Source organism: Rhinoraja longicauda, chromosome 17, assembly GCF_053455715.1.
Source record: "Rhinoraja longicauda isolate Sanriku21f chromosome 17, sRhiLon1.1, whole genome shotgun sequence".
Classification (NCBI taxonomy): Eukaryota; Metazoa; Chordata; class Chondrichthyes; order Rajiformes; family Arhynchobatidae; genus Rhinoraja; species Rhinoraja longicauda.
The window spans coordinates 3,845,137-3,981,543 of NC_135969.1; the positions used below are offsets into that span (position 1 = coordinate 3,845,137).

The window sequence follows — 136,407 nt, forward strand, 5'->3', positions numbered from 1 at the left end:
CTTTGATGGAACAATTGTAGCAACCAATGAACATCAAATTTAAAGTTAAACTAGACCAAGTGGACCCGTTGGGCCCATTCCTCGTTGAGGGGGGACAGGGAAAGGGAGAGGGTGTCACTGACGTCGGCCCTGTGGCGCCAGCCCTGCAGCCAGAGCGAGCCGTGGACCCAAAGCATCTCCTGTATTGGTCTAGCACCCGCAATCCCCCTTATCCCCCCCTCCTCCCCCCATTGACCCACTCCATTCCCCCTACCCCACCCCCACTTGCCCCTCCCCTGCCTCCACACCCATTCCACCCTCCCCCCACCCCTGCCTCCACCCCCATTCCCCCCTCCCCCAAATTTGAGCTTGGCCTTTGACAGAACAATTGTAGCAACCAATGAACAGCAAATTTAAAGTTAAATGTGATCGGATGTACACGCAGTTCCCCCAATTCTTCAGAAGAGGGAGACAGAGTTAACAGAAGACAAGGGTTTATCGAACGTGTTTGCAACAATAATGCTGATGTTTGATACCTTTCATTAGTTAGAGCACATGTTTCTCTAAACTATGGTTATTTATTCCTGAATTTGCATTATCATTCTTCTTTGCCCTTTCTGGCATTTTTGTTTTTAAGCTTCAGTGCAATATCTACTGTATACTTAGTAAATAAAACACTTAGCTCTATCATACTTTGCAATGTGACACAATTGCTCTTTCTGCTTTTTGAGTAACATGATGGAAATGCAAGAATAGTAAACTATTTTAACTTTAATAATAGACCATATTAGAAATGCCACGTGTTTTTTAAAGCGGTTAAAGAGGTTCAATTAACTTGTCAGGGAATTCTTATCTTCCAAAAACATTTAGTTCCCCTTGATCACGTGGGTGTTTTTGTGTGTGAGATTATCGCAGCTGGCTGATCACATCAGTGATTGCCATGTTTATTGCATGTTTTCCAACTGCAAAGAAGCCCTTGTGGACTGGTCTCATAGGCAATCCAACTAAAGCATTGTACTGAGTTCAACTAGGGCTCAACTACTGGAGAGGCACCATTCCTTTCATCGGCGAAGAATACAGCATGATCACCGGACAACTTTGTAAGTTTTTGAGAGAGACATAAATGTTGGTGGATTAACTGTCTGTGTATTGTGTAGGAAGGAACTGCAGATGCTGGTTTAAACCGAAGATAGACACTAAAAGCTGGAGTAACTCAGCGGGATAGGCAGCATCTCTGGAGAAGGGTCTCAACCTGAAACATCACCCATTCCTTCTCTCCAGAGATGTTGCCTGTCTCGCTGAGTTACTCCAGCTTTTTGTGTCTAACTGTCTGTGTATTAACTGTCTTACTCTACGGAGTAAACATTACCTATAAATTGTTCTTATTATTTAAGTATTAGTATTGTTTTGTTCATTTGAGATGTTTTCATTTGCTGCTGTATAGGCAATGGATCACTGTTATAGTTCACCCAATTTAGTTTAGTTTATAGATACAGCACGGAAACAGGACCTTCGGCCCACCGAGTCCACACCGACCAGCGATCCCCACACTTTCCGACACTCATTAGGGACAATTTACATTTATACCAAACCAATTAACCTGTAAGTCTTTGGAGTGTGGGAGGAGACTGAAGATGTCGGAGAAAACCCACGCGGTCACGGGGAGAACGTACAGACTCTGTTCAGACAACCCCTGTGGTCGGGATCGAGCCCGGGCCCCTGGCGCTGTAAGCGCTGTAAGGCAGCAACTCTACCGCTGCGCCACCGTGCTGCCCTTTTGATGAGACTCAAGATATTTATTTGGTATTGGTATTGGTTTAATATCGTAGGGTCTACTGAGATACTTTGTTTTACATCCTACCGAGGGAAATGGTACCATATATCAGGCAGGGCAAAAGCGGTCGTAGGTGGACGTCCTAAGTCGCGACGATTGGGGTCGCCGGTTGTCGGTAGCTTGGCAAGCTGTGGCAAGATTAAGTTGAAGATGGAGAATTCAGCCCTCCCATATGGGAGGTCCATTTAATACTCTGGGGAATCGACAAGAAACTACAGATTCTGGAATCTTGAGCAGAACATAAAATGCTGGAGTAACTCGGGGGGGGGGGGGGGTCAGGCAGCATCTGTGGAGGGAATAGATAGTCAATGTTTTGAGTCAAGACCCTTCTTCACACTGATTGTAGTATGAGGAGAAAGCCGAGAAAGAGGTGGGAGGCGGAACAAAGCCTGGAAAGTGGTGGATGGATGGATTCAGGCAAGGGAGGTCTGGTTGGTAGATGAGTGGAGTAAGTGACAAAGGAATTCACTGCCTCAGAAGGCAGTGGAGGCCAATTCTCTGAATGCATTCAAGAGAGAGCTAGATAGAGCTCTTAAGGATAGCGGAGTCAGGGGGTATGGGGAGAAGGCAGGAACGGGGTACTGATTGAGAATGATCAGCCATGATCACATTGAATGGTGGTGCTGGCTCGAAGGGCCAAATGGCCTACTCCTGCACCTATTGTCTATTGTCTATTGTCTATAAAGGCTAAAGATGAAAAGAGGATGAATGGGTAGAAACATGGAGCTGCAGTTGCTGGTTTGCAAAGAACAGCACAATGTGCTGGAGTGGGTCAGGCAGCATCTCTGGAGAACGTGGATGGGTGACGTTTTGGGTCGGGTCCCTTCTTCAGACTGATTCTGTGGAGGGGAGGGCAAAGAAAGCTGGAAGAGAGGAGCGGCAGGACAACGCCTGGCAAGTAATAGGTGTAGGGAAAAAAACTGCAGATGCTGGTTAACATCGAAGGCAGACACAAAATGCTGGAGTATCTCAGCAGGTCAGGCAGCATCTCTGGAGAGAAGGAATGGATGATGTTTCGGGTCGAGACCCTTCTTCAGACTCCCGAAACGTCACCCATTCCTTCTCTCCAGAGATGCTGCCTGACCCGCTGAGTTACTCCAGCATTTTGTGTCTACCTCCAAGTATTGGGTGGATACGGGTGAAGGGTGGTTTTGACATGCAGATGGTTGGACAAAGCCCAGAGATGAGAAGACAGCAAGTCTGGGACAATTGGATTAAAGAGTTGTGAACCTAGAGGAAGGAATGTAGGTGAAGGGGAGAAATTGATGCAAAGCCAGGTGGGGCACAGGGGAGAGAGTGGGGGGAAAGAAAGGGGGAGATGGAGGAAGAAGGGGGAGGAGGAATGGGGGAAGAAGGGCGAGCCGTGTTTACTGAAGGAGGCCATCTTGGACGTCCCAGAGTTGAAAGCCTTGGCTTGGGAGCAGATGCAGGGGAGATGGAGAGATTGAGAGTAAGGGGTGGTGGCCTTGCAAGAAGGAAGTTGGGAGGAGGTATAGTCACAGAAACTGTGGGAGTCAGTGGGTTTGCAATAGATGTCAATTGACAATCTGCCCCTGTGATGGAGGCAGAGTTCAAGAAAGGGGAGCAAGGTGTCAGAGATAGCCCATGAATTTGAGGGCAGGATAGGAGTTTAGTAGCTTTTTATTTAGTAAATACTGGTAGCATAGCTGCTGAGAGCAGGTATTGAGGGGGGGTTGTTCTGGGATGTCAGAACCAACAGTTGAGTCTTCCCGAGGTGTCGTGGGCCGAACTCAACAAAACAGTGAAGGGAGGTACCCACTTGATAAACTCCGATGGTATACTTGCATCGACATAGTTTTCTTTGAATGTGATTGGTAACCAGTAGGTAGCGGTTTATTGCATATGGAGTTAGTTATTGTCCTTAGCATAAGTTTGTGTGATCAGTTTAGGTAGTACTTTGGCTTTGGGTTTGGTTTTCTTGGTTGAGCGCTTATCCTGGTGTTATAGCACAAGTACTTTGTATTTTAATAGTAACTAGACGGGCGTGGACCCTTTGGGTGCAAACTTCCCCTGCGGGCCCGGCAACCCTCCCCCAACTGATGACCCATGGATCCCGTTGCTGACCGGGGAGTCTCCGCTGGGGGGGTGGGTGGACGAGGTGGGAGTGGAAATGGGAGAGGGAGCCACTCACCCCAGCCCCGGGCGGCCATCGCGGCGGCCAGAGCGAGCCATGGACCTGTTGGGTGGAAACCTCTCCTGCAGCAGCAACTCGACAGCGACGGCCATCTTCTTTGACCCTCTGCCGCCGCGCTGCACCATGGGAGGAAGGTCAGGTGCGGGTCACGCCGGGACGGGCACCGTTCCTCATGGTGAGGGGGGGGGAGTGCATTTATCAAAGTTTATTAAGTTAATTGCTTTTAAAATGTAACAAAACTTGATCAATCGAGACCGCAGGGGAATGGTGAGTAGGGTGGGCCTAAAATTGTTGTGCTATCATGTACAGTTTTGGCTGTATTTTGGGATCAAACCGATATACAATCAAATATAGGAATATATATACAAGACGAGAGTTTTAGTAATATAATAGATAGATGTACGAAAGGAATAAAGGTGATTAAATCAATGGGTTCTGCATGAGTGCATGTGGCTGCAACAATGCAGTCATCGATGTGGCTTAGAGTTAGGGGATGGTGCCAGTGTACGTTCAGAACAAAGACGTAACCAACAGAAAGACAGGCGTCGCTGAGGCTCGTGCAAATGCTCATGGCTACACCTTGGACCAAGTACGTTCCCGGTAACACCCATCCCTACATCTCCTCCCTCACCTCCATACAAGGACCCCTGTAGTAGCCCTTCCAGAGGTAAGACAGGCATTTAGTGTTCCTGATGAGGTCTCTGTTAAATCAGCTAATTCAAGCGTAGACTGAGCGTCCGTTTTGCAACCATTTGTGCTCAGTCCGCCATGGCCTGCTGCATCTCTCAGTTGCTAACCATTTAACTCCCCTTTCCATTCTGTCACTGACAGATTGAGAGCTCACGCAACTTGGAGGAACAGCACCTCATTGAATAAACATTGAATTCTCCAATTTAAGTAACACTTTACTTCCCGTTTCCTTTTAAATATGACTCCACCCCCACCACCAAGCATTTCTTCCACTATCCCACCCCTCTCCTCCCTCCCCCCCCCCCCCCCCCCCCCCCCCGTCTTCCAGCTTTCTGCCCCTTACTACAGTCTGTCTTGAGAAGGGACCTGATCCGAAACATCGCCTATCCAATTCCTCCATAGATTCTGCATGACCCAATGAGTCTAGTTTAGCTTAGTTTGGAGATACAGCAAGGAAACAGGCCCTTCGGTCCACCAAGTCCGCACCATCCAGCGATCCCCGCACATTAACACTACCCAACACCCACTAGGGACAATCCACATTTAGACAATAGACAATAGGTGCAGGAGTAGGCCATTCGGCCCTTCGAGCCAGCACCACCATTCAATGTGATCATGGCTGATTATTCTCAATCAGTACCCCATTCCTGCCTTCTCCCCATACCCCCTGACTCCACTATCCTTAAGAGCTCTATCTAGCTCTCTCTTGAATGCATTCAGAGAATTGGCCTCCACCGCCACCTGTTTTTCCTCATCTCCGTTCTAAATGGCCTACCCCTTATTCTTAAACTGTGGCCCCTGGTTCTGGACTCCCCCAACATTGGGAACATGTTTCCTGCCTCTAACGTGTCCAGCCCCTTTATACCAAGCCAATTAACCTACAAACCTGTACGTCTTTGGAGTGTGGGAGGAAACCGGCGATCTCGGAAACAAACCCATGCAGGTCACGGGGAGAACGTTCAAACTCCGTGAACGCAAGCATCCTCAGTCAGAATCAACCCCGGGTCTCTAAGGCGGTAGCCCGACCACTACGCCCCTATTTCAGCACTTTGTGCTATGATGGGGAGGGAGGCTGGTTTGTGTGATGGACTGACTGTGTTCACAACTCTCTGCAATTTCTTGCAGTCTCGGGCAGAGCAGTTGCCATCCCAAGCTGCTTTCTACAGTAGGTGTACAACATTGGCAAGAGGCATTGGAGACATGCAATCTGATCTCCCAGTGGCCGAGCACTTCAACTACCCCTCCCATTCCCAGTCTGACCTTTCTGTCATGGGCCTCCTCCAGTGCCATAGTGAGGCCCACTGGAAATTGGAGGAACAGCACCTCATATTTCTCCTGGGCAGCTTGCAGCCCAGTGGTATGAACATCGACTTCTCCAACTTTAGATAGTCTCTCTGTCCCTCTCTTCCCCTCCCCCTTCCCAGATCTCCCTCTATCTTCCTGTCTCCACCTATATCCTTCCTTTGTCCCGCCCCCCTGACATCAGTCTGAAGAAGGGTCTCGACCTGAAACGTCACCCATTCCTTCTCTCCCGAGATGCTGCCTGACCTGCTGAGTTACTCCAGCATTTTGTGAATAAATACCTGTTTTGTTTGGTCTTCTGAGGAAATAGAGGCATTTAAACATAGGAACTTGAAGCTCTTGACTGTCTCCAGCACCATTGACGCAGACGACTAACATTGAGGGAGAGGTTGTTGTCCTGACGACATGCTTCTCGGGTCTCGATCTCCTGAAGAAAAGTCAGAAAAACATAACCTAGAAATTCAAGTATATTAAGTATATTTTGAGTGCAGAGATCAACCCTGCCCCTGACTGTAATGCCATCAATATTTGAGCTTGGACCTTAGACATAGAAACATAGAAAATAGGTGCAGGAGTAGGCCATTCGGCCCTTCGAGCCTGCACCGCCATTCAATATGATCATGGCTGATCATCCAACTCAGTATCCTGTACCTGCCTTCTCTCCATACCCCCGATCCCTTTAGCCACAAGGGCCACATCTAACTCCCTCTTAAATATAGCCAATGAACTGGCCTCAACTACCTTCTGTGGCAGAGAATTCCACAGATTCACTACTCTCTGTGTGAAAAAAAACTTTCTCATCTCGGTCCCAAAAGACTTCCCCCTTATCCTTAAACTGTGACCCCTTGTTCTGGACTTCCCCATCGTCGGGAACAATCTTCCTGCATCTAGCCTGTCCAACCCCTTAAGAATTTTGTAAGTTTCTATAAGATCCCCCCTCATTCTTCTAAATTCCAGCGAGTACAAGCCGAGTCTATCCAGTCTTTCTTCATTTGAAAGTCCTGCCTTGTATTGATAGCTTCGACATTGCTACTCATTAACCTCATATTTTGCTTGGGCAGCTTACAACCCAGCAATATGAATGTTGACTTCTCTAACTTCAAGTAACCTTTGCTTTCCTTCTCTCTCCATCTCCCCCGTCCTAGTTCTCCGACCAGTTTGACTGTTTTCTCATGATTACATTTTACTGATTGTATGCCTCGTTTTCACCTTCCTCTCAGCTAACAATGATCTATTCTACATTTTCCTTGAACTTCACCCCCTTTGATCTATCATTTTCACACCTTACCCTTCCATATCTCTGTGTCTCCCTTTCCTCTGGCTCTCAGTCTGAAGAAGGGCCTCGACCCAAAACGTCACCCATTCCTTCTCTCCAGAGATGCTGCCTGTCCCGCTGAGTTACTCCAGCATTTTCGGTCCAACGTTGGTGTAAACCAGCATCTGAAGTTCGCTCCTACACAGCAATCTTACTTAACAGATTTAGAAAAAATGTAGGCAACTAGATGGGTCACAAGAACTGATGAATTTTGCCACCTTCCAAACACAGGCTGGGGAGAAGGCAAAATGTGTGGGAAGGAACTGCAGATGCTGGTTTATACCGAAGATAGACTCAACATGACGGAGTAGCTCAGCGGGTCAGGCAGCTTTTTCCAGAGATACAGCCTGACCCAGTGAGTTACTCCAGCTTTTTGTGTCTATCTGGGGAGAAGGCAGATCATTTCCCCAGAGATGTGTGGCCTCGGAGAATGGCCCCTGATCCCACCATTGACATCAGGAAAGATCTTTCTTCATTCCCAATGACAATCGACAGCAGACTTTCATCGTTGTAAGGACCAGGAAGCAATCTGTCCAATAGACAATAGACAATAGGTGCAGGAGTAGGCCAATCGGCCCTTTGAGCCAGCACCACCATTCAATGTGATCATGGCTGATCATTCTCAATCAGTACCCCGTTCCTGCCTTCTCCCCATACCCCCTGACTCCGCTATCCTTAAGAGCTCTATCTAGCTCTCTCTTGAATGCATTCAGAGAATTGGCCTCCACTGCCTTCTGAGGCAGAGAGTTCCACAGATTTACAACTCTCTGACTGAAAAAGTTTTTCCTCATCTCTGTTCTAAATGGCCTACCCCTTATTCTTAAGCTGTGGCCCCTGGTTCTGGACTCCCCCAACATTGGGAACATGCTTCCTGCCTCTAACATGTCCAACCCCTTAATAATCTTATAAAATGTTTTGATAACGTCCAGCGAAGAAATAGTCTGAAGAAGGGTCTCGACCTGTGACGTCACCTATTCCTTTTCACCAGAGATGCTGTCTGACCCACTGAGCTATTCCAGCTTTTTGTGTCTGTCTTCAATCTGACCAGTGAAGTTTATTGTCAATGCACAAGTATGGTATGGTACAGATACAAAGAAAAGCTTGTTGGCAGCAGCATCTGAAGCACATAGACTCTCAACGCAGTGAACATACACTGATGAGCCAAAACATTATGACCACCTGCCTAATATGCTGTTGGTCCTCCATGTGCCACCAAAACAGCGCCGAGCCGCCGAGGCATGGACTCCACAAGACCCTGGTGTCCTGTGGTATCTGGCACCAAAACACTAGCAGCAGATCCTTTAGCAGCACCCCACAAGCCTTGCCGTTTCAGAGATGCTCTGACCCAGTCGTCTGGCCATAACAATTTGGCCCTTGTCAAAGTCGCTCAGGTCTTTACTCCTGCCCACTTCTCCTGCATCCAACACATCAACTTCAAGAACTGACTGTTCACTTGCTGCCTAATATATCCAACCCCTTGACAGGTTCCATTGTAACAAGATAATCAATGTTATTCACTTCACCTGTCAGTGGTCATAAAATTTTGGCTCGTCGGTGTAAGTTTACATAAATTGTACAAGACTGTGAAAAGAAAGAGGAATTAATTTGTGCAAAAACACAATAGAAACAAGGTGTGAATAGTGTAAGAGGTGACCCGCAGTGTTCTGTTGCTGAGGTAGGGTTAGGATTGTGCAGGTCGGTTCACAGTCGATGGTTTTATGAAAGTAGCTGTTCCTGACCTGGTGGTGTGGACCAGTGCTTTTGTACTTCCTCCCTGACAGTAGCAACAAGGGCAAGTAGCAAGCTAATACCTCATTAGCTTAGTGACACAGCACGGAAACAGGCCCTTCGGCCCACCGAGTCCGCACCGACCAGCGAACCCCGCTCACCAATCCTCACTATCCAACACACGCAAGGTGCAATTTAAAATTATACCATACCAATTAACCTACAGACCTGTACGTCTTTGGAGTGTGTGACGAGAGTGGGTTTGGTCTAGCGGGGGCTGTGCAGTCTGTGGGCCTGGATGGGGGTCTTGAAGGTTGCGTAGGTGGGCATGTCAACAGAGGATTGTGGGAGGGCATTCCAGAGGGAAATTGCTTCAGGGAAAAATGATTGGATGTAGAGAGTGGGTGTGTGCTGTTGAACTGCAAGTTGCCTGTCATGGCTTCTTCTGGATCTTGTTGTTTTCCCTTTGACGTGCAAGTCAGCGTCGAGGTCGATGTCCTTGTTGATGATCTTGTGAAGGGTAGTCAATCTGAGCATCTGGCGTCTGGTTTCAAGGGAGTCCCAGTTTAAGTCGGTGAGCATTTTGGTTGCAGTGGATTATCGTGTGAAGTCGCCGTACACAAACCGGGCTATTCTTCGTTGAACATTTTGAAGAACATCTTTATTTTTCTTGGTACCGGGATTCCAAGCAGCGGAGGCATACGCCAAGTACGTTTGGACTATTGTTTGGTACAAAAAAAATTTAATCACTTTTGGAACAATGCTGGAAGTTTCTCTGGACGAAGATAAGCATCTTCGTGGATTTGTTTGCAGCATAATGTGACTGCTTATTCCACTTCAGGTTGTTTTGTATAAAGACACCGAGACATTTGTCTTCAGTGACTTCCTGTAAGGTTTTGCCAAGCATACTATACTTTGCCGATCCTGGTTTACGTTTCATTCGTTGTTCTTTATCTCTCCACGTCATCGTCTATATCTCTCGTTTCCCTTATCCCTAACCAGTCTGAAGGAGGGTCTCGACCCAAAACGTCACCCATTCCTTCTCTCCAGAGATGCTGCCTGCCCCACTGAGTTACTCCAGCATTTTGTGTCATCTTCTACTTGCTCTCTTCAGGACATTGATCATTGCACTGGCAAATCTAAGACCTTGTGGTTGATGGCACAGATAATGTTATCATTTCACTCAACTGCATTGCCAGCAAGACAACTGTGGCAGATTAGACAGAAGACTAAATGGCCAAAGGATAAACCTCAGAGATGCACCTTGATGCCATTTCAGTCCTATGATTAGAACACAGAACATAAAACATTGAACAGTACAGCACAGGAACAGGTCATTAGGCCCACAATGTCTGTGCCAAACATGATGCCAATCCAACTCATATCTTCCTGTAAATGACCCACATCCCTCTATTCCCTGCATTAAAAAATATGCCTATCCAAAAGTCTCCTAAATTTAAGAGAGTTAGATAGAGCTCTAGGGGCTAGTGGAATCAGGGGATATGGGGAGAAGGCAGGCACAGTTACTGATTGTGGATGATCAGCCATGATCACAATGAATGGCGGTGCTGGCTCGAAGGGCCAAATGGCCTCCTCCTGCACCTATTTTCTATGTTTCTATGTTTCTCTGCCACTATCGTGTCTGCTCCACTACCACCCCGGCAGTGTATTCTCTGTTCTAGGCGTCACCACTCTCTGTGTAAAAGACTTCCCCCCCCCCCCACATCTCCTTTAAACTTTGCCCCTCTCGCCTTAAAACTATCCTCTCGAATATTTGATATTACCATCCTGGGGAAAAAAGCTACTGACTGCCTACCCTAACTATGCCTCTCATAATTTTATATACTTCTATCAGGTCTCCCCTCAATCTCCGGCGTTCCAGAGAAAAAAAATATTTTGAAGTGTAGACCTAACCAATTCTAAACCTAACCAATTGCAGCCCTCATGAAAGTGTTGGAATGGGAGTAGGAAGGGAATGTTAAATCATATTAGACCAAGTGGACCCGTTGGGCTCAAACACCTCCTGCATTGGTGCAATACTCCTCTCCTCCCCCATCTGCTCTTCCCCCTCACCCTGCCCCCTACCCCTGCCCCCTCCCCCTGCCCCCAGTCTGAAGAAGGGTCTCAACCCGAAACGCCACCCATTCCTCTCCTGAGATGCTGCCTGACCCACTGAGTAACTCCAGCATTTTGTGATACCTTCAGCGGTAGAGCTACTGCCTTACAGCGCCAGAGAACCGGGTTCGATCCTGACTACGGGTGCTTGTCTGTACGGAGTTTGTATGTTCTCCCCGTGACCCACGTGGGTTTTCTCCAAGATCTTTGGTTTCCTCCCACACTCCAAAAACGTACAGGTTTGTAGGTTAATTGGCTTGGTATAAATGCAAAAATTGTCCCTAGTGTTTGTAGGGTAGTGTTAATGTGCACGGATCGCTGGTTAGTGTGGACTCGATAGGCCGAAGGGCCTGTTTCCGTGTTTTATCTCTAAACTAAACTAAACTAAACTAAGCTGAAAATACTGTAAAAAAGAGTAGATCCTGACCTTTGAGCACCAAGGTTTGTGCATGAGGACTGAGCCACTGGGTGCCTAGGCCCAAATCTAACTGAAACCAATTAGCTACTTGCACCAAGAAGGTGCCTGGGTGAGGCCTGGTGGATTCAGAACTCCGATGATGAGTTGCCCCAGCAACAGCAGAACAAGTCCTGGCAGGTAAAGGGATGATCCAGATTATTTTGTAAAGCTAACTGGTGCATCCCTGCTCCTTTAACCCTGACAGAAATAATTTCAGTCCCATCTTCTTTATGTTCCTGTCCCATTATATTGCTCAGAGCAAGCTTGTTTGTGTAAAGTCATCTCACAAAAGGTGGCGCAGTGGTAGAGTTGCTGCCTTACAGCGAATGCAGCGCCGGAGACCCAGGTTCGATCCCAACTACGGGTGCTGTCTGTGCAGAGTTCGTACGTTCTCCCCGTGACCTGCGTGGAATTTCTCCGAGACCTTCGGTTTCCTCCCACACTCCAAAGACGTACAGGTTTTGTAGGTAAATTGGCTTGGTAAAGATAAAAATTGTCCCTAGTGGGTATAGGATAGTGTTAATGTGCGGGGATCGCTGGTCGGCGCGGACCCGGTGGGCCAAAAGAGCCTGTTTCCACACTGTATCTCTAAACTAAAATGGCGATACATGCAAATAGAATGTTAAGGAGCTCATCTGCCTGAGACTGCTGAATGTTTTGGGTATTGAGGTGCAAGTTCTTTAAAATGATAATGTTGTGGTTCACACATCAATCTACTGCCAATAGCACTACAACAAAGATAAATGTTTCTCATTGTTTCCACCCTCAGTATCGCCTTATATTTCTCCAGTATTTCCAGCATACCTTTAAAATCAGTTTAAAATATCGCCAACTAGTTCAGCAAGGAAGTTATAGGTTTAAATAATCAAATTATTCAAACAAGAACTTGTAGAGAAATGAAATTAGAAGTTTCATATTTTTTGTCTCAAGCGTCTAGAAGGGTGGAGCAGAGAATCCACTTTATTCCCCCAGGCTAATTGCTGGTTTTCCAACTCATGAGACATTCCATTTTGTTTTTCCCGGAGTGATACAGGTTGGTGAATAAATGTGTTTATTTATTTAACAGCACGGCTGAAAGTTCAGGCTCCACTGCTGTGTCTCTGAAAAAAAGCTCTTGTAAATGTCCTCCCATCGCCAGCTCATTGGACACTTAAACGTAGACTGGGCGATCGTTTTGCTGAACACCTTCGCTCAGTCCGCCTGGACCTACCTGATCTCCCGGTTGCCAAACACTTTACTTCCTCCTCCCATTCCCACGCTGACCTTTCTGTCCTAGGCCTCACCCGTTGTCAGAGTGAGGCCAAACGCAAATTGGAGGAACAGCATCTCATATTTCGCTTGGGCAGTGGTATGAGTTTAGATTTATTTTAGATTTAGAGATACAGTGCGGAAACAGGCCCTACGGCCCACCGAGTCCGCACCGCCCAGCGATCCCCGTACATTAACCCTATCCTACACACACTAGGGACAATTTTTACATTTACCCAGTCAATTAACCTACATACCTGTACGTCTTTGGAGTGTGGGAAGAAACCGAAGATCTCGGAGAAAACCCACGCAGGTCAAGGGGAGAACGTACAAACTCCGTACAGACGACGCCCGTAGTCAGGATCAAACCTGAGTCTCCGGCGCTGCATTCGCTGTAAGGCAGCAACTCTACTGCTGCGCCACCGTGCCGTTTATAAAGGGTCTCGACCCAAAACATCAACCGTTCCTTCTCTCCAGAGATGCTGCCTGTCCCACTGAGTTACTCCAGCTTTTTGTGTCTATCTTCGGCTTAAACCAGCATCTGCAGTTCCTTCCTGCACATCCCCTCTGCTATCCCCTCTTTCCCTCAGCATTGCACTTCCATTAGTGTAACCCCCAGCTCATCTTGGCTACAAGTGTTAAATTGAAAACATCCGCTAAATTGGCACCAAACATTGCAGGTTAACTCCAAAGAGTTTGGAGTCAGGGAAAGAGAAAGCATTTGCATCAAGTATTGTTTTTGTTTTGGAATGAGAAACTTCAGTTATGGTTTTGGTGTCTCAGAACTGAAAGAAATTCTCACAAATTCAGAAAACGCCCACTGCTCTCTCAGTGACTAATCATATTTATTAAACTAGGTTTTGTACAGAACAGGGAAGTCATGTTAAGTGATCTCTCTGATGATGGGGCGGGGCAATGGAGGACAAAATAAAGTCTTCCCTCAGTTCTGAAGGAAACTACAGAGTAATACGCCGAGACACAATGCATGTATCTCTAAAGCTTAAATCTACAGCCAAGAGGTTAAGTTGTGGTGCCCCCGTTTTCAGGCACTAATTGTGCAAAATTCAATTTCACCCACAGCATAACATGGTCGCATCATTCCCAGTCCCATACCACCAGGTTTAGGAACTTCTACGATCCTACAACCATCAAGGTCTTGAACCAACCTACACACTTTTCAGGTGGGACAAAGGTTCACCTGCACCTCCTCCAACCTCATCTATTGCATCCGCTGCTCTAGATGTCAACTTATTTACATCGGCGAAACCAAGAGCAGGCTCGGCGATCGCTTCGCTGAACACCTGCGCTCGGTCCGCATTAACAAAACTGGTCTCCCGGTGGCCGAGCACTTTAACTCCCCCTCCCATTCCCAGTCTGACCTTTCTGTCATGGGCCTCCTCCAGTGCCATAGTGAGGCCCACCGGAAGTTGGAGGAACAGCACCTCATATTTCACCTGGGCAGTTTGCAGCCCAGTGGTATGAACGTCAACTTCTCCAACTTTAGATAGTTCCTCTGTCCCTCCCTTCCCCTCCTCCTTCCCAGATCTCCCTCTATCTTCCTGTCTCCACCTATATCCTTCCTTTGTCCCGCCCCCCTGACATCAGTCTGAAGAAGGGTCTCGACCCGAAACGTCACCCAATCCTTCTCTCCCGAGATGCTGCCTGTCCTGCTGAGTTACTCCAGCATTTTGTGAATAAATCGATTTGTACCAGCATCTGCAGTTATTTTCTTATACATCCCTAATCCTACCTTGACAAGAGAATACTATGGCCCACCTCTTGCACCACTATGGTGAGAGTCATAGAGTCATAGAGTGATACAGTGTGGAAACAGGCCCTTCGGCCCAACTTGCCCACACCGGCTAACATACCCCAGCCACACTGGTCCCACCTGCCTGCGCTCAGTACATATCCCTTCAAATTTGTCATCAGTTGTGGAATTGGACCATGCATTTTTGGTCATGATCCATGTCAGTATCTGGTAACAGGCTCAGACATAGACATCATAACTCGTGTGATGCCCATTTACACCCATGTTAACGTCAATTGGAGCTCAAAGCTCTCCACTGTGAGCACCATGGAATAGTCTCACACCAACAAGGAGATCGTTCGGCCTTACTCACAAGTGGCAGCACGTTCTGATGGCGTTGGGAGACCTGAGTGGCCAACTTGGTCCAGAGAGTGCTTACTGTAAATGAACAGTGAGCAACTAACTGCTGCATTATTCATACCGCGTGTGATTATTTGGTGGCAGGAGATGTTGTTATGGACACTCCAGATGGGTTCGGTGCAATGAGGTATCCCTCAATAAACAGCTGCACTCTGTGTTTACAATGGATCTCCAGTGGAATCATAGATACATAGATGCATAGACAATATGTGCAGGAGAAGGCCATCCGGCCCTTCGAGCCAGCACAACCATTCAATGTGATCATGGCTGATCATCCACAATCAGTACCCCGTTTCTGCCTTCTCCCCATATCCCTTGATTCTGCCAGCCCTAAGAGCTCTATCTAACTCTCTTTTGAATGTATCCAGTGAATTGGCCTCCACTGCCTTCTGATGCAGAGAATTACACAAATTCACAACTCTTGGTGTGAAAAAGGGTTTTCCTCACCTCAGTTCTAAATGGCCTACCCTTTATTCTTAAACTGTGGCCTCTGGTTCTGGACTCCCCCAACAGCGGGAACATATTTCCTGCATCTAGCATGTCCAATCCCTTAATAATTTTATATGTTTCTATAAGATCCCCTCTCATCCTTCTAAATTCCAGTGAATCCTAGCTAGAGAGGGGTTTTTTTGTACACCAGAATTAATTATTTTGTAGTGAAATGCCATTGCTTGCCGTTGAAAGTAATCTGATTGTAACAGCTGACCTGAGGGTGCCCTTCACTTTCACTTTTCACATCCTTGCTGTGAGCTAAATGCTGAGTGCCTGCCATCGACCCACCCAGCCAAGATTCCCAGTGAATGATCATCACACATCCCCGACTGCAGTCCCTGTCGCAGTGCTGACACCTACTGGTGATTGTGATCAGCCTGCCCTCCTGACTGCTGACGTTCTCTGCTTCCCAAACTGAGAACAAACTTTAAACTGTAATGTTTTATTCTTAAATGTTTTAATGTTTTATGTTTTATTCTGAATTGTTTACTGTGTGTCTTGTTGTTGCAAAGCACCAAGGCAAATTCCTTGTATGTATACATACCTGGCTAATAAAATGTATTCAATTCAATTCAATTCAATTCAATACCAATAGACAATAGGTGCAGGAGTGGGCCATTCAGCCCTTCGAGCCAGCGCCGCCATTCACCGTGATCATGGCTGATCATGCACAATCAGTACCCCCGTTCCTGCCTTCTCCCCATACCCCTTGACTCCGCTATCATTAAGAGTATCTAAAGGGCCTGTCCCAGTTCGGCGATTTTTAAGGCGACTGCCAGCGACTAGGCTGTCGCTGCACGTTCGCCAGGGTGTCACGGTGTGTCGCGGGCATGGTCGTAAGTCGTCTCCAATGAATCGTAGCAGTTCTCGGGTTGTCGCGGAAGTTTTATTCTGTTCGAATTTTTTCGGCGACACCTGGCTTGACGCCAATGATCGTAGCTTGTCGTCTCCTGTCATGGGCGCTGTCGTAGCTTGTCGCCAGGTTGTCGCCCAGGTGAATTTAGTTGTCGCCGGTGCTGATCCACCTTTTATAAGAATTTTGTTTGTTTGAATAAAGTAAATTTTGGACATTTTGACCAAAGATTGATGTTTGAAGTTATTGTATTTCAGAGTAGTCTCTCGTGGCATCTCTTTCAAATATTTGAATTTCATTTATTTTGACCAATGAAACAAAATAAAACAAAATAAAACAAAATAAAACAAAATCAAATTATTTAATTTCAGATGCTGGTTAAACCGAAGACAGACACAAAAAGCTGTAGTCAGGCAGCATCTCTGGAGAAAAGGAATAGGTGACTTTTGAAGAAGGGTCTCGACCCGAAACGTCACCGATTCCTTTTCTCCAGAGATGCTGCCTGGCACGTTGAATCACTCCAGCTTTTGTGTCTCTCTCAGGTGTATAGGTTAATTGGCTTCAGTAAAATTGTAAATTGTCCCTGGTATAATTGTCCCTGATAGTGCTAGCGTATGGGATGATCGCTGGTCGGCGCGGACTCCGTGAGCCGAAGGGCCTGTTTCCACACTGTATCTCTGAAGTCTACTTGTCCCAAAATGACCACTTTGCATAAAGCGGGAAATCTCCATTCTTTCATGGGTCAGGAAAGTATCCCGAATGAGCACCTTGTGTGGATCGACGTTGCTGTCGAATACTTTTTTCTCATGCGTGTTTGTCATGCAAAGCGGCCGAGCAGAGCACGGCAGTCAATCAATAGTCAATAGTCAATAGTCAATTTATTTGTCACATACACATGAATGCGCAGTGAAATGAAAAATTACCCACAGTCCAACAATAAGACCAATAAAAATAAGCAATAAAAATAAGCCACAAACACACACAATCACAACCAAAATAAAACAAAAAAAAGAAACATCCATCCCAGTCTCCTCCAGTCACCTCCTCACTGTGATGGAAGGCCAGAATGTCTTTTCTCTTCCCCTGCCGTCTTCTCCTGCGGTCAGGCTGTTGAAGTTGCCGCGTCGGGGCGGTCACTTGTCACTTGTGTCGGTGCGTTATGGTCGATTCTAGATGATCTTGGCATATATCCGCCCTCGGGAAATGAAACAAAGACATGCTGCATCCGAGTGATAATTCTATCCGCCCACAATTGCCAAATGGATGAATATTGTGTGAAATGGGAACTGTGTTTTCTCCTACAATCATCGTGCCTTTTTTGTGAGATAGATATACTGACTGGTACTATTTTCTTATCGTGGGTCGCCGGTTGTCGTAGCTTGCCGTCGCCTAGGTGGTAGGTTGTCGTAGCTTGTCGTAGGCATTGTCGTGGTCATTGTCGTAGACATTGTCGAAGGGTTAAAAAAATCGAAGGTTTTTCGGTGATCTGCTACGACTTTGACAGTCGCCGGCAGTCGCCTTAAAAATCGCCGAAGTGGGACAGGGCCTTGAAAGCATCCAGAGAATCGGCCTCCACTGCCTTCTGAGGCAGAGAATTCCACAGATTTACAATTCTGAGTGAAAAAAGTTTTTCCTCATCTCTGTTCTAAATGGTCTACCCCTTATTCTTAAACTGTGGCCCCTGGTTCGGGACTCCCCCAACATCGGGAACATGTTTCCTGCCTCTAACGTGTCCAATCCCTTAATAATCTTATATGTTTCGTTAAGATCCCCTCTCATCCTTCCAAATTCCAGAGTATACAAGCTCAGTCGCTCCAGTCTTTCAACGTACAACAGTCCCGCCATTCCGGGAATTAACCTCGTGAACCTATGCTGCACTCCCTCAATAGCAAGAATGTCCTTCCTCAAGTTTGGAGACCAGAACTGCACACAATACTCCAGGTGGGGTCTCACTCGGGCCCTGTACAACTGCAGAATGACCTCTTTGCTCCTATACTCAACTCCTCTTGTTATGAAGGCCAACATTCCATTGGCTTTCTTCACTGCTTGCTGTACCTGCATGCTTCCTTTCAGTGACTGATGAACTAGGACGCCCAGATCTCGTTGTACGTCCCCTTTTCCCAACTTGACACCATTCAGATAATAATCTGCCTTCCTGTTCTTACCACCAAAGTGGATAACCTCACATTTATCCACATTAAACTGCATCTGCCATGCATCCGCCCACTCACACAACCTGTCCAAGTCACCCTGCAATCTCATAACTTCTTCCTCACAGTTCACACTGCCACCCAGCTTTGTGTCATGTGCAAATTTGATAATGTTACTTTTAATCCCTTCATCCAAGTTATTGATGTATATTGTAAATAGCTGCGGTCCCAGCACCGAGCCTTGCGGTACCCCACCAGCAGCTCTGTAACTGTCCCACACGCAATAGAAAATGCATAATTTCCATCGATTAACCCGTTTTTGCACTCGACTCAATTGAATTGAATTGAATTTATTTGTCATTCAAAAAAAGAAAATTTCAATGAAATGTCGTTACCATACAGTCGTATCAATAAAAAGCAAACAAAACACACAATTGCATAAATTTAACATAAACATCCATCTGATGGATGATCGATACAATTTTAATATTTCCTGTGGGGCACATTTCAAGTGAGAAAATAAAACCGAAGATAGATACAAAATGCTGGAGTAACTCAGCGAGACAGGCAGCATCACTGGAGAGAAGGAATGGGTGACGTTTCGGGTCGAGACCCTTCTTCAGGAATAAAGCCTTTGTTCTGCTATTGATCCAATCCCAACCCATGCCGTGTGCAAGCACTCTTGCATTTTGAAAAGCTGCTTAGATTGAAATTCAGACGCATGGATCCTCCATTTACCACCATCATAGAATCGAACTGTGGAAACAGGCCCTTCAGCCCACTCTGCCCATACTAGCCATCAGATCATCAGGCCTACCTATTCCAATCCCATTTTCCATTATTCTCCCATAGCTTTCTCTGCCTTGGTGTTTCAGCTCATCTAAGTACTTCTTAAATGTTACCTGCCTCCACTAAAACTATAAACATAGCACAAAAAGTAAGGAAATTTGTGTTTGGTAGATTATTTCTTTGTTGTAACAATGCTTCTTGCCAATAAATCTTATACCGTTGGAAAGCCTGTTTATTTCCCTTTTAAATGGTGCCACATTTGTAAGGAACATGCATTTGTGGGATGAGCAGCAGAGCTGAGTATATGGGTTGCGCCCATGAAAAATTTGCCAAATCTTCTCTGCCAATGCCAAACAGCTTATTCTGCTGTTGCTATTGACTCTTGTTTTGAGCTTCTGGTACCCCCAGGTGCTGACAATCAGGTGCCTGATTGGCACCTGATTGGCAGCATCTGTGAACATGGGCCCTGCTACAGTGGTCAGTAGGTGTCTGCTCCAAGAATCGGCATGCCACGTTTGACTGATCTGGATAGGGCCCATGCGATAGGGCAACTTCAAGCTGGTGTTCCGCAAAACCAAGTTGCGGCATTATTTGGAGTGAGCCCTAGTACCATCTCCAAAGTGAAGGCCAAGTTCCATATAACGGGGGATGTCAGAGACAGGCCGCGAAGTGGGCGTCCCAAGAAGACGACACCTGAAGAAGACCGTTTCCTCACCCTGTCAGCACTTAGGAACCGTAGGCTGTCTTCTACAGATTTGCAGTCGAGGTTTGCAGGACGATATGGCCGACGGCTCTCTGCCCAGACAATTCAGAACAGACTGCACGCAGCCGATCTCCGGTCTCATAGGGCTGCCAGGAGGCCTGCCATGACTGCCCTTCACCATCAGGCCCATTTGCGCTGGTGTCGGCAACACGTGCACTGGAACCTGAACATGTGGAGGAACGTTATGTTCAGCGATGAGTCCAGATTCTGCCTACGGCAGTTGGATCATAGGGTCAAAGTGTGGAGAAGACGCGGAGAACGCTATGCTGATTGCTGCACCGATAGAGTAACATCTTTTGGTGGAGGCAGTGTGATGGTGTGGGGCGGCATCTCCCTCACTGGAACAACGAGGCTTGTCATCATTGGAGGCAATCTCAATGCAGAGAGATATCGAGATGAGATTCTGCAACCAGTGGCAATCCCATATCTCCACAGTCTGGGACCGAACTCTATCCTCCAAGATGACAATGCTCGCCCCCACTGAGCAGGGTTTCTCAGAGACTACCTCCAGAATTTGGGAGTGGAGAGGATGGAATGGCCTGCCAGCAGTCCTGACCTCAACCCCATTGAACACTTGTGGGATCAGCTTGGGCGTGCTGTTCATGCCAGAGTGACCAACACAACCACGTTGGCTGACTTGCGACAAATGTTGGTTGAAGAATGGGATGCCATCCCACAACAGTGTGTGACCAGGCTGGTGACCAGCATGAGGAGGAGGTGCCAGGCTGTTGTGGCTGTGTATGGTTCTTCCACACGCTACTGACGCTCCTGTTTATTAAATGAATAAATTGTTAAATTGACAATATGTCTTGTTTCTTCAGACTTCAATCATCCAATCCACCAAACAACACCGAACAAGAGTCAATGGCAGAATAAGCTGTTTGGCATTGGCAGAGAAGATTTGGCAGATTTTTCATGGGCGCAACCCACATACTCAGCTCTACTGCTCATCCCACAAATGCATGTTCCTTACAAATGTGGCACCATTTAAAAGGGAAATAAACAGGCTTTCCAACGGTATATGATTTATTGCCAAGAAGCATTGTTACAACAAAGAAATAATCTACCAAACACAAATTTCCTTACTTTTTGTGCTATTTTTAGATAGACACAAAAAGCTGGAGTATCTCAGCGGGTCAGACAACATCTCTGGAGAGAAGGAATAGGTGACGTTTTGGGTCGAGACCCTTCTTCAGACATCGCCTATTTATTTTCTCCAGAGATGCTGTCTGACCCGCTGAGTTACTCCAGCTATTTGTATCTATTTGGGGCGGCACGGTGGCGCAGCGGTAGAGTTGCTGCCTTACAGCGAATGCAGCGCCGGAGACTCAGGTTCGATCCTGACTACGGGCGCCGTCTGTACGGAGTTTGTACGTTCTCCCCGTGACCTGCGTGGGTTTTCTCCGAGATCTTCGGTTTCCTCCCACACTCGAAAGACGTGCAGGTTTGTAGGTTAATTGGCTGGGCAAATGTAAAAATTGTCCCTGGTGTGTGTAGGATAGTGTTAATGTGCGGGGATCACTGGGCGGCGCGGACTCGGTGGGCCGAAGGGCCTGTTTCCGCGCTGTAGAATCTAAATCTAAATCTAAAATCTAATATCTATCTTAGGTTTAAACCAGCATCCACAGTTCCTTCTTACACATCCACTAAAACTATTTCAGATTTCACATTCTCTGGTGAAAATATTCTTCCTCAAATCTCATCTGATACCCTTATCCTTTGGTTTCCGTCGCCTCAGTTAAGATGAAACATTTTTCGCTATCTACCGATCCATACCTCATTATTGTTTATACCAATGTCCCTCCACATCCCTTCTTCAGCCTTCTCTTCACTAAGGAAAACTATCACAATGTCTCCTCAGAGCTGAGATACTCCATCCCCGACGAACATGGTGCATCTCCTCTGCAGTCACATCCTTCCTAAAGTGCAGCAAACACAACTGCACACGGTACTCCACTTGTGGTCTAATTTATAATTTATTTCAGTCACAAAAGCAGGCTCTTGTCCACCCTGATCACCTACACCTCCTCCAACCTCATCTATTGCATCCGCTGCTCTAGATGTCAACTTATTTACATCGGCGAAACCAAACGCAGGCTTGGCGATCGTTTCACTCAACGCCTTCGCTCAGTCCGCCTCAATCAACCTGATCTCCCAGTGGCTGAGCACTTCAACTCCCCCTCCCACTCCCAGTTTGACCTTTCTGTCATGAGCCTCCTCCAGTGCCATAGTGAGGCCCACCGGAAATTGGAGGAACAGCACCTCATATTTCGCTTGGGCAGCTTGCAGCCCAGCGGTATGAACATTGACTTCTCCAACTTTAAATAGTTCCTCTGTCCCTCTCTTCCCCTCCCCTTCCCAGTTCTTCCTCTAACTTCCTCTCCTTCCTTTGTCCCGCCCCCCTGACATCAGTCTGAAGAAGGGTCTCAACCCGAAACGTCACCCATTCCTTCTCTCCTGAGATGCTGCCTGACCTGCTGAGTTATTCCAGCATTTTGTGAAATAAAAAACTGATCTTAACAATGATCCATCTATACTAATCCCATTTACCAGCGCCACCCCACTTTCATCTTTAGTTTAGTTTTGAGATACAGCGTGGGAACAGGCCCTTCGGCCAACCGGGTCCGCGCCGACCAGCGATCTCCACACATTAACACCATAATACACCCACTAGGAACAATTTACACATACACCCACCCAATTAACCTTCAAACCTGTACATCTTTGGAGTGTGGGAGGAAACCGAAGATCTCGGAGAAAACCCACGCAGGACACGGGAAGAACGTACAAACTCCGTACAGACAGCACCCGTAGTCGGGATCAAACCCGGGTCTCCAGCGCTGCAAGTGCTGTGCGGCACCAACTCTATCGCTGCACCACCGTGCCACCCATATACGATGATCCTACTAATGAAGTCGTGTCCTGTATGACTTCTTCATTCCGTATCTGCCCCAGCTACTGCCCTCATGGATCCTTGGACATGTGCACCATGGTCTCTTTGTTCCTTAGTACTTCCTGGAGGCCCAGCCATAATGCATCGCCTCATATTTTTCAAGATTAAATTCCATCTACCTCATCTCAAACATTCTCCCAAACTGATCAATATCATTCTGTGGCCGATCCTTCTCATTATCAACACCAGTGAAGGCCAGTTCATTGAACAGACTTGTAAACTCCTTGCTGTTACAGAGCTGTTCTGTCTTTCATACACCACAGCTACAATCAGAGCCATCTAAGAGTTTGACTCACGGCTTTTTTTTGTCACAAAAGCATTGCCACACAACTACTTACAGAAATCTTCAGAGACATCAAATCTACCTCAGGACTCTCCAAGAACAATGCTCTTGTACGTTTAGGTTTTCTAAGGTTGTCATCATCGAAAAATGTTACATTCTGTAAGAAGACTTTACTCTCTATGTAGGGGCTAAAATCAGGTTGCCTCTCAACTTCCTCACCACAGGATATTTCCAAGTACCGCAGTAGATCATTTTAATGTCTAACAAGTTGCTGGTCAAGACTGCATTACTCAGGAAGCAAATCCTCAAAGATGGCACACTGGTGCGGCGGTAGAGTTGCTGCCTTACAGCAACAGGGACCCAGGTTCAATCCTGACCACAGGCACTGTCTGTGCGGAGTTTGTACGTTCTCCCCGTGACCTGCGTGGGTTTCCTCCGGGACTCCAGCTTCCTCCCACACTCCAAAGATGGACAGGATTGTAGGTTAATTGGCTTGGTATAAATGTGAAATTGCCCCGAGTGTGTAGAATAGTGTTAATGTGCGGGGATCGCTGGTCGGCGCGGACTCGGTAGGCCGAAGGGTCTGTTTCCGCGCTCTATCTCTAAACTAAACTAGGATGGTATTGGAGAAAGTGTAGAACACAGACCCGGTGCGGAAGGCAGCAGCTAGCAGTAGTGTAGTCAATAAACCACTAGGATAGCAGCCAGAGTTCTGGACCATTAATCGAGAGACATGAGTCCAATCCCATCACGGCAGATGTATAATTTAAATTCATGTTGTTAAGTAAAACTGATATTTTTGTGCATTAAATCTGGTCTTAATAATAGAATTCATGAAAGCACTGGGTTGTTGTGAAAACGCATCTTGTTACTTCATGCTGCCCCAGGGAATGGAAATCAGTCACCGTTGCTGTATTATATGCACTGTGTGCTTCACTTCAATAAAGTATCATTCATTCACAGTGTGCTCCATTGTGTAAGAAGCAGTTTTGTACACACACCTTCTAGTGGCTGTTGCTCACAGTAGGATTGCCTACAGTTCGCACACAGTCCGAACAGGTCCACGGATGATGCGGTCTCCCAGGTTCTGCACACCGCTCTCTCTCATCTGGACAGCCAGAAGGGGGGCTATGTGAGGATGCTGTTCATTGACTTTAGTTCAGGTTTCAGCACAATATTCCCCAGCAGACTGGCTGAGAAGCTGCTGTGACTGGGGCTTAGCACGCCTCTGTGTGCCTGGGTCCTGGACTTTCTCACGGCCAGGCCCCAAGTGGTCAGGATGGGGGAACACACATCTAGCCCCCTCACCCTGAACATAGGATCCCCCCAGGGCTGCGTCCTTAGCCCCCGACTGTACTCCCTGTACACACATGACTGTGGGGCCAGGTTCAGCTCAAACTCCAACATCAAGTTTGCTGATGACACTGTGGTGGTGGGCGGGATCTCCGACAACGATGAGAAGGCCTACCGGGAGGAGGTGGCTGATCTGGTACTCTGGTGTCGGGACAATAGCCTCCTCTTGAATGTCAAAAAAACTAATCAGCTGATTGTGGACATTAGAAGGGCTCAACATCCAAGGACGTACACGCCACTGGAGATAAATGGGTCTACTGTGGATAGGGTGAGCAGTTTTAAATACTTGGGAATGCACATCAAAGAGGATCTGACATGGGCAACGCACATTGCCACACTGGTGGGTAAGGCAAAGCAGCGCCTTTACCACCTTAGACAGCTGAGGAAATTCAGTGTCTCTGAGGATCCTTCATTGCTTCTACTCTGGGGCTGTAGAGAGCATCCTGTCCGGCAACATTACAGTCTGGTTTGGGAACAGCTCTGCCCAGGACAGGAAGGCCCTGCAGAGAGTAGTGCGTTCGGCAGAACGCACCATGGGAACTACACTCGCCCCCCTGCAGGACCTATACATCAGGAGGTGTAGATCGAGAGCAAGCAAGATTATGAGGGACCCCTGCCACCCCCAGCAACGGACTGTTCCAGCTGCTACGGTCAGGCAAACGCCTCCGCTGTCACGCTGTGAAAACAGAGAGAATGAGACAGAGTTTCTTCCCACAGGCCATCAGGACTGTTAGCTTTTATAACTCCAGGGACTAAATTTTGGCTTCTCTGTATTATCTTTTATTTATCTCTGTATTATCTTTTATTTATCTCTGTATTATCTTTTATTTATATGCTGTAACTGTAATTCTTTTTTGTGCACAATCCGCAGGCATTGCCACTTTCATTTCATTGCACATCGTGTATGTGTATGTGACAAATGAACTTGACTTGACTTGAGTCAAGAGTGTTTTATTGTCATATGTCCCAGATAGAACAATGAAATTCTTACTTGCTGCAGCACAACAGAATATGTACAAATCTCCAGGGCAGAGAATTCTTGAGATTCACCACCCTCTGAGAGTAGTTCCCATGCACATCAGTTGTCAAAGTCTGCCCCCTAATTATATCCCCCTCACTTCAGATTCATCCACTAGTGAAACCGCCTCTACATGCCCCATCAGGCTCTAATATGTTTTAAGTAAGATCACTCCTCATTCTTCTAAACTCCAAACATGAAGAGTTAGTTTCTATAGCTGCTCGTGATAGAACAACCCTCTCACTCCAGAGAAAAGCCTACTAATCTCTGTTGGAACACCTCCATCGCTAGTATGTCCTTTCTAAAGTAAGGAGTACTCATAATTGCCCTCAAACTATGTAAATTCTACCATAGAAATGCATTTAATTTTATTAAAATATGCTTTTCATAATATATACTGTACCTATATAAAGTGTACTTTTCATGATATTTATCATCTACTGAGTGATTAGCATTTATTTTTATTAAATTTGTTTGCAGATTGACAGAAGATTCAAAAGCACAGTGCTATTCTGCACGATACTAGAACAAAGTAAGTCCAAACAGTTCACACACATTTAATCAAATGATTCGACATTCACATGAAACGTATGATTATTAAGGGGTTGGACACGTTAGAGGCAGGAAACATGTTCCCAATGTTGGGGGAGTCCAGAACAAGGGGCCACAGTTTAAGAATAAGGGGTAGGCCATTTAGAACGGAGACGAGGAAAAACTTTTTCAGTCAGAGAGTTGTGAAGCTGTGGAATTCTCTGCCTCAGAAGGCAGTGGAGGCCAATTCTCTGAATGCATTCAAGAGAGAGCTAGATAGAGCTCTTAAGGGTAGCGGAGTCAGGGGTATGGGTAGAAGGCAGGAACGGGGTACTGATTGAGAATGATCAGCCATGATCACATTGAATGGCGGTGCTGGCTCGAAGGGCCGAATGGCCTACTCCTGCACCTATTGTCTATTGTCTATTGTCTATCTCGGAGAAAACCAACGCAGGTCATGGGGAGAATGTACAAACTCTGTTGTCTATTGTCTATGAGCAATCAGAGGTTGCTTTGTGTGTTTATCGTTTACTGATTCTCGCTGTCTTGTGGACTTATTTTCAGGATGCTGATATCTCCAGGTTTAGCCATGCTCTTTCTCTTGAGGAGTTCCACCGCCGAAGAATGCCCAGAAAAGTGCAAATGTATATCTTCCTTTGAGAGTGTGGCGATTAACTGCAGCTTCAGAGGTCTGAGGGAGATCCCATCTATCCCCGAAACCGCAACTGAGCTTTACCTGCGCGACAACTTGCTGACTACTGTTGCTCCGGGTACTTTTGACAAATTGCCCAACTTGCGGACTATCAGTCTCCACAACAATCCCTGGGGCTGCGATTGCCACATCGCCTATCTCCACCAATGGCTGCAGCACCCGTCTGCAGCGGTTCAACCTAATGTCATCTGTTTCACCCCAGCAGCGATTAGAATGAAGCCCGTGTCGGAACTCAGAGGAAATGAATATTCTGCTTGCCGGTCTCGTAATCTCTATCCATGTCGTAACATGTACGCTGGAAGTATTATTCTTTGCCCCCTCTGTTTGCTTCTCCTCGTTTTGATGGCGTGTTCCTGCACCAACATCAAATCCAAAGCTTATACATTTACACCAAACAATGATGTTTCAATCAATAAACACTTCAAAATGAGGCAAAGAAAAAGGGAGAGGAGAAACTTGCTGACAGACTTTGAGTTGATTATTGAATGGCCCGGAGATGACCTGGAGAAACCCTTTTTCTGCGAGAGCATGGAGCGGCACGGTGGCGCAGCGGTAGAGTTGCTGCTTTACAGCGAATGCAGCGCCGGAGACTCAGGTTCGATCCTGACTACGGGTGCTGCACTGTAAGGAGTTTGTACGTTCTCCCCGTGACCTGCGTGGGTTTTCTCCGAGATCTTCGGTTTTCTCCCACACTCCAAAGACGTACAGGTATGTAGGTTAATTGGCTGGGTAAATGTAAAAATTGTCCCTAGTGGGTGTAGGATAGTGTTAATGTACGGGGTGGGTGGGCCGAAAAGGCCTGTTTCCGGCTGTATATCTGTTACATATGCTACATATTCATTGTAGCAGTCCCAACCTCCTGCACTACTTTGTATCAGGCACACTCACCACACACACACACACACTGTGATTAGGTATGTAAGCACTTTTCAGTATCACTACGCCACACAGGCAAGGAGCTGAATAAAGGAGTAAATTAAGGCAACTGAAACAACCTGAATTGTGTCGTTATTATCAGGACATCAAACCCGAAGACACAACATGGTGGCAGCGGTGACTTTCGAGTAAAAACCCGCGCTATTGTGAATCGCTATTGTGAATTAGGAACAGCGGCTGCAGAGAAATTGATTTTTTTTGTGCACCCGCCTAACAACACAAGATGGCGGCCTCCACAGCAGCAATGAGCCTCCACCCTACGATGAACTGGGACGCCGATGATGTGGTGGAGGCGTTCAAGAAATTCAAACAAAAGAGCCAGCTGGCATTTAAAAGCTTCCTGAAAGGAACTGCAGATGAAGAGAAGGTCAGTTATATTTTACTATGGCTCGGGGAGAAGGGTCTAGACATTTTTAACAGTTGGAGCTTAACAGAGCCTGACTGCAATAATCCGGGAATAGTCCTTGAAAGGTTTGCGAACCATATGGAGCCCAAATCAAACCACAGAATCCATCGGTATGAGTTCCAAGGGCTAAGACAAGACCCACAAGAAACAACCGACACTTTCCTTTCGAGACTAAGGAACGTGGCCAAGAAATGCAGATTTGGTGATGAAGATGACAGAATTGTCGACCAGCTAATATGGGGGTGCGCCCACCAAGAGGTCCAAAAGTCCCTAATAGGGAAAGACACCCTCAACCTAAAAGACGCCGTAGATGCTGCCAGAGCTTTCGAAGCCACAAGGAAACAAATGTCCTCCCTCTGCCTTCAAGTTGGCTCATCTCAGAGCAGCACCAGAGTGAATATAGACGCTCTCTCAAAACGTGACCCTGGCTCCACCTTAAAGGCTCCAAAGCAGACATTTTCTAGGCATGCAAACAAACAAGCAAGCCAAAGAAGCTGCTGGAACTGCGGTACAGAGCATGCATTTGATGATCGCAGGGCGTGCCCAGCATACGGGACTACCTGCAACTCATGTGGGAGGCCTAACCACTGGAAGAAAATGTGTAGGTCAACAAAATCATACAGCACCAAGCCAAAGCAGCAATGGTCAAAGAACGATAGAAATACGAGAAGGAAACAAATACACGCACACGTCCAACAGGAAGAGGAGATAACCTCAGATACCTCTGAGGAAGAATTCCTTTCCGTTGGGACCATTGACGTCCACGAAATGGGAAACAGCAAAACACATAGCAACAGAGAGGAAGCATATACTATAATACAACTACAGAAAAAAGTGGGAAAGAAAAGAACAACGATTAATCTAAGGCTCAAAATTGATACTGGAGCCCAGAGCAATATCTTACCAGTCAATCTTTACGGAAAGATATTCCCTGAACACATGACAAAAGATGGCAGCGTCAGGAAAGGAATCCTTGGAAGTAGCGATGTAGTCCTAGCTGCATACGGAGGTTCCATAATCCCACAGCTAGGCAAAATAATCATAGCAGGAACATACAAAGGGAAAGAAGTGAAATGCCCCTTCTTCATCACTAAATCGAAAGGACCTGCTATTCTCGGCCTGAACACGTGCCAAAGACTGAAGATTGTGTCAATCAACTATGAAATCAAGACAAACTCCTGCAGAATTGACAGAAACATACCCATCAAAAACCGGCCGCCCATCAGGAACAAAGAAGAATTGATGGACATGTACCCAGAGTGTTTTGACGATACCGTTGGTTGTTTTGAGGAATACGAATACCATATCACAGTAGACCCCAGTGTGAAGCCAGTGATCCACCCACCCCGCCGTGTTCCCCTTGAACTGAAAGAGAGGCTAAGGGAACAACTAAACGAAATGGAAGAAAAGGGCATCATCACAGCAATAACTAAACCAACTGATTGGGTAAATTCAATTGTTATCAAAGAAAAGCCAAACGGAAAACTAAGGATATGCCTTGATCCCAGGGATCTGAACAATGCATTGAAGCGCGACCATTATCCAACTCCAACCCTTGAAGAGATCACACCCGCACTAGCCGGTTCCAAGGTGTTCAGCAAGCTGGATGCTAGCAATGGATATTGGAACGTCAAAATAGACCGGAAGTCATCAATGCTCACCACTTTCAACACGCCATTTGGCAGATTCAGATTCAACAGGCTCCCATTCGGGCTGAAGGTGAGTCAAGATGTCTTCCAGCGGAAAATAGATGAAACATACAAAGGCTGTAAAGGGGCAATCGGGATAGCAGATGATATCCAAGTATACGGCAGAGATGAAAACACGCATGATTACAACCTCCATGAGGCTATGGAAAAAACTCGAAGAGCCGGCATAAAGCTCAATGCAGACAAATGCATAATCAAAGAAAGGGAGTGCAAATTCTTTGGACTGATTTACTCTGCAGAAGGAGTGAAACCGGACCCTACAAAAGTGGATGCTATCAACCACATGGAGGAACCCAAAGACAAGAAACAGTTAAGAAGTTTCCTAGGGCTCATACAATACATGGGAGTCTTCATACCTAAGCTTGCTAATCATACAGCAAATCTCCGTGAATTGATGAAAGACGACGCTGAATTTGATTGGTGTGCTTCACATAGCCAAGATTTTGGGAAATTAAAACAACTCATCAGCAAAGAAACGATCCTGCAGTACTATGACAGACAGAAACCTGTAACACTCCAAGTTGATGCCTCCATGAGAGGAGTTGGAGCAGTACTGATACAAAATGGCCGACCTATTGCGTATGCATCCAAAGCACTCACTCCTACAGAATCAAGGTACGCAAACATAGAGAGAGAACTCTTAGCAGTAGTCTATGGCTGCGAGAAATTTCACACTTACCTATATGGAAGGTATTTCGACATCGAAACAGACCACCGCCCTCTAGAACAAATCGGAAAAAAAAACCTCACCAAAGCACCAGCCAGACTACAGAGACTATTACTGAGGCTACAGAGCTACGACTACAACATCAGATACAAGCCAGGAAAAGACCTGCTGCTAGCTGACGCCCTATCCAGACTATCAACACATGACAAACAAGAGATGGAAGGGCTGAGCATAAAGATCCACCACATTGTGAGTGTGACAAGCGTGAAGCTGGAACAGATTAAAGAGGAAACAGCCAGAGATGAAGAACTCCAGCTCCTCACCCAAATGGTAATACAGGGGTGGCCAGAAAAGAGACAACAAGTTCAGCCTATCCTCCGCGAATACTGGACCATCCGTGATGATATTTCGGTAGAGAATGGAGTCCTGCTGGCCGGATCACGAATCATCATACCCAAGTCCATGAAAAAAGAAATCCTCGAAAAGATCCACCAAGGACACTTAGGAATGGAAAAGTGCAGACTCCGTGCTAAATCCGCTGTGTACTGGATAGGCATGTACAAGGACATAGAAAAGCTGGTATCTACATGCCACATATGCCAAAAATACAGGAATTCACAACAGAAGGAGGAAATGACACCCAGTGATATCCCAAGCCGGCCATGGCAAACCATCGGAGCAGACCTGTTCACAGAGAACCAGCAATGGTATTTGATTATGGCCTGCTACTACTCCAAATTCCCATTTGTGAGAAACATAAAGGACTTGAAAGCTAAAACAATTGTGTCAATTGTTAGAGGGTTGTTTGCAGAGCAAGGAATACCTGAGCAGATCGTATGTGACAATGGAACCCAATTCACATCTCGGGAATTCAGAGAGCTGGCCACCGAATACGGGTTCAAAATCACAACATCTTCACCACATTACCCAAAGGGCCATGGGTTTATTGAAAGGCAAGTACAGACAGCCAAGAAAATACTAATAAAATGCCGAGAGGCAAAGGAGGATCCAAACCTGGCACTATTATCCTTACGGGCAACTCCACTAAAGGCTGACATGAAGTCTCCTGCAGAAATGCTAAATGACAGGAAATACAAAACCACCCTGCCAAGCAAAATCCAACCCCCTATCGACCAAGAAGAAACAAGGGCAAAATTGGCAGCTGCCCAGGAGGAGGGGCTGAAACAATACAACAAAAATGCACAGTACTTGCCTGAACTATTTCAAGGCCAAAACGTACATGCTCAGGATCCAATAACAAAGAAATGGACCCCAGCACAAATCACCAGTAGGGCTGGAACCCCAAAATCATATATCATAGAGACAGAACCGGGCAGGCAGTTGAGACGAAACAGAATTCACATCCGCCCGACACCTGAAATGTCAACACCTGCAACTTCAAAGACAACACCAGCAACTCCTAGGACACCACCCACAGCAACAGCAACACCTGCCATTAATGACAACACATTCTCACAAACTGCTACCAGTGAGTTATATAGTCAACCAGCACCAACCAATGGCCAGGAAACGACTCAACAAGTCACCAATACATCGAGTGCAACACTGCAGGCAACAACCAGATCTACTAGATCCAGGAGCAACATCTTACCCCCAGCGCGTTATCGCTAGCACTGGAAGGGACAAGTCACAAGTCACGCCAAGACATGACTCTTGACTGGCTACGCACTACCTGAAAGAAAACAAGCTGCCATTATATATTTTGTTGTGTAGTATAGTAGAAAGCAGAATGCCATGAATGTGGGCAGAATAATCCCACGGTATCTGCTACAGGATTGCCACCCTCGCTCTGGAAATCCTCTAGTGTCACTAACTTTTATTCTTTTCTTTTGAGAAGGGGGGATGTTACATATGCTACATATTCATTGTAGCAGTCCCAACCTCCTGCACTACTTTGTATCAGGCACACTCACCACACACACACACACACTGTGATTAGGTATGTAAGCACTTTTCAGTATCACTACGCCACACAGGCAAGGAGCTGAATAAAGGAGTAAATTAAGGCAACTGAAACAACCTGAATTGTGTCGTTATTATCAGGACATCAAACCCGAAGACACAACAATATCTATGATATTATATGTTGCCACATATATTAAATACCTTGATATACAAAATTTATCATTAAAATCAAGGGGCACTGAGCGAGCTTGTTCGGAGCACTGAGCTTGTTCGGAGCTGGCACATAAATTAACAGTTTAAAACAATGGTAAGTCTGCAGAAGGGCGATTAGAGCAAAAAACATATGTTCTATTAAATATGGTCACTGAAAAAAAGATGCTGTAACCATGATCTTAAACGTGGAGAGTGGAGATGATGATAAATGGTTACAGGTAAAAAAATTAAAAAAATGTTTAAAAAGCAGGATATCATAGATTTATCTACCATTATGAATTTTACTTGAGTAAGTAAATCCACAAGTAATAATATTTCTTTTTACCTCACTAATATTCATATACATCTACACAGCATAACTCAGTTCAGTTTTGTGCATTGTCACGCGTACCGAGGTGCAGTGAAAAGCTTTTTGTTGCGTGCTATCCAGTCAGCAGAATCATTGAGAGTTCCACAATTTCACAGATGGGAGTTTGAGGGTTTAAAAATAAAAGAGAGAAGGTTGAAAAACACAAGTGATAATCCCTAAGTTCCACAGGCTGCTGGGTTAAAGAACCAGCCTCATTGGCCTCTGGTGTGGAGGTAAGTGGAAGAATCTGTGGAGAGTTGATGGGAATGTGTTACAGGGGAAAAAATAGTGGGGTAATGGCATTACTCCGCGTGGTAGCATAGATTCGATGGGCTGAATGGCCTTGCTCTAGTCGTTATAAAGCTATGGAAATAAAAATTATAGAAAGAAAGGAAATTAAAATACAGACAAAGTGGGGAAATAATATCCCAAAGAAAAGTGAGTTAATTCAGAATTTCTTATAGAAATGACCTTGCATTCCAGTATTTTGTCAGACAGATCTACTGAAATAAGAGTGGATAGAGTTATTGTAGGAGAATTGAAATAACAACCACAAAATATATTTTAAAAGCGCGTAGGACTGGGTTCAAAGATGTGAACTATTCTAAAGAGAGGCTCCAATCAAAGATATGTTGGAAAAAAACCTGCAGATGCTGGTTTAAATTGACGGAAGATACAAAATGCTGGAGTATCTCAGAGTTACTCCAGCATTTTGTGTCTACCTCCAATCAAAGATAATCATTTCTGACTTCACTCTATCCAGCCTGGTAACAGTTGCCACAATGGACTAATAATTTGATAACAAAATAGAATGTTTCATCCCTTGGAGATAGTTTAGTGCAATGCTGAAGTCCTATTTAAGGTTTTCTTTCTACTATTTAATACATTTGAGAAATCCAAGATGGAAATCTCTGAAGATTGTGAACGGGTTCTATTGGATAGTTGAGGAGATGGTATATAGGAAAGAACTGCAGATGCTGGTTTAAATCGAAGGTAGACACAAGACACATGAGGAGAAGGTAGTTCCACATGTAGGGGGGGGGGTAGAATAGGGAGGGGTCACACTAATCTTTTAATAAATCCACTGGGAAATACAAGAGGAACTTATTTATTCACTAATAATTAAATGCAGAAAAGGTTGCTGCAATGAGGAAGTGTGCTGGCATGTGAAATCTAGATGAGTACAAAAGATAACATGCAACATAAGGATATATTGATTATGTATATTGAAATTATGTTAGGAGGTGGGAACTCCCAAATAGTGTAGTTGCTGTAATGGATCTGTCGGCCTGAATGCCTATTTCTGTGAGTAAATGCTATGTGAAGCACCACCTTGTTAATAATATTGCTCTTCGATAAAATTAGGCTGGTTACATTTTTTTTCATTGGATTGTTAATTTGATTCAGAAATATTTTTTTAATCCATTAAATGCATAAATAAGATAAAGATAACATCACCATATTTATTACAATAGATAATAGACAATAGGTGCAGGAGGAGGCCATTCGGCACTTCGAGTCAGCATCGCCATTCAATGTGATCATGGCTGATCATTCTCAATCAGTACCCCGTTCCTGCCTTCTCCCCATACCCCCTGACTCTGCTATCCTTACGAGCTCTATCCATCTCTCTCTTGAATGCATTCAGAGAATTGGCCTCCACTGCCTTCTGAGGCAGAGAATTCCACAGATTCACAACTCTGACTGAAAAAGTTTTTCCTCATTTTCGTTCTAAATGGCCTACCCCTTATTCTTAAGCTGTGGCCCCTTGTTCTGGACTCCCCCAACATTGGGAACATGTTTCCTGCCTCTAACGTGTCCAACCCCTTAATAATCTTATACGTTTTGATAAGATCTCCTCTCATCCTTCTAAATTCCAGTGTATACAAGCCTGGTCGCTCCAGTCTTTCAACATATGATTCTGTACATCCATGTTATATATGGGTCGCGGACATTTCACCGTCCGGCGCGGCCTAAGATATGCCGCGGGGGCGGGGGCTTCAATGTCGGGAGCCACGACCGCCCCGACGTGCAGCAACAGCAGCAGCGTGTTCGCCCGCCCCGGATCGGACTTATCATCAGCGGAGCCGGCCGTCTTCGGAGGCTGCGGGAGTGGCTGGGACTCGCCTTAGGCTCGGCCCGCTGCGGACCGTCCGGCACGGCCTGCAACCACAACAACCTGACCGCGGGAGAGGACAGCAGGAGAAGGGAAAGACATTGTGGCCTTCCATCACAGTGAGGAGAGGACTGGAGGAGACTCACTGTGATGGATGTTTCTTTGATGGATGTTTCTTTTTTTGTGTGTTTTTGGGGTTGTGTAATTTTAATGCCTATTTAATGCTTTTATTGTTGGACTGTGGGTGACTGAATTTCGTCCAATATTGGATGACAAATAAAGCTATCTTGAATCTTGAATCTTGAATATAAACATATCCATTCTGTATGGAATGCTATTACAAAATGTGTAGGTTGTAGGCTATGAACATGATCCCTGTGAGAGATGGCTTAAGTCCAAGTGCCACAATAATGAGAAAGGAAGTAAAGCCGATTGCATTAACATCCTCTTTTCTAAAGGGAATTAATTGATTTGTCTGTGTCATTCCTTCTTAATGATTTCTCTTGAGTGAATGTCCAGCAATCCTGGTCACAGTTTAGTTTTGGAGATACAGCGCGGAAACAGGCCCTTTCGGCCCACCGGGTCTGCGCCGACCAGCGATCCCCGCACATTAACACTGTCTTACACCCACTAGGGACAATGTTTTTACATTTACCAAGCCAATTAACCTACAATCCTGTTCGTCTTTGGAGTGTGGGAGGAAACCGAAGATCTCGGAGAAAACCCACGCAGGTCACGGGAAGAATGTACAAACTCTGCACAGACAGCACCCGTAGTCGGGATCGAACCCGGGTCTCCGGCGCTGCATTCACTGTGAGGCAGCAACTCTACCGCTGCACCACCGTACCAGTCAAGTAAAATAAAGGCATCAACACAGGCTTGTATTAAGTGAAAATGAATCTTCCTCTTTAAATGCTGAGTTCTAACATAGATATGAGGCTAATCTTCTTCTCCTCACACCTCTCCTGGTCACCTTCCACTCAAAGTGAATCCCTATTTCCAGGTTCATGTTAGTTTATTAAACAATGTTCTCCGTGGTTCTACATATACGTGGGCCTCAGTTTGTATCATGTATTGGCAGCAATGGCAGCGGCAATGCCTCTGTCTCTCACTGATCTCCATTTTGAGATCACTCAATCCTAGGCCCACAGATCTGATTGAAACATAGAAACATAGAAAATAGGTGCAGGAGTAGGCCATTCGGCCCTTTGAGCCATTCAATATGATCATGGCTGATCATCTAAAATCAGTATCCTGTTCCTGCATTTTCCCCATATCCCTTGATGGGACAAGGAGTTAAAATGATGAGCATAGAAATGATGAGATAAGAAAAGAGATCCTGCAGGCCTTGGCGAGCTGATGGCAAATGCCCGGTGAAACACTTGCCAAGTCTATGCCTGGTCTCACTAATGTAAAGGAACCCACGTCGGGAGCACCAAATGCCGTAGATGAGGTTATAGGTGGTGCCCGTGAACCTCGGTCTCTCCTGGAAGGACCGGGTAAGAGAGAGGGGGTATAGGGACAGGTGTTACATCTCTTGTGGTTGAGAGGGGAAAGCACCTGGGGAGGGGGTGGTTTGGGTGGGAAGAGATGAATGAACCAAAGAGTTGCGGAGGGAGCCATCTCTGTTAATGCAGTATTGTGTTGATACGTCAGTAGATAGTCTGTCATTGCAGTAGATGTCAGTCGATAATCTGCCCCCTACTCTCAATTTCTCCGTCTCCGCTTCATCCGCTCTCAAGATGATGCTTTCCATTCTGAGACGTCCGAATGTCCTTTTCCTTCTGCAAACGTGGTTTCCCATTTGTAGTAATCGATGGATCCCTCACCTGTATCTCTTCGGTGTCTGTGGCCAGCAAGAAAATGGGAAGGGGAGTCATAATGATTAGCAACTGAGTTATCCAGCAGACCTTGGTAGACTATGTGCGAATGTCAAATGGTTACCCAGTCTACGCTTGGTCTTGCCAATGTAAAGGAGGCCACATCTGGAACACCAGATGTGTTCCTGATGCGGCCTCCTTTCGCCCCTCTTACCTCACATTTTCTGGGTTTCTTTCATCTCTGGCCTTTGTCCAACCATCTGCCGATCAATCCCCCCCCCCCCCCCCCCCCCCCTCTCACCTGTATCCACCCATCTCCTACCAGACTCTGTCCCACCCCAATCTCTATTCCACCTTTCTCCGCCCCCCCCCCCCCCCCCCCCCCACTACAATCAGTATGAAGAAAGGTCCCGACCCAAAACATCTCCAATCCATGTTCTCCAGAGATGTTGCCTTACCATGTTGGTTACTCCATGTTGGTTGCTTTGTTACTCCAGTACTTTGTGTCTTTTTTTATTAGAAATTCCAAAGGTTCAGCTGGTGATATTTCCTGCGCTCCCTTTAAATTCACTCTGTTTCCAGTGGCCCCTTTAAACACACTGGGGTCTTGATTTCTGTACCCCCTTTGAACTCAGCAGAGCTTTATAGCAATGCTCCTTTTCAGCACACTGGATCTTCATTTTCCCTTCCGCACTCCAAAGACGTACAGGTTTGTAGGTTAATTGGCTTGATATAAATATAAATCGTCCCCTAGTGTGTGTAGGGTAGTGTTGGTGTGCGGGGATCGCTGGTCAGTGCAGACTCAGTGGGCCGAAGAACCTGTTTCTGCGCTGTATCTCTAAACTGAACTAAACTACAAAGAGTTTGTAGTTGGCCTCACCCATCCCAATGCTGCCGCCCGATCCAAATGAAGAATACGTTGAAGAGAAAACTGAAGTTGATTAGCCCCCAAAACTAAGTTAAAGATGGCTGCAATACAGGCCTGGCAGAGCATCACCAGAGAAGACACCCAGCAACTGGTGATGTCCATGAATCACAGACTTCAAGCAGTCAATGCATGCAAAGGATATGCAACAAAATACTAAACATGACTACTTTCATTTACATGACATTGCTGTGTCCCAAACATTATGGTGCCCTGAAATGGAGGGACTCTATATTTAACATTGCTGTAATTTCCACATGGTGAAACCAAAATGTATAAAAATGGCCTTTATTAAAAATCTGACAATGTGCACTTAAACCACATGTGATTTTTTTTTTCTATTACAAATCTCAAATTGTGGCGTTGAGGCAAATAAATAAATGATGGGTCTTTGTCTCAAACATTATGGAGGGCACTGTAGTTCAGGGTTTATTTGGAGGTTGTAGTGTTTAATAGCCTGTTGACAGTATGGAACAAGCTGTTCCTGAACCTGATAAAAACAAAACAAAAAGAAACACCAGATTTAAAGATAAAATCTTAAAACACTTGAAAAATGAAGAAAATATAAAAATTAAACATTAACTCTGTTTTCTGTCCACAGAAGCAGCCTGACCTGCTTAGTATCTCCAGCAGCTTTTGTTCTGATTTCCGATTCCAGACATCTGCCAGACAAGATGGTACGGTAGCGCAAGGCGGCACGGTAGCGCAGCGGTAGAGTTGCTGCTTTACAGCGAATGCAGCGCCGGAGACTCAGGTTCGATCCTGACTACGGGTGCTGCACTGTAAGGAGTTTGTACGTTCTCCCCGTGACCTGCGTGGGTTTTCTCCGAGATCTTCGGTTTCCTCCCACACTCCAAAGACGTACAGGTTTGTAGGTTAATTGGCTGGGTAAATGGTTTTTTAAAATTGTCCCTAGTGGGTGTAGGATAGTGTTAATGTACGGGGATCACTGGGCGGCACGGACTTGGTGGGCCGAAAGGGCCTGTTTCCGGCTGTATATATATGATGATGATGATGATGATGATGATGATGATGATGATGATGATGATGATGATGATGAAGACAGTCCTTCCTCGTTTGTGTACAGTGTATGGAAATTCCTGATAAGCCCAGCATTAACTCACTCATTGCCCACCCCTCATTACTCTTGCAAAGGTGAAAGTGAACAACCCTCCACAAGAGCAATCCAGTAAGTCCTTTTCACCATCTTGTTCCCTGTTATCCTAACATTTCTACTGCAACCCCATTCCAATTGCCACAATTGTCATTTTGAATCCATTGTCATTTTGACCAATGATGAACAAGTCCACTTCTATGTGCAGGAAAGATCTGCAGATGCTGGTTTAAATCGAAGATAGACACAAAATGCTGGAGAAACTCAGCAGGACAGGCAGCATCTCTGGAGAGAAGGAATGGGTGACGTTTTGGGTCGAGACCCTTCTTCAGATAGAAGTCCACTTCTATCACCCATTTGAGAAAGCATAAGTGTTTCCTAAAGTGAAAGCCTTAAAATGTACGCGCATGATTGATTTAAAACAAATACACCAGACTCAGATTTCCTTGGATAATCTGAAGAAGGGTCTCGACCCGAAATGTGACCTATTCCTTCTCTCCAGAGATGCTGCCTGTCTCGCTGAGTTATTCCAGTATTTTGTGTCTATCTTCGTTAGACAGAACTTTGGTGATCCAAGCAAACAGGAGGCGTAGAGAATGGTGCTCCAGTAACTACATGTGCCTTTCAGTCATATTGACATTCTCCTGTGGCAAGAATGAGCAAAATGTCATTTACTTCAGTCCTCTGGAAACCAAAAGGTGGTGGTAGCAGGATGCCTTCATTCACCACATCTTCTCCTGCTCCTTCTTCCTCTGTGCTGATCATACATGATGCCACAAAATAAAATTGAAAACCAGCAGAGATTGAAAGTCTGAATTTTGCAACTTTTTTAAATTATTATTCTGCTGTTCGAAAGCAGTTCCAAGGGTTAGAATAATCTAGATAGTCTGATTTCCACAACCTGCCAATGGTGCAGCTGGATTGAACTTAAATCTAAGCATCCACACAATTGTTTATTGCCAGGCAGAACATGGTCAGGGGGTTCCACCAGCAATAGACCCGACTCTCCTTTGTGAGGTTTGGAAATCCATGGGAGAGCAGAGGAACATGAATACCTCATTCCGGGATATCATGTTGATGAAGATAAATGCTAATCATCCTGTACATCGAATATCCAATCTTGCATCATGTGCAATATGGTCCGAGCAAATTGTTCACTGAAACGCTACGCTTTTCAGATTTTTATTTTCACCAAATGTAATCAAAACTATTAATTACACCTTGAGAATTTCAAATGTGGATTCTGGTGATGTATTAAGAAAGTATCGTTTAATCGCAAGATGCAGGCAAAATCGTAAACGAAATCAGATAATTTGTTTTTTAATTGAACTTTGAACTCGTTTTAAGCAAACAAACCAAATTCCATCATAAGGGGTCTATTTTAAAATAGGACAATGGACGATCTTGAAATTTAATGTTAATGTTTCAAACACTGTAATAAAGTAGTTTTATACAATAAAGAATACCGAATATAGGAAGGATGTCGACAAAATGGAGAGGGTACAGAGGAGATTTACTAGAATGTTGCCTGGGTTTCAGCACTTAGGCTACAGAGAGAGGTTGAACAGGTTGGGCCTTTATTCTTTGGAGCGTAGAAGGTTGAGGGGGGACTTGATAGAGGTTTTTAAAATTTTGAGAGGGACGGACAGAGTTGACGTGGGTAGGCTTTTCCCTTTGAGAGTGGGGAAGATTCCAACAAGGGGACATAGCTTCAGAATTGAGGGACAAAGGTTTAGGGGTAACATGAGGGGGAACTTCTTTACTCAGAGGGTTGTGGCTGTATGGAATGGGCTTCCGGTGGAAGTGGTGGAGGCTGGCTCGATTTTATTATTTAAGAGTAAATTGGATAGGTATATGGATAGGAGGGGATTGGAGGGTTATGGTCTGAGTGCAGGTAGATGAGACTAGGTCAGGGAGAATGGTCGGCGTGGACTGGTAGGGCCGGACAGGCCTGTTTCCATGCTGTAGTTGTTATATGTTATATGTTATATGAGTGCCGGGAATCTGAAATGTATTCAATGGCGGAAGCATTGATCGGTTCCAGCAGCACCGGCGAGAAACGGTGAAGGCTCCTCTGATAGTTCACCTTACAAATCTTGAAGGAAAAACAATCTCACGTATTTTTCTGTTCTTGGCTTCACAAAACATGTCTCGTTAAAGCGTGTTTTATTTTCCATTGTGTTTACGAAGAAAAAGCACAAACACGATTCTGTTGGCACAAAAAGCTGGAGTAACACAGCTTTTATTCAGTTATTGTCTGGAGAAGGGTCTCGACCCGAGACGTCACTGGAATTCTTTGCCCCAGAATGACTGTGGGGGCAAAGTCAGTGGATATTTTTAAGGCGGAGATAGATAGATTCTTGGTTAGAATGGGTGTCAGGGGTTATGGGGAGAAGGCAGGAGAATGGGGTTAGGAGGGAGAGATAGACCAGCCATGGCGAAGTAGACTTAATTGTACGAATGGCCTAATTCTACTCCTATTCCGTATTTATTCGCAAAATGCTGGAGTAACTCAGCAGGTCAGGCAGCATTTCGGGAGAGAAGGAATGGGCGACGTTTCGGGTCGAGATCCTTCTTCAGACTTACTCCGTGTCATCTATTCCTTCTCTCCAGAGATGCTGCCTGGCCCGCTGAGTTACTCCAGCTTTTTGTGTCTATCTTCGGTTTAAAGCAGCATCTGCAGTTCTATCCTGCACGATTCCGTCGGCAGTTGTGTGTCTCCCCGTCGCCGGGTCTTGAAGGCGGTGCGGGGTCAGCCGGCGGAAAGTGCCCTATCGCTTGCATGCTAACGCGTGCAGGCGCTGCGGCGGGCCGGGGTCCTGGTCCTCGCTTCCGGGTTGTCAGCTCCGGCCCGGTGGGGGGGGGGGGGGGGTTCTGTGCACGTCATGCGCGCGGCCGCTTGTGGGCGCTCGCGCTGCGGCCGTTAGTCCACAGGCCGGGGACAGGGATAGGGACAGGGCCGCGCCGCTAACCGCCCTCAGTCCACCTCCTCACGGACCGCTGCCCGCCCTCAGACCCGCTCCTCGCGGACCGCCCTCAGACCACCGTTAGTCCCGCTCCTCACGGACCGCTGCCCGCCCTGAGCTGAGCCGAGTCGCCCGTCGCTTGATCGCCGGACCGGCTTGGACTTAGACCGCTTGCAGCCCGCCAGTCGCTGGATCTCCTCACGGACCGCGCCGGGGACGCGGGCCTTGGGTCTTGGGCCCAGACCGCTCGCAGCCCGCCCGCTGTTTCTCGGGCTGTCGAGCTGCTCTGCCTCTGTTGCCCTGCCGCTCGCAGCCCGCCCGCCCGCCCGCCGCCATGTCGGGGCCGGTGGACCCGGACGAGTCGTTCGACTTTCTCTTCAAGGTGGTTCTGATCGGAGACGCCGGCGTCGGCAAAACGTGCGTGGTGCAGCGCTTCAAGTCGGGCATCTTCGTGGAAAGACAGGGCAACACCATCGGGGTGGACTTCACCATGAAGACGCTGGAGATCCAAGGCAAGCGGGTGAAGGTGAGCGACAGTCAGAGAGTCCAACACCAGGCAGGGCAACACTGACTGTGCAGCAAGGAGCTGCAGATGCGGTGCCCTCCATAATGTTTGGGACAAAGATCCATCATTTATTTATTTGTCTCTGTACTCCACAATTTGAGATTTGTAATAGGAAAAAAAATCACCCGTGGTTAAAGTGCATCTTGTCAAATTTTAATAAAGTCAATTTTTATACATGTTGGTTTCACCATGTAGAAATTACAGCTGTGTTTATACATAGTCCCCCCATTTCAGACACAGCAATGTCATGTAAATTAAAGTAGTCATGTTTAGTATTTTGTTGCATATCCTTTGTATGCAATGACTACTTGAAGTCTGCGATTCATGGACATCACCAGTTGTTGGGTGTCTTCTCTGGTGATGCTCTGCCAGGCCTGTATTGTAGCCATCTTTTGCTTATGCTTGTTTTGGGGGCTAGTCCCCTTCAGTTTTCATATCATATCATATCATATATATACAGCCGGAAACAGGCCTTTTCGGCCCTCCAAGTCCGTGCCGCCCAGTGATCCCCGTACATTAACACTATCCTACACCCACTAGGGACAATTTTTTACATTTACCCAGCCAATTAACCTACATACCTGTACGTCTTTGGAGTGTGGGAGGAAACCGAAGATCTCGGAGTAAACCCACGCAGGTCACGGGGAGAACGTACAAACTCCTTACAGTGCAGCACCCGTAGTCAGGATCGAACCTGAGTCTCCGGCGCTGCATTCGCTGTAAAGCAGCAACTCTACCGCTGCGCTTCAGCATATAAAAGGCATGCTCAATTGGGTTCAGATCGGGTGATTGACTTGGCCACTCAAGAATCGACAATTTTTTAGCTTTGAAAAACTCCTTTGTTGCTTTAGCAGTATGTTTGGGATCCAGTGAGCCAGAACCTTCAGCAGCCATACATGCCCAGGCCATATCACTCCCACCACCTTGTTTCACAGATGAGGTGGTATCATATCATATCATATATATACAGCCGGAAACAGGCCTTTTCGGCCCACCAAGTCCGTGCCGCCCAGCGATCCCCGCACATTAACACTATCCTACACCCACTAGGGACAATTTTTACCTTTACCCAGCCAATTAACCTACATACCTGTACGTCTTTGGAGTGTGGGAGGAAACCGAAGATCTCGGAGAAAACCCACGCAGGTCACGTAGTCAGGATCGAACCTGAGTCTCCGGCGCTGCATTCGCTGTAAAGCAGCAACTCTACCGCTGCGCTACCGTGCCGCCCACGGTATGCTTTGGATCTTGGGCAGTTCCTTCTCTCCTCCATACTTTGCTCTTGCCATCACTCTGATATAAGTTAATCTTCATCTCATCTGTCCACAATCTTTTTTCAGAACTGCAGTTGCTCTTTTAAGTACTTCTTGGCAAACTGTAACCTGGCCATCCTATTTTTGCGGCTAACCAGTGGTTTGCATCGCATCTGTATTTCTGTTCATGAAGTCTTCTGTGGACAGTGGTCTTTGACAAATCCACACCTGACTCCAGAAGAGTGTTTCTGATCTGTCAGAAAGGTATTTGGGGATACTTCTTTATTATAGAGAGACAAATAAATAAATGATGGGTCTTTGTCCCAAACATTATGGAGGGCACTGAAGACACAAAATTCTGGAGTAACTAAGTGGGACAGGCAGCAACTCTGGAAAGAAGGAATGGGTGACTTTCGGATCAAGACCCATCAGTAACAGAGCAGCAGCTATTCGGCTATTTCAACATCTGTGCAAAGGGATTTGATGCCTCAGTTGTGTCCAAGGGTCTCCCACCTGAAACATTGACTGGTTTGTAGTGAACGGGTGCTGCCTTACCTGCTGAGTGCAGCCTTTGTTTCATTTCAAGCGTGAACTCTCTACACAAGTTCGTTTCAGACGATCAACACAGTTGGAGGAACTTCGCTGGAGAGACACAAACGTCGTCTGTCCATTCCTTCCACAGATGCTGCCTAACCTGCCAAGTTCCTCCAGCACTTTGTGTTTTGATTAAGATTCCAGCATATGCAGTTTCTTGTGCCTTAATTGCAGACGATAACAGAAGCGTTAACAAGCAACTTCTCAACCAATTTTCTGTACCACTTTCTTCTGGCACCAGTCTTTCATATGGTCCATACCAATGGGCTAAATGGCCGGGTCCCTATGCTTTGATCTTGTAGAGAGGGGAATTATATTTTTTAAAGTTGTACTATTAAGTTGACAAGATGAAAAATCGTGTGGTTATTATGCAGAGAAGAGGAAATTGGCGGAAATTGTTTTGCATAAGGTTTTATTCGTGCCCGCAGTACCACAGTGATACGTAATTGGGCAGAAACTACAGAAGTGAAATTCAATCAGTGTCATGCTTAATATACAGGTAGTATAAGAAAATAACTGCAGATGCTAGTACAAATCGAAGGTATTTATTCACAAAATGCTGGAGTAACAGCAGGTCAGGCAGCATCTCAGGAGAGAAGGAATGGGTGACGTTTCGGGTTGAGACCCTCCTATACAGAGTTTGTTGAGTAAATAAGCAATGTAAAATTGTGTTTAGAAATTTATTTTTACATACATTTTAATAATGCTTTGCATTTGGCTTTTTAAGTATTTTTATACATTTTTTAAACTAGTTTTTGATGTACTCAACAACACTACCTTGGGAAATGTGATCTGTTTCCAGAATTCTTCTTCTTCAATATATAGTTATTTCAATTTTTCAAATATACTTTTAATATTTGTAATAATTTTTAATCTATCCATTTCTGCTTTCTTAGTTTGAGTCAGAATGCACGTCACTGGTTTCATTTTGAAGAATATAATTAATCTTCGGGGTTAATTATATGGCTTAAATCATTTTAATTAATATGACTTATTACATTGACAGCCAGGCCTCATTTTTTTTAAATATTTAAGACAGTCCTTGGTAGGCTGTAACATTTCAGTTATTGACTTCTTTAAATTCCCATCTAGGACTGGCATTTGTGTTGTGCAATATCTTACCACTGAAGATAGCTGCATGAATTCAGTTTTCTTTAATTTGAAGGTAAAATAGTTCCATAAACTGTAAATCTTAAACAGAAATTGCCAGAAATACTGAGCAGATCTGACAGCATCTGGAGAGACAGAATTACAGAATTAATATTTGGCTTGGTGATCTTTTCTGAAATATTTCCAATACAAAAAAAAATCACCCTCTCAATTTAGAGGATTATCATTTTTTTAGTTTTACCTGCTCTTTCCAATCAAGTGAAGTTCCTTTACTTCTAACAATGCAATTTTAAGTATCTATAATTTTGTATATATGTCATAATATTTTCTTGTATTATCTCAGTTTCAGATGATAGAGACCCTAGTTATTTGGAACCAGTCTTGACAGTGGAATAACCTTTAAAAAAAGCAGCTGCAACCCAATTAGTTCAGACTCAGATTCAAAATATTGTATCTATGTTTCATCATCCTTTATCAAGATGTGGAGAATCTTAAGGGGACTCAATACCTCCCTCTGTTGAGCAGTGGTGTTTCATGTTTTTCATTTATTACTCACATGTTTTCCTGTGTCTTCCAGTTGCAGATATGGGACACAGCTGGACAAGAACGATTTAGAACAATTACACAGAGTTATTATCGAAGTGCTAATGGTGCAATTATCGCTTACGACATTAGCAAAAGAGGAACGTTTGAATCTGTGCCACGGTGGATAGAAGATGTGAAGAAGTATGCAGGTTCAAATATTGTACAGTTATTAATCGGTAGGTTTTCTGCAGGTTGGAATAATGCACAATGATTAATCGGTGATTTTCTCACAGTTTAAGGAGAACGTGGACCTCCTTGTTAATACCCACTCCTTTGGCCAAGAAAGTAAAGGGCCCGTCCCACTTAGGCGATTTTAAGGCGACTGTCGGCGACTAGGCTGTCACTGACAGTTCGCCGGGGTGTCGCGGGCATGATCGTGAGGAGTCTTCCAAGAATCGTAGTGGATCTCAGCGTGTTGCTGAGAAATCATCTGGAGTGAAATTTCTCGGCGACAGCTGGCTTGTCGCCAGGTATCGTTGCTTATTGCCGGCGCTGTCGCGCGCTGTCCCCAGGTTTGCTAGGTTGTCGCAGATGCATTTAGCAGCATGTAATATTAAATTTCGTAAAGTCATTTGAAGATACCATAAAATACTTGTGTTTAACCAATTTATTTACTGTCAGGATATTTGACAGGTAGATTGGAGGCGACAGTTTGACGGTCAGGTAAGCGTGGGAATTTCGCAATGTTTATGGCCATCAGCGATTCCTTTTAAAGTAGGCTATCAACGCAGATATGCAACCCAGAAACCAGATGTGCATCTCCCGTATATTTTCATAGAATGCCCACACTCGCACAAAAATCCATTTAACCACATTTAAAATTAAATTTCTTGATACTGCTATTAGTAAACTGGAAGTCAATCCAGTTTATGCCTTGTTACCGTGAAGCTTGGTTTTCAAGTAACCCGGGCAAGATGGTATATTTCAAAACTCTAGTAATTACAGACTTGTCAGTGATTTCAGCGAAAATTAGGACGCCGAAGCATTGATAAGCGTGGGGATTTTGCAATGTTTCCGAAGATGGTGTAATCTCTTAGCCAGGTGCTTGTTTCACCAAAAAAGTAACTTGTATCAACCTGACTCGGCATTGTCGTGGTCATTGTCGTCGGGTAAAAGGAAATTTTGGCGATCTGCTACGACTTTGACAGTCGCCAGCAGTCGCCTAAAAAATCGCCTAAGTGGGACAGGTCCAATGAGCATTAGTAGCTACAGCTTTCTCTTGCATATGTTGTATTTCTCCACAACTGTCTCGCTACTCTTCATCTTAAATGATCAGTGCATTGGTAGTGTGGATTATTATTGATCTTAGTGTGTGATTTGATTAAACCCTGATGTTGCCCCTTTTGAAACGACATGTAAGGCACTTCTATCTCCCAGCGCAGTGAGAGGAGCGTATGAGAAGGATACTGATTAGATGTCATGGATGGCGATAGACCGGTTCCTCTTCCTGTTGGGTCATATAGTTTACATGGGTTTTGCTGACTTTCCTGACTGGGTGCAATTGCTGTTTTGTCCACCCAAATGTGTTGGCTTAGACAATGTATTTTCAGTGTTGTATTTGGAAACAATAAGGAGATAATTGATGAGATTGGCCAATGTTAGCCTTGACCTTCACTACGCTGGCAAGCTTACTTCCTATAATTCAATTTTTCTTTTACAAGGCCTTATAAGTCAATGGTCACAACTCCAAAGAACCTGCATTTTCCTGAAGCATTTTAAGTCGGGGATGCACCTTGTACAAGTGGAAAAGTCTGCCATTCTGTACATTAAATTTGTGACATTCTGGTGCAAACAGCAATGAACCGTTTTGTCTGTCCTTTGGCATTCCAAAAGCTACAAACTCCTTGCCTTCTCAGCATGGTGAATAATGTAAAAAATAATACGAATCCGTAGTGCTTTAGTGAAGTAAGTAAGCAGTTGACTGAATACTGTTAAATGCCCCTTTGAGTCACCAAACTAAGTTCACAGTATTCTAACAGGATGTGATAAGCAGAATGTTAGTAGCTCTCAACAAACTGTCTGATACCAGCGAATGTCTGTAAAACTGCATGAGATTCTATAAGGGGCTTCCTTTTATAATCACTTGCAACCCTATACGTGACTCTTTGCAGACCTCACATGGTTTGCAAAACAAAGAATTTCACTGTGACATGTCACATGTGACAATAAAGTATCAATCAAACCATACACTCATGATGCTCAAAGCCTCAAATCCTCAAGGACCCAACTGTTTGCAGGATCTTGTGAGGCAGATACTTCAATAAATAACCTGTAGTTTTCAACTTCAGAATTCATTGATTTGGTTAAATGACAGTCATGTATTCACTCTTGAGTATCCTTTCATTTCCATTCTCATTTTTAGTGATCAGATTTGTGACATCTCCTCATATGTAGAGTGTACGATTAAAGTGTAGAAGCCTCCCTAGTACATCTGGAGTATTTTGTGGCTGTGCGACTAACACTGAAATGCGTGCATGTCGGAGAGTGTTATGAGTGAAATAAGCTGTCTGACAAAGACAGCTAGGAATCCAGTTATGTGGGAGGTCTACCCCAGGTAGATTTTTGCTTTGTTTTTGGTTCGGGGGAGGGAGGGCAGAATAATTATTTGACCATTTTGGAGAATGGGATTTATTTCAATATATATTTAAAGTTGGGTATTTATATTAAAGAGCAGTGGATAGAAAATAACAAGAGCTATGACTACAAACCATTACACCCATTCCCAATGAGAGTCTGAATTTCTTTGTTAATATGTCATTTGGCTGGACTGAGGTATTGCTAAAACCAATCATTGGTCTGCATGGAGGATGGAGTTTCTACAACTGTTGAGGATATTCCTTCCATTATAGTTTTAATGTGCCTCAGCAGAATTTGTATCAGTAAAGTCATTTTGAAGGTAGTTTTTGAAGTGTAGTTTATTGTCGAGGTACAGTGAAAAGCTTCTCTTGCATGCCAACCTGTCAGCAGAAAGGCAATGCATAATTACAATCAAGCCATCCACAGTTTACAGATACACGATAAAGGGAATAATGTTTAGTGCAAGGTAAAGTCCGATTAAAGTTAGAACAGAAACTCTGAAAAATATTCCTGCTGATGTGGGGTGCCATAAAAAGTTTGGGAAGTTTGGCTGATGTTGTTCCTTGGATTTCGGACTTGGGTGGCAGTGATCAGGGTTCTATCTTTGGGTCATTAAGTTGCCTCTTTATAGACAGAATAAATTGAAGTGGCTTTAAGGGCCAATTGCCTTGATTTTAATTCTTTAACGGTTGAATGGTGCTCTTTGCTGCTGCCTTGACTTGTCCAAGCACACTTTGTACATTTTGGGTATTAAATTCTGATGGAATCCCTGGTGCAGGTGACTAGCAGGATTTTACATCCTTAACACTTCTTTTCCAAGAGGTAGTCTAGCAAACAAAATATTGAGATATTAATGTCTGTTTTGCATCCAGGCATGCTTCTCCCATTTTTTTTATTTTGAAATGCTGTCCATGAAATATATTTTGTTCATTGGTTTCTGGATCATTATTACAACTAATTAAGTTGTAATGCAGCACTTGAAGTCACTGAATTGCTTTATAAAATTGTGTTAACATCAAAACGTAAGTTATATAAATCTTATCTCCCCAATATGGTTACCCTTCTCCATTGAAATGAACAGAGTTGCTGTATCCTGGTGACAGGAGGTTGATGCTCATTATCTGCGGCCATTCTTCTCCATTGAAATGAACGGAGGGAGGGTTGCTGCAACATGGTGACAGGAAGTTGATGCACTTATCTGCAGGAAGTTAACTCTTTGCCATCAGAATGACAGTGGTAAGGACCAACAGGAAGTTCAGGTCTTTCATGTTTGTCTGAGGGACCTTTCCAGAGTGATTGTCAGTTTTAACCATACCTCTAGGTTTTATAGCACTGATAGGGAGTCTGAGATGGATGTACTTTTTGTTTTCATTGAATGGGATCCAATAATACCACAAATAAATCCAGAGCTGCCTATTCTGAAATTCTTGAAATTCTAGCTCGATGCATTCCTATTTTTCTGAGTTCCATATGTGTGTAATGCTGTTTTTCTGCAAATGCAATGTAGAACATACGCACGGCTGAAAGGTTTGAATTATTAGAAAATACAGTCTTGCTTGCCCATACTTTGCTGTACTTTCAGTTGAATGTGGTGTCCATAAGATGCATTCTGTCCTTTTATTAATGTTTTAGACTATTTCTATTGGACTGTTATTACAAAGGGTTAAGTTGCTCTTCTGTGAGATGGTTACAGCAGAGAATGAGGCTGTTCAGCACATTGTCTGAGCCTGCTCTCCACCAGAACAACTCACCCGTTCAATCCACCAGCCTTTTGTCTGCAGCTTTGAAAACTTTTCTCCATAAAACATTTAATTGCTGCATGGGGCCACGGTGGAACCTGCCTCCACTGCATTTGCAGGCAATGCATTTCAAGTTCCAACCACAGACTGCTTTCTTTACTTAAACAAAAGGTTTTAACCCATGTCACTTCTAATTATCTTCCCCATTATTTTACACCCAGGACCTTTAGTACTTAACCTCTTCAGCACTTGGTTTCTTCAACAAAGCTACCACCATCCACTCTGTCCAAGCCTCTCGTCCTTTTATCTACTTTAGTCAAAACTCCTTTCAGCTTGCTCTTTAAATAACAATCCTAGTCTCTCTTGCCTTGATACTTTTTTCTTCCTCATCTGTGGATTCATATTTTTATAATATTTTTTCGAATTCTTTTCTAATCCCCTTGCACTCATCTTGTAACATGGCAGCAAACGGATATCGCCAGACCATTGTTCAGCATAAAGTTCTCCGATTCTGTTGATAAAGACCAAAATTGTTCCTGCAAGCAAGTTAACTGCTTTCTCAACTTGCTCTGACCTTTCAATTATTTGTGCACACATCCACCCCCCTTCTGCATCTATTTTTTTTAGATTCATGTACTTAGAATTTGATTTTTTTTTCCTAAGTTTAATTGCAACAGGTCAGTTTTTAAACATGGTGGTTGTATCAATAACACATCTCAGCCGTGATCCAGTTACTCAGCATGTTATATTTTAATCAGTTGCTTGTTAATGTGTAATGCAAAATCATGGAACAACTTCTGAAAGAAAGGAAGAACTCCAAGGTGAAGAAATGCTGAAGAATTGTTCTTGAAGTCTCTCACCCATGCAGGATCCAGACCGATGTTGTACCAAAGGCATTTCAGATCAACTAAATGCTGGAGTAACTCAGCGTGTCAGGCAGCATCTCTGATGAAAATGGTTAGATGATATTTCAGGTCAGTCTGAAGAAGTGTCCCGACTTGAAACGTCACCTGTCCATTTTCTTCAGAGATGCTGCCTGACCTGCTGAGTTACTCCAGCGTTTTGTGTCTATCTTTGGTATAAACCAGCATCTGCAGTTCCATTTTATTACAATGAGGCCTTTCAGATGTCGTGTCTGCTGAAGCTACCTGATTAGTTCTTATCGTTGGTTCTGTTTCCTGACAACTTCTTCCATTAAGCATTTAATATCCTCATGAAAGTTACCACTCAAATTATTTTATTCTTTCAGGAAGTGCATTTTGCATCAAAAGATCTTGCCTTTTTTTTAAATCCCCTTTTGTCACTGATAATTTTGCTACTTGTAAATCCATGTTACTGCCAATGTAAATATTTTCATTTAGTTTTTTCTTATCGATGGCTTTTGTCGTTTTGAACACCAATCATATTTTCCTTTTAACTTCCTTTACCTAAATGAAAATAACCTTAGTTTCTGCAAAATGCCTTGGTAACACGTTTTTTTAAATTCTTGATACCATCCTAGCCAGCCTCCTTTTGCATCCTCGCTCAGACTTGCCATCCTTCTCATGCTGGGAGCTAACCAATGTTATTCATCATAACTGGCTTGCTTTTGTACTCTTTGTGGTTGCATTTCTGGTTTGATTGCGTCTATCTGACGCCCTCTGCTGCCTGTGTGGTTTCAGATTTTATGTCCAAATTTTATGGACTGCAGTTTGTTGCAGCAAAACATTGGGAAGATCAAAGTCTGGATCTTTGGCTCCTGCTCTGGCAGGTGTTGGGGTGAGCGAGCTGTAGGCAAGTTGAGTGTCCTGTTAAACAGTGAGGTACGCTTTAATTTCCCATCCACTGCATCAACCAATCCATCTCCATTGCATTACCAGTCTCTTCCTGTTCAGATCTGCACCTGATCCTTATTTTTGCTTACTCTACTTTCCGGTCTAGTTACTTCGCAGCTGGCTTTCCATTCTCAATATTTTGTAAACTTCAGCTACTATAAAACTCTTGCCTTCATCCTAAATCGTAATATGTCCTGCTTGTCTGTCACTTCCAATTCCATTTATCCACAATGATGCAAGGTTTCTGGCCAAAATTCCCATGTGGAATTAGCTAAGCCTAACTAGTTTGGTGATTACTCTCTTAGAGTCAGAGAGTCTTACAGCATGGAAACTGGCCCTTTGGCCCAACTTGTCCATACTGGCCAACATGTCCCATCTACACTAGTCCCACTTGACTGCTTTTGGCCCATATCCCTCCAAACCTGTCCTATCCATGTACCTGTCTAAATGTTTCTTCAACGCTGCGATAGTACCTACCTCAGCTATCTCCTTCAACAACTTGTTCCGTACACATACCACCCATTCTGTGAAAAAGTTATACCCCTCGTGTTCCTATCAAATCTTTCCCCCGCCTCACCTTAAACCTATGTCTTCTGGTTCTCGATTCCCCTACTCAGTGCGTCTCCCCGATGTATTCCTCTCATGATTCTATAACATGATGCCCAAAACTGAACACAATCTCTAAATGTGGCCTTGCCAACATATTTTGCAACTGCAACATGACCTCCCAACATCTATACTCATTGCTCTGAGTGATGAAGTCCAATGTGGCAAAAGCTTTTTTGACCCCCCCTATCTACCTGTAATGCCACTTTCATACGAACTATGTACCTGTACTCCTAGATCCCTCTGCTCAACAACACTCCCCAGAGCACCACCATTCACTGTAGGTTCTACCCATGTTAGTGGTCTCAAAATGTCATCCGTCACATTTCTCTTCCAAAGGTCTACCTGATCACTGTTCTAACTTCCAACATTCAAGGGCAACTTATCTCTTTAAAATGTCCATGGAAGCACCTGTTTTCTGCTGTAATTCTGTGGAGCTAATACTGTGGTCAGGGTGATTGTGGGGATCCATGAAGAGGTGTATTTGCCAAACCACTCTTGGGTTTGTGATACTGTGATAAGGGAACCTCCCTTTGAACTGCTGTGTAAGTATTAACTATGTTTTTTGCTTCAGCTTTTTAAGGCAATGTTTAATGAAAAATACTGACTTTTTCATTAAAACCACATTGATTATGTAAGGATTGTCAGAATATAAAAATTAGGGGGGGATCTAACACCAGTTGAATCTGGATTTTGCTGCTTGTGCAGAACATTATGGGATTTTTTAAGATTCTTGACGAGTGCAGTAAAGTGGGAGTGCTGCACAGTTGAAGACACCATCTTTCCAATGGGATATCAATCCGGGGCTCTCTTGTCATAGAGTCATAGTCCTACAGCACAGAAAGAGGCCCTTCGGCCCATCGTGTCCGCGCCGCCCGTTACCAAACACAGTCTAATTTTAATCCCATTTTCCCGCATTTGGACCGTAGCCCTGAATGTTGTAACATTTCAAGTGCCCATCCAAATGCCTCTTAAACGTTGTGAGTGTTCCCGCCTCCACCACCACCCCAGGCAGTGAGTTCCAGACTCCAACCACCCTCTGGGTGAAAAAGTTCTTTCTCACATCCCCCCGAAACCTCCCTCCCCTTACCCTGTATCTATGTCCCCTCGTTGTTGAACCTTCCACCAGTGGAAGAAGTTCCCCGCCATCTACCTTATCCATGCCCCTCATGATCTTGTACACCTCGATCATGTCCCCTCTCAGCCTTCTCTGCTCCAGGAAAAACAACCCCAGTCTGCCCAGTCTCTCCTCATAGCCGAGGCCCTTCATCCCTGGCAGCATCCTGGTGAATCTCCTCTGCACCCTCTCCAAAGCTATCACATCCTTTCTATAATGTGGTGACCAGAACTGTACACAATACTCCAGCTGTGGCCTCACCAGTGTTCTGTATAATTCCATCATTACCCCCCTACTTTTATATTCGATGCCCCGGCTAATGAAGGCCAGTAACCCATATGCCTTTTTAACCACCCTATCCACCTGTCCTGCTGCCTTCAAGGACTTGTGTACCTGTACTCCAAGGTCCCTCTGTACCCCTGTCTTCCCTAGGGTCCTACCATTCATGGTGTACTCCCTCTCCAAGTTATTTTTGCCAAAGTGCATCACCTCGCACTTTTCAGGATTAAATTACATCTGCCACTGCTCCGCCCATCTGACCATCTCATCTATATCTTCCTGCAGCTTGCAGATCCCTTCTTCGCTATTCACCACTCCCCCTACCTTTGTGTCATCTGCAAACTTGCTGATCATGCCCTGTACGTTGACATCCAGATCATTTATGTAGATTACAAACAGTAAGGGACCCAACACCGATCCCTGCGTGCGGCACCCCACTGGACACCGGCCTCCAGTCACAGAAGCACCCTTCTACCATCACCCTCTGCCTTCTGTCACTAAGCCAGTTTTTTATCCATTTTGCCAAGGTGCCCTGAATCCCATGGGCTCTTACCTTCTTGACTAGTCTCCTGTGTGGGACCTTGTCAAAAGCCTTACTGAAATCCATGTATACCACATCCACTGCACTACCCCCATCTACCTCCTTGGTCACCCCTTCAAAAAATTCAATCAAGTTAGTCAGACACGACCTTCCATTAACAAAGCCATGTTGACTATCCTTAATTAACCCTTGATCCTCCAAGTGAAGACTGATTCTGTCCCTCAGAATCTTTTCTAGTAGCTTCCCCACCACCGATGTCAGACTCACCGGCCTGTAGTTCCCAGGTTTATCCTTACTGCCCTTTTTAAATAATGGCACCACATTAGCTATCCTCCAGTCCTCCGGTACATCCCCTGTTGCAAGAGAGGCTCTGAAAATTTGTGCCAGAGCCCCCACAATCTCCTCCCTTGCCTCTCTCAGCATCCTGGGATACATCTCGTCAGGGCTCGGAGACTTATCCACTTTTAAGCCTGCCAGAGCCTCCAGCACCGCCTCCCTGTCAATAGCAATATGCTCAAGAACATCACAACCCTCGTGCTCCATTTCTAAGTCCGCATCGCCCTCCTCCCTCGTAAAAACAGATGCAAAAAAATCATTTAAAACATCTCCTACATCCTCTGGCTCCACACACAGCTTTCCACTATGGTCCCTGATGGGCCCCACTCTTTCCCTCGTTATCCTCTTACCCTTAATATACTTATAGAACACTTTGGGATTTTCTTTTATTTTGCCCGCTAGTGCTATCTCATGGCCCCTTTTTGCTCCCTGACAGATAATCATTTTGAAGTTGAGGAATGATCCTTATGGTTCAGGCTTATGTTTATCCCTGAAACAACTGATTCTGGGAGCTTGCTGAACAGAGTGGCTGCTGCTGTGTTTCTGGCGCTGCAGAAGTCACTGCACCTCAAAGTAACTTCATTGGCTGTGAAATAAATTGATGTATCCAGAGGTTGTGAGAGTTGTACAAATTGAATTAATTTCTTTCTTTGGGACAAAAAGTCATAATATAAGAAAATTGGAAAAGAGAGGTAGAAACATGTCTTAAGAGTTTTGGGGTGACTCAGTGGCGCAGCGGTTGAGTTGTTGCCTTACGGCAGCAGAGATTGGAGTTCCACCCTGACCTTGGGTGCTGTCTGATTGATGTTTTTACGTTTTCTCTGTGAAACTTATTTTGATCTTCCCTTGATTAGTATGGATGTCGGGTTATGTGGAGAAGGGAGGAGAATGGGGTTAGGAGAATATAGATCAGCTGTGATTGAATGGTGGAGTATACTTGATGGACCGAGTGGCCTAATTCTGCTCCTATCACTTATGACCATATGTGACTGCGTGGGTTTTCTCCGGGTTCAGGTTAATTGGCTTGTGTAAATTGTCCCTAGTGTGTAGGATAGAACTAGTGTAGGGGTGATTGTTGGTCGGCGCAGACTCGGTGGGCTGAAGAGCCCATTTCCACGCTGTATCTCTAAACTGAACTATACAACAGTGTCAAGTTAGGTTTAATCAGTGGATGAAGAAAAAGGGATATGGAACTTTGCTCATTATAATGTTTTCCTCATTGCTGGCTAATTGGCCTGTTTGAGTGATATTAGTTTTTGATAAACTTAGCTGATTGTACTACAATGGGGGTAAAATAAAGTAAACATTTTTCCAAATCAATGTACGGTTCTGTTTATCGTTGCAGGTAACAAGTCTGATCAGGATGATATCCGAGAGGTTAAATACCAAGATGCCCAAACTCTTGCAGATCACTATGAGATAGTGTCTGTATTAGAAACATCTGCCAAAGATTCTAGCAACGTGGAAGAGGCTTTTATCAAAATGGCCACGGAGCTTATGCTGAGGCACGGTGGGCCGATGTTCACTGAAAAAGCAACAGAGAGCATCAAGTTGAATAGCAAGGACGTGAATGAAGCATGGGGGTGTAGCTGCTGATGTCGCAGGTTAACTTTAGGTTCTGCATCTCATTTTCAGTTAGAAGGATAAACCACAAATGTGGTGTTAATCAATTGGAGCCTGTAACATTTTAGTCATGTGTTCTTGAAAATTTATGAACGTACCTATTCCTCCAATTTGAAGCTGACAATCTAGTTATCGCTGATCATGAGGTTTCGACATTCCATGTTCTTTGAAATTCCAATGAAAACCGTGGTCCTACTGCCTTAACTACTGATACTGAACAATCATTTCCTCTACCAGCCCTCTTTTGTAATTCATTTTATAGTTCTGAACAGAATATTTTGTGGAAAATACCTGAACATTTCAAATGTGAACATATAATCAAAATTTAATTAGCACTAATGTGGGACTGCTTTAGATTAAATAAAACTGCTTGTAAGCAGTGGGGCGAGAAGGAGGAGGGTAGCTGTGTTTTTTTGCATATCTATTGTTGCCTTACAATTACAAATGCATTCCAGCTATTTCATGTGCCAGTTCTGTATTGGGAAATCCAAGTAGAACTATGAATATTGTTCTTTTAAAATCAGCTCATGCTTTATTGTGTGGTGTTTACTTGTCTGACCTACTTTTATAGGTGGAAATTTAATCCAAAACTTGAATCAAATGTATCGCTATAGTAATTACGTTTTGAAAACTATTGTGCACCCTTTGCTCAGTGTTTTGTGGCCCACAACAGACTTGGCTGTTTTGTTGCTCCCAAGACATTGTAGTTCTCACTTTTGATTGGAAATTATTGGAAGTGAAGGCATCGGCTAACCTAGCATCTGAAATTACAACTCTGGGTATTGTGCTTTGTGATGTTTGGTTGTACATGTAATCTGGATCGATGCCAGCCTTATTATTGATTCTGAGTACATGGTTTGTATTGATGAGAACAAAGCATTGAACAGCAGACAGTACTGATGAGGTCTTTGACTTCCATTTGCAAAATGTCAGCAGGGAAAATCTCTCCCAGAAAATGCATTGTGCACTTTATATATTTTATACTTAAAAAAAAGAAAGTTCCATGATAACAGCAAAAATTGGTTCTGAATCTGTTGTTAAACATGCTTTATTTATGTGTGGGGGTACTACAGTGATGGTGGGGGAACTGAGTTTTTTGAATTGACTGTATTGCCCAACAATGTCCTAAAACTAATCTTGATTTTATTGAAAGTGACCACTATTTTCTGATGACACGTATTTTAGACCAACAGTAACATTTCATTATTCAAACCAAAGAATGCAATTAGTCAGAGAACCCATTGGATGCAGTTAGATACAACATTATTTTCCAGAAGGCAATTAAATAAAACTTTTTTATGCTTGAAATAAAATAATGAAATTCTGATATCTTAAAAACTGGGTGAAGTGTAGTGCCTGCAATATTTAACTATATATGGAAGACTTTTGCACAGATTGTTGTACTAACATCTAGTTTATTAATAATATTCTTTTTGTAGATATACTGATACAAAACTTTACTAGTATTACTTCTCTTTAATTTAAATATAAATATCCTCTGGCAATATAATTGTTCTGTAGTACAATCCTTTAATCTCAGAGCTCAACCCTGAACAGTAGTAGTTTATTGAGGATAAAATAGGTCTTTGGTGATGTGTGCTAAATGCACTTCGAAGTGTCCACCAGTTTTACCTTCCATTAACATCAACCATATTGAACAGGATGTGTAGAAAATCATATTGAATCCATCTCTTTCCCTCCCCCCATGTGCACACCCATTTTTGTTAATGCAATGTTGTTTTTCTTTGCCCCATCAATTCTGGTATCTATTTCTGCTACCAGCCAGCCAACTTATGTACAAAAGTAATGCTTGGGATTTTCAATTCATCTCCTTGTGAGGGATAAACTTACAGTAAACTGGTTGTCATGGGAAATGGAGACATTAATTCAAGAAGGATTGCTTTTCTAAGTTTGGGAGTAGTTCTACTGGGGTGGAATTTTTGTGTGTCTGGCATGACTTGATACAAATGCCAATAAAGATCTTATTTTAGCTCCCAGTGAGAGAAGACAATCTTCCTACCACACTTTGTGTGAACGCTGCCTGTTTCAGAATGAGAAGCAGCTGGCAACATGCAAGTCGGTGGAAGATGGCTGGTGTTAACGGTCTGGTTCATAAAGAAGAGGCTGTGCAACAAAAGGACCAATCATTCCTTATAAAGATCAGAGGTGCAACGGTTTGTTCCTCGACTCGCCACGGAAATTTAGATATGATTTGTCTTCCTTGGTTACCGCAGTAGCTTCCAGACTGGGAGCTCATGTGAGATGCCTTGGACAGAAGGCTAAATTTTTAGGCTCCCATATTTGCTGGGAAGTCAGTGGGAGGTAAACTCTTTGTCAAAATCAATAGTGTTAAACTGGGGCATTGGTAGGAATTGAGTTGCTCCGTTTTACTAACATATAATGTGCACAAGTTGCCTAATTGAGAGTGAATGGCAATCTAGATGGTACAATAAGATAGCAAATCAAACTAGTGTACTAGATGTTTAGTTATTTACAGCCAGTCATTTCTGTCATCCATACTATTGTCCTTGGTCATAACGGTGACAGGTGATCAATGTGGTTTTCTCCGAGTATTATCATTAGCACAAAATAAAGGCTGTTGGACAATTGTTTGTGACCAAGTTTATTGTATAAATGTGCCAATCTTCAATGCATAAAGCCTATCTAATTTATCCATTAATCTAATGAAATCTCTCCTGTTTGAATTCTTTTCAGCTGAGTGTTTACAGTTCATTCTTCAAACAAAAATCAGGTTTCTGCAATCTTGAGAATGCATATTCATAGTTTTAATTACGTGTCATAGAGCAGGTAAAGATAACCTTTAATAATTGTGGTTTTACAATGTTTTCTCGAATCCTATTATAATATTTCCTTTTTGTTGGTTTTTTAAAGCAAGATTTTTTAATTCACAAATTCTATGTGGAACTTGCACATTGTGATATTAAGCAAATATCTTAACAGTTTTCTAGAATGGAACTTAATAAATGCAAAATCTGGATACATTTTAGCCCTTGCTATATTCAAAATTGTCAGACCAAATATTCCAGAACTAATGCAGCACTTTATTACCAATGTTAACAAAAAGATATAGATAAGGGCTCCATAATAGACATCTAGCAGTCATTAGTCTTTTGTATTCATTTATACCTTTTATAAAGGTTCCTGTTTAGTTTGTCGGATAAATATGTCAAAATATCACAAGAAGAGGAGAGGAGGGAAAAGTGAGAAGATTTTTTAAAACTTGTTTTATGTACACATGGTACCACAAGGGAGCGAATGGTCTTTATTATGAACTTCAAAACTTTTAACGTTTTCTCATAAATTAAATGCAAAACGCACAATTAATAAAGGCCAGTTCTAAACTGGATTTTACCTTTTAAGTTTGTTGGAGTAAACTGCTACCTTGCAATAATTTGAAAACATTGGTGCTGTGAGTAGATTAATGGTAAGCCCAGTTAATTGTTAAAATAAATCTCATCACTTGTCCCTCTGTCGTTTCACAGTGGCTAACTTGCATCGAGTACGCTCATGATTCTTGAAAAGCAAAATGTCAGCAGTTGACTGGTTCTGTCCTGGTAGTAATTAAATAACGGGCTTAAAGAAACAATGTGCAAACCAGATATTTTAACAATGAGCTCATCATATGCAGTCTGTACTGCCACATAGTTAACCATAGGGATTTGCTCTGGTGGTTGAACCCATTTTGATATAATAATATGTTATGTCAGGTGGGAGCTCAATTATGTCACCTGCTGCCCCAACTTGATCACTTGAAATATTTTACACATTTGTTTCTCCCTCTTCTTAGGATCTAGTACCTGTATATCTTTTACATTTTGTGTATTGTCTATACGTAAAACATGTAGGCTGAATAATACAAAGTGATTTGGTCAACAGATTTCCTAAGAAATTACCTATTGAGGTTTATTATTGTAAATATTTCTTGGATTAAAATAAATTTTGGGCATTTAGTATTTTCTGTGTTATTCTTAATTGTGTAGTAAAGGTAATTGGCCATACCACCTGATGACTGCAAATATTTAAGCTTCTCCATCAAAAATACTTCTTCATAAAGAGGAAGAACATTACTGCTTGTCTGGTCTCAGTGAAATTGTATTTCATCCACTGGTGCTTTACACAAGTTGTATCCTCAAAAAGCTGACTGGGCAAACCCCTTTAATGTTTTCCAAGTAACCTGTCACTGTCCCTTTTACAATAAATTCTAACATTTCCTCTATTATTGTTGTTAGACTCATTTGATCTGTAATTCTGCATTTTTTCTCATTTTTTAAGTGACTTTACATTTGTCTCCCTCCAATCTGCAGCAGGTCTGGCAAGATGCTATTTTTGGGAGATGGGCATTAATATATACACTGCTTTGTGAATCTAGACTGTGTAAGTGTTTAACTGTTCTACCATTTCTTTGTTCTCAATTGTGCTCTATAATTCTATTCCTGATTTTGGGGGAATCTCCATTAGTCTTAGTTAACCGTTTTCTGTATGCATTAATCACTTCTACAGTAAGTGTTACATGTTCCCTGCAAATTTACTCTCATCATAATATTTTTGTCCTTTTAATATTTTAGTCTTTTGAATTCTAAACTGTGTCCAATTCTAAGGTCCATTGCTTTTTCTGGCAATGGTTTCTGTCTCCTCTTTGGAAAATATATTGCCCATCTAATTTCCTTCATTGTTGAGCCCTTTCTCTTGACTTATATTTATGCCAGAAACGAATGAGTAATTATAATTGATGCATGTGGTTTTCGAAGTACTATTCATTGCTTACCCAATGCCAACCTATTTAATAAAAATTAACCGATCTAACATGGCCAATTCACGTCTCATTACGCCAGAGTTTCCTTTGTACAGATTCAGCACCCTCGTTTCTGATTCTTCTACTAGTTCATTAAAAGGGCAGACTTCAATTATTCCTGAAGCCTTCTATCAGAAACACAAAATTTAGGAAACCTTTCACCCAACCAAATTGGTCTTTGGCAAGAATTTATCGGACTTAATGGAAGGCTTAATGGAAACTGTATTCTGCAGTTCAATACTTTGCTAGAAAATATGGTATTAACTGCGTTCCCAGAGATGGAAACTTGTTGAAGACTCACATAGAAAATAAAAGAAAGATGTGTGCATAGACAGTGGTGACTTGAGAGACTGCCGATGCTGGAATCTTGAGCACAAAAATGCTGGAGGAACTCGGTGGTTCAGGTAGCATCTGTGGAAGGAATTGGATAGAAGACATTTTGTGCTATGTCCTATTTTCAAACCGATGGGATGGGGGAAAGAGAAAGGTGCTAAAGAGAGGTAGGGATGGGGGAAAAGCCTAGCAAGTAATAGGTAGATGCAGGTGAGATGGACAATAGGTGCAGGAGTAGGCCGTTTGGCCCTTCGAGTCAGCACCACCATTCAATGTGATCATGGCTGACCATTCTCAATCAGTACCCAGTTCCTGCTTCCTCATACCCCCTGACTCCGCTATCCTTAAGAGCTCTATCTAGCTCTCTCTTGAAAGCATTCAGAGAACTGGCCTCCACTGCCTGCTGAGGCAGAGAATTCCACAGATTTACAACTCTCTGACTGAAAAAGTTTTTCCTCATCTCTGTTCTAAATGGCCTACCCCTTATTCTTAAACTGTGGCCCCTGGTTCTGGACTCCCCCAACATTGGGAACATGTTTCCTGCCTCTATCGTGTCCAACCCCTTAATAATCTTATATGTTTCAATAAGATCCCCTCTCATCCTAAATTCCAGTGTATACAAGCCTAGTCGCTCCAGTCTTTCAACATACAACAGTCCCGCCATTCTGGGAATTAACCTAGTAAACCTACGCTGCACGCCCTCAATAGCAAGAATATCCTTCCTCAAATTTGGAGACCAAAACTGCACACAATACTCCAGGTGCGGTCTCACTAGGGCCCTGTACAACTGTAGAAGGACCTCTTTGCTCCTATACTCAACTCCTCTTGTTATGAAGGCCAACATTCCATTGGCTTTCTTCACTGCCTGCTGTACCTGCATGCTTCCTTTCAGTGACTGATGCACTGGGACACCCAGATCTCGTTGTACGTCCCCTTTTCCTAACTTGACACCATTCAGATAATAATCTGCCTTCCTATTCTTACCACCAAAGTGGATAACCTCACACTTATCCACATTAAACTGCATCTGGCATGCATCCGCCCACTCAGACTGTCCAAGTCACCCTGCAACCTCATAGCATCTTCCTCACAGTTCACACTGCCACCCAGTTTTGTGTCATCTGCAAATTTGCTAATGTTATTTTTAATCCCTTTCATCCAAGTCATTAATGTATATTGTAAATAGCTGCGGTCCCAGCACCGAGCCTTGCGGCACATCACTAGTCACTGTCTGCCATTCTGAAAGGGACCCATTTATCCCCACTCTTTGCTTTCTGTCTGCCAACCAATTTTCTATCCATATCAGTACTCATGTCAGATGGGATGAATGGGAGATGTGTATAAATTAATATAGGCGAGAGATGAAATTAGGACAAATGGGTGTCACATAGGACCGAAGAGGAGTGCAGTGTAAAACCAGAGATATATGTGGAAGGTGACGGGGGCAATAGAGGAGATAAAAGGGAAATTGACTCAACTGAGTAGGAATGGGTGGGATATGAGCAAAAGGGGGAGGGCAAAGGATCAGAGGATCCACACCCATTTCTTCAATAATCCTGCCCCCTTCCCCACCTGAACCTTACACCCTTTCCTCTGGCCTCATAATTCACCTCTTCTCATCTTATCTCACAATCTTTTTCATCTCTGGCCTGTGTCCACATATGTGCCAAAACTCTTCCCCCACCCCAACCTGTATCTCCCTATCACGAACCTGGCTTTGTCTACCTCTCTTCCTGCTTTCCCCTACTACTACAATCAGTCTGAAGAAAGATCCTGACCCAAAACGTCACCTATCCATGTCCTCCAGAAACGCTGCCTGCCCCATTGAGTAACTCCAGCACTTTTTTTGCAGTTTTCTTCACAATGGTTTCGGTGCTTTTTTATTTGTTTGATGCGAGTACATTTAGAATGTATTAAATCAGTAATAATTATTACAACAGCATTTTACAGCTTTGTCCAAAGCAAGTAATTCCCAGGGAATGGAGTACATCCCGTTTCAGGCACCTGGTCCCTTAACAATTGCTGTAACTTCAGGTAGCACCTTTACTGTAACAGAGAAATTTTCTGCACCAGCTTTGTTTGATATTTCTAGAGGACCTTATTGGTATTGAATTAAAGATAGTTATCTGTGGGATGTGAGCAAAAGTAGGAGGGCAAAGGAACAGTGCCGGTTGGTGAGGGAATGGTATGCACAACGGGAGGGAAAGAGAAGGGTTGGGGGCATTCATGTGAAATTGGAGTATTCAAAGTTTATGCCGCTAGATTGTAGGCTGCCCAAGCCTTCAATACGAGGTGCTGTTCTTCCAGTTTGCATGTTGTCTCAATCTGGGAGAGGAGGCGGCAGAGGACACAGAAGTCAGTATAGGAAGGAGAGTTAAAATGATTTGCAACCAGGGTCTCCAGCAGGCCCCGGTAGTCGGAGTGCAAGCGTTTGGTGAAACTGTCGCCGAGTCTAGATGTGGTTTTGCCAATGTAGAGGATACTGCAGCAGGAGCGCCAAATGATGAAAGAATGGGTCGACCGGGCTTGTATTCACAGGAATTTAGAAGGATAAGGGGATCTTATAGAAACATATCAAATCCTTAAAGGATTGGACAGGCTAGATGCATGAAAAATGTTCCCGATGTTGGAGTCCAGAACCAGGGGTCACAGTTTCAGAATAACGGGTAGGCCATTTAGGACTGAGATGAAAAAAAATTCACCCAGAATTGTGAATCTGTGGAATTCTCTGCCACAGTAGGCAGTGGAGGCCAATTCACTGGATGTTTTCAAGAGAGAGTTAGATTTAGCTCTTGGGATTAAAGGAATCAAGGGATATGGGGATAAAGCAGGAATGGGGTACAGATTTTAGATGATCAGCCATGATCATATTGGCTGGCTCGAAGGGTCGAATGGCCTACTCCTGCATCTATTTTTCTATATGTTTCTATACCGTAGACGAGGTTGGAAGGGATGCAAGTGAATCTGCTCACCTGAAAGGGCTGTTGGGGTTGCTGAATGGAAGTGAGGGAGGTGTAGAACAGGCGCTGTATCTCCTGCAGATGCAGGGGAAAGGGTCTTGAGGGAGGGAGAGTTGAGCAACCCAAGGAGTTGCGCAGAGTGTAGCCTTTGTGGAAAAGGGTGGGGATAGTAAGATGTGACTGGTGTTGGAATTGCATTCAAGGAGGTGTACAAGTTGGAGAGTGATGTGTTGGATGTGGAGGCAGGTAGGGTGAAAGAAGAGGATCAGGGGAACTCTAATCTTGTTCCATCTGAGGGGGAGATGAAGTGAGAGCAGAACTGCAGAAAACAGTAGAGACAGGTGAGTCCTCCCATTGACGAACTGTACACTGCAAGGGCCAGGAAACGAGCAGGTAAGATCATCTGTGACCCCTCCCTACCCTGGCCACAAACTATTTGAAGCACCCCTCTGGAAGGCAACTCCAGACTGTCAAAGTTGCCACAGCCAGACATAAAAACAGCTTTTGTCCACGAGCTTTAGCTCCATTCAATAACCAAGCGTCTGTAGCCTCCTTTTGCTCTGGTATTTTATTTCAATTCTTCACATGTTTAAATTATGTTTTATTCTTAATTGTTACTGTGTGTTGTGTTGTTACTTGTGAGCAAAGCTCCAAGGCAAATTCCTTGTATGTATACATACTTGGCTAATAAAATGTATTCAATCCCATTCAATTCAATCCACAACAGCAGGTGGAAAAAACCCCATTTACTGAGGAAATCTCAAATGTTCCATCCACAGGGAAGTGTTTAAAAACAAAGTTTTTTGGCATTAAGATATTCCAGATGTTTTACACTACACTGTCATTACACTAAAAGTACTTAAATGCAGGAAACAATAGGAATGGCTAAACCTTTGAAATTCCAGTGCTTGTGTATTTGCCGCTAGTGCGAGACCTCACTTTGGATTTCAATGTGAGATCAGCGATCAATGTGAGATCAGAAAAACATGTAAGAGAGTCAAACTTTAGTTTAGAGATACAGGATGGAAATGGGCCCTGTGGCCCACCAAGACCGTGCTGACCATCTATCAACCTTTCACACTAGTTCTACGTTATTCCCACTTTCGCATCCGCTCCCAGCACACTGGGGGAGATTTACAGAGGCCAATTAATTTACAAACATGACCGCCTTTAGTTGTTTGAGGAAACCTGCGCGGTCCCAGGGAGGACATGCAATCTCCACATTGACAGCGCCTAAGGTCAGGCTTGAACCTGGGTCTCTGGTGCTGTGAGGCAGCAGTTCTATTAGCTGTGCCATTGTGTTGCCCCTATTCCCTTAATGTCTTAATAACTTCACAATTTCACCTACGCTTTTAAATGTTTATCAAATCTGATACTATTCCATCATCAATTTTTAAAATACTATGATTTACAATATCTTCAACACAGATCTTTGGTTGCATCATGCAAATATGAATTATTGCTCGTTTCCTACCTGGCAGCTCAATCCATGCACTCACTACCCTCTGTGTGAAAAATAAACTTGCCCCGCACATCCCTTTTAAACTTTAACCCCCCTCACTTTAACGCCATGCCTTAAGCTATGTCTTTGATATTTCCACCTCAGGTGAAAGGTTCTGACTGTCTACTTAATCTATGCCTCATAATGTAAACATATCTCAATAATATATCTTCACTTAAACCCAATCCTGAGTATTATTTGCAATGCAATTTATTACCTGGAGCAAAAGGTAGGGAAAAGGACTGATGTTCCATATAGAAGATTAAATGGCCATCAGAACACTTTTGATGCCACATAGAATTAAAGAGATCCAGAGGGAAACAATAGCAGCAAACTACTGCCTATGGTTCATTCCTAAAGTTTACCATTTGACATTTCTGGGGGATTTTTTAATTTGTGCCTCCCCACATCAATTTTTGTGCAAAGAGAATTTCCATTTAATTTCTAATTGTATTTTCTTCCCTTGACTTTAAGCATGGATGAGGTCCAGCCATTATCACTTAATGGTTTGGCTGCAGAATATGTATTCATTTTTCTGTGGGAGTTATTATTGTAAGAAAGCAGATTGATTAATTTCCCCTTCCCATAGGACCTTATTGTGCAAGAAACATCAGCGTTAAAACAAAATGCATCACACATCAAGTATTTTGAATGTGTAGGAAGAAACTGCAGTTGCCGGTTTAAATCAAAATGTAATATACTTTTTATCAGGTTTAAATCATAATGTAATATACTTTTTATCAGGTCTCCCCCCTCAACCTCAGCCGTTCCAAAACAAAACAATCCAAATCTTTTCTATGGACAGCCTCTGTCGCTTAAGAATCATTCAATGCCAAAAATTCAAATTTTATTATAAAATTTGAGGTCATCTTTATACATTTTACATGAATCAGAAACAACAACCATACCACACAGGTTTTCTCACATAATTTATTGTGAAATGGTGTTACAGTGTGAGAAACAGTGGATCAAGAACAAAAAATCATTACGCAAGGTTGGAATGTAGTATATTAGGCTATATTAAACGACCATTCAAGCATTTCTGGTTCATCTTATACAGACTTAAAAACATTTTGTCTTTTAGGGAAAATTTTTAATGTAATTTGCAATGCCTTTAAAGACACAACAGGGGAAAAAAGATTTGTTCAATATGTTTTGCGAAGTACTTAAAAATTTTCTATTGTGATTCATTTCTTGTGGCTTGGATTTATTAAGAGCAAATAAATTCTCAATGTTCAAATATTAGAGTAGAATTAAGTATTGTTATTTAAAATAATGGAGTTATGATAAACAATAAAATTATTTCCTTTGGTTTGCAAACAGTAAGTTACTGCTTTATTGATGTTACCCCACTTAAATGCATTGGTCAGCGTGGAATAAATCACTCTTAGGAACTGCTAATTCAATAAGTTATCCCACGGAGGGCAATACTTTTTGTTCATACACACTAGTCCCAACTTAGCTGTAGAATTAAAAAATAAATACGTAAAATAACATATCTCCACTTAAACCCAATCCTGAGTATTATTTGCAATGCAATTTATTACCTGGAGCAAAAGGTAGGGAAAAGGACTGATGTTCCATATAGAAGATTAAATGGCCATCAGAACACTTTTGCTGCCACACAGAATTAAAGAGATCCAGAGGGAAACCATTGCAGCAAACTACTGCCTATGGTTCATTCCTAAGGTTTACCATTTGACATTTTGGGGGTTTTTTTCATTTGTGCCTCCCCACTTTTTTGTGGAAAGAGAATTTCCATTTAATTTCTAATTGTATTTTCTTCCCTTGACTTTAAGCATGGATGAGGTCCAGACATTATCACTTAATGGTTTGGCTGCAGAATATGTATTCATTTTTCTGTGGGAGTTATTATTGTAAGAAAGCAGATTGATTCATTTCCCCTACCCATAAAGAATCACTTGTTCACTGACCTTATTGTGCGAGAAACATCAGCGTTAAAACAAAATGCATCACACATCAAGTATTCTGAATATGTAGGAAGAAACTGCAGTTGCCGGTTTAAATCAAAGATAGACACAAAATGCTGGAGTAACTCAACTGACAGGCAGCATCTCTGGATGGGTGATGTTTCGGGTCAGGACCTTTCTTCAGACTGAATACTCCAGCATTTTGGCATTTTGTGTCTATCTCAAGCACTCTGAAGTCAGGTTTTTCTACAGCAGCATATTCAGCAAGTGGCTGTTTCGTCAAACACTTATACTCAGTCGGCCAAGGTTTTTTTTTATTTAGATTTTTTTTTTAGAGATACAGCGCGGAAACAGGCCCTTCGGCCCACCGAGTCCGCGCCGCCCAGCGATCCCTGCATATTAACACTATCCTACACACTAGGGACAATTTTTACATTTACCCAGTCAATTAACCTACCTCAATTAACCTACATACCTGTACGTCTTTGGAGTGTGGGAGGAAACCGAAGATCTCGGAGAAAACCCACACAGGTCACGGGGAGAACGTACAAACTCCGTACAGACGCCGCTCGTAGTCAGGATCGAATCTGAGTCTCCGGCGCTGCATTCGCTGTAAGGCAGCAACTCTACCGCTGCACCACCGTGCCGCCTGCTGGTCCTACCAGTTGCTAACTCTCCTTGCCACTCCCATTCCAAATTTCCTGTCCTGGGTTTCCTCCATTGCCAGAGTGAGGACACGTGCAAATTGGAGAAACACCACCTCATCTTCAACTTGGGCAGCTTACAACCCAATGATATGAACACTTAATTCTCCATTTTGCAAGTAACTATCAAACCTACTCTACCTTCTTTTTTTTCTCCCCCTCTCTGTGCCCACCGGGATACGCACCCATTTGTCCAACAATCCTGCCCCCTTCCCCACCTTATACCTACACCCCTTCCTCTGGCCTCCTAATTCATGCCTCTGCTCATCTAATCTCGCACACCTTTTCATCCCTGGCCTGTGTCCACATGTGCCAAACTACCCCGCTCACCTGTACCTCCCTATCACTTACCTGGCTTTGTCTACCTCTCTTACAGCTCTCCCCCTGCTAATACAATCAGTCTGAAGAAAGATCCCGACCCAAAACATCACCTATCCTTGTCCTCCAGAAATGCTGCCTGACCCATTGAGTAACCCCCGCAGTGTTTTTTGCAGTATATTCTTTGCAGTTTTCTTCACAATGGTCTTTGTGCTTTTTTTTTATGCAAGTACATTTAGAATGTATTAAATCAGCAATAATTAATGTTACAACAGCATTTTACAACTTAGCATGTCCAAAGCAAGTAATTCCCAGGGAATGGCGTCCATTCTGTTTTAGGCACCTGGTGACAGCATGACATGGCCTGCACTCACAACGAACAAACGACTGCTCTCTCCCTTAACAAATGTCATAATTTCAGGCAGAACCTTCACTGTAACAGTGAATTTTCCATTTGCTGCACCAGCATATTTCTATAGGACCTTACTGTTGTTGAATTACAGATAGTTATCTGTCTCACAGATTAAATTAAACCTGCCTGAACTCATTTTAGGAGCACTTTTCCTAAGATTTTCATCCCAGCATACAGAGGCGAGTTTGAACCCTAGTCCCTGAGCTTGTCGAGAGTATGTAACCCACTTCAGCAAAATGTATGTTTGACACACACTAACGTTGTAAAACGTCATGACATTTTGACTCTCATAATGTTAACACAATCAGAAGTTGAAATATTTGCCTATGGAAGCAAATATACATTGGCAGGATGCTTGATCAAGCAACCATTTAGCAAAAGGAAGTGAAACTACTGGAAATAAAAAAGAAATGACTTGACAGGTGTGCCTGATTTATACATCAGCATCAGCTTTCTCCCTGGGTTGTTTAGAATGGTCTGCAGAATTGGTTGCCCAGAGCATTCCATCAACCCAGCAGTCTGATGAGGTATTTTCCTCTTGCCTATTTGACTGCAAGTGCCAAAAGCAATCAAAGCTCAACACCATCCAGGGCAAATAATTCCCCCTCTCATTTATACACTCTGGATGCATGGTAGATTTAGATTTAGATTTAGATTTAGAGATACAGCGCGAAAACAGGCCCTTCGGCCCACCGGGTCCAGCCCAGCGATCCCCGCACATTAACACTATCCTACATACAATTTTTACATTTGCCCAGCCAATTAACCTACATACCTGTACGTCTTTGGAGTGTGGGAGGAAACCGAAGATCTGGGAGAAAACCCAGGCAGGTCACGGGGAGAACGTACAAACTCCGTTCAGACGGCGCCCCGTAGTCAGGATCGAACCCGAGTCTCCGGCGCTGCATTCGCTGTAAGGCAGCAACTCTACCGCTGCGCCACCGTGCCCGTGGGGTACTTGAACACCATCTCCCAAAGCCAAGATGCTGCCATCAAGGACAAGGGCAGTAGGCATGTGGGAGTGCAACCACCTACAAGTTCCTCTCAAGTCAGTTACTTGGAAATGGCTACCGTTGCACGGCGTAAATGCTCCCCAACAGCATCGTGGGAACATCTTTAGTAGAAGAGCTGCAGAAATTCAGGCCGACAACATGTCTCCAAATTTTCAAGGGGGATTTTTTGGTTATAGACTTAAAAAGATGGCCTGGAGAGTTGATACTCCTGTAAATGAGTAAAAAAACAAAACTGTTCTATACATGAACAAAGATCATGCCATGCAAAGGTTATATAGTTATCTGCTTATTAGAAGGAGAACCATGTTTCAGTGCAAAATAAACTTCTTCAATATAGTAAAACCTTGTTTCAAGAACCACTTTATAACGGATTTTGGTTATTGTGGAATGGTCCCCCCCCCCAATTCACACTGCCTCCCCATCCACTTGTGATGCAGGCTTCCGAGGCCCCCCCCCCCCTGACTTGCAAGGTGCACCAGCCTTTCACACACCGCACGGTCCATTTGAGGCGGCTATTGTTAGGGACAGCGTTTTCTTCAGGCCATCGCCACCAACACGAGGCGCTCAGTCAACCATGGGGCTCCCTCCGCTCTCACCAGCTGTTCCTTCACATCGCTCGACTGCCACCACCACCTCCTCCTTCTCCCGTCGTTACACCTACTCGGCCTTTCCCTCCCCCCCTCCAACCCCCACCCCCCCCCTCCAACCCCTACCCCCCCCCTCCAACCCCCACCCCCCCCTCCAAACCCCACCCCCCCCTTCCAACCCCCACCCCCCCCCCTCCAACCCCCACCCCCCCCCCTCCAACCCCCACCCCCCCCTCCAACCCCCACCCCCCCCCCTCCAACTCCCACCCCCCCCCTCCAACTCCCACCCCCCCCCTCCAACTCCCACCCCCCCCTCCAACTCCCACCCCCCCCCCCCAACTCCCACCCCCCCCTCCAACTCCCACCCCCCCCTCCAACTCCCACCCCCCCCTCCAACTCCCACACCTCCCCTCCAACTCCCCACCCCCCCCTCCAACTCCCCACCCCCCCCTCCAACTCCCCACCCCCCCCTCCAACTCCCCACCCCCCCCTCCAACTCCCCACCCCCCCCTCCAACTCCCACCCCCCCCTCCAACTCCCCACCCCCCCCTCCAACTCCCACCCCCCCCTCCAACTCCCCACCCCCCCTCCAACTCCCCACCCCCCCCTCCAACTCCCCACCCCCCCCTCCAACTCCCACCCCCCCTCCAACTCCCCACCCCCCCCCTCCAACTCCCCACCCCCCCCTCCAACTCCCACCCCCCCCCTCCAACTCCCACACCCCCCTCCAACTCCCACCCCCCCCCTCCAACTCCCCACCCCCCCCTCCAACTCCCACACCCCCCCTCCAACTCCCCACCCCCCCCTCCAACTCCCCACCCCCCCTCCAACTCCCACCCCCCCCTCCAACTCCCACCCCCCCCCTCCAACCCCCACCCCCCCCCTCCAACTCCCACCCCCCCCCCTTCAACTCCCACACCCCCCCCTCCAACTCCCACACCCCCCCTCCAACTCCCACCCCCCCCCCTCCAACTCCCACCCCCCCTCCAACTCCCACCCCCCCCCTCCAACTCCCACACCCCCCCCTCCAACTCCCACACCCCCCTCCAACTCCCACACCCCCCCTCCAACTCCCCACCCCCCCCCTCCAACTCCCCACCCCCCCCCCTCCAACTCCCCACCCCCCCCCCTCCAACTCCCACACCCCCCCTCCAACTCCCCACCCCCCCCCTCCAACTCCCCACCCCCCCCCCTCCAACTCCCCACCCCCCCCCCTCCAACTCCCACCCACCCCCCTCCAACCCCCACCCGACTCCCTCCCCTCCTCCTCCCCCGGAGAGGCCGACATACTCCACCCTTGGAAGCGTCAGCAGGTGAGAGGGGAGGGAGGGAGCCCCATGGTGACCGTGTTCATCTCGTCGGTAGCGGAGGCCCTGAAGGAAGGTCCGACCCCTGGGGCTCTTCAACGTGAGCCGCAACAACAGCCACGTCAACCGGTGATGAAGGAGCCCGAGCGGCTCGCTGGTGCAGACCAGCGGGCATTGCCGCCCAGCTTTAAGGTGAAACGCCACAATGTCCTGGAGTAGCTCAGCACACTGAATCAGTCTGTAGAAGGGTCCCGACCATTACCTATCCATGTTCTCCAGAGATGCGGCCTGACCCACTGAGTTACTCCAGCACTTTGTGTCCTTTTGTGTATTAACCATCATCTGCAGTTCTTTGTTTCAACTACATACAAAGTCTGAAGAAGGGTCTCGACCCGAAACGTCACCCATTCCTTCTCTCCTGAGATGCTGCCTGACCTGCTGAGTTACTCCAGCATTTTGTGAATAAATACCTTCGATTTGTACCAGCATCTGCAGTTATTTTCTTATACAAAGATACCGTACTCGGTTGAAACAAAAAAACGTCAATAAAAAGGACATCTATTATAATGATGGTTTACTGTATTCCACCGGGTGGCGCCGTACGATGGCTGCCTCGCCAACGGTCTGTCTCGCCCTTTTCTGCTTTTAATGGTTTTAGTCTGTTGTTAAATGTATGTTTTAGTGTATTTATTGTATTGTATTATGTGGGGGCGTGGGGGAAACTTTTTTAAAATTTCTTCCTCGACGGAGATGCGACTTTTTCCGTATCGTATCTCCGTCCGCACTGCAGCCTAACATCGAGGAGCTGGTGGCCTCTTGCTGGGGATCGACTTCGGGACCCCCCCTCCCCAACCATGGGAGCCTGCGGACTTACAAGGGGACATACAACGAGATCTGGGTGTCCTAGTGCATCAGTCACTGAAAGGAAGCATGCAGGTACAGCAGGCAATGAAGAAAGCCAATGGAATGTTGGCCTTCATAACAAGAGGAGTTGAGTATAGGAGCAAAGAGGTCCTTCTGCAGTTGTACAGGGCCCTAGTGAGACTGCACCTGGAGTACTGTGTGCAGTTTTGGTCTCCAAATTTGAGGAAGGATATTCTTGCTTTTGAGGGCGTGCAGCGTAGGTTTACTAGGTTCATTCCCGGAATGGCGGGACTGTCATATGTTGAAAGACTGGATCGACTAGGCTTGTATACACTGGAATTTAGAAAGATGAGAGGAGATCATCGAAACGTATAAGATTATTAAGGGGTTGGACACGTTAGAGGCAGGAAACATGTTCCCAATGTTGGGGGAGTCCAGAACAAGGGGCCACAGTTTAAGAATAAGGGGTAGGCCATTTAGAACGGAGATGAGGAAAAACTTTTTCAGTCAGAGAGTTGTGAATCTGTGGAATTCTCTGCCTCAGAAGGCGGTGGAGGCCAATTCTCTGAATGCGTTCAAGAGAGAGCTGGATAGAGCTCTTAAGGATAGTGGAGTCAGGGGGTATGGTGAGAAGGCAGGAACGGGGTACTGAGTGAGAATGATCAGCCATGATCACATTGAATGGTGGTGCTGGCTCGAAGGGCCGAATGGCCTCCTCCTGCACCTATTGTCTATTGTCTTAACATCGTGGAGGTTGCGATTCCTTGTCAGGGATCGACGGGAGCTCCAACCATGGGAGCTTTGACCGCCCCAATCGCGGGAGCTTTGATCGCCGACTGCGGATGGTTCGACTGCCCCGACTGCGGGAGAAAAGGAGGGAAGATGATAATATGTTATTGCCTTCCATCACAGTGCGCTGTGGTGGATGTTTATGTTAACTTTTATGTAGTTGTGTGTCTTGTTGCTTTTTTGGTATGATTGTATGGTAAATCAAATTCCTTGTATGTTTTTACATACCTGGCTAATAAATTACAATACAATACAATTACAATTCACAGAATTGCTGGAGGTGGACACCAAATGTTTGTGGGCAGTTTCAATATTAGTGTAATGTCACTTCTTCATTGCAAACAATGAGACAAAAGTGTTTAAACATGAACACTGCATTAAAAAGACTATCGAAAGGAAAAATCAGAGAATTTTTGCAACTTAAAATAATTTAAACTGCACCTTTGCCGTTCAAATGATAAAATAAAGAGACAATAATCAGTGGCTTTAATTCTTGACTGTGAAATTTCTACATTAGAGTTGTTTGATGAGATAAAATCCTTAATATATTGAGCAGTTAAAATGCATAGGTTGTGTGAAAGGACATACACCCGACCCTGATCTTCTGACAGGATTACTAATTGTTGCATGTAAAACAAAAATCTCATCTTTGATCGCAAGATTTGTTGAACATGGTAAATCTTTACATTTAAAATTCAACTTATTGAAGTGGCAAGTGCCCACAAAGTTGACATGGTGCTGAAATTTATAGTCACATCGTCGCAAGTACAGTAAATTAGCACTTAGCAATATTTAAAAGAGGACGATCTTCTCATCAACTTTCTGGGTAACAAAATACATTATAACATACTGACAATATAAAAATGTTCTTAACACAAAAAATGGCCACAATCTTATCAGAAGAATAATTAAGAGTAGCCTTGCACTGTTGCTATGGCACGAACTAATCATATAAACAGGAAATAGAAAACTACAGATACCACACTGGTAACCATGAGTATACACCAACCTACATTAATACACTTATGTCTGGTTGTGGGCAATAGATTGAAGTGGGGAGAGGTAAGAAAGAAGAAACGTGACATATGATTTGAATGCTTAACAGCACTCTTAACAGCACTCCAGTAAAAAATACTCGATCAATAACATTTTCAAATGTTAGTTTGCAAACACTGTTTCATACCTCACGGGTTGCCTTAATCAACATTGGTAGTGGTATTTCTATCTCACAATTAATGCCTTTTGTCATAAATTTAAAGTCATTTAAGAGCACCTATAAATTATACAACGAGTTTCATCAATATACAGTATTTCACAATAGTAACTTGGTAAAAAAATCCACATTGATATTCATTCTGAATGTGGCTGGAAAACTTTTTTTTCAAAATATAACATATTTTATAGAGGTTATCCATAAAGAGGGCAAGTTGTTCTTTTGCTATGCTATCAAAAGTTAGTGGGATGACACAAAGATCGTTGACCATGACAATGTTAACATTTTAACTACAATGCTTTAAAACTAACATTTATAACTGAGGGCAACTCTGCCAATGCAGAGGGAAACCATATGGAAGACAATTAGATATTTGAACCAAACCGGGCGACTTGTTTTTAAAAATCTGCATTTTCTCCCTTCAAATGCAAGTTGAGCTCACAGGTAAAAGCTTTATAAAGAAGCATTAGTTTGGCACATATTTTTCCAACTTATAGATCAGATCCACAGCAGCATCAATATTAGGTACTATGTAGTCTGGATCACATAAATCAGCATCAAACCTAAAGTCCCTGTGGCCATGAAATACAGGTCCTGTAATCAAGTCCTCGTGGCCTTGCATGTCATCCTTACAGGGGTTGTACACTCCTGTGCAAACCAGCACAGACTTACAGGACGTGGCAGAGCCCTGCATCAGTTCACTCGTCAGTACGTTAAGATCTTCATCCTGAGAAAGTGTGGCTGTTTGTTTTCCTGCAGCTACTTTAGCGTGCACCAGGGCGCCTTTAGCAGAAGATTCCTCCTCAAGGTAGCGGTTGTATAGGTTTGCACCATAAATGTCAGTCATTAAATTATCCCTAAAATAAAATAAAATTGACTTTAAGCGCACAGCCTCTGTGCCGTCTGTATGTATGAGGTGCGTTAGAATTTACCAGGGTAAGCTAGAATTTCTCCGTTCGGTTTCACCTCCAGAATCTTCCTCAAGATCCTATTTCTTTTAAACTTTAGCTCCTGTGCTAATCCCAATTCCACTTCAATACAGAAAAACAAGCATTTATATTTTTCACCACAGTCAAGTCTTTCTATTTGTGTAAGCAATCTTTATGAAATCTGTAATCATACATAATCATCTTTCTGATTATCTTTCTTATTATCTTCCCTGACATATTTCGCTCTCCTATTTTACTCTTCTCCCTATCTCCTAACGAAGGTTGTCAAAGTGTCATTTGGACACTCCCGCCGAAATGCACGTTTATAACCTTGCGTGGTAACAGCACCAGACTGAGAAATGACTAGCCACCTTGCCTTACAAAAGGCACATCGAGACTGAAGACGTCTCGACCCGAAACGTCACCCATTCCTTCTCTCCTGAGATGCTGCCTGACCTGCTGAGTTACTCCAGCATTTTGTGAATAAATGCCACAGGAAGTAGTTGGGGCAGGTACTATTGCAACGTTTAACAGACATTTGGACAGGTACATGGATAGGACAGGTTTGGAGGGATATGGACCAAACGCAGGCAGGTGGGACTAGTGTAGCTGGGACGTGTTGGCCGGAGTGGGCAAGTTGGGCCGAAGGGCCTGTTTCCACACTGTATCACTCTACGACTCTATGAGTCTAGTTCTGACATAGTAAAATACACCTTCATGCAAATTATACTACAGGCCTGTGCTTTTACTGGGATTTGGTTGTCCCTAGCGATCCTGGGAATTGGGAGGGGCAGATGGCCGCAAGTATATTTTTATTTACTTACATATATTTTTGCAAACTTTCTAACTAAACGACCAACGTACTCTTAAAGGCTCGTCAACTTCCTGAATTCCTCCACCCAAACCCCAAACCGAAATTAAGGTTGTGCGCTCCCAAGTTTGAACTCACTGAACGAGACTGTTCCTTCCACAAGTAATAACAAGTGTACTTTAAATTAAAATCACTCAGTAAATGGGGTTTTTGGTCTCTGGAAATTGCACCTTTTTTTAAAATCTAGTTGCAGCCACTTACCCAATCGCGTAAAGTGTGTGAATAGGCTTCTGCCATCCTCTTCCAGCTGCCTGAGCCCTTATTAAACACTCTGCATAATGGTAGGTTAATTCACTTGGCTTGCCTAATACCAGCTCATATTTCAGTTCTTTGCCTGTGATCTTCTTGTAAATCTCTTCAAGACACAACACAAATATTCCATGGCCAAACCTGTTGAGTCAAAAGGGAACGTTTTTTTTAAAAAGTCACACTGCAGAAAATCACTTTAGTTTAGAGATACTGCGTGGAAACAGGCCCTTTGGCCCACCGAGTCCACGCCGACCAGCGATCCCCGCACTCTAGCACTATCCTACCCGCTAGGGACCATTTGCAATTTTTACTGGATGCCAATTAGCCTACAAACCTGTACGTCTTTAGAGTCTGGGAAGAAACCGGAGCTCCCGGAGAAAACCAACGCAGCTCACGGGGAGAACGTACAAACTCCGCACAGACAGCACACGTACAGGATCAAACCCGGGTCTCTGGCGCTGTAAGGCGGCAACTCCACCGCCGACAAATATTGATAGGATTTGTAAATTTACTTTCTGTCTCAATTGGCATTTGCCGTACGTGATTGCACTGTTTAAACTCTGGAAACGGGAAAGAACAGTTCACTGAACGTCGACTTCTCCAACTTCAGATAGCTCCTCTGTCCCTCCCTTCCCCTCCTCCTTCCCAGATCTCCCTCTATCTTCCTGTCTCCACCTATATCCTTCCTTTGTCCCACCCCCGACATTAGTCTGAAGAAGGGTCTCGACCCGAAACGTCACCCATTCCTTCTCTCCCGAGATGCTGCCTGACCTGCTGAGTTACTCCAGCATTTTGTGAATAGTTCACTTATACCCTATGCCCTGACCTACCTTGGTGATTTCCCCTCTGCCACCCACATCAAGTCTGTGTTACAAGCCACCACAGGAATGTGAGAGGAAACCAACGGTTGAGGATTCCTGTCAGGGTTTCCACCAGTCAGGAGGACATCAATGATCAGCTGAAGGTGTGTTTCCCATTGGACCGGCTCACAAAGCAGGATAATAGCTAAAGATAAAATTGAAGAAGGGAAGAAGAGAAAAATTAAAGCATTTGCTGCCTTTGACCCAAATTTAGAAAATTGGACTCAGTACTATTCAATTCAACACAAAGAGGTGCTTTCCACCAATGTATCCTTAGGTTCATAATCTCTCTCACACATGTAGAAGACCACAGCATATTTAAAGATATGAAAATGCTGTTGATAATATAAAGATATTTACGTTGTGACATTGTCCATTTCACTGAGATCAATACAAATCTCTTTCAGAGGCACTCGTTTACGACAATGATTTTTCTACTGCGCCTCCATCTTGTGGGATTCAATACAAATACTGACATATACATAGATAGGATCCATATACAAGGAACTGTGTCAAACCAAGGGTGGTACAAAAGAAAGGAATTTTAAGTATATAACAAGAAACTACTGAAGAAATTAATTGGTGTAAAAGGATGAAAAATCCCTGCAGCGGGTGATTCCAGAGAGAGTGGTAATCTAGGCAATTATGGAAGATTCTCCGTGGATTATAATGTAGATAACATAATGCCACAATTCCAAGTGAGTGCCCTTCATAATGATTGGGACAAAGACCCATCATTTATTTATTTGCCTCTGTACTCCACAATTTGAGATTTGTAATTGAAAAAATCACATGTTAAAGTGCACATTGTCAGATTTTATTAAAGGGTATTTTTACACATTTTGGTTTCACCATGTAGAAATTACATAGTCCCCCCATTTCAGGGCACCATAATGTTTGGGTCACATGGCTTCACAGGTGTTTGTAATTGCTCAGGTGTGTTTAATTGCCTCCTTAATATAAGGAATAAGAGAGCTCTCGGCACCTAGTCTTTCCTCCTGTCTTTCCATCCATCACCTTTGGAAACTTTTATTATTGTTTATAGACAATAAATAATAGGTGCAGAGTAGGCCCTTCGAGCCAGCACCGCCATTCAATGTGATCATGCTTCCGCAGTCCACAATCAGTACCACGTTCCTGCCCTCTCCCCATACCCCCTGGCTCCGCTATCATATTTATCAACATGAGGACCAAAGTTGTGCCAATGAAAGTCAAAGAAGTTATTATGAGACTGAGAAACAAGAATAAAACTGTTGGAGACATCACCCAAACCTTAGGCTTACCAAAATCAACTGTTTGGAACATCATTAAGAAGAAAGAGAGCACTGGTGAGCTTACTCACAAAATGCTGGAGTAACTCAGCAGCTCAGGCAGCATCTCAGGAGAGAAGGAATGGGTGACGTTTCGGGTCGAGACCCTTCTTCAGACTGATGTCGGGGGGCGGGACAAATGAAGGATATAGGTGGAGACAGGAAGATAGAGGGAGATCTGGGAAGGGGGAGGGGAAGAGAGGGACAGAGGAACTATCTAAAGTTGGAGAAGTCGATGTTCATACCACTGGGCTGCAAGCTGCCCAGGCGAAATATAAGGTGCTGTTCCTCCAATTTCCGGTGGGCCTCACTATGGCACTGGAGGAGGCCCATGACAGAAAGGTCAGACTGGGAATGGGAGGGGGAGTTGAAGTGCTCGGCCACCGGGAGATCAGATTGGTTAACACGGACCGAGCGCAGGTGTTGAGCGAAACGATCGCCAAGCCTGCGATCGCTTCACTCAACACCTGCGCTCGGTTCGCGTTAACCAATCTGATGGTATGGAGGAGAGAAGGAACTGCCCAGGATCCAAAGCATACCATCTCATCTGTGAAACATGGTGGTGAGGGTGTTATGGCCTGCGCATGTATGGCTGCTGAAGGTTCTGGCTCACTGATGATACAACTGCTGATGAGAGTAGCATAATGAATTCTGAAGTGTATAGACACATCCTATCTGCTCAAGTTCAAACAAATGCCTCAAAACGCATTGGCCGGCGATTCATTCTACAGCAAGACAACAAAATACTAAACATGACTACTTTCATTTACATGACATTGCTGTGTCCCAGACATTATGGTGCCCTGAAATGGGAGGACTATGATTAAACACAGCTGTAATTTCTGCATGGTGCAACCAAAATGGATAAAAATGGCCTAAAAAAACCTGACAAGGTGCACTTTAACCACATGTGATTTTTTTCTATTACAAATCTCAAATTGTGGAGTACAGAGGCAAATAAATAAACAATGGGTCTTTGTCCCGAACATTATGGAGGGCACTATATGTAAATCAGGTGCCAAAAGCCCAACTAACACAACAGTGCAGGAAATACGACATTTACAGGAGCTGAACACACTAATATTCTGGTGCCTGAATGCACTCTGATCCCAGATTTAGACTGTGACTCCATAACAGCAGTATCATATGGAGTAAAACATCTTGTACCATATTGCTGCAGTCAGAACTTCCAGACAACCAACACATTAGCGCAAACTATTTACAAAAATAAACATTTTCAGTTACCTTCAATGTTCGGAAGTTTTATGGGTACGGATGGCTGAAAATAAAGAATTCTCATGTCAATAGATTATTTTATTGTCACTTGAAGATAAATATACCATTTACTCTATTTATGCTGTAAAGACTTCGTAAGTTCATAAGTGATAGGAGCAGAATGAGGCCAATCGGCCCATCAAGTCTACTCCGCCGTTCAATCATGGCTAATCTATCTTCCCCTCTCAACCCCATTCTCCTGCCTTCTCCCCATAACGCCTGGCCTAAGCAGGGTTTAATGAAAGAGAAACAGTTAACAGTCCTGGAGTCAAAGACATTTCAGTGAGTTCTGTCGATAGGTCTATAACCTCAAACATTAACTCAGTTCCTCTTTCCACCAATGCTGCTTGACCTTCACGATGCTTCCAGCATTTTCTGTTTTTATTTTAGATTTCTAGCATCTGCAGATTTTTTTTTGATCTTCATAGTCTTGTTTCGAAATTCTTTAATTCAAAATTCTATTCATTCAAATTTAAACAGTACCATTCTACAAGCATCATTTCATTAAAATCATTCAATTCTTATATCCGGTATATTCATAAGCCATAAGCCATAAGTCAGAAGGAATAGGAGTAGAATTAGGCCATTCGGTTTATCAAGTCTACTCCGCCATTCAATCATGGCTGATCAACCACTCCCTCCTCCTAACCCCGTTCTCCTGCCTTCTCCCCATAACTTCCGACACCTGTACCAAAGTTTGGTATTTTCAAGGTTTAGTGTGGAAGAAGTTGTTTGACATTAACTTTCTAGGATGTTAGAGAAGTGTTGGACACGCAAGATCCACTGCAAAATAATGAATCCCAAGGTGGATCCAGGTCCTGCAAGGTGGACAAGGTTTTAAAGGCATAGCATTCAATGGTCATGACTGAATTGCAGTCACATAACTATGACTGCATGCTGTTTAAAAACTGGGTTAAGCTATTTGACATTTAGGAAGAACAGAAGGAATGGAAAAGGAGGTGGAGTAGTGCTATTAATAAGGTATGACATCAGTGGAGCAGTTAGAAGGGATCTTGACTCAGCAGATCATGGTATGGAATTACCATCGTGATGAGCAGACCGAATCAACAGTCGTGGGTCGAGAAGGGAGGGGAGAAAATATTGGTGAGAGTTACTTATCAACTTCTAAATAGAGGTTCTAATGCAAAGCACATAAAAAGGAGGAAATTAGAGTTAAATGTAACAGTAATCGTGAGTAGGGTTGCCAACTGTCCCGTATTAGCCGGGACATCCCGTATTTTGGGCTAAATTCGTTTGTCCCATACAGGACCGCCCTTGTCCCGTATTAGGCCTGGGGGGCGCTGTAGGCCTGGACGCTGTAGGCCCGGATGCTGTAGGCCTGGGGGGGGGCGCTGTAGGCCTGGACACTGTAGGCCTGGACGCTGTAGGCCCGGGCGCTGTAGGCCCGGACGCTGTAGGCCCGGACAGTGTAGGCCCGGAGGTTGGATGGGGTTGGGGAGGATGGGAAACTGCATTAAAAGCATATGACAATGGACAGGAAATTTAACATTGTCAGATAAATTTTACACGATTTGAACAAACATACTTTACTTTCAGAAACAAATGCACCCAAGTGAAAAAAATGCAAGGATTACAGGGGATATTCCTGGGCAAAACGACTGGTTTCGGGAATGCGGAAAGGGATATGGATCATGTGCAGGCAGATGAGTTCAGTTCAGCTCGACTGTTCAGCACAACCATTGTGGGCCGAAAGGCCTCTTCCTGTGCTGTACTGTTCTATGTTCTATGTAAACCAGGCTACTACAAATAACATATCTTACAATACCTTTACACAAGAGGTTATATTATCTTTTAATTCTGAGTCTTATGCAAGACAGAAATAAATGATTGATACAATGTTATTAGGATAGGTCAGAGCTCCATTTACAAGGCACAGTCATGTGTTGGACAGTTACTAAAGATTATCAATTTTAGAGTCATTCAGCACGGAAACAGGCCTTTCAGCCCAGCTTGCACTTTCTGAACAAGGTTCCCCTCGAAACTAGACCCACCTGCCCATTTTAGCCCCTGTCCCTCTAAACCGTGTACCTGTCCAATGTCTTTTAAATATTGTTATATTTTCTGCCTCAACTATCTCCTCTGGCAGCTCATTCCATACACCCACCACCCTGTGTGTGAAAACGTTGCCCCTCAGATTTCTGTTAAATCTTTCCCCTCTCAAGGTAAACCTAGTTCTTGATTCCCCTATTCTGGGTAAAAGACTCTGCGCGTCTACCATCTTTATTCCCCTCGTGATCTCGTACACCTCATCCTGCATTACAAGGAATACAATCCTAGCCTGTCCAACCTCTTCCTGAACATGGGCCCTCACGTCCTGGCAGTGCCCTCATGAATCTTCTCTGCACACTTTCCAGTCTGAGGAAGGGTCTCGGCCCGAAACGTCACCCATTCCTTCTATCCCGAGAGGCTGCCTGCCCCGCTGAGTTACTCCAGCATTTTCGTGTCTATTTCCAGTTTAACAACATATTTCCAAGAGCAGGGTGGCCAAAACTGAAGACAAACTCCAGCCTTGTACAGCCTCGTACATCTAGAACATAACATCCCAATGTCCACACTCAAAACCTTGACTGATGAAGGCCAATGTGCCGAAAGCCTTTTTGACCACTGTCACCTGTGATGCCATTGTCAATTAACTATGTACTTGCACTCCTGAATCCATCTACTCTACAACACTCCCCAGACCCCTGCCAGTTACAGTGAAAGTCCTGCCTTGGTAGGACTTCTCAAAATGGAGTGCCTCACATTTATCTGCACGAAACTCCTTTATCCATTCTCCTGCCCACTTGCCCAAGTGATCAAGATCTTGCTGTAGCCTTTAATAACCATCTGCGCTCTCTACAATACCACCCACTTTAGTCTCACCTGCATTAATTTTCTTCAACTAAAAAATTATTAAACAGCTCACCCACGTTTCTTCACTTGGGCTATATTTTCTTCTAATTTTAATCTCTTAAACGTCTCCAATGATTGTCTATGAAAAGTCTCTAAGCCTTTCTATATTCAATGACTCTTCTCAGGTGCCAGGAAATTATTGATTTCCTTTTACAAACTCCTTTTGTAAAGTTATTGCAGGGAATTGTTACTGTATAAACTTTTACAAGCCCGAGTCACCTGTTCAATTAAGTGCGTCCCAATTTCTCAAAGCCCTTCACCATATTCAAAACATGTCAACTTTCCACTAATCTTCATCAATCAAAAATCTCCAACATTTCGATACTGATGCACTCATTCAATGGATATCTCAGTGTGACACCACTGGTCTCACTCTCGCAGGGACCTTTCTATACGAGTTATGGCAGGGTCGTAGAGCAATGCCTGCAACTACCGCACCAGTGGCACTTATCTCTGCGCAAGGAAGAATATAATTTGCTTTAAATAAGGTTGCGCTTGAACAATGTTATGTTCAGCATTCAATATAAAAACAAAAGAAAATTAAAAACAAACACCCCAACATCTATTGCTACAGGGTGTACATCGATAGAGTGATACAGTGTGGAAACAGGCCCTTCGGCCCAACCCGCCCACACCGGCCAACAATGTCCCAGCTACCCTCGCCCCACTTGCCTGCGCTTGGTCCATAGCCCACCAAACCTGTCGTATCCATGTACTTGTCCAACTGTTTCCCTGGTACCTTTCCTAATTTGCGACCTCACATGTAGGTTTTAACGTCCCAGCATTGCATCGCAGTGTTGCGGTCAGTCACAATGTCCGTGTGGCTGCAGTCAGTCCGCTGGCAAAGCTGGCAATCCCTTCACAGTTGCACCATACTCCAGGCGACCCATGAGAAACCTTTGCCCTAAAGGGCCGGCCTCAGACTGCTATGCAGCAGGGGCAAGTGAAGGGGCAGAGTACAGCAAGGGTACTGCTTGAGAAACCATGCTGGGATTGTGAGCAGTTGCCCCAGTAAACTAGGGGTGCCAACTTCCTCACTCCCAAATACGGGACAAGGTGGCGTTACCACCCCACGCCCCACGTGACCTCACCCAGCAAGCAGCCACGTGCTCCCGCTCCACCCAATGGCGGCCGCCCAGCCCGGTGTGGGAACACGTGGCCGCTGGCTGGGTGTGGTCACGTGGGGCGCGGGGCGGTGACATCACCCTTTGTCCCTTATTTGGGAGTGAGGAAATTGGCAACCCAACTAATACAGGACAAGGGAGGTCCCGTACGGGACAAACTAATTTAGCCCAAAATACAGGATGTCCCGGCTAATACGGGACAGTTGGCAACCGTACAGTAAACGGACTTGCAGGGAATCCTAATTATTATAATTTAGTTTCATTTAGTTTAGTTTAGAGATACAGCGTGGAAACAGGCCCTTCGGCCCACTGAGTCCACACCGACCAGCGAACCCCGCACATTAACACTGTCCTACACACACTGGGGACAATTTACATTTATACAAAGCCAATCAACCTACAAACCTGTACGCCTTTGGAGTGTAGGAGGAAACCAAATATCTTGGAGAAAGCACAAGCAGTCACTGGGAGAACGTACAAACTCCATACAGACAGCACCCATAATTGGGATCGAACCCGGGTCTCTGACATTGAAAGGCTGTAAGGCAGCAACTCTACCACTGTGCCACCGTGCCGCCCTAATGTGTTGAATTCTTAGATCACTCCATTACTCCATTATCCTTTGAAGGCATTACAACACTCTATTGTAATTATGAACTACAGACATTGCTCTGACACGCTACAATCTGCCCTGTGATTAAAAAAAACCCTTTCATACTGAAATGTTGCTTCACACATTACAATGTTACAAGAGCCTAATTATAAGCCATCGAGTTCACTATATAAATACTTCAGAAAGGAGTGTGGTTATTATAAATGCACAGTGCGGAATTAATAAGACTCCTTATCAATGTTATAAATTTTTATGAAGGTACGCAGGTTAAAGTTCAAATAATAAAAAGTTACAAAATGGAAGAAATGACTTCAACGCAACAGAGAGCTGTTGAACCTTCACACAGAGCCATCAGTCAGCAAGTAACTGAACAGCCACAAAAACATGAAATAGTTAACCACTGAATTATATAATTCTGTTTTATATAATTCTGTTTCGAATTATATAATTATGTACCAATACATAATTAGCCCTGCGAGAATTTTTTTGTCTGTCTGTGCCGAGTTTGGCAAATTGGAGTCACTCCACACAGTGAGGGACGAATGGGTTTTGACTGATTGTAGATAATCAGGTTACTGATTGTAGACGATCAGCCATGATCACAATGAATGGCGGTGCTGGCTCGAAGGGCCAAATGGCCTCCTCCAGCACCTATTTTCTATGTTTCTATGTTTCTATGACTGAAAAAGGAAATCCTGAGGAATGAAGAAATGCATTTAATTTTACACCTTTGAAGTGAACGGTGTCCATTTGTTGCAATCGTTAGTGGCTGAAACCGAAGCATTTAAGTGAAGACAACACTCACCAACAACTCTGGCCTCCGATCGTGATCCATCATGTCCAGCAGGGGAAACGCCTCACGCAGCATTTCCATGGTAACAATACGAGTGAACCCAATACTGGTCTGGAGGTTAAGAATCATTAATTTGGTCAAAATAAAATGCAAATAGCTAAGAACGACGTTTCCCAGAAAATGCCTGCATTGAATTGTAGGAAGAAGCATGAGATTGAATCTAAATGAAATTTGAACGCAAATTTTAACAAATGACGCATATTAGGGGGAAGGGGGGGGGGGCAACTAAAAAGGCATTACTATTAAATTATTAAAATCTCGAATAAAATGCTCGAAGAGGAAGATGAATGAGATGGTCTGTGGATTTGTGCAGTGGGTGATGAGACACAACAGTGGTGGTGGTGGTGGTAGGCAGAGGGGCAAGGTGAATATAGTCAAGTGAGAGAGTACAAAGGCTCAACAATAATAGGGATTACAAACTGAAGAGTTCCATTATATTCAGTGACGAGGATGTTGCCAGGACTAGAGGGTGTGAGCTACAGGGAGAGGTTGAGTAGGCTGGGTCTCTATTCCATGGAGCACAGGAGGATGAGGGAAGATCTTATAGAGGTGTACAAAATCATGAGAGGAATAGATCGGGTAGATGCACAGAGTCTTTTGCCCAGAGTAGGGGAGTCGAGGACCAGAGGACACAGGTTCAAGGTGAAGGGGAAAAGAATTAATAGGAATCTGAGGGGTCATTTTTTCATACAGATGGTGGTGGGTGTATGGAACAAACTGCCAGAGGAGGTAGTTGAGGCTGTTCCATTGTTTAAGAAACAGTTGGACAGGTACATGGATAGGACAGGTTTGGAGGGTTATGGACCAAGCGCAGGCAAGTGGGACTAGGGTAGCTGGGACATAGTTGGCCGGTTTGGGCGAGTTGAGCCGATACTGTTTCCACACTGTATCGCTCTATGTCTCTAACTGCTCATGAACTCTTGTGTTCCTCTTATTCTGACCTCTCCCACGCTTCTATTTTAATGGCCCCAATCTTGCTGGCTGTGCTTCAAGCTTGCCAAGCGCTAGACATTGTAATCCTAACTTTCTCTACTTTGCTCTCTAATTTTTTTAAGATGCTATTTAAAATCCTTCCCTTCAGTTTAAGTAAAGCATTTTGGCTCAGTGTCATAATTGTTTTAATTTTTTTTAAATCAGCAAAACATCTTAGAATCTAAGAACAGACTCACATTTTAGGGGAAAAAAACTGCTGATGATGGTTTAAATTGAAGGTAGACACAAAATGCTGGAGTAACTCAGCGGGTCAGGCAGCATCTCAGGAGAGAAGAAATGGGTGACGTTTCGGGTCGAGGGTCTCACCCATTCTTTCTCTCCCGAGATGCTGCCTGACCCGCTGAGTTACTCCAGCATTTTGTGTTCACCTTAGTCTCACTTTTTACATCTTCAAGGCAAAATGGTGCTCATCATACCTATTGATAGCTGATGTCAAAAGGATTAACAAATGGCAACATTCATAGTTGTTATATAAAACAGTGTGGTCAGAAAATTAACAGGTTATGCGGGATGGAATGATCAGGGAGGAGGAATGATTGAATAGGGTCACTTTTTTACCCAGAGAGTTGTGAATCTGTGGAATTCTCTTCCACAGAAGGCAGTGGAGGCCAATTCGCTGGATGTTTTCAAGAGAGAGTTAGAAATAGCTCTTAGGGGCTAATGGAATCAGGGGATATGGGGAGAAAGCAGGAATGGGATACTGATTTTGGATGATCAGCCATGATCATGTTGAATGGTGGTGCTGGCTCAAGGGTTGAATGGTCTACTCCTGCACCTATTTTGTACGTTTCTTACTAATTGTTTCTTCATTTTATCACGTGGCGGCGCCTAACGGCAGCGGCTGACTAGCAGTCTGTCCGTCTTTTTTTTGTTGAGTGTCGGTGTTGGGATGATTTTTATATATATTTTTTTTGGTTGTGTATGTGTGGGAGGGGGTAGTGGTGTGTGGGGGGTGGGTGGGTGTGGGGAACTTTTCTCTTCCTCACGGCGCGGGGTGCGGCTCGGCTGCGGGGCCTAACATCCCCCGGTGCGGCTCGGCCGCTGGACTTTACATCCCGGTGCGGCTTGGCCGCTGGACTTACATCGCCCGGTGCAGCTCGGCTGCGGGGCTTAACACCGCCCGGTGCAACTCGGCTGCGGGACTTTACACCGCCCGGTGCAGCTCGGCTGCGGGGCTTAACACCACCCGGTGCAGCTCGGCTGCGGGGCTTAACACCGCCCGGTGCAGCTCGGCTGCGGGGCTTAACACCGCCCGGTGCGGCTCGGCTGCGGGACTTTTCACCGCTGGTGCGGCTCGGCTGCGGGACTTAGCTGCGCAAGGCTTGGTCGCGGGCCTTTCATCGCCCGGTTCGGCCGCGAGACGTTTCAGCGCCCGGTGCGGGGACTGTGCGGGTCGGTCGGGGTCGAGCTGTCTGTCCGTGGGCGTGGGGAAGAGAGGGGAAGTTTTGTTGCCTCCATCACAGTGAGGGGGTGTTTGGAGTCACTGTGATGGACGTTTGTGTTGGGGTCATGTGTCTTGTGTTCTTTTTTTTTTCTATGACTGCTATGTAGTTTCGTTCGGTACTTCGGTACCGAACGACAAATAAAGCTCTGTTATACCTGTTATGTTATACCTGTTATTTATTATGCATTACCCTAACCCTTGAGCCCTTGTTGTAAGGAACAACCTTTTGTATGACACCTTATTAAATGCCTTTTGACAAAACACATTCATGGTTCCTTCTTGTACACTGTAGGACCCACATCCTCAAAAATATCAAAATGTCCGGATTGAATCTAATCAGTAAAGCATAATTGAAGAAGGGTCTCGACCCGAAACGTTACCCATTCCTTCTCTCCCGAGATGCTGCCTGACCTGCTGAGTTACTCCAGCATTTTGTGAATAGAAGCATAATTGAACACCCTATACACCATCTGTCTTAACCATCCTGATTTCCCGGTGGCACAGCACTTCAACTCCCACTCCCATTCTGACCTTTCTGTCCTGGGTCTCCTCCATTGCCAGAGTGAGGCCCAACGCAAATTGAAGGAACAGCACCTCATATTTCGCTTGGGTAGTTTACACCCCAGCAGTATCAACATTGATTTCTCCAACTTCAGGTCGTCCTGCTTTCCTTCTCTATCCCCTCCCCTTCCCAGTTCTCCCATCAGTCTTCCTGTCTACGACTACATCTATCTTTGACCCACCCCCTCCCCTGACATCAGTCTGAAGAAGGGTCTCGACCCCAAACATCACCCATTCCTTCTCTCCAGAGATGCTGCCTGAACCGCTGAGTTACTCCAGCATTTTGTGTCCACCCTCCCCATAAGCCCTCTTACAAAGCCTAGTTGATTGCCCTTTCTAGATGTTCACTAGGTTCAGGTACTAAAATGCACAGAAAGACCTTTTGCACTTTCTGCAGTGATCCTGGTAAATTCCTCAAAAGGATACCTTTTAGCAATGTCCACCACTGGCCCTTGCCCAGAGACCAGGACACATTTGTCATGGTAACGTCTAAACATCCGGAGTGGACTGTGAGACATCATAACCTGATCCTGAGAAATCTGCAAGAAATACATAAAGTAAAAGCAATCAATATCAGGGGTGTGTTTATAGCAAGTTCCAGATGCTACGGTCAGGCAAACGCCTCCGCTGTCACGCTGTGAAAACGGAGAGGATGAGACGGAGTTTCTTCCCACAGGCCATCAGGACTGTTAACTTTTATAACTCCAGGGACTAAATTTTGTCTTCTCTATATTAACTTTATTAACTTTATTTATATGCTGTAACTGTAATTCTTTTTTGTGCACAATCCGCAGGCATTGCCACTTTCATTTCACTGCACATCGTGTATGTGTATGTGACAAATAAACTTGACTTGACTTCTTACATTTTGCAAAGCGGCCCAAATATTGTGGACAATCTTCTGCCTTTCACTCTCAATGAAATGAACAAAAACATTTTCCTGTCCACAAATCTACGTGACAAAAGCAATCTTCAAAGGAGCTGCAGGAATTTCACATTCCTGTTATTTGCTCCATTTCCTATTTCAGTGTAGAGATTCAGGGCAGTAATAGGCCCTTTGGCCCACCGAGCAGCGATTTCACACTAACGCTATCCTACACACACTAGGGACAATTTACATTTATACCAAATCAATTAACCTACAAACCTGTACGTCTTTGGCGTGTGGGAGGAAACCAAAGATCTCGGAGAAAACCCACGCAGGTCACGGGGAGAACGTACAAACTCTGTACAGACAGCACCTGTAGTCAGGATCGAACCCGGGTCTCTGGTGCTGCAAGGTGGTAACTCTATCGCTGCAACTCTAGCTTAGTGCACCTCAACTCTGTCTCAGAAAACACTTTCGATCATGCCAATATGGTTTCATATTCTCAAACCTGGTCATGTTTTTAACCTACTAATTGGCAAATCCAATTGGGATTTTATTTTGGTCTGGTCTCCAATGAGAGCTGGGCTCAGCCTATTTGAAGAAGGTTCTGAAGAAGGGTCCCAAACCAAAGCATTGTCTGTCCATGTTCTCCACAGATGCTGCCTGGCCGCTGAGTTTAGACTTTTACTTTTGACTTTAGAATGTGGAAATAGGCTCTTCGGCCCACCGAACCCGTGCCGACCAGTAACCACTATCCCACACACTAAGGATAATCGTACAATGTTCCGAAGCCAATTAACCTATAAACATGTAGATCTTTGGAATGTGGGAGCACCCGGAGAAAACCCACGCAGTCGCAGGGAGAACGTGCAAACTCCATACGGACAGCACCCGTAGTCAGGATGGGATCCAGGTCTCTGGTGCTGTGAGGCGGCAACTCTACTGCTGTGTCACGTTGCCCCCCTGACTCCAGCACTTTGTGTCCTCAACCTATTTAAAGTACTTGCACTGTAGATTCTCTTAAAGCTGGCAAGGGGATTGCTTGCAGCTTATCCATCTGAGCTCCACTAAAGGAGTTCTTTAAATGGCCTTTGTTGAAGTAGGAATTCTGTTCTGTCACTTACTTGGGATTGGCCTGATTAGACACAATGACGTACTGATGGCTATGAGAGACAGTCAGTAGTAAGTGCAGAGATTGAAGTATAAAATAATCAAGCAGCTAGTTAATAAACTCGTTTTGAAACATAAGTAACAAAAATATAAATTCTAGAAAAATGTATTTAAATTGGTTCACATTTTAAAACATGAATATCTCCATGTTTCTATTGAATACGTAAAATGAAAAACCTTCCCCGTCCATTCAAATAAAATACATTTGATGATAAATCACAAGCACAAGCACAAAGCGAGTGCTTTTACATTACAATGACAATGTTACATGTGGGTTCTAATACTGTGAGCTCTATGGCACCAGGCACACAAAGGCCTGGTGCAGTCTTGGGGTAAAAATAAATCACCTACATAATAGGCATTGAATACATTAAAAAGTGTAGGAAGGAACTGCAGATGCTGGTTTAAACCAAAAAATGCTGGAGTGATTCAGCGGGACAGGCAGCATCTCTGGAGAAAAGGAACGGGTGACGTTTCAGGTCGAGACCCTTCTTCAGACTGAAAGTCACGGGAAAGGGAAACGAGAGATATAGACGATGGCGTAGAGAGATATAGAACAAATGAAAGATATGCAAAAAAAGTAACAATGATAAAGGAAACATGTCACTGTTAGCTGTTTGCTAAGTGAGAACGAAAAGCTGGTGAGGGAGGGATGGAGAGAGAGGGAATGCAAGGGGTTACTTGAAGTTAGAGAAATCAATATTCATTCCGCTGGGGTGTAAGCAGCCCAAGTGACATGTGAGGTGCTGTTCCTCCAATTTGCGTTTAGCCTCACTCTGACAATGGAGGAGACCGAGGACAGAAAGGTCAGAGTGGGAATGGGAAGGGGAATTAAAGTGTTTAGCAACCAGGAGATCAGGTAGGTCCAGGCAGACTGAGTAAAGGTGTTTAGCGAAACGATCGCCAAGTCTACGTTTGGTCTCGCCGATGTATAATAATATAATATAATAATAAATAATATAATAAATTTTATTTGTGTCATATGTAGGTTGGCACAGGGTCAACGATACAATGAAATGTATTTGACAAGACAACAGGTCACCTCAGCAGTAATATTCCAAGGATAAATAAGATTAAAAAATGACATTAGCAAGGTAAAAAGTCAATATTAAAAATAGTTAGAAAGACAATATTAAAAAATAATCAGCATATATGATTTGAAATGTGTTTATGAGTTCAGAAGCCTGATGGCCTGATGGCCTGATGGTAGAAACTGTCCTTAAGTCTGGTGGGACGTGCAGCCATACTCCTGTATCATCTGCCTGATGGTAACAAGGAGGACAGCCTGCGTGCTGGGTGGCTGTGGTCCTTGATGATGCTGCGTGCCTTCCGCAGTCAACATCTTGAACAACGGATACAGTAGATGAGATTGGAGGAGGTGCACGTGAGCCGACTGAAGTGCAGTGAATGCCGTTTACAATATTTAGTCCAGCGAAGTCAATGAAATGGAATTTAGAAAATCAAAGTTCAACGTGCACACATGCTCCGCTGAGCATTTAGCTTCTGCAACACTGGCCAATTTTCTACCTCAATGCCTACAACCCAGAGTGTCCCCTTACATTGAACGTGTTGTGAATTACAATACTTTGCGTGCGCAAAACTGTGTTCTTTGTTGAACTGAGAAGTGACAATATCCCAATATCCCAATTGTCCATTTTCAAATTAAATTATATTACTTTCTAATATAATTAGAGTAGAGTTGCTGCTTTACAGCGAATGCAGCGCCGGAGACTCAGGTTCGATCCTGACTACGGGTGCTGCACTGTAAGGAGTTTGTACGTTCTCCCCGTGACCTGCGTGGGTTTTCTCCGAGATCTTCGGTTTCCTCCCACACTCCAAAGACGTACAGGTATGTAGGTTAATTGGCTGGGTAAATGTAAAAAATTGTCCCTAGTGGGTGTAGGATAATGTTAATGTGCGGGGATCGCTGGGCGGCACGGACTTGGAGGGCCGAAAAGGCCTGTTTCCGGCTGTATATATATGATATGATGATATGATATGATAATTACTTTCAACTATCAATGCAACCAATGTCTTTGCTAAATCGTGGGACACAAGTTTTTCCTCATTGTAACTATAAAGAGAAAATATAATCACTTCACGCCAGGCATATATATCCAGACACTATCAATATTTTCCCCCTTTTTCTATGAAATTTGTTGGATTATGACTCAGATATATTAGCATTAATCGGATTTAGAGAAAATATTTGTATTTGAAATCCTAAAACGAGGAGACAACAGATTTGCCTGGATATTTATGATATTAATAATAATAATAATAATAATACATTTTATTTATATAGCGCTTTTCATATACTCAAAGACGCTTTACAGAGATTTTGAGAACATAGGGAAATTAATAAATAGATAAATAAGTAAATAAATAAATGAACAGAGAAAGGAGACAGAAGGTGAGGTGACCTTCAGTGGTTGAAAATGCCAATGGCCATAAAAGGTGCCAATGATCTTAGCATTAACTTCGCTGCCCATCACAATGCTCTTCCCGGATAACCCAAATAAAGTCGCTTTTTGGACGTATAAATGAAGTATTGCCACTGGAATTAGAGTTGTATTTGAAAGAAAATGCCCAGATTGCCCCTCGGGATCTGGGGTCTTCATAACAGGTGTGTTGTTTGCTTATCGGGCATGGGATGGTCACAATATACCAGCACAGATTGTCACAAAATCCCCACAGAGTTTGGTTTTATTTCCAACTAGATCAAGCTGGGCCCAAACCTCTCCTGCATTGGTGCAGCACCCTCTCCTCCACCCCTTCCCCCCTCCCCCCTCCCCCCCTCTTTCCCCTCGCCACCTTCTCTCCCCTCCACCCCCCCTCCCCTCCCCCCCTTATCGTCTCTCATCCCCCCCTTCCCCTCCCCCCCTTATCCTCTCTCCTCCCTCCCTCCTCCCTCCCCCCTCCCTCCAACCCCCTCCCTCCCTCCCCCCACCCCCCTTAGGAGATAGAATTAAATTTTAAATGTGAATAACTTTAAAAATATAAAATCAATTTCAATGATTCTTCTTCCATTAGCACCAAAGGGACGATGGTGAGCAAGATGGGCCTAAAATTGTTGTGCTATCGTGTACCGTTTTGGCTGTAGTTCAGGAACAAACAAATGAGAGTTTTAGTATATAGATGGCAAGTAGAGTCATGGAGCTACATCGCGTGGAAACAGGCCCTTCGGCCCAACTTGCCCGTCCAGAGCATGTTGCTCAACCAAGTACATCGTCGCACGGGCCTGCATCCCTCCAAACCTTTCCTGTCCATTTACTTGTCTACGTGTCTTTTCAAGGTCATAATTGCACTCGCCCCTACCACTCCCTCTGGCAGCTACTTCAATATAAGTCCTTTAAAAATCTTTCCCCTCTCACCTTAAAGTTATGCCCTCTAGTTATAGATTCCACTACTCTGGGGGGAAGGGGGGGGGGGGAAATCGTGGCTATTCACCGTGCCTTTGCCCCGACTTTACATGCCTCTATAAGGTCACCCCTTAGCCTCCGACTCTCCAGGGAATAAACGGACAAAGCCTATCTGCTTCTTGTAACTCAAAACCTTCAGATCCGGTAACATCCTAGTAATCTTTGCGGCATCCTTTCCAGACTAATGACATCTCCCCCTCTAGCAGAATGTGCACTGTACATTCAGAGCATGAATGTGCACTAATGCCTTCATGCCAAATGCCTTCTTCACCACCATGCCTGCCTGTGTCACCACTTTCATGAAACAATATACCCACACCTCTCGGTCTCTCTGTCCTTCAACATATGCTACCATTTACTATGCAAGCCTTTCCAGCCACATTGCAATAACCGCTCGTTTATCTGAATTAAAAGTCCACTTGCCATTCCCCAGCCCATCGGCCCTGTTGATCAAGATCCCGTTGCAATCATCAATAGCCTTCACTGTCCACTCTACCACCAATTTTTTGTGCCATCTGCAAACTTACTAACCATACCCTCTGCATTCACATTTAATTTATCATTTATCAATATAAATAACAACAGTGGACTCAGCGCCAAACATAGAAACATAGAAACTAGGTGCAGGAGTAGGCCATTTGGCCCTTCGAGCCTGCACCGCCATTCAATATGATCATGGCTGATCATCCAACTCAGTATCCCGTACCTGCCTTCTCTCCATACCCCCTGATCCCTTTAGCCACAAGGGCCACATCTAACTCCCTCTTAAATATAGCCAATGAACTGGCCTCAACTACCTTCTGTGGCAGAGAATTCCACAGATTCACCACTCTCTGTGTGAAAAAAAACTTTCTCATCTTGGTCCTAAAAGACTTCCCCCTTATCCTTAAACTGTGACCCCTTGTTCTGGACTCCCCCAACATCGGGAACAATCTTCCTGCATCTAGCCTGTCCAACCCCTTAAGAATTTTGTAAGTTTCTATAAGATCCCCCCTCAATCTTCTAAATTCCAGCGAGTACAAGCCGAGTCTATCCAGTCTTTCTTCATATGAAAGTCCTGCCATCCCAGGAATCAATCTGGTGTACCTTCTCTGTACTCCCTCTATGACAAGAATGTCTTTCCTCAGATTAGGAGACCCAAACTGTACGCAATACTCCAGGTGTGGTCTCAATCCCTGTGTCACAACACTTGTTGCAGGCCTCCAATTTGGAAGACAACTCTTTACTAACACCACGTAGGAAAATAACTGCAGATACTGGTACAAATCGAAGGTATCACAAAATCACAAATGGTCTGAAGAAGGGTCTCGACCCGAAACGTCATCCATTCCCGCTCTCCTAGATGCTGTCTGACCGGCTGAGTTACTCCAGCATTTTCTGATACCTTTGATTTACTAACACCACCCTCAGAATTAGGGCTGCCAACTATCTCACTCCCAAATACAGGACAAGGTGACGCCACCTTCCCGCGCCCCACGTGACCTCACCCAGCCAGCGGCCACGTGCTCCACCAATGGCGGCCGCCTGGGCCGGGAGGCGGGGTTGCTACGCAACATCCGCTAGGCGAACACACTCGGCCCCGCTCCCCGAACACACTCCGTTAGCCCACAGTGTCCCGGCCTACAGCGGCCCGCGGGCCTAATACGGGACAAGGGCGGTCCCGTACGGGACAAACCAATTAAGTCCAAAATACGGGATGTCCCGGCTAATACGGGACAGTTGGCAACCCTACTCCGAATCCTGCCTTCAATCCAATGTTGTCAAATTGGCTAGCCCGCCACAGATCGCATTTATTGTAACTTTCCAGACCAACCAACTGTGTGGTGCCTACTGCACTGCCCTCATCAATCTTCTTGGTCAACTCTTCCAAAAAACATAATCAAGTCGGTGAGACACAATTTTGCAAGCACAGTCAGGCTGACTATCCCTAATCAGGCAAAATGTATACGAAGGAACTACAGATGCTGGTTTACATCGAAGATAGACACCAAATGCTGGGGTAACTCAGCGGGACAGGCAGCGTCTCTGGAGGGAAGGAATGGGTGAAGAAGGGCCTGAAGAAGGGTCTCGATCCAAAACGTCACCCATTCCTCCCCAGAGATGCTGCCTGTCCCGCTGAGTTACTCCGGCATTTTGTGTCTATCCCTAATCAGTCCTTGCCTTTCCAAATATATGTGGTTCCCTGTCTCTCAGAATCCCTTCCAATACTTTACCCACCACTGATATTAGGCTCGCTTGTCTGGAGTTCCTGGGCTTTTCCTTGCAGTTCACCTTAAAGGCAAAACATTAGCCCCCCTCCATTCATCTGGCACCTCACCCCTGGTTATCATTGATCAAAATGTCTCTGCCATATTTCTTCACCAGCTTCCCAAGAGGTCCGATGGTTTTTTTGTTTTAAAGGTAGTGTGGAAACGTGCCCTTCCATGTCATGCACTGATCACCCACACACTAGTTCCATCCTACACACTAGGTACAATTTACAGAGGCCAATTAACTAACAAATCTATGTGCCTTTAGAATAATGGGAGGAAACCAGAGCACCTGGGAAAACCCCACGCGGTCACAGGGAGAACGTACAGACAGCACCTGTGGTCAAGTTCGGACCCGGGTCTCTGGTGCTGTGAGGCAGCAACTCAACCGCTGCGCCACCCTACACTATATGACACCTGATCATATCCGGGGGATTTAACTGCCTTCGTGTGCCTTACAATCTCCACTTCTATAGTGTGGACTCTCTTCAAAACAACACTATTAACTTCCCCCAGTTCCTTAGCATCCATGACCGTCTCCACAGCAAATATCGACGAGAAATATTCATGTAGGACCTTGCCCATTTTCTTGTTGATCTTTATGGGGCCCTATTCAGTCCTGATGTAGGATTCCAACCCAAATCGTCAACAATTGCCTTCTCCCACACAATTCCCCGCTTGCCCTTCAGAGTTCATCCAGCAGGGCCAGTACCAGAGCAATCCAGCTAGTGCCCCTCCCACTCCAACAGCCTTGCAAATTCATTCCGTGCCAGAGAAGGTTTGGCAGGAGTTCATAAGATCATAAGACACAAGCGCAGAATTAGGCCATTCATCACATCGAGTCTGCTCTGCCACTCAATCATGACTGAGCTGTTACCACAATACTTTGTCTTTTCTCCCATTATTACTTCTTTAGTTGCCTTCCGTTCCCAATCCTCTATCTTCCCGCTAACCTTTGCCATATTATATGCCTCCCCCTTTTGCTTTTATGCTGTCTTTGACTTCGTTGTCAGGCACGGTCACCTCATTCTCCCCTTAATATTGTAATTTATCATATCATATCATATATATACAGCCGGAAACAGGCCTTTTCGGCCCTCCAAGTCCGTGCCGCCCAGCGATCCCCGTACATTAACACTATCCTACACCCACTAGGGACAATTTTTACATTTACCCAGCCAATTAACCTACATACCTGTAGGTTTCTTCTTTGGGATGAAAAGATCCTGCATTTTCTGAATGACTCCCAGAAAATCCTGCCATTGCTTCTCCACCGTCATTCCTGCTCGGTTCCCCTTCCAATCAACTTTGGTCAGCTCCTCCCTTGTGCCTCTGTTGTGGCAAGGGCATTTTTGAAGTTGTGTTCCATTCTCCAGGTGAAATTTGAGTGGTCCTTTTAGCCGGATGAAGCTATTGTTTTGGGGGGAGAGCAATCATTGCAGCTCTATACCGGCTATGTCGTTCATCACTACATTTCCAGCAACTCTCCATTTTTCAGAAAATGCTGATCCAAATTCATAGTGACAATCCCACTACAGCCCCCTATTCATGATTCCACTCCTCGCATGTCAACCCCTCCAGCTGAACTGCTACACAGCAAACGACACACTGGAAAGCGGAATGGGGTAGGGGCAAGAAGATATGACAAGTCTGCTGAGGCATCTAGGATATCCAGGTTGCTAACCATTTCACCTCTCCTTCCCATTCCCATACTGACCACTCTGTCCTGGGCCTTCTCCGTGAACAAGAGTGGTGAAGACTGGAGAAACAGCACCTTGTATTCCACTTGGGTAGAAGATGCCAGTAGCAACTGTTTTGCTGGTGGCTACCTACTGAAATAAAATGGCCTATATTCAGCACATGCAGAAAAGCAACTCCGCTTTTAATTATCTTTCAATTAATGTCAGCTATATTCTTTAATACTTCTTTTGGAAATCTAAATAACCACACTGGAATTAAACCTTTGTCCTCTGGTAATCAATTCACCTACTCTGGGCAAAAGACTCTGTGCATCTGTGAAGGAAGGAAACGCAGATGCTGGTTTAAACCGAAGAGACACACCAGAAGCTGGAGTTACAGGCAGCGTCTCCGGAGAGAAGGGATGAGTGGCGTTTCGGGTCAAGACCCTAAACTGTAAATTAATTGCATTTCTATTAGTAATACTTTTCCACACAAAACAGAGCCAATTTTTACCCAATGGGTACACTCAATATAAGATGAAATTGGATGTTCTGCATTCATTATGCTGGTTAAGCAATTATTTTATGCTCTATTTATCACACTGCTATGAATAGAATCTCGATTTTAGACAAAATACTCCTCCGTTTTTCTCTCCTGTGCTCTGAAGACTGTTAACACCTTAGTCACTGAACTCCTCCCGTTCAATGTGTAAGAAGGAACTGCAGACGCTGGTTTAAACCGAAGACAGACACAAAAAGCTGGAGTAACTCAGCGGGTCAGGCAGTACGGCTGGAGAGAAGGAATGGGTGACGTTTCAGTCTGAGGAAGGGTCGCGACCCAAAACGTCACCCATTCCTTCTCTCCTGAGATGCTGCCTGACCCGCTGAGTTACTCCAGCATTTTGTGTCTGTCCTCCCATTCAATCCACCACACCCACTCCCTTCCCCCACAACTTGCGGCACGGTGGCGCAGCGGGAAGAGTTGCTGCCTTACAGCGCCGGAGACCCAGGATCGATCCCGACTACGGGTGCTGCCTGTACGGAGTTTGTACGTTCTCCCCGTGACCTGCATGGGTGTTCTCCGAGATTTCCTCCCACACTCCAAAGACGTACGGGTTTGTAGGTTAATTGGCTTGGTAAGTGTAAAAATTGTCCCTAGTGTGTGTAGGATAGTGTTAATATGCGGGGATTGCTGGTCGGCGCGGAGGGGCCGAAGGGCCTGTTTCCACACTGTGTCTCTAAACTAAACTAAACTAAACTCAAAACTATCACCAATTTTGCAGTCACAGATTCAGATGAATGACAAAATGTCTTCAACCTCAGGAGAAAGAATAGAGGGATATTTTGTTGAGCAACGAGAATGTTAACAGCCAAAACAAAAATGCTGTCAATTTAGGATAGCATTGGCAGCAGGATTACACATATTACAATATCAGGGAACGTTAAAACCTACTCCTTCTGCCAAAGCTGAGGACGAGCAGAAGTGCAGTTGATGAGGATTTATGGGTGCAGTCTCAAGTTCTTGTCGGCTTAGCACAACTGCGAGAATCACCAAATCCAAATCAAATTAAAGGACCCAGACCTTAACAGCTGGTTTGATTTCCCATCTGTTTATTTGTCTGATGAATTTCAGCCATGATATGCAACCCTTCCAAACATCAGACTATGGTCTCCTTCCCACAGCTCTGAGACTGTGAAGACCAGTTATTGTTTTTTCAAATCAAAAACATTCAAGGTCTCGATCCGAAACGTCGCCCATTCCTTCTCCACGGAGGTACTGCCTGTCCTGCTGAGTTACTCCAGCATTTTGTGTCTGTCTTCGGTGTAAACCAGCACCTGCAGTTCCTCCCTCCACACTCCTACCTTTATATGGCGTGCAAGTCCTTCCCAGGTTGCCTGGGCCTTGCGCACATCTTACGATCGAGCCTCTGGGTGAGTGGTGGATGGGTTAGCTGGCTGCCGCGAAGCTGCAGGGCACCTCTACCACGTGGGAACTCGGTTTGTGGCAGCATCTCAATGGTTGGGTTAAACACCCGGCTTTAACAACATATTCTCCTCGTTGGGCCCATGACTTTACCGCCAGGCAGCTGCATTTCCGACTTGCGAACTGTCCAAGTTATGAACAGTTCAGAGGAACTAAACCCTGTCGTCACGTGATGAGGACCAGCAGATCACGTCTCCCTAAGACACGGGCGGCACAGTGGCGCAGCGGGTGGAGCTGCTGCCTTACAGTACGAGAGACCCAGGTTCGATCCTGATCTCGGGTGCTGTCTGAGTGAGCACGCACGCTCTCCCTGGGACCTCATGGGTTTCCTCCGGGTGCCCCGGTTTCCTCCCACATCCCCAAGATGTGCAGATTTTAAGGTTAAGTGGCCTCTGTAAATTGTAAAAAGCGAAGGTGGGATAACGTAGAACTAATGTGAACCATGGTTCACAAGTTCACAAGTTCACGTTATAGGAGTATATTTAGGCCATTTGGCCCATCGAACACTCCGCTGGTCTCTGCCTCCTAATCCCATTTTCCTGCCTTCTCCCCAAAACCCTTGACACCCGTTCGAATCAAGAATTTGTCTTATCTCTGCCTTAAAAAATCCACTGACGTGGCCTCCACAGCCCTCTGTGGCAATGAGTTCCACAGATTAACTACCCTCTGACTAAAGACGTTCCTGACTAAAGGAGTAAAGAGGTCCTTCTGTAGTTGTACAGGGCCCTATTGAGTCCGCACCTGGAGTACTGTGTGCAGTTTTAGTCTCCAAATTTGAGGAAGGATATTCTTGCTATTGAGGGCGTGCAGCATAGGTTTACTAGGTTAATTTCCGGAATGGTGGGACTGTCATATGTTGAAAGACTGGAGCGACTAGGCTTGTGTACACTGGAATTTAGAAGGATGAGAGGGGATCTTATCGAAATGTATAAGATTATTAAAGGGTTGGACATGTTAGAGGCAGGAAACATGTTCCCAATGTTGGGGGAGTCCAGAACCAGGGGCCACAGTTTAAGAATAAGGGGTAGGCCATTTAGAACGATGAGGAAAAACTTTTGCAGTCAGAGAGTTGTGAATCTGTGGAATTCTCTGCCTCAGAAGGCAGTGGAGGCCAATTCTCTGAATGCATTCAAGAGAGAGCTAGATAGAGCTCTTAAGGATAGCGGAGTCAGGGGGTATGGGGAGAAGGCAGGAACGGGGTACTGATTGAGAATGATCAGCCATGATCACATTAAATGGCGGTGCTGGCTCGAAGGGCCAAATGGCCTACTCTTGCACCTATTGTCTATTGTCTATTGTCTATTGTCCTCACCTCCAGGATGGGCTCCCATCTTCCCTAGCAGCACGTTATTGAAGGCCTTCTGAAAATGGTTGGGACGGGCTTGGTGGGTCCAAGCTAAGAGCGCCCATGATTAAACCTTGCAAGGTTTGTTCCCTTATCCATTTAAATAGCGGTAACAGCCATCACTTAATAGCAGATATAAACATTTGCAATATTTTTTGGAGTGCACGCAGTGGTGGCCATCTCTCTCAACTAAACACGACCCACTGCTGTGCGGCCAAATTCTGTTCAAAACTCCACTTACAAATTTGCAAATGGCTCACCATAGTGGGTCAAACTTCAAACAATAACAAGACAGGTTACAGGAAGGAGATAGAGAACTTAGTAACATGGTGCCAAGACAACGTGCTTTTCCTCAATATCATCACTGACTTCAGGAAGCACATGGTCCAGTCCATATCAGTGGTGCTGAAGTGGAGAAGGTCGGGAGTTTCAAGTTCCAAAATGTAAACATCACCAACAATTTGTTTTCATCCAACCACATTGACACTGCAACCAAGAATGCACACCAATGCCTCGACTCCCTCTGAAAACGAAGACAATTTGGCATTCATGCAATGGCTCCTACCAATATCCACAAATGCACCATCAAAGGCACTCTATCCGAATGCATCGCAGCTGGGCATGGTAACTGTTCTGCCAAGATTCCTTGAAAATGCACATACTTGGCCAATAAACTTATTAATTAATTCATTCTTTCATTCATTCATTCATTCATTCAAGACCACAAGAAATTGCAGGGAATTGTGAACACAGTCCAGTCTATCAGGTATACCAGCCTCCACCCCCATCAATTCCATCTACACTTTACATTGCCACAGTAAAGTGGCCCACATAATCAAGGACCACTCCCTCTTCTCCCCTCATTCCCATCGGGCAGGGGGTATAAAATGAATTAATACACCATCATATTCGCTTTCCTGCTGTTATCAGATTCTTGAGGTGATCTCTCATGTCCTAAGGTATCACAAAATGCTAGAGTAACTCAGCAGGTCAGGCAGCATCTAGGAGAGAGGGAATGGGTGATGTTTCGAGTCGAGACCCTTCTTCAGACTGATGTCCTCCTCATGTCCTAAGGATGAATTTTCAATCTTTCAATCTATCGTCTTGCACTTTTTGTTGTCTGTACTTTCCCTCTCTCTGTAGCACCATGTTCTACACTCTGTTATAGATTCATAGAGTCATACAATGTGGAAACAGGTCCTTCGAACCTACATGCCCAAACCAATCAAAATGGTGCATCTACACTAGCCCCACTTGCCTGCCTTTGGCCCGTATCCCTCTGAACCTGTCCTCTTCATGTACCAGTCTAATTGTTTCCTAAACATTGCAATAGTCCCTGCCTCAACTACCTCCTCGAGCAGCTTGTTCCATACACCCACCACCCTTTGTGTGAAAAAGTTACCCCTCAGATTCCTATTAAATCTTTTCCCCTTCCCCTTAAACCTATGTCCTCTGGCCCTTGATTCCCCTACTCTGGGCAAGAGACTCTGCATCTATTCCTCTCATGATTTTAAACACCTCTAGAAGATCACCCCTCATCCTCCTGCGCTCCTGGGAATAGAGTCCCAGCCTACTCAACCTCTCCCTATAGCTTAGACCCTCTAGGCCTGGCAACATCCTCATAAATCTTCTCTGCAGCCTTTCCAATTGACATCATCTTTCCTATAACATGGTGCCCAGAAATGAACCCCATACTTTAAATGCAGCCTCAAAAACGTCTTATATAACTGCAACATAACTTCCCAACTTCTCTGAATGATGAAGGCTAATGTGCCAAAAGCCTTTTTGACCACCCTATCTACCTGTGGTGCCACCTTCAAGGAACTATGCACCTGCACTCCTAGATCCCTCTGCTCTACAACACTCCCCAGAGCCCCACCATTCACTGTGTAGGTCCTGCCCATGTTAGACTTTCCATTTCCATTGGGTTTTTTGGTCTCTTTTACACTCCCTGATGTACTCAGTCTGAAGAAGGGTCTCGACCCGAAACGTCACCCATTCCTTCTCTCCTGAGATGCTGCCTGACCTGCTGAGTTACTCCAGCGTTTTGTGAATAAATACCTTCGATTTGTACCAGCATCTGCAGTTATTTTCTTATACTCACGTGTAATATATGCTCCCCCAGCATGCAACTTTTTTCACTGCCTCTCAGTACGAGTGATGATAATAAACCAACACCAATAAATCAAATGTTCAACTAATAACTCTCAAGAAAGTCAAAACCTCCTAATAAACTATTTGCCGAACTTGATATCTCTATCCCAAGAAGAAGGGCCTCACCTTACCTTCACCCACACTTTGTTTATCAGTTCAGAATATTAAGGCCCCATTTCGGCTTCCACATAGCTCATTAATCTGCTGTACACTCAAAGACATGTAACGCTCGGTTGTTACTGATCTAATGCACTGTGCCCTTGTGTGGTCACCAGTGCCTCCATAAGTGTCTTAGTTCAATGTGGACACAAAAATTGGGGAGAGAAGCTCGTGGAGAAATCAGCTCACTTCAAGATTTTGTGCAAATGTGCAAGACAAAAACTCAATTGACCAAATGAAGGAGTTATCCATTTTATCCACAAGATCTCCCTTCTACCAAACAAATATGCACAATTTGTAAAAAAGAAACACTTCACATTTGTGCATTTAAATAAATTAGTGGTGCAGTGATAGAGAGTTGCTTACAGCGCCAGAGACCGGGTTCGATCCTGACCACGGGTGCTGTCTGCACGGAGTTTGTACATTCTTCCCGTGACCTGCGTGGGTTTTCTCCGAGAACTTCGGGTCCTCCCACACTCCAAAGACGTACGGGTTTGTAGGTTAATTGGCTTGGTATAAATGTAAAAAATGGCCCGAGTGTAGGATAGCGTTAATGTGCGGGGATCGCTGGTCAGCGCAGACTCGGTGGGTCGAAGGGCCTGTTTCCGCGCTGTATCTCTAAACTAAACTAATCACAAACGGGAAGTATACATAACTAATAACGAGCAGTCAATGCGTTACATGCTTGAAAAACAAATATCAAAGCCACCTTTCGAACTGCTTCCACTCTTGGTCACAAAACGACTGAGTTCTGGTCACAATTGGTAGAAATAGCATGAAAATGAAGCCTAGGGTCATGGAGCTGAATTATGAGGACTGACTGTAACAATCAGAACACTTTAGGACAAACACAAGCTATGGATCCAAGATAAATAAAGGGGAAGAGAGTCATTACTAACGTCATTAATGCTCTGTAATGTTTTAATTATCTACAAGCAATTTAATCATCATGCAAAGGCCTACAAGGGCCCTAAATTGATTGGGTCAATCTGCAAGTTCCTCTTATTTGAACATCTTTAAAGTTTCGGTACTTACCTTTACTCCCAATACCCCAGTTAGCTGGTCGGCTTTTGTTTGTCGAACACAATTTCCTGAATTTGTGACGAACACCACAGGCACTAAAAACTCCCCCTTGGGATTGACAATCTTCTTGAACGCCTCCCTGGCAGCCGGTATAGGTGTTTTTCCTCGCACCAACACTCCATCAATGTCAACAAGGAGGCCAAAGGTGGGCTGGAAATGGAGCAGATAAACATTTACTCAAGTCTTCAACAATGTCTCGAGATGTACAACAGCAAAACTCAGAACACATCAACGCAGATTCTAAGTGTGTAGGGAGGAACTGCAGATGCTGGTTTAAACCGAAGATAAGACACAAAATGCTGGAGTAACTCAGCGGGACAGGCAGCATCTCTGGAGAGAAGGAATGGGTCAAGATCCTACTTCAGACGCTGATTCTATAATCTGCATTGTTTTTAACAATTGAGCCACTTATTTTTGTCACTACATGACTATTAAAGCGGAACCAGCTCAGCTTTAAGGTCTTGCAAATATTTATATGGAGGTTTAAAATGGACATACATAAAGATTTAATAATACATTTTGAAAGAACATTTAAAATGCTTCAGTAATGCATAACAGCTTCACATGGAATTGCTTATCTATAAAATTAAAAGTCTTGTACTTAATATCTATATGTAACATCGTGCCTCTGTGGGACATCAAATTCATAAAGCAAAAAATGTGTGATCAGCAGAAATTAGATGTTAAATTCTGAAATATTCAATTGGCCAAATAAATCAACAGAATTATACTTGTTAAGGATGAGTTAGATATGAAAGTAATGATACAGCACACTGGCAAGAAAGTAGTTGACATAAGGTCTTAAGTGATAGGAGCAGAATTCGGCCATTCGGTCTATCATGTCTACTCCATTATTCAATCATAATAATAATAATGCATTACATTTGTATAGCGCTTTTCTAAAAACTCAAAGACGCTTTACAGGGTTTACTAAAACATAGAAAAAAATTAATAAATAAGTAAACGAACAGAAAAGGAAAAATAAGGTGAGGTGACGGTCAGTGGTTGAAGGCAGTGCTGAACAGATGAGACTTCAGTGATGTTTTGAATGTGGTGAGTGAGGAGGAGTCTCTGATGGTCTGAGGTAGTGAGTTCCAGAGGGTGGGAGCAGCGATGGAGAAAGCCCTGTCCCCCCAGGATCTGAGTTTGGTCCGGATGGGGGGGGACAGGAGGTTAGCAGCAGCAGAGCGGAGGGTGCAGGTGGGAGTGTGTCTGTGGAGGAGGTCAGTCAGGTAGGATGGGGCCAGGTTATGGAGGGCTTTGTAGGTCATGAGGAGGATTTTGTACTGGATTCTCTGGGGGATGGGGAGCCAGTGGAGCTTGTAAAGGACAAGGGTGATATGGTCACGGATCGGGGAGTGGGTGAGTAGACGGGCAGCGGAGTTCTGGATGTATTGGAGTTTATTGATGATTTTTGAGGGTGAACCATAGAGGAGGCTGTTACAGTAGTTGATCATGGTTGATGGTTGATCATGGTTGATCTATCTCTCCCTCCGAACCCCATTCTCCTGCCTTCCCCCCGTAATCTCAGACACCTGTACTTATCAAGAACCTAACTATCTCTGCCTTAAAAATATCCACTGACTTGGCCTCCACAGCCTTCTGCGGCAAATAATTCCACAGATTCACCATCCTCTGACTAAAGAAATTCCTCCTCATCTCCTTCCTAAACGAGCGTCCTTTAATTCTGAGGCTATGACCTCTAGTCCTAGACTCTCCCACTAGTGGAAACATTCTTTCCACTTTCCCTCTATCCAAACGTTTCATTATTCGGTAAGTTTAAATCAGATCCCCCCTCATCCTTCTAAACTCCAGCGAGTAGAAGCCCAGTACTGACAAACGCTCATCATATGATAACTCACTCATTCCTGGGATCATTCTTGTAAACCTGCTCACAATATTCCAAATGCGGCTTTACCAGCACCTTATAAAGCATTGCGTTTGCCTTCCTTATTACCGATTTGACTTGCAAATTAACTTTGTGGGAATCTTGCACAAGCACTCCCAAGTCCCTTTGCACCTACGATTTCTGGATTCTCTCCCTCATTTCTCTCCCTTACGACCAAAATGCATGACTCCACACTTTGCTACACTGTATCCCATCTGCCACTTCTCTGCCCACTCTCCCAACCTGTCCAAGTCCTACTGCAGAGTCCCTGCTTTCTCTACACTACCTGCTCCTCCACCTATCTTCGTATCATTTGCAAACTTGGCCAGAAAGCCTTCAATCCCCTCGTCCAAATCATTAATACACAACGTGAAGAGTAGCGGCCCCAGCACCGAGCCCTGCGGAACTCCGCTAGTCACTGGCAGCCAACCGGGAAAAGCCCCCTTTATTGCCACTCTTTGGCTTCTGCCATCCAGCCAACCTGCTATCCATGCTGGTATCTGCCCTTTGACACCGTGGGCTCTCATCTTCCTGAGCAGCCTAATGTGTGGCACCTTATCAAAGGCTTTCTGAAAATCTAGGTAAACAACATCTACTGACTCTCCTTTATCCTTGCCTCTCCGTGCCAGTTACTTCTTCAAAGAATTCCAGCGGTTTTGTCAAGCAAGATCTCCCCCTCACAAAACTATGCTGACATTGGCCTATTTTATCATCAAATTCTAAGTACTCCATAACCTACTCCTTTAAATAATGGAGTCTAAAATCTTAGCAACCACTGAAGTCAGACTAACCAGCCTAGTTTCCACTGTTCTGCCTTACTCCCTTCTTGTACGGCAGGGTAATATTGGCAATTTTCCAATCGCCTGGAAGCACTCCTGAATCTAGTGATTCTTGAAATACTATTAATGCCTCCACAATCTCTAAAGTCACCTCTTTCAGATTCATGCCAATGAGTTAAAAGGGCCTGTCCCATTTAGGCGATCTTTTAGGCGACTGCCGGCGACTGTCATAGTTGTAGCAGATCGCCTAAAAACGGGCGATTGGACCCCCCTACGACAATGTCTACGACAAGCTACAACAACCTACCACCTAGTTGACGTCAAGCTACGGCAAGCTACCGACGACCCAATCGTCGCGACTTAGGACGCCCACCTACGACCGCACCTACGACAACCTATGATGACACCTACGACAACCTACGACCACACAGGCGACAACCTACAACAGCCGAAGTCAACCTACGTCCACCCGCGACAAGCTACGACAAGCTATGACCCTGTCGGCGACAACTGAAGACAACTGAATACAATTCACGTCATTTTGGCCTCCGGTTTTGACGCCGGTACCTGTCACTGGTTGACGTAGGTAATCGCCGGTGGAATGCACCGAAGTCAGCACCGGCGACAACCTACGTCACCTGGCGACAACCTACGACAGCGCCCCCGTCAGGAGACGTCAAGCTACGCTCATTGGCGCAAACCCACTGTCGCCGAAAAAATTTCAACGTTCTGAAAATCCAGCTGCGACCAGAAAGACGCTACGACTCTTTGGGCAACTGAGGAGACGACTCACGACCGTACAGGCGACAACCCCGTGACCGTGTGGCGACAGCCTAGTCATCTGTAGTCGCCTAAAATATCGCCTAAGTGGGACAGGTGTTTTATATCGGCAATATTAGCGATACAAATGAAGCGGTCACAAATTTCACTTTCGTTCAATGAACAATGTACAATCAACAAGTCTACAACAGAAAATTCAGCAGTGTGATTTTCTTCTAAACCATCCGTACATTTATGTAGCCCCTTCAACATTGAAAAGCATCAAGCAATGCATCAAAAAGAATAAAAAGTCAAATTATTACCCCCACACTCACACTAAGTAGCAAGAGACCAAATTTTACTTGTAATATTCAGCACGCAACAAGTATGGAATTAGACATGGAATTACTATTTTCTCTCCAAAAGTAGCAAAATGTACTCCTTCACTTTTTGACATGTTAACCTTGCAAACTTTAAAACAAATTATTTTAAATTTCATTATATTTTACAATATCTATTTAATGAATTGCAATCCATACATTTGGACAGGTACATGGATAAGAAAGGTTTAGAGGGAGATGGATCAAGCGCAGGTAGGTGGGACTAGTGTAGATGGGGCATCTCGGTCGGCATGGGCAAATTGGGCCGAAGAGCCTGTTCCCGTGCTGTATGACTCTAAAGGGCCTGTCCCACTTTAGCCGATTTTAAGGCGACTGCCGGCGACTGTCAAAGTCGTAGTAGATCGCCGGACTTTTCTTTTACCCGACGACAATGACCATGACAATGCCGAGTCAGGTCGAGATTACAGCTTCTTCGGAAACATCGCAAAATTCCCACGCTGTCAATGCTTCTCCGGCGTCCTAATTTTCGCTGAACGGTGATGTACAGAGATACAGAACAAATGAATGGAAGATGTGCAAAAAAGTGACGATGATAAAAGGTAAAAGGCCATTGTTAGCTGTTGGTGCCCAGCTTCTCGTTCTCACCTAGCAAACAGTTAACAATGGCCTAGTTTAACAATGGCCTGACTCCAATCTGAAGAAGGGTTGTGACCCGAAACATCACCCATTCCTGCTCTCCAGAGATGCTGCCAGTCCCACTGAGTTATTCCAGCATTTTATTCATCAGATTACTGATAAAGCAAAGCGGTTTTGATACTTGGATACTTCTCCTAAAACACAACCACCCAAATTCAAGTTTTTCCATTTATCAATTGTCTCAGCCACCAATGTCCTGTTCATTTATATTCCCATTCATTCACTTTAACGGGAGAAACTCGTGAATTATCACGAACAAAAGCTGAAAGCCTCAGCCAACTAGTTCTATTAATGAATGCAAACAATCTTATGTAAACTAGGGAATCTCCTCCATTGTCAGAGTGAGGCCCAGCGCAAATTGGAGGAACAGCACCTCATATTTTGCTTGGGTAGATTGCACCCCAGTGGTATGAACATTGACTTCTCTAACTTCAAGTAACCTTTGCTTTCCCTCTCTCTCCATTCCTCCCCCTTCCTAGTTCTCCAACCAGTCTGACTGTCCCCAATTAAATGTTATCCCTGTTTGCTTCGTTGTCACCTTCTCCCAGCTAACAATGATCTATACTATAAGAAAGGGTCTCGACCCGAAACGTCACCCATTCCTTCTCTCCCGAGATGCTGCCTGACCTGCTGAGCTACTCCAGCATTTTGTGAATAAATGATCTATACTACATCTTCCTTAAGCTTCATCTCTTTAGATGTCTCGTTTTTGCACCTTTACCTTCCTTATCTCTGTGTCTCCCTCTCCCCCATGACTCTCAGCCTGAAGTCAGGTCTCGACCCGAAACGTCACCCATTCCTCCTATCCACAAATGCTGCCGAGTTACTCCAACATTTTGTGTCAATCTTCGGTGTTAACCAGCACCTGCAGTTCCTTCCTACACCATTTCACAATAATAGGTTTACAGTTTGACAAGCTCCCTGCTGGGAAAAACAAATGCAAAACTTAGTCAGTATTTGTTCGCACAGGTACTTGTTTTACAGGTTTGAGCAAAATCGAAAAAGAACAAGCAACTAGTTTTCTTCCAGTGACACCTTGTCCGGGCGAGAACATATTCATTGAACTCGTTGAATCTGGGGTGTGTAGGAAGGAACTGCAGATGCTGGTTTACACCGAAGATAGACACAAAAAGCTGGAGTAACTCAGCGGGACAGGCAGCATCTCTGGAGAGAAGGAATGGGTGACGTTTCGGGTCGAGACCCTTCTTCAGACTGAGAGTCAGGGGAAAGGGAGAGGAGAGATATAGACAGTGGTGTAGAGAGATATAGAACAAATGAATGAAAGACATGCAAAAAGGTAAGGATGATAAAGGCAACAGGTCAATGTTAGCTCTTTGAATCGGGGATTCTGGGATTCAATAGGAAGGCTTTCTATGGGTTCAAGTCAAGTCAAGTCAAGTCAAATTTATTTGTCACATACACATACTGTGCAGTGAAATGAAAGTGGCAATGCCTGCGGGTTGTGCACAAAAAAGAATTACAGTTACAGCATATAAATAAAGTTAATAAGTTACTATTAGCTGTTACTTCCTGAGCTGTCTACAAACTTAGCTTTCCAAATGCATTTGCTTTCAACAACCGATCAGTTTTCCAAAGCCCAACTGTCTGGCCTGTGGATGCATTGATCGGTCTGTTATAAACCACAGATTAATAAATTGCATTGAATCACAGAAGGAATTCAGCACAGTACGAAGCCCACTGAACCCACCATGCCCACTCCAGCTCTCTGCTAAAACACCTGACCAGTTTCACCCCCTGGCCTCATCTTCATTGCCTTGCAAACTTTTCCCTCACCTTATATATTAATATAATTTCCTTCTAAAGCTCACAATCGAACAATGCTGTACTGTAAGGAGTTTGTACGTTCTCCCCGTGACCTGCGTGGGTTTTCTCCGAGATCTTCGGTTTCCTCCCACACTCCAAAGACGTACAGGTATGTAGGTTAATTGGCTGGGTAAATGTAAAAATTGTCCCTAGTGTGTGTAGGATGGTGTTAATGGTGTTAGTGTGCGGGGATCGCTGGGCGGCGCGGACTTGGTGGGCCGAAAAGGCCTGTTTTCCGCGCTGTATATATATGATATGATATGATATGATATGATATGATATGATATGAACCCACCTCCACCACATCTGCGCATTCCAGATTCCAACCACACTCTGTAAAAATATTTTACCTCAGATCACTCTTTATACTCTTTCCATTTTTGAACTTTATTGTAGCATCTGGACCCCGAGCCCCTCCATCAATATGTTCAGCCTTCTACTTTCCACTTCCTTTATACTTCTCTTCCCCAAAGAAAACAGTCCTGCCCTTTCTACTCTGCCCTTCCGAATGGAATTCATCTTCCTTGAAATTGATTCTTGTAAACCTTTTCTGGACCCTCACTAATGCATTCACATCTCTCCTTCAGAGGTGACCAGAAATGAACGCATTACTCCAAATCGAGACTGAACCTGTGTTTTACAAAGGCTCAGCCTGACTTCGCTGGATTTATACATTGTGACTATTTAGCCTAGAATTGTGCGCGCCTTATTAATCACCTTCTCAATATGCGATTTAATTTTCAATGACTTATGCATCTGGACCCTCAGGTATCCCTGCTTCTCCAGTGCTTTCAGATCAAAATTCTTTATGCTGGGTTGAAGACTGTCTCTTGAGGAGGAGATGAAGATCATTAATGAGGGCAGTGGATGTTTGTATACATGGATTTTACGAATACATTTGATAAGAGTCCCTCGTAGGCTGATCCATGAAATTCAGATGCATGGGATTCAGTGACTTTGTTGGCGTAGGTTCCGAACAGGCTTACTAATAGAAAGCAGAAGTATGTTATTCAGGATGGATATCTGTGACCAGTGGAGTTCTGCAGGGATCCGTGATGCGATCCCTATCTTGTGGACAGAGAGGAGGGCTGTCAAAGTACACAGCAGGATACAGAACAGCTGCAGAAATGGGTGGGAAAATGGCAGAAGGAACTTAATCCAAGCAAGTTTGAGCTATTGCACTTCAGGAGTTGAATACAAGGGGAAAGTAAATGTTTTTAATATATCGACTAGTTTAGGCTTTAGAGATAGAGCGTGGAAACAGGTCCTTCGGCCCACTGATCATCAACCAGAGAGCAGTGCTGAACCACTATCTACCTCTTTGGTGAACCTCGGACTATCCTTGATCGGACTTTGCTGGCTTTACCTTGCACTATACGTTATTCCGTTATTATATATCTATGCACTGTAAATGGATTGAATGTAATCACGTGTTGTCTTTCCGCTGACTGGTTAGCACGCAACAAAAGCTTTTCACTGTACCTCGGTACACGTGACAATAAACTGAACTAAACTTTGGAACTAAACTAAACTGTCCGCAATGACCAGCGATTACCCCGTCCGTACACGAGCACTATCCTACACACTAGGGATAATTCACAATTCTACCAAAGCAAATAAACCTACAAACCTGTACATTTTTGGAGCGTGAGAGGAAACCGGAGCATCCGGAGAAAACCCACATGGTCATGGGGAGAAGGTACAAACTCGGCACGGACGGGCACCCTTGGTCAGGATGGAACCCGGGTCTCTGGCTTTGCAAGGCAGTAACTCTGCCGCTGCGCCACCGTGCCGTCCAGAGTTGCACTCTGTCGACAAAAAGAAATGAGTGAGATTCAAGAAATTCATGACTTTTCTCGAGAACATCAGTTTGAAGAAAGACTTGACAGAAGAGTACAAAATGACGGAAGGCATCGATAGAGCAGGTGGTCAGAGCCTTATTCCCGGGGGGGGAGGGGGGGAGTGTCAACGACTCGAGGCCATAGTGTGAGAGGCAGAGTTTGAAGGAGTTGTGCGGGGCAAGTATTTTCTTCATGTGGAGTTGTGGTTTCCTACAAAGCGCTGCGAGGGAGGGAGAGATACGATTGTAGCATTTAAGAGGCTTTTAGATGAGCAAATAGATATGCTGGGAATGGGAACCTTTGAGGTGATGAAGTGCTTTGAGCGGTTGATTATGGCACATACCTACTCCTACCTCAACAAGAACCTAAACCCACTAAAATACGCCTATTTCCGCAACAGGTCAACGGAGGATGCGATCTCACCAGCTCTCCACTGCACTGGACCACTTGAACAATAAAAACACATACTGCTGGAGTAACTCAGCGGGCCAGGCAGCATCTCTGGAGAGAAGGAATGGGTGACTTTTCGAGTCGAGACCCTTCTTCAGACTGAAGAAGGGTCTCGACCCGAAATGTCACCAAGTCTGAAGGGTCTCGCCCCGAAACATCACCCATTCTTTCTCTCCAGAGATGCTGCCTGCCCCGCTGAGTTACTCCAGCATTTCATGTCTATCTTCAGTTTAAATCAATATCCGCAGTTCCTTCCTGCACATAAAAACACATACGTCAGTCGGATGTTCATAGACTACAGCTCAATGTTCAACACCATCATCCCCTCCAAACTGGTTATCAAGAATATCTTTGAACATCTGTGCTGGATCCAGCACATTGGTACAATCACAAAGAAAACCCATCAATGCCTCTACTTCCTTGGAAGCCTGAGGTTTGCTATGGTGATGAATGCTCTCTTGAACTTCTACAGGTGTACAGTAGAGAGTATATTGGCGGGTTGCATCATGGCCTAGTTCGGCAACTTGAACGCACAGGAACAAAGCAGATCACAAAACTTCGTGAACACTGCCCAGTCCATCACAGGTACTGACCTCCCCACCATCGAAGGGATTGACGCTCGACTATTGACATGGATCACATGCAGGCAGAGGTGATCAGTTTACGTTGGCATCAAGTTCAGCACAGACTTTGCGGGCTAAAGCACCTGTTCCTCTCTTGTACTGTTCCTTATGTGTTTATTTGTCGTGTACACCGGGTACAATCAGAACAACCAAATTTCTGCTTTCTGCAGCCATCCAGACACATTAAGTGCAACAACAACAATAAATGATCAATTATTTTAGGTAAACCAGATCATAATTAGTGCAAAAACCAAAGTACTACGAGCAGCCATTGTAGTGCAAAGCTCACAGAGGTTCAGTAATGTCGAGAAGTATGAGTGAGGATTGTGGTTAACATTGTGCAGGGTGGCTCAAGAATCTGATGGGCTGATGGGAAGATGCTGTTCTTGAACCTGGTGGTAGGAGTTTTCAGACTCTTGTACCATCCTCTCAATGACACCACGAGAAGAGAGGATGGCCAAGGTCATCTGGATCTTTGATGATATCAGCCACCTTCTTGAGGCAGCACCTCCTGTAGATCCTCTTGATGGAGGGGAAATCAGAACCCTGATGGACTGGGCAACGTCCACCACTTGTTTAGGTTTTAGTTTATAGAGATACAGTGCGGAAACAGGCCCTTCGGCCTACCGGGTCCGCACCAACTGGCCCTTTGGCCTACTGAGTCCGCACCAACCGGCCCTTCGGCCTACCGGGTCCGCACCAACAGGCCCTTCGGCCTACCGAGTCCGCACCAACTGGCCCTTCGGCCTACTGAGTCTGCACCAACCAGCGATCCCTGCACACCACGCTATCCTACACACAGTAGGGACAATTTACAAGTTTTACCAAGCCAATTAGCCTACAGACCTGTATGTCTTTGGAGTGTGGGAGGAAACCGGAGATTCCGGAGAAATCCCACGCTGGTAATAGGGAGAACGTACAAACTCTGTACAGACGGCACCCGTAGTCAGGACCGAACCCAGGTCTCTACCGCTGCACCGGCTTCTCTTCACCCTTGCATATTCAAATTGCCGAACTAGGCTATGATGCAACCATCAGTGGGTTCTATACTGTACATTTGTGGAAGTTCAGTAGAGTACTGGGTGATGTACTGAATCTCCTCATACTCCTGAGGAAGTGGAGGCTTTGGTGACCTTTCTTTGTGACTGCACCAACAACATGCTGTGCCTGGAACAGATCATCAAAGATGTGCACACCCAGGGCCTGGAAGCTGTTGACTCTCTCCACTACTGTCCTGCCAATGAAGACAGGTGCATGGTCCATTGGCCTTCCCTTTCTGACGTCAACAATCAGTTCCTTAGTGCAGATAATACTGAGAGCAAGATTGTTGTTCTGGCATCACACAACAAAATTTTGTTGATCTCCCTCCTGCACCACGACTCATTGTTACGTGTTATTTGCCTAATGACTGTGCTATGGTCAGTGAATATAAAGATGGCGTTGCAGCTGTGTGCGGCCACACCACAATGGGTATAAAGAGAGTAGGCGAGGGGACTGGGTACGCGGGCAGCCCTGAGGTGCACCTGTGTTGAAGGTGTTGTTGCCAATCTTAACTGGTTGACATCTGCTGGTGAGAAAGTAAAGGATCAAGTTGATTGGGAGGAGCGGAGAGCCAGTTCCCTGAGATTGATGATGAGGTTGGAAGGGATGATGGTGTTGAACTAAGTGGAGAGTCAGCAAGATCTGTTGTGGCAGTAGGCAAATTGAAGCAAGTCTCGAGTATTACCAAGGGAGGAGTTGATCTGCATCATAACCAACATCTCAAAGCACTTCATCACAATGGATGTTGGTGCCACCAGTCGGCAGTCGTTGAGGCAGGTCATTTTGCCCTTCTTGGGCACTGGTATTATGGATGCCCTTTGAAAGCAGGTGGGAACCTCGAATCATAGTAGTGGAAGGCTGAAGATGTCCGTGAAAGCTCCAGCCAGTTGATCATGCAGGTTTTGTGAATGTGGACGGGATACCATCATGGCCGCACACTTTCCCGGAGGTTCATCCTCGAGCAGGATCTCCTGACATTGGCCTCGGTGACTGCGATCACAGTGTGGCCAGACGTCGTGTGGGCTTGTGAAGGTACATTATTGTTTTCCAGTTTGAAACAAGCAGGGAAAGTATTAGTTTTCATGGAAATCATTAGCGCTGGCATAGAAAGCTCATCTGGGGAGGGATGCGTGTTGGCACTTAAGCTACCGAGTTGCTGGTGAGTGAACACTCAGATGGTCCTTTATTTCACAAAATGCTGGAATAACTCAGCGGGTCAGGCAGCATCTCAGGAGAGAAGGAATGGGTGACGTTTCGGGTCGAGACCCTTCTTCAGTCTGAAGAAGGGTCTCGACCGAAACGTCACCCATTCCTTCTCTCCTGAGATGCTGCCTGACCCGCTGAGTTACTCCAGCATTTTGTGAAATAAATACCTTCGATTTGTACCAGCGTCTGCAGTTATTTTCTTACACTCAGACGGTCCTGGTAGGAATACATTCCACCGCACATATCCTTATGAAGTCGGTCACAACCTTGGCCTGTTTGCTCAGGTCCTTTGGCAAGTCCTTGAACTTTGCCCGGTCTAGTGACTGCAAGCAGCACGAAGGTTATTCCTCTACCTTCCCTGACCAGCTCTGCACAATCCCCTTCACTCTTCAGTCACTGCCTACACACAAGAAGCACAACCAGACGGTCAAGAGTGTTTGATCCTCTCGTGCTTGCAGGAGACATGCTGATGTTAATTTGGAGATGTCATCTTCAAGCTAGCCTTGAGACGTTACCGCCAACGATGGAAAAGGCACCGGGGTATCTGCTCACGACAGCCGATCATTCCTCAAGTGATGACTGAACAACTGCCTGGGGCAGGATGTGGATTGCAGTTATGATAATACAGGCGGATTCCCTTGGGAGGTGGAAGGGATGGCACTTCACCGCCAGATGTTCCAGATGGGGGGAGCAGACGTTGGATTAGACGGTCAGGCCGAGCATCACAAAGGGTTTTCCACCAGGCAGTCCATGCTGACGTCGTGCAGTCCCTGCAATGGATGGAGAAACCTACAGGCTGGAGGGCAGAGACTGGAGAGGTGGGATTAAACCATATCTCTGTGAAACAGAGTCCACGGCGACCCTTTGGTAAAGCAATCTTGCCCTGGAGTGCGCAAGCTTATTGCCCAGGGACTGTGCGTTGGAAATGAGGATGGTGGGGTGAGGGCGAGATGGGGTGATGCTTCATTCCAGTGTTGCAGTGCTCATTTTGTAGGTGCCGGAGCTGTCACTGGTGATGGAGCGGCCGCTGTTCGATTCCCCACTGGTTAAAATTCCCCGGTTTATTTTGGCTTTTTCTTTTACAGAGGTGCCGGAGTGGCCTCCAGTGAGCTCCAGCAGCACTGCTCCACTCTTAATTGGAGGTCATCCCAGCATCCACATTCCAGGTACATTGGAGGTGTCCCTGGCACCTGCAGGTACTGCACCTGCACATTGCAGGGGCCACAGTCCATCGGCAATCATGAGATCACTAATTCATTTAAACAGTCCAGAGACAGCACTGATTTGAGATATTTTTCTTAGCAGTAGGAGTTTAGAATGGGTATATTTAAGATTATGCCGCCCAGCCATTAGCAAGTTGTTCAGGGAATAATGTAACGTGGAAATTATTTTTAGGTGTCTCATGCAAGAAAGCCAAACATAATTTAGTTTACTCCACTGCATGCAGTCTTAAAACTATGGCTACACCAAGCAGATCCTTGATAAGACAGATGTAGGCCTGACTAAGATACACAATGGCCACACACCTATTCCGACCGCACAGGTCCAACGACTCGATTAAATCCCTCAACTTGGGTACTCACTGTGTGGAGTTTGCATGCTCTCCCTCTCACTCTGTGGATTTTCCACTGGAATCAGTCTCCTCGAAAAATAAGCCTGCGCGGTTAGATTAATTAGCCTTTGTAAACTGCAAATGGACCTATAGATCAGGTCAGGGGGTGTAGGAGCGAACGTGGCAGTGAATTTTATTGAGGAACACTTCTCCATGGATTGTCACCGTGTTGTGGTGGAGAAGCTTGTGTGGTCCTTAGATCCTGAGAGCGAAGCCGTCTGGAGCTACGCTCCTGGTGGGGTCACCCATGGCGGTGAGGTCGAGGGGGGCGGTCCCTGACAAAGAGCAATCCAACCAAGACCTCAACGGTGGAACAGGCGGAGGATGATGGCTGACTTTAGTGGAGCGTCACAACAGCTGGGAAGGCGGATGGATGAAGGCTGCAGCAGAAAAGGTCGTCTTGGACTCCACGCCACTGGATCCTGACCCAGATCTGTCAAGGACCGTGTGGTGGCTGTCTGTGCACCAGTCCCCCCACGTTCAACAAAGTCACGCACAGGCGTCCGACCCTATGGAGAGGACAGTCATACTCGCTTCGAGTGACCTCCGATGATGATGATGATGACGATGTTGATGATGATGATGATGTTGATGATGATGATGATGTTGATGATGATGATAGGGGAACATGTCAGGGATGAAACTGATGGGAAAGTTCTGAGAATTGTGTGGACTGGTGGGCAAATCTTCAATGCCATCAGATAAATATGAAAATCAAAGTTTGGTGAGACAGAAATTTAGAGTGCAATGTTAAGAGTATTGTCACCCATAGATTACTGGCATCAAGGAGGATTGGAGACACGATGCTCGCCTTCCTGTCAGAATACCGAATCATCAATCGTTCGTTTTCTCTGTCAGTGTGGTCGATCGTCAGAAAGAAAATGTAATTACTGTACTACCAACCGCAGCGTCGCAAGTGTAAACTGGTCCCAAACGCAGGGACATGTGCGTGTGCACTGTGGTGAAAGAGTCCGAGCCTTCGAGGTGTGGTGGTAACTAATATTAAAATTAATATCAAGCCAAAAGGGTAAATGGCCAGATATTTGTCAAGAAGACGCGTCGCGTAAACAGGAAAGAAGCAGGAACATGAATGGAAGTGATTCACAGTCAATGCGGAAATGCTGCTCTCCTCGAAAGATTCACGACAGGGCCATCTGAAACCAAAAACACAAACCCCCCCGCACAGCCTCAAGCAACCAGTTAACAAAGGTAGCGCCGACCCAGCTATGTTTGTAAAATCCATCATCTCAGCATCTGCTTTGCAGCTTTTCCCACCACAGGTTCAGTTTAGGCTTCACTCGATCACGTCTGTTCCTGGAATAATGGAACTACTACGACTACAACTTTTATCTTTCAAAAACAAAACGCATCCAGTTGTGGCATTTCAAAGTTATATATCAATTTACTGTCTGCGAACGTGAAGCAGATAATCCACGAGACATTTGCCAATGGATTGTAGCATTTCACCTGTGTCTTGGGCCGAGGGGCAATGAATGAGTGGGTGGCCCTAGACCGTCTCAGGTAATGACACAGAGCTTGTTTGCAGGGGCATTCACACCCTATTAATATATTTTGTTCTTATAGATATATGTGTGTGTGTGTGTGTGTGTATGTGCCCGTCCGTCCGAAGGAACTACTGCAGATGCTGGTTTAAACTCTGGGGAAGGGTCTCGACCCAAAACCTCGCCCATTCCTCCTCTCTGGGGAAACATAGAAAATAGGTGCAGGAGTAGGCCATTCGGCCCTTCGAGCCTGCACCGCCATTCAATATGATCATGGCTGATCAACCAACTCAGTATCCTGTACCTGCCTTCTCTCCATACCCCCTGATCCCTTTAGCCACAAGGGACACGTCTAACTCCCTCTTAAATATAGCCAATGAACTGGCCTCAACTACCTTCTGTGGCAGAGAATTCCACAGATTTACCACTCTCTGTGTGAAAAAGAAACTTTCTCATCTCGGTCCTAAAAGACTTCCCCCTTATCCTTAAACCGTGACCCCTTGTTCTGAACTTCCCCAACATCGGGAACAATCTTCCTGCATCTAGCCTGTCCAACCCCTTAAGAATTTTGTAAGTTTCTATAAGATCCCCCCCCCCTCAATCTTCTAAAGTCTCGACCCAAACCTTGTCCATTCCTCCTCTCTGGGGATGGATGATGTGCTGAGGTTACTCCAGCTGTTTGTGTCACTCTTCTACCTGGCTTGTCTCTGGGGGTGGATGTTGTGCTGAGTTACTCCAGCTGTTTGTGTCACTCTTCTACCTGGCTTGTCTCTGGGGATGGATGATGTGCTGAGTTACTCCAGCTGTTTGTGTCACTCTTCTACCTGGCTTGTCTCTGGGGGTGGATGTTGTGCTGAGTTACTCCAGCTGTTTGTGTCACTCTTCTACCTGGCTTGTCTCTGCTTCCCCCTCGCCCTGTCATTACCTGAGATGCCGCCACGCCGCCCACGTCCCTGTGATAAGCTGCTGCCGCTGGCACTTTCTTCAAGCTCCGCAGGTTCGCCCGAGCAGCCGCCCGGCTCAACCACAGCAGCGCACTCATCGTCCTGAGCTCCGGCTCCGGCTCCGGCTCCTGCTCCGGCTCCGGCTGCACCAGCGCCCGCAGCAACTCATCCTTGTGCGGGCAGGCGCCGCCGCTTATCAACGCACCGCGCCGCTCCGCCCTCCAACCCACCCACCACCCACGACCCACCCCCTGGCCGGCCGATTGCCAGCTCGGCGGCCTCGCTGACAGCGCCCCGCGCGGAACAAGCGAATCTCCGGCATCCCAGGCAAAGCCACCAGCTTCCCCCACCCACCACACACACACACAACCAAGCCCCCCCCCCACCCCCCACCAATGCAAGAGAGTGTGAGGACACAAAGGGCGGTCGCATCACAACTGGCGAGAAACACATACATATCCTGCCCTGTTACAGGAGGGGCAACCCCAGCCCAACTCGACCCCAGCCCAACTCGACCCCAGCCCAACTCGACCCCAGCCCAACTCCACCCCAGCCCAACTCGACCCCAGCCCAACTCGACCCCAGCCCAACTCGACCCCAGCCCAACTCCACCCCAGCCCAACTCCACCCCAGCACAACTCGACCCCAGCCCAACTCGACCCCAGCCCAACTCCACCCCAGCCCAACTCCACCCCAGCCCAACTCGACCCCAGCCCAACTCCACCCCAGCCCAACTCGACCCCAGCCCAACTCCACCCCAGCCCAACTCAACCCTTAGCCCAACTCGACCCCAGCCCAACTCCACCCCAGCCCAACTCGACCCCAGCCCAACTCGACCCCAGCCCAACTCGACCCCAGCCCAACTCGACCCCAGCCCAACTCGACCCTTAGCCCAACTCCACCCCAGCCCAACTCGACCCCAGCCCAACTCGACCCCAGCCCAACTCGACCCCAGCCCAACTCGACCCCAGCCCAACTCGACCCCAGCCCAACTCGACCCTTAGCCCAACTCGACCCCAGCCCAACTCGACCCTTAGCCCAACTCGACCCCAGCCCAACTCGACCCCAGCCCAACTCGACCCCAGCCCAAATCGACTATTGACTATTGAATCTATCCGAAGGCGAATGCACTGTTAACTCAGTCAGTCTCTGTAGAAGACTCTGTGTTGTTGTCACACAACTCTTGTGCAATCGCTTGTCAGGTTGACCTTGTTATAACGTTTCATTCCCAGATCATTGTTCCCGTGTGCGTCTGTATCACAAATGCAACAATGGGGGCGGCGGTGACCATTAAAGGTAACCTACTTCAAAAGCAACACACAAGCACCGCCAATCTCAGGGCGTTCAGCAGACCGGGCAACATCTGCTCGCAGACAAACGGCTCTAATCTCACACAGCTGCTTCTCTCTCCAAAAAAAAGTTGCCTGATCTTCACGTTTTCTTCCTTTTAAATATATTTTGTTCTCATAGATATACGTGTGTGTGTGCCCGTCCGTCCGTCAGAAGGAACTACCGCAGATCTGGTTTAAACCGAAGATAGACACAAAAAGCTGGAGTAACTCAGTGGGTCAGGCAGCATCTCTGGAGAGAAGGAATGGGTGATGTTTCGAGATCTATATATATATCCTAAAGTTTGCAGGGATGAAACACTGCATTTATGACACCATTCATAAGTGAAAGGAGCAGAATTAAGCCATTCAGCCCATCAAGTCTACTCCACCGTTCAATCATGGCTGACCTATCCCTCTCAACCCCATTCTCCTGCCTTCTCCCCATAACCCCTGACACCCTTACTAACCAAGTATCTGTCTATCTCTGCCTTAAAAAATATCCATTGACAGCCTCCACAGCCTTCTGTGGCAAAGAATCCCACAGACTCACCACCCTCTGACTAAAGACATTCCTCCTCATCTCCTTCAGAAGGAAACGTCCTTTAATTTGCAGTACGACATTTAAATCTCACAAATAACTGATATCAGAACAACAATGTTTTTAATCACATGAGCAATGTCTGAGAGGTTTTTCTACACAGGTCCAAAGTGCTCCGTATATAGCAGTGGGAAGGCCTTTGCTTGCAGAGTCTTTGTGGCAGCTTTGTCATGTTTCAATGCGTACCCAACACCAATAAGTTCATAAGTGATAGGAGCAGAATTAGGCCATTCGACCTATCAAGTCTACTCTGCCATTCAATCATGGCTGATGTATCTTTCCCTCCTGCTTTCTCCCTAGAACCCCCGACACCTGTACTAATCAATAATCTATAGAAACATAGAAACATAGAAAATAGGTGCAGGAGTAGGCCATTCAGCCCTTCGAGCCTGCACCGCCATTCAATATGATCATGGCTGATCATCCAGCTCAGTAACCTGTACCTGCCTTTTCTCCATACCCCCTGATCCCTTTAGCCACAAGGGCCACATCTAACTCCCTCTTAAATATAGCCAATGAACTGGCCTCAACTACCTTCTGTGGCAGAGAATTCCACAGACTCACCACTCTCTGTGTGAAGAAATGTTTTCTCATCTCAGTCCTAAAAGACTTCCCCCTTATCCTTAAGCTGTGACCCCTGGTTCTGGACTTCCCCAACATCGGGAACAATCTTCCCGCATCTAGCCTCTCCAACCCCTTAAGAACCCCTTCAGTAAGATCCCCCCTCAGTCTTCTAAATTCCAGCGAGTATAAGCCTAGTCTATCCAGTCTTTCTTCATATGAAAGTCTTGCCATCTCAGGGATCAATTTGGTGAACCTTCTCTGTACTCCCTCTAAGGCTAGAATGTCTTTCCTCAGATTAGGAGACCAAAACTGTACACAATACTCCAGGTGCGGTCTCACCAAGGCCCTGTACAACTGCAGCAGAACCTCCCTGCTCCTATACTCAAATCCTCTTGCTATGAATGCTAACATACCATTCGCTTTCTTCACTGCCTGCTGCACCTGCACGCTTGCTTTCAATGACTGGTGCACCATGACACCCAGGTCACGTTGCATCTCTGTCTTATGTGTCACCCTACGACATTTTGTGGAGGATCAGAAAGTTTTAGGCTGGCTAAAGTCCATCGTTCACCAAATGAAAGATCCTCCAACAGCAGTTGACGTTTGCTTCAGTGTGTTTCCCTGGGAATCGCTTGAAGCGTACAGAGACCTATGTTGCACTTCAGTATTGGATAAACGTCAACACAGACTGCTGCATCCCTGTTCAGGCCTTCTGCTAAACACAAAGATCAGAAGAATGTGGATGACAGTCTCATTCCCACTGTAGCTCAAGGGCCAGTGTGCATTGGTGCTGAGCCTCTGCCTGTCAATGAAGGACCTGACGAGGGAGGATTCTTCTCAACATCAGACAAGTTTACTTGAAAGTTTTGGTGAAGTAACATTCTGTCAACTGACCTTCTGACCAGGGAACCGGGAAACAGGATCAATCGTTTATTTTTCCTGCAGGGTGAGGATTTTCCCTGTACGCTATTTTCGGAAACGGAAGACTACCACCTCTCCTCTCAACTCATGCCCGCTGAGCGCAGCCAGAGGCTGGGAAATGCGGGTTGACCTAGGCCAGAGGCTTTCCTTCCCAGTTGAAATCGCAGCTACCAACCTGTGACCAGACCTCGTCCTCTGGTCCAGCTCCTGTCGGCGTGTTTTCATCATTGAGCTGACGGTGCCCTGGGAAGGAGGCTGTGGACGAGGCATTTGAAAGGAAAAGGCTGAGATATTCCAACCTTGCAGTAGAGGCAGAGGAGCAAGGTTGGAGTGTAAGAGTGCGGCCAGTGGAGGTGGGGTGCAGGGGCTTTGTAGCCAGTTCCACCGCAAGGCTCCTGAGGGAAGTTGGAGTCAGAGGGCAGGCCCAAAGGAGGGCAATCAAAGAACTTGCAAATGCCGCCGAACGGAGCAGTCACTGGCTGTGGCTGAAAAGAAAAGATACTGTCTGGGCTGCCACGTGACCATCTAGAGGCTAACCATAAGACACACACCCAGGGCTGATCACCCTGTGGTGGGCCTGCTTCGACTGAGGGTGTCTTGTGATAAAAGGCCAAAACACCCAGTGATGTTGAGGTACACAACTGAAGATGTGTCTGAATGGTAGCAACATCACCTAGTGGTCACCCCCAAGAACAACACCAGTCAATTGTAGTGCAAACCTTAGGGGTTGTAACATCTAGTCCTACTAATCAATCTGTTTGATTTTCGATCAAAGGCGTTCAGTGCCAATATTCCTACAAGGGGGGAAGTGGTGTGGCATACTCCAGCTGAATGGTACATTTCTCAACAACTTGGTCAGACCCATCTTCTGCAAGAGATAGAAGCTCAGGGCACAATGAAACTTGTGATTTACGTATCAAGGTCATTTACGTATCATTTAAAACTGAGGTGAGAAGGAACTTTTTCACCCAGAGAGTTGTGCATTTGTGGAATTCTCGGAATTCTCTGCCACAGTGGGCAGTGGAGGCCAAATCACTGGGTGGATTTAAGAGAGAGTTAGATAGAGCTCTCGGGGCTAGTGGAATCAAGGGATATGGGGAAAAGGCAGGCACGGGTTATTGATTGTGGACGATCAGCCATGATCACATTGAATGGCGGTGCTGGCTCGAAGGGCCGAATGGCCTCCTCCTGCACCTATTTTCTATGTTTCTCAGGTCAATGCACACCTTGATGTTGCCCCTAAAGGAATGAGGACCCACTGGGTGAGCTTCCACTCTCTGGAGATATATTCATCGTGGGGATGTGGGCTTGAAGGACTATGTAACCTACTCTTGCTCATATGCTCATTTTTTATTGTTTCTCTAGTCTCCAACCATTTTCAATCTCCAGATGAAATGGTTTGTGTGACTGCTGCAACACAGGAGTGGAGTTTGGGTCTTATCTTCACATCACACAGTGCAGGTTGTACCTGTTGATTAGGTTATTTCCCACAAATTAATGATGCATTAAGATTAATAATGCTTCCAAGATGGCGCCTAACCCGGGCGACTATTTGCGTGCTAACCACAGAAGCAGATCTACAATCACGCATCACAATCGCTCCACACTCTTAAATCTCTATTCCTACAGCAATATTTCTCACTTTTTAACTCTGGCTTTACCGTGCACCAAACGTAATTCCCTTATCAGGTATCTATACGCTGATGGCTCGATTGTAATCACGTATTGTCTTTCCGCTGACTGGATAGCAGGCCAACAAAAGCTTTTCACTGTACCTCGGTGCACGTGACAATAAACTAAACTGTATCGTAGCTCCCATTATTCCTATTTCTGCTTCACATTAGTCCCATTCCTCATTAGTCCTCTGCATTTACCCAGTCGCCACTGAACCATATTCCCAACAGGTCCAGATAATTGGATCTGATAGTGAAGTGAACTATGGCTCCTCTGACCAGTTGCCCGAGAATGTAGCCATGCTTTTGCTGCCATTCACTCTGACCACACTGTGCACCCCCCCCCCCCCCCCCGCCCAAGGCCAGATCTAACTGGTTCCAGACACCTATCAGCTTCTGACTGCCACGCACCACAAATGAGCAGAAGACGGTGACATTTTTGATCCAAGTGCTCTTACTTCCTGTGCCCTTCTTGGTAGATTCAGTCAAAGTCTCAATACAACATGGACAAGGTAAAGGAAATAGAGCAGACTCATCCAACTTTGATTGTAATGCCTCACACCCCTGCAACAGTCTGTTCGAACTTCTACCATCGGGCAGACGATACAAGGCCTTCTACGCCCGCACCTTCAGACTCAGGAACAGCTTCATCCCCAGGGCCATAGCTGCTATGAACCGGTCCTGCTGAGCCGGATGGTCACATCGCACAGTGAACCGGCACAGATCTACTTGCAGTTTATTCTGTTTTAAAACTGTTCAAATTTGTTTCATTGCGCTATTTAAATTAATACTGACTAGCTAATTAATTTATTGCATCGTATGGGAGGCGCATTCCCAATCTTGTTGTACCCCTGTACAATGACAATAAAGATATATTGTATTGCATTGTAGTGTATTTGCAACAGCGTTGAAGATAGCTCAAGAGTGCCTGAGCAGATGAAGGATTTGACATTGGATTTGGATGAGTTAACTAGAATGAGAGTGGTTGAATTATGAGAAGATATTGCACAATCTAGACTTCCATTAAGCGTTCAAGGGAATTTTTAAAAATTAAGATCGAAAGGGGGAATTGATAGGGTTGATAGAAATTGTTTCCATCGTTGATGAATTGAGGTAGGGAAGGGTTGAGGCCAGGCTTTCAGAAACGGTTAGACAATACTTCTCCACCCCACAATTGATAGGACATTTGAACTCCCCCTCCTCAGGAACAAGAGAGCCTATTTCATAGGCCCTGTTTTTCTTCTCCATGGCCTACCATGGGACTTAGCAAAACAGCTATCAAAACACAACAAAGCACGACTAAAGCTTAGACGTGTGTATAATCCTAACACCATCGACACCGCCCGGAAAACTTTGGAAAATCTTACACTTTCCAAGTACCAAAAGCAACATTTCTCCACAACTGTCTCTCCTTCCAATTTATGATGAACAAAATTTGCAAGTAATTCAGAACTGCTTTCTTTGGTATAGTTTGGGAGTAGTTTTTCTGCAAGTAAATGTATTCAGTCCAGAAGGAAAAAAAACCACAATACTAGTTGGGTCAAGCAGGTGGTGGAGTTACACAGCACAGAAACAGGCACTTTGGCCCAAATTGCCCATGCCGACCCCATCTACACCAGTCCCATCTGCCTGCGTTTGGCCCATCTATATACTAAAACTCTCGTTTGTTTGTTTATTTGTGATCGAACTACAGCCAAAACGGTACACGATAGCGTGACAATTTTAGGCCCACCTTACTCACCGTCATCACTTTAATGGTAAAGCAAGTAGTTTTATTGAAATTGGAGTTATATTTTTTAAGTTATTCACATTTTAAAGTTTAAATCTATTTCCTAGGGAGGGAGGGAGGGGTGGGGGGGGGTGGGGGGAGGGAGGAAGGGGGGAGGAAGGTGGATAAGGGGGGTTGAGGGGGATGGAGAAGGGGAAGTGGGGAGGGGAGGGGGGGAGGGGAGGGGAGGGATGGGGATAGGAGAGGGTGCTGCACCAATGCAGGAGAGGTTTGGACCCAACCGGTCCACTTGGTCTAGTATCCCTCTAAACCTTTCCTATCCATGTACCTGTCCAAATGTCTTGTAAATGTTGTTATAGTGCTTGCCTCACTACTTCCTCTGGCAGCTCGTCCCATATACCCACCACCCTCTGCATGAAAACATTGCCCCTCGGGTTCCTATTTAATTTTCCCCTTCTCACCTTCATCTATGTCCTCGGGTTCTTGATTCCCCTACTCTCGGTAAATACTCTGTGCATTCACCGGTTCTATTCCCCTCATGACATAATACGCTGCGATAAGATCACCCCCTCATCCTCTTGCACTCCGAGGAATTTAGTCATAGCCTACCTAACGTCTCCCCCATAGCTCTGCCCCACAAGTCCTGGCAGCATCCTCGTGAATCATCTCTGCACTTTTCCCAGCTTAACAACATTCTTCATATAGCAGAGTGAGCAAATCTGAACACAATATTCCAAACGTGGCCTCGCCAACATCTTGTACGACTGTGACATAACATACCGACTTCAATACTCAATACCCTTAATGATGAAGGCCAATGTACCAAAAGACTTCATGACTACCCTATCTACCTGTGACACTGTATACTCTGAGGAACTATACACCTGCACTCCTAGATTCTTCACCCTGGGTGCCACCATAACACACCGGTAGTGTTGTCTATGACAAAGTCAGAGACCCAGGTTCAATCCTGACCTTGGATGCTGTCTGTACTGAATTTATACCTTCTCCCTGTGACTGCATTGGCTTTTCTCTTGGTTTTCAAGTTTCCAAATTCAGAAAGACATGCAGGATTGTAGGTTAATTGGCTTCTGTAAATTGTCCCTAGTGTGTAGGATGGAACTATCCCAGGGGCCTGTCATTCACTGTGTAAGTCCTGCCCTGGTATGACTTCTCAAAATGCAACACTGCATTTATCTGCATTAAACTGCATTAACCATTCCTTAAACCACTTGCCTAACTGATCAAGATCCTGCTGCAATTTTTGATAACCAACTTCACTATCTACGATACCACCCACTTTAGAATCATCTGCAACTTACTACACATGCCTTCTAGATTCTCATCCAAAATGTTGATATATACCACAAGCAGCCATGGACCCAGCACCGAACCCTGAGGCACATCACTGGCCACAGTCTTCCAGTCCAAAAAACAACCTTTCATCAACCCTCCCTTCCATCAGCCAATTCTCTATCCACTCGGCTAGTTCTGCCTGGATCCCATGCGATCTAACCTTCCAGACCACACTACCAGAACCTTATCAAAGCCTTGCTGAAGTCCATATGGACAACATCTAGGGTTCAACCGACTCGTAACATACAATCTCCCATGTACAAAACCAAGCTGACTATCCCGAATCAGTCCCTGTCTATCCAAATGCATATATATCTTATCTCTCAGAATCCTCTCCAACAACTTGCCTACCACAGATGTTAGACTCACTGGTCTATAGTTCCCAAGCTTTTCCTTGCAGCACTTCTTAAATAGAGGCACAACATTAGCCACCCTCCATTCTTCCGGCACCTCACCCATGTCTCATGACGATTCATATATCTCGGCCAGGTCGCCTTTCATTTCTTCTCTAGCTTCCCACAGCGATCTCGGATCAGGCCCAGGAGGTTTATCTACCTTCATACACAACATAGGACATTCAGCACCACCTCGACCATCATACGGACTGTCCTCAAGACAACTCCATTAACTGTCCCAGGTTCTCCAGTCTTCATGTCTTTCTCCCTGGTAAAAACAGAGGAGAAATACGCATTGAGGACCTTGCCCATCTCCTGTGGCTCAACACAGAGATGACCAGTTAGGTTTCTGAGGTACCCAATTCTCTCCCTAGTTTCTCTCGTGTCCTCAATGTACGAAAAATCACTTTGGATTTCCCTTAATCTTTGGATCTGCCAGAGCTGTCTCCTGACCCCTTTTGCCCTCCTTATTTCCTTCCTGTGCTCAGTTCCCAACATGCTTCCGGGGATCAGGGGAGCAGTGCTGTCGGAGCTCACCGGAGCGCTCCTCCGTGAAAAAAAAGCCAAAATAAACAGTGGGGAATTTTAACCAGCGGGGAATTTAACAGCGGCCGCTCTGGCACCAGTGACAGGTCCGACACCTAAAACATTACCACTGCAACACTGCCGGGGATGCATTTGATCCCAGCTGCCTCGACCTGTCCCATGCCTACTTTTTCATGACCAGCGCCTCAATATCTCTCATCATCCAAGCTTCCTTGCTCCCACCTACCTTGCTCTACACTATCATGAACATGCGTGCCTTGAACTCTTGTCATCACACTTTTCAAAACATTCCACTTTCCATCCAACCTACTCTAATCCTTCCAGTTATAAGCATTTAAAAAGATAACAGATTTTTTGAATATTTACTGATTGCAGGCCCACTTAATATTTTAGTGCCAGCATTTTTAAAAAGTCATTAAGTCATGTGTGGTATTGTCCCCATCATGTCAGACAAGTCTCCCTGAACCCTACAGATTATTAACTTTAGATAGGCACAAAATGCCGGAGTAACTCAGCGGGACAGGCAGCTTCTCTGGAGAGAAGGAATGGGTGACGTTTGAAAGATGAATGAAGCTTTAGGAATTTATTGAATGAAACAAAATACTTAATCAGCTTCCGATAATTATATAATTATATAAAAAAGAGCACATGAAATTCAACATAAGTTGTACTGTCTATAAAATGCATGCTCTTGTCACATGCACAATTTATAAGATTAATGGTAGAATTAATGTCCAACAATGGTGTTTTATATGTAGACCGCAACTTTAACATAGTGAAATGATTCAATGCAGTTCACAGGAACTTTATCAAACAGACTTTGGCAGCAAGCCATGTTAGACCAAATCGTCAAAGGCTTGGCCGAAACGACGGACTTTCAGCAGCTTAATTCAGGAAAGAACGGCATTCCAGAACTTAGAAGTTTCGCAGCTGAAGGCACCATGGACAATGGTAGAAAGATCAGAAAAATAATTCCTCAAGGGGCCAGAATTGGAGGAGCACAGGTTTTCTGGGGGGGTGTGGGCAGGAGGAGAGTGATATCATGGAGAGCTTGGTAAACATGATATAAGAAAATAACTGCAGATGCTGATTCAAATCGAAGGTGTTTATTCACAAAATGCTGGAGTAACTCAGCAGGTCAGGCAGCATCTCAGGAGAGAAGGAATGGGTGACATTTCGGGTCGAGACCCTTCTTCAGACTGATGTCAGGGGGGCGGAACAAAAGAAGGATATAGGTGGAGACAGGAAGATAGAGGGAGATCTGGGAAGGAGGAGGGGAAGAGAGGGACAGAGGAACTATCTAAAGTTGTGAACATGATTGTGAATTAAAAAATTGAGATGTTAACTAACCAGAAGCTTATGAGCTGAACAACCAAGGGACTGACAAATGAATGGATCTTGGCACAAATAAGGCAGGAGCAAGTTTTAGGTCTTAAACTTGGAATGTAGGAGTAGAGAGGCAGGGAGTGCAATCAAATTGAAAAATGTTCATCTCTCTCCTCAGCTACTGTCTGAGCTGCTGAGTATTTCCAACGTTGTTTTCATTTCAGATTTCTAGTATGTTCAGATGTTGCCTTTGGATACGAATAGTTAAGTAACATAGCTGTGGATGATACTTTTGGCAGCAGATAAGTTAAGGCAGAGGCAGATTCATAAAGTAGCCTTGGTGATGGTGGAGATTTGTAGCCAAATCCTAAACTGGCGTCAACAATGAACCAGTGTGGTTCATATGCAAATGATTGCCGGAGTAAGGACAGAGTCAGCAGTCAGGGAATGTCTCGACCTGAAACGTCACCCATTCCTTCTCTCCAGAGATGCTGCCAGTCCTGCTGAGTTAATCCAGCATTTTGAGTCGAAAACAGCTGCCAACCCCGTGATGCACTCAAAGAGGTGGAGAAATCGCATGCTGTCCAGCTATTCTGAAATGTGGTTGGTGGGAGAGCAACTTTAAAGTTAATGATCACAAACTGGATTTAAAAAAACGACAAAAAAATCATATAGCAGATAATATATTGGGCGTAAAATAATATAAATCTATGAGAATTTTATACCAGCTCAACCATTTTATATGTGCATATGTTTGCAAAAGCAACATTTCAAAAACCCTTAAGACAGCGGTAGAGTTGCTGCCTTACAGCGAATGAATCGCCGGAGACCCGGGTTCGATCCTGACTACGGGCGCTGTCTGTATGGAGTTTGTACGTTTTCCCCGTGACCTGCGTGGGTTTTCGCCGATATCTTCGGTTTCCTCCCACACTCCAAGGATGTACAGGTTTGTAGGTTAATTGGCTTGGTAAATGTAAAAATTGTCCCTTGTGGGTGTAGGATAGTGTTAATGTGCGGGGATCGCTGGTCGGCGCGGACCCGGTGGGCCAAAAGGGCCTGTTTCCACATTGTATCTCTAAACTAAGTTGTTCAGAGTAATACAAAATGCTGGAGTAACTCAGCAAGTCAGGCAGCATCTAGGAGAGAAGGAATGGGTGACGATTCGGGTCGAGACCCTCCTTTGAAGAAGGGTCTCGACCTGAAACGTCACCCATTCCTTCTCTCCTTGGTGCTGCCCGACCTGCTGAGTTACTCCAGCATTTTGTGATACCTTCGATTTGTACCAGCATCTGCAGTTATTTTCCTACACATGTTCAGAGTATTACATCGGTTCAGCAAGGAAACAGTATCGACGAGTACAATTCAGACTGAAAAGCACAACTAGTCCCTAGAGGTCTATCCCTACATCATGAGCAACCATCTTTTCCTCTTCTATCAATAACCTACTATTTAATGACATGCAAAAGGTGGAAGAAAAATCCAAGCCCAATAAGGAAAATAAATACTGTGAACAAACTCATCAGGTAATCGTAATCATTCAAATAATCAAGAAAGCACGCCAACATCTCAAGCAGAATCACCATTGCACCACTGTAGAAAGCATCCTATCAGATGCATTATAATTTGGTTTGGTATCTGCTCTGCCTCCCCCCCCCCCCCCCCCCCCCCCCTCCAATTGATCCAAAACAAGTCAAGTCCAGTTTATTGTTATATGCACTAGTCAGTCAGGTACAGGCACAATTAAAAACCTTGCTTGCACTAGCAACACTGGTGTGTAGATTCAGACAAATACACAAAAGTGAATTCTATATACGTTTATATTATAGAATTTATAATTCTATAAATTCTAAGGATTTTTTTTCCATGCAAAAAAGGCATTAGTGCAAAAACATAATTTGAGAAAAACAAATACCCATAGTGCTGCAAGAGGTGGGCCATAGTATTCTCTTGTCGAGGTAGGATTAGGGATGTGTAGGTTGGTTCAAGACCTTGATAGTTGTAGGATCGTAGTTGTTCCTAAACCTGGTGGTATCAGACTTCATGCTTTAGCACTTCCTGCTTGATGGTAGCAGTGAGAAGAGGCTAAGGCCTGTATGGTAGGAATCCTTGATGATAGATGCCCCCTTCTTGAGGAAGCACCTCAAGTAGATGCTTCTGATGGGGGGGAGGGCTGAGATAGACCATTCTCTGAAGCCTCTTGCTTTCCTAAGCATTGTCACGACCATACCAGGTCATGATGTAACCAGTCAGGATACCTTCTTTAGAACATCTGTAGAAGTTTGAGCATTTGGAGACAAAACAAATCTCTTTAAACTTTGAAGAAAGCAGAGATACTGGTGTGCCTTCTTAATAATTGCAACTATGTGCTGACCGCAGAACAGGACATCCGAGATGTTAATGCCCAGGAATTTGTAGCTGCTAATTCTCTCCACCATCGACCACCAAAGCAAGGACCATTGACCATATGATCAAGGTCAATAGACAATAGACAATAGGTGCAGGAGTAGGCCATTCGGCCCTTCGAGCCAGCACCACCATTCAATGTGATCATGGCTGATCATTCTCAATCAGTACCCCGTTCCTGCTTTCTCCCCATACCCCCTGACTCCACTATCCTTAAGATCTCTATCTACCTCTCTCTTGAATGCATTCAGAGAATTGGCCTCCACTGCCTTCTGAGGCAGCGAATTCCACAGATTTACAACTCAATCTTCTCTCAACAGGTAAAAGATACAAAAGGATGAAAGCACGTACCACCAGATTCAGAAACCGTTTCTTCCCCACTGTTATCAGTCTACTAAATGGCCCTGTCATAAACTGCTGTCCGATCTCCCAACCTACTTCATTGTAACACATAACTTTTTCATGTGCATTTATTTTAGCTGTGACACTTTAGCACTATCTTCTGCATTCTGGTTATTTTTCTCTTTGCACAACCTGTTGTACTTGTGTATGGCTTGGTTGTACTCATTTGTAGTTTTTATCCTTTTTAGAGAGACAGCGCGGAAACAGGCCCTTCAGCCCATCGGGTCCGCGCCGACCAGCGATCCCCGCACACTAACACAATCCGACACCCACTGGGGACAATTTTTGCATTTACCAAGTCAATTAACCTACAAACCTGTACGTCTTTGGAGTGTGAGAGGAAACTGAAGATCTCTTGGTGTCCTAGTGCATCAGTCACTGAAAGGAAGCATGCAGGTACAGCAGGCAGTGAAGAAAGCCAATGGAATGTTGGCCTTCATAACAAGAGGAGTTGAGTATAGGAGCAAAGAGGTCCTTCTACAGTTGTACAGGGCCCTAGTGAGAACGCACCTGGAGTACTGTGTGCAGTTTTGGTCTCCAAATTTGAGGAAGGATATTCTTGCTATTGAGGGTGTGCAGCGTAGGTTTACTAAGTTAATTCCCGGAATGGCGGGACTGTCGTATGTTGAAAGACTGGAGCGACTAGGCTTGTATACACTGGAATTTAGAAGGATGAGAGGGAATCTTATCGAAACATATAAGATTATTAAGGGGTTGGACATGTTAGAGGCAGAAAACATGTTCCCAATGTTGGGGGAGTCCAGAACCAGGGGCCACAGTTTAAGAATAAGGGGTAGGCCATTTAGAACGGAGATGAGGAAAAACTTTTTCAGTCAGAGAGTTGTAAATCTATGGAATTCACTGCCTCAGAAGGCAGTGGAGGCCAATTCTCTGAATGCATTCAAGAGAGAGCTAGATAGAGCTCTTAAGGATAGCGGAGTCAAGGGGTATGGGGAGAAAGCAGGAACGGGGTACTGATTGAGAATGATCAGCCATGATCACATTGAATGGTGGTGCTGGCTCGAAGAGCCGAATGGCCTACTCCTGCACCTATTGTCTATTGTCTATTGTCTATCTCGGAGAAAACCAACGCAGGTCATGGGGAGAATGTACAAACTCCATAGAGGCAGCACCCGTAGTCAGGATCGAACCCGGGTCTCCGGTGCTGCATTCGCTGTAAGGCAGCAACTCTACCGCTGCGCCACCGTGCCGCCCTGATTTGGGATGATTTGACTGGGTAACATACAAAACAAAGTCTTTGCACTCTATGTCCCACGTGTTTGACATAGGATTGTGCCAATAATAAACAAATGCCAAATTGATAAAATGAGTCAAGTATTATTCATAAAGATATTTCCTTTCAACAAAATGCAATGTTTTGTTCTGGGCAGCTGCTTGTGCAGCTCTCTATTCAAGGTGACTAACACCAGCAATATAGACCAGAAACATTATTACTTCAGAGAAACGGACATCTGAACAAATGACCCATTTATAGTCTTAAATTGTTTAATCTCATTTCCTCCGGTCCTCCCAATCGTTAAAGTGGAATTATTCATCAATAGTTGAATTATTTGATTTGATTTTAAAGAAGCCTCTGTCAGATAGCTAATTACTTTACACTATTATAAATAGACTATGATCCAGGCTCAGCTAAATAACCAGGAATTACTCTGGACCATCTCCAAGGACATAACATGCAGGGGACCAGGCTTGAGCACAATCCTCCAGCTACATTTTTACTGATTTGTGTAATTTAACATATTACAATCCAACTTTCCATTAGCTTTTGGAACTTATTGGGCATGAACCTTAAATGAGCTGCACATAATGACACATTTATTTGCTCGTGCTCAATAAATGCAAGAGTGCCAATGGCTGCCTTCACCGCTCTCAGCGGTCAGGAGCAGAACAGTTGCCTTACCAGACTGAGGCGCATCCCGACAGAATACTTTCAACAGAGCTTTATTTGTCATTCGGTACCGAGGTACCGAATGAAACTACATAGCAGTCACACACAAAAAAGAACAC

The 136,407-nt window shown here is 45.0% G+C and overlaps 3 protein-coding genes across 4 annotated transcripts; 2 read left to right on the plus strand and 1 right to left on the minus strand.

The window, feature by feature from the left end:
- Window positions 1-1,010: 1,010 nt before the first annotated feature.
- On the plus strand, window positions 1,011-42,042 carry gp9 (glycoprotein IX platelet). Its single transcript, XM_078414680.1, has 5 exons — window positions 1,011-1,079; window positions 26,128-26,179; window positions 26,743-27,442; window positions 38,559-38,634; window positions 41,870-42,042. The coding sequence occupies exons 3-5, from the start codon at window positions 26,744-26,746 to the stop codon at window positions 42,040-42,042; spliced, it is 948 nt and encodes a 315-aa protein (XP_078270806.1). The 5' UTR covers window positions 1,011-1,079; window positions 26,128-26,179; window position 26,743.
- On the plus strand, window positions 41,950-61,519 carry rab43 (RAB43, member RAS oncogene family). The gene is made up of 3 exons (XM_078413954.1): window positions 41,950-42,563; window positions 46,137-46,320; window positions 56,499-61,519. Exons 1-3 carry the CDS (start codon window positions 42,372-42,374, stop codon window positions 56,747-56,749), a joined length of 627 nt encoding a protein of 208 aa, XP_078270080.1. The 5' UTR covers window positions 41,950-42,371; the 3' UTR covers window positions 56,750-61,519.
- Window positions 61,520-74,783: 13,264 nt separating this feature from the next.
- On the minus strand, window positions 74,784-121,285 carry LOC144601575 (haloacid dehalogenase-like hydrolase domain-containing 5). Of its 2 annotated transcripts, none has more exons than XM_078413778.1 (8): window positions 121,117-121,285; window positions 105,582-105,779; window positions 89,943-90,055; window positions 86,471-86,564; window positions 80,986-81,019; window positions 78,401-78,575; window positions 77,523-77,711; window positions 74,784-76,378 (listed from the first exon to the last, which is right to left on the minus strand). In XM_078413778.1, the coding sequence occupies exons 1-8, from the start codon at window positions 121,231-121,233 to the stop codon at window positions 75,988-75,990; spliced, it is 1,311 nt and encodes a 436-aa protein (XP_078269904.1). In that variant the 5' UTR covers window positions 121,234-121,285; the 3' UTR covers window positions 74,784-75,987. The 2 variants fall into 2 exon arrangements, with proteins under 2 accessions (XP_078269904.1, XP_078269905.1); XM_078413779.1 differs by lacking the exon at window positions 121,117-121,285 and adding an exon at window positions 113,547-113,635.
- Window positions 121,286-136,407: the final 15,122 nt, after the last annotated feature.

Bases quoted from the DNA above. Each gene is read 5' to 3' on its own strand.
- rab43 (XM_078413954.1), top strand. From the start codon at position 42,372: ATGTCGGGGCCGGTGGACCCGGACGAGTCGTTCGACTTTCTCTTCAAG. The intron at 42,564-46,136 runs GTGAGCGACAGT...TGTGTCTTCCAG, and splicing joins TCCAAGGCAAGCGGGTGAAG to TTGCAGATATGGGACACAGC. The intron at 46,321-56,498 runs GTAGGTTTTCTG...TTATCGTTGCAG, and splicing joins TATTGTACAGTTATTAATCG to GTAACAAGTCTGATCAGGAT.
- LOC144601575 (XM_078413778.1), bottom strand. From the start codon at position 121,233: ATGAGTGCGCTGCTGTGGTTGAGCCGGGCGGCTGCTCGGGCGAACCTG. The intron at 78,576-80,985 runs GTAACTGAAAAT...TTTTATCTTTAG, and splicing joins AAAACTTCCGAACATTGAAG to CTATTATCCTGCTTTGTGAG. The intron at 76,379-77,522 runs GTAAGTGGCTGC...ATTTTATTTTAG, and splicing joins CACACACTTTACGCGATTGG to GGATAATTTAATGACTGACA.
- gp9 (XM_078414680.1), top strand. From the start codon at position 26,744: ATGCTGATATCTCCAGGTTTAGCCATGCTCTTTCTCTTGAGGAGTTCC. The intron at 27,443-38,558 runs GTAGAGTTGCTG...TTCTGTCCACAG, and splicing joins AGCGGCACGGTGGCGCAGCG to AAGCAGCCTGACCTGCTTAG. The intron at 38,635-41,869 runs GTACGGTAGCGC...TAACGCGTGCAG, and splicing joins GACATCTGCCAGACAAGATG to GCGCTGCGGCGGGCCGGGGT.